Source organism: Calonectris borealis, chromosome 2 (genome assembly GCF_964195595.1).
Source record: "Calonectris borealis chromosome 2, bCalBor7.hap1.2, whole genome shotgun sequence".
Taxonomy (NCBI): domain Eukaryota; kingdom Metazoa; phylum Chordata; class Aves; order Procellariiformes; family Procellariidae; genus Calonectris; species Calonectris borealis.
The window spans coordinates 118,858,986-119,003,164 of record NC_134313.1 but is presented as its reverse complement, the minus strand read 5'-3'; the positions used below and the strand labels follow the sequence as shown (position 1 = coordinate 119,003,164).

The window sequence follows — 144,179 nt, the reverse complement described above, 5'->3', positions numbered from 1 at the left end:
GCAGGCAAGAAGATGGTTGCTCTGCAGCAACTGCAAAAATATTACTTGCTGCTCACTTTCACTGTGAATTTCCACAAGGATTGCTTTCAGTAGTGAAATTTTGAAGAAAGGCATTGGATTTTTTTTTTTGTAAGCTGCTGTTTACACCCTGCTTGTACCTCCCCTAACGCAACAGGAGTCCACCCTGGCGGGTCTCTGGATGCTGCCACACAAAAGGTATTTTAAATAGTCTTTGTAGACCTCCTTTTTCTTAAAGCTCATAGTACTGATCTAAGTAAAGTACTTAAAATCTTCATATAAAGTGCCACTAAAACTCAATTCTCAAAAGTATTTCTCTAGCAGTAATGTCCCAAGCTATAAAGGTTTGTATGTGCTGCCACACATAAAGGAATGAGACTGGTGCAAAGGGGAGGCAAGACCCAACCTGGAAAGTGCTTGTAGCTTACAGGCAGCACTGAGATGAGGCGTAGGCAGCGAAGTAAGGTGAAACACGTACTTAAGCATAGATATCGATCCCACTGTAGGCTTGATCAGCTCAAGCCATTGTTAATACCTGAGAAAATGACAGTAAGCCTACTGGAGAACAGACTTGAGGATATCAAAACTTTTACCCATTTCCCAAGTATTTCTAGCTGAAAGCGTGAGCCAGCCCCGTCACATCTCTAGAGAGGTGACTGTGGAGGGAACAACCTTCAGGTGCAGAAGGAGAAAGGGAATAACCTGTTCTCCAAACCCATTCTGGCCATGAGCAGAAGCAGTGAGCTAAGGTTTTGGCAAGAGAGACTCACTTGGCAAGAGAGAAGTTAGGAACACTTTCTGACAGTAAGAAAAGCAAAATACTATTACAGATTGCCTGAAAAGCATACAAGATCTCTTTCTTCAAGCTTTTAAAGAACAGGCTAGCCAGTGTCCATCAGGAATGCCACTTGGATGAAGATAGAGTGGTGACCTCCCGAAATGCCTTCTAGTCCCCTGGAGAGTTACAGAAGATGCCTAGGGGAGACCGCAGCAGATAAGCAAGCTCTTAGCTACCCCTTTGAGCCTGGGATTTTTCCTTAGTAACACTTGCTGCCTCGGGTCTCCCATTTGTGACTTTTTCCCCCTTCTCCACATCCCCATAGTAGACAGCCTGGACCCGCAGCACATGGGGTCACAGCTCATGGTGCTGCATCGCCTGAGTGTGCAGTGTACGGCCCGGGCTGCGGGAGACGCAGGGAGGGAGCTCAGTACACGAGTCCCAGGCTCGTGGCACGAAGTCTGGTGGATCCGTTCAGTAAAGAAGTCTTCTGACCTGAGCTCACCACTGTACCTGGCTGGCTAGAAGAAGTGAGTAATAATCGTATCTGTTCACTGGATCCATCACACACATAATGCTTATAATGTGCATTACTATATGTGGTTATAACTAAAAATTGCCGCTTATCGTTCAATCTCCAACTGCCCTTAAACTCGTGTGTCCCAGACAGAAGATATTTCACCTTTTGAGTACCATCTACTGGTACTTTAGATACTAACCACCATTCAACACCACAGTAAGAAATGTTTATGTTGGTGCATGTCAGCCTGCAGCAGGTTACATGCTGGCCTCCGGCAAGACGTGAAGGGAAGCTGTCATTCTCTAGCAGAACAAAAGTTTGGACGAGAGAGTCTGAACCCGTGCTTAATGCACAGAGCAGCTCCCTCGGTCCCTTGCTGCTCTCCTTGCTATTACTACTACTCCTCACTGCTACTAGGGATTTTCTCTTTGCATTTCTCCTGTTGAAACAAACCCAATTACGAAGACAACTTTTTAACTCCAGGTTAATTCAAGCCTCTCTGAAGATAATTTGCAGCAATGACAAAATAGCTCCTGTCTCCCTGGCTGCTTTTAAAACCACCACCGCCAGCTGCCCTTGCCCTTCCCTGACTGAGGATTTCCTCTTGCACTCTGTTTTTCTCCACTGCATAATTCCCATCCCCAGACTAACCTTTTTTTAAATTGAACTTACTTGGGGGAATCTACCCAATTAGACATTTAAGTCAATTAGGCTGATTGACAGCAGGATTATGTCTAGCATATTCTTAATTGTGAATGCAAACACTCAGCTGGAATAAATACCTGCCTCATAAGGACTTGCTGAGGCTTAATTAGTTAATGTTTGTGAAGAGCTTTGAACACATGAAGCGCTGTACAAGAACTAAGTGTTATTCTCGCTGTTCCTAGTAGCGGAGGCTTCAAAGCTGGACATGGCAAAGATGAGGTGGAAGGATTTCAAGGACAGAAGGTGACCCTGACCCAAGGCCGCTGGGGACCACAGTTGCAGGAGTGAGAGGACAGACCGATGTCACGCAGGGCTTTGCTCTAACTAAACGTCGCTGCCGGTCCGCGCTCACGAAGCCCCTCTTGTTCCTCAGCAGGATGGCAGCAGCCCCTGATCTCCGGACCTCCGCACCAGCCTTTTTCCCCACAGCAGAGCCAGGCCGGGATCAGCTCGGCTGGCAGGGCAGGAGTGAATCCTGAATCCCAGCTGTCCTGCACCCCGTGTTCCAGCATTCCTCCCAGTAAGGAATTCAGGTTGCTGTGCTTTTATAGAAGGCTTATTAGAAAGCCATTCACTGAGGCATCAAGGCACTAACGCCTAACAAATAAACAAGAGCTAAAGTCCATTAAGCCTCTGAGGATCCCCAGAAGCATCACTGTTGTTGTTACTAGCTAACACAGATGTAGGAAAGCTTCATGTTAACAAGAAACCTCCACACGCCTCAGCAATGCAAAGGATCTCTTTCCAAAGAAGCATATATAAAGTAAGCGTCACCTTGAAAACCTAAATATCTGTGGTTATATGGGGTTAAATATAGATCCTGTTTTGCAAGTTGTATTTTTCACCAAAAAAGACCACACCTGAAAACCAGTAAAATAACTAAGTAAAATAGCTAAGCTAATATCCCAATGAAAACAAAGAATGCTTTTTTCAGCCCACAGAGAACCTATGCAAAATTGCAAATGTGTATGCATATGTGAACCGAAAAGCTTCTAGTCTGGGACTCACAAAATACAGTTTGGACTGGCATAAAAAAAAAAATAAATCCCCAGAATCCAAACCCATTGTAGCCTGCCAATAAGGAGGCTTCCACTTAAAAAACAAAGCTGTCCCATCCTTACCCTTCCTCTATCAGTCCATTTGACGTTGAAAACAATCTGAACGACAGCAAATCCAGGTTCCTGGGGCTTTACCTTGCCAGAATGAAGCTGCTGAGTTCTTTGTCTGTTCTCTTCCCAGAATCCCTCGTACAGGATCTGTCCAAGAGTTCATCCAAAGAATCCTCCTGGTAAAGGCTGATTAGTTGTTGGTACAATTCGTAGCAGTCCCATCACTGATTCATTAAAACAGTGATCTGATGACACTATTTTTGATAGCACGTTTTGAATAATGGTGTGGGTTTTTTTCCTGCTATGTGGAAAAGTAGTAACACTGGCAGATAGCTCCAAGAACTAACACTACAGAAGAGCCGGCACAGAATACAGCATTCAAATCATTAAAACACACGTGCACCCCCCACGGCAGCTGCTAACCTGAAAAGCCTCAAGCAATAGTGATGTGCGACTAAGGGGCAAAAGTCTCCCTCAGTGTACACCAGCCCAAACCTATTGAAAGACACAGGAATACCCTCAGAAACACCGGCAGATCTTTTAATTTCAAAATATATATTTTGGAAAGTGTTCATGAAGAAATCTTTGCTGATGGCAAGTACGTAGGAGCTGAATTTAATGTCATAGAAATCTGTTTCTGTTTTCCTTACAAACTGGATTAAAAACCAGCAGAAAATATTTTAAACGGAGGATGGGATTTTCAAAGCTAATTACTGCAAAAGCATAAATCGTACCATTATTTCACAGAAAGTGATAATCTAAAACCCTTGTTGGTGGCTTTTAAGATCCCACCCTCAGAGTTTAAAAGAAATAAAAGAAATATTTCATCACAAAAGAAATACAGGATCATTTCCAGTGACCATCACGCTCAGTGGTCTGTTTTGGCAAGTAGAGAACTGATTCATTTTCCTAGTCATTAAGGTCTTATCTGCATATCTTTGTTCAAGTTTTCCTCGTATTTCCTGCAACCTTTCCCCAGGTGAACTGTGTACCTAAACACAGGTTTTGAAAGATTCTAATTTTACAGCCTTACCATTCATCTGCCATTAATTTATGTGAGGCTTCATCTGTCAGGAGGGGTTTATTACTGTTACATTCGAGTATCCAGCTCCGACTATGTCTCCCTTGAACATCAACTGTGTGAGTTATGAAAGCTTTTAAAAATAAGCTTCCATAAAATTCTTGTGTGGCTGAATAATTGCTCAGTTATTTACATGGCGGAGCAGTTTTGCTTTTATTTCTTTTAAGGGATTCTCCTCCTGTCCCGTTGCTAGGGAATTACGATCCAGGTGGGATAAAGCTAGCGGTTGCTATAGTGTCTGCTTGGAATCAGTTATCCCCAGACACACAGAAATAACTGGGGAACCATCGCGGGAATGTTACACACCAGCAAGGGAAAAGGCATTTTTTTATTTCACTCATAAAGCTTTGTTAGACTTGTCCACAGCATTGATTTACTTAAGAAAATAAAACATTTTGGAGAAAGTTAAGTTTTTCTTCAGCTTTTCCTCCTCTTGTTTTTTTCCCACTTTTTTCTTTCATAATCTTTTTTCTTTCAGATGGTGAGGGGCTACTTCACATGGTGTCTCTCTCTCTTTCTTTGTTTAAAGTACATAGAAATAACACCCTACCAGGACATGTGCTGGCCTTTAGCCAAACAGCCAACATGCTCGCATTTTTAAGGACACAACATTACACTTCATTTGAAATACTGGTCAATAATACATGTTTCACCCATCAGTCACCATGTGAACATCACTGTGGCCAGTATGTTTCCAGCCAAGCTGAAATGAATAAAAGGCATTCGACCCATTTAGTTCCATCCTTACACTAGGCACATAGGTTTCTTCTGAGCGTGTTAAATAATGAGTTTATATGCTGAAGCATTACAACGTCATCAAAACTGTCAACGTTGCAAGCTGGGTAGTTGCAAACGCTTAGGATCACAAAATTGCATTCTTTTTGAAAATCCAGCAATAAGGTTTGCTTGACAACTTATCATAAGAGTTAACCATCATACTCTTCCATTTTCTAGAAAAATTGTCTTCATTGCTGAAATCCTTGACATTAAACATTATCTAAAATGTTTTACGCTGAAATTCTTCATGAGAAATACCTTCTTACAATACAACATTTGTCACTGAAATCTAGAAAGCTTTACCCACTAACACAGCAACGACAATGCAGAAATAATCTTTTGTTTATAATCACATTTTTCCAGTGATTAGAAGGAGTACCCCTTCTTCAGCCCTGCACCCTTTATCCAATATAGCAATCTCGAACACTTCTAGAAGTTGACTGATGTAGCACCTACTTATCCCTAGCAATGTACTGCACGGCTCGGTGTTCTCATTAGGTCAGATATTCTTATTATTTGAATTGCTGGAACACTTACTACAGGAATAATCTTGCATTTCTCTAAATTTTTAGATGGCTCCAGCTCTTCGTTTCAGTTTCTGAATTCAGAAAACAAAATATATTTCCAGCGACAGTTTAAAGTTATTAGCTTTATTTTTCTTACTGTTTAGCTGAAATCAAAACAGCTCTAATTTCAAAAGATAAAATTCTGCAGGAATACAACATCTGTTTATAACACAAGGCAACAGTGTATCAGTAAACTGGATGATACAAAGGGTCATCTCTTCTTTTCCAAAGAAATAGCACGTAGCAGTGACAACTTTAATGGCCCATTTAAAAAAAAAAAAAATATTCCCGGACTCTGACTTCAACTTCTAGTAACACGGAAACACAGCTGAATCCCACTCCTAGCAGCAAAGCATTAAATCAGTTTTAATTAGCCCCCTATACATACCATTAAAATGCACTGCAATAAATGTGTGTGATTATCACAAAAGTCAGTCATTCCTAACAGTCTGCAGTTATTCTAAGAGTAGTGGGGAGGCTGTGGTCTCTAAATACCAATACGTAATAAATGAGGGCCTCTACTGACTCTCACTAGCAGCTACTTTATGGCACATGCTCACATCCAGAGAAGGTAGTTTCTTCAAAAACACCATCAATATATTAGATGCATTTCTATTTCCACTGCTTCAGCTGATACTGCAGGCCTGCAGGAAAATACCATTTTTAATAACAGAACTGAAATATACACAAGCTACTAAGAAACTGTCCCTTGAACAAGCCACTTTTGCCATCAACTCAATTTTAACTAGAATGCCTGTGTCCACAAAGTCTTTTTCTAAATAAACTTGAATTTTACAGAATAAAAATTAATGATGGGAGAATTCAGTTCTGTGTGCATTAAGCTTCAATGAAACTAGCTCTGCTTGTCGTGATTGCTCTAACATCACAGCGGACATGATTAATGCAGCACCGGGACAAAAACGGTATTAGAATGAATCTCAGCTCCAGTTTTGCAAAAAATTGTGTTGATTTTAATGGAATTACATACAGCAGCAAAGAAAAACACATCTGTAAGTATTCAAAGGACTGCCACATTAGAATGGGTCCTTCTAAGTGTCAATGAAGGTACACACGGTACTTAATGAAATTGCAAACCTTTTAAAACCAGCATTTGCCAAATAGATAAATTGCCGGGGCGGGGGGGAGGGGGGAAGACAAGCCACAACTCAACATACTTGGCCGCACAATTGTTTACTAATTTATTGGAAAGAATATTGAAATATAACATCCACTATATAGTTTGCCTTTATCGGCGGGGGGAACAACCACTTTTCTGCTGAAGTATATAATGTATTTTAATTTGGAAAATGACACCTTCAGCCCAGTTGCAAATAAACCATACTGTAGAACAAACAGTGCCAATATACGCTGTTAGCCCACTTAGAGTGCCCATATTCCTTTCAGGAGCAAGAATGTCAACAGTAAAGAATTGTACTGGTGGACTCGGAGGGGACAGAAAAATGCATGCCCAGCAACATAAAAAGCATTTTCCACACATTACTTAAATTAAAAGAAATCTAGGCGACAGAAGAAATGACAGGAGGAAGATTTCAGATTACTTGTCTTTGGGAAGATCAGTTTATAAGCACAGCAAATTTACTATATTCTCAAGCAGACTGAATATCGCCCCAAATCCGGATACTTGCAGAAAAGCAAGCAGTCAACTCCAGAAATTTCACTTTCATAGTAGGACCGTAACCTACTCAAGCTCAGAGGATAACATTCCACTACCCTTCTTTTACCCTACAGCCAAAAATTGTAGTAACTGAGATAAAACAGATGCACCTATCATGCCAGTCAGAAGAGTATACTGAGATAGCAGATTTCATGGTTTCAGAGTTCAGCTATTCCACAGAGTAGCTAAACAAATCTTGGATGAAGAAGAGGGTTCTCTGAGTAAGAGAAATTAGAGTGTCCGTGTCTCAGAGGAAACAGAGTCTCCTGGGCACACATTTGTAAATACTAGGTGACTAAAGTACAGACAGGGACCAAATTCTCATTGTTCATTTTAAGGCAGTTAAGCACTACGCAATGTGAAATGCCAGTCTCTTGCACACTTTCAGATGCTTAAATACCTTCAAAAATTTTTTCTCATTTCCTGCACTGGCCACATTCCTATTTCCCATTTCCAATAATTCTTTCATATGTGGCCAGCATGCTCTGAAGAAAAACATATTCGTTCATACGTGAAGATTTCACCACCTTTCGGTAATGAGTCATCTGAGGGGAGAAGATAGGCAAATGATAGGTGATAAAAAATAGGTAGGTGAGGTCTAGGATCAATGAAATGTAATAGCATATGTGAAAGTGAAGAAGTTGACCTTGGTGGACAACGGAGGGGGACATCCAGGGACCGCTTTTTCTTTAGACAGTAGAAAGCGTATCACTGGAGAGAGTTACTGCTTAGTTTTTCAGTCACAGCAGTCACTAAAAGCATGGACTTAATATTCAGAAACTCCTAACACAGTCAAGGGAAGTTTATGATGCACAAAGCTAGTAACACTGGCTTTCAAGGATGCTCAAAATGCTTCATAGGACTCTTCCGCTTATCTCTGGGAGTAGCACATCCTTATGTAGACCCCAACTATCCTAGAGTGACCACTTTTGTCACTACTGAAAGCCTTGTAATTTTAAGTGCTGACCCCGTAATTAAAAAAAAAAACAAAACCCAACTCTGACTATGAGGCATGTGTGTCACTAGGAAATTAAATATTGATGACCCAATTCTATATGTTTGGATCTTGGTGCCTCAAAAGTCTGAGAAGTCTTACAGTTAGGGCATGAAAATATAAGAGTGTGCTTAAAAACTGCAACTAAGACAATAGCCAAGTCTATGGTTAAAGATAATGGAGAGTCAGGGTCTCTGGTTTCTAGAGAGAAAAACTTTGGAACAGCCAATACCAGACAGTAATGAAATAACCCTGGAATAACTAGAACTCAGTCAGGATCTCTGGTTGTGAGACAGGAATCAATCAACACCGTTAAGAGGCATGAAAGGATTCCTACTCAGCTGATTCGTCAAAGCTTTCAGGAAACAAACACGTGCTTCCCTTCTTGCCTTAGACCTAGCAAATCCTCTGTAAGTGGATCTTTTCTATTGAGGTCCGCAATATGAATTCATACTTTGCACTTAGCTTTTGGGGGTTTTTTGTTTGTTTTTCTTGGTACATTCTGACTTTCTTCATTGTTAGTATTTAAAGAGCTAGGGACACTATAACTAGTTTTACTTTCAGTGGCGTATAAGGCCATGTAAGAGTCTAAATCACAAAGATTTAACGAAGGGCAGGAAGGGATATTTCTTCTTCCTAACGGATCAGCAAGAACTTGCTCTCTGTGAGAGTTTAATCTTCCTCAGCTTTGAGCTTTCTCAGACTTCCTGCAGACAAAGGAACCAATCAAGAAATGCAAGCATAAGGGGAAGATGACTCCAAAACCCAAGGAGACAGTAATCATTAGAAAAATCTCAGGAAAGGAAGCAAGAACAGCAAAAATCCTCACCCCTAGAGTGCGAATTTGGTTCATGTATTCAAAACTGTCTTACAGGGCGTAAAGATCAGGTCTGTGTTGGAATGCCACGCAGTGGGAAGAGAAAAGCTTGAGAAAAGGCAGTAGGAGATGAGGGGACACTGGAGATCTTTGAGACCGATAAGGGATTTTCACCATTTTTTTGTCTGAGTCCTCTCTAATCTTACTAACTTCCACACCAACAAGCAATGCTTGAGGCTGAGCTCACCAAAATCATGATGTGTTCTCATTGTTTCAAGCAACTTAAACCATAATGATTGAGGACCTGACTCCTTAGAGCAGCACAGAGGCAAAGCAAGAACACTGGAAGCAATAGGAGAAAAGAAGGAATACCTAAGTAGGAGAGAGAAAGAAAGACGCAAAAACCCTGAGAAGCACCTGGAAGCTTTTTCAGCCTCCAACTTGAAGAAGGAGGGCCTACTGCCACATGTCTATTAGCAACACCAACAAACCAGTTCCTCAGCGCTGCCACAGCAGCGTCTGTACTTACAGATGCAATGCAGTGACAGTACACAGCACAGTCCATGTTTAGTCTGTCTGGGAACCAGAGAACTTGAGAGATAAACAAAATCTTTGAAAAAATAATTACTTTTATATTCATTACAAGCAAATTCTCTACCTTGTGCACTATGAATAAGGCTGTAGGTAGGTTCTTAAAGATGAAAAAGGCAACTCGTAACACAATCTCCAAACTGTCAGATTCAGTGCTGATAAAGTATTCTTTTTGTCACTTCAAACTTTATTCCTAAACAACTATATTAAAAATAAGATAGTTACAATATATAATATTGCAAGTCAGAAGCTATTTTTCCACAGCTTCCTATCCAAAATAAGACTTAAATTAACAAAGGAGAAGTTATTACTAGTACTCAAAGACCACATAATGCATTTAGAATATGAGGTTATACATAGCCTTAACTCAGGAAAGCACTTAAAGCCATTCTTGTTTTCAGGAAAAGGGAAAGTCTTCCTGACTCAGGACCTCTAAAGCAGAGGTATGACATATCATATACATACTACTTGGCCATACAGTAAAGATTTGACTGGTTTGTTTCACAAATTCTTGAACTCCACAGCAAGTCTTATTCCAATATGTATTAAAAATAAGCCAGTTCAACTGAAAGTGCAATTGTCCTTTAAGAACCAAGTTGTCTCTACTTTCATACATCATTCTTGCAGCAAAACTGTCACAAGTTGAAACAGAAACATGATGACAGTACCCCACACTTTTTGGTAATTCAGAAAGTTCACACAAAATATTAGCACTCACCAAAAATAATATTCTGGTTCATATAGTTATGAAAATGTTCTACTGATTCTGAAATGCTTCTGACATTTCTCATTATGAATTACATAGGCAGAGCAGCAGCACTGCAATTGTAAAATACCCTCAATCATTTCTACAAGCTATGAATTCAATGCTAATACCACTGATATTTTAACATCAATATTATTTGCTAGCACATGGAACTCGTGGACAAAGCATTATAAAACAGACAGCTCAAGTGCTTTTTGGATTTGATTAGTTAACCAAAAATTCTGAGATTCAAAAGCTGTTCTAGGTCACGGCCCCTCTCAGGACTGTATTTTTCCCCCCAGGATTTCTTTAAAACTGCACCCAATCAGATTATAAAAAACATATGCAATGAAGCATCTGACACTTCCCCTGGGAGACCTTTCCATAGCCAGCAAGTTGTTGTTTTTCCCCAAGTTGAATTTTAATGTAATTTCATCTCATTGCTCATTCTTATGGAAGCAAGGAGAAAGAGTCCCCACAGGGAAAGCAACAGGGGAAAAAACCAAACAATTGCTAAACTACACTGAAAAATTGTATAAAAGCAATTCAGCTGTGAAGTGTGTTGATGAAAGAGGAACCATGAAGGTAAGGGTTAACTTAAGTCACAAAAGCAGCTTCCCAGCTTTCTCTTCTCCATCAGCATGGAAGAGTCACAGATGCACGTGGATGGCTCCTAAGGAAAAAATCTGTATGAAAAAATGCTTGGGTTATCATTCCATAAATACACCTTTGGGAAAAGAACCAAAGTTCCCTTAGAATTGTTTAACTTCCTACTTCTCAGAGTAGGAAGAAAAGCACTTTGAAAGTTATTATTACAGTCTTGAAAAGGTATCAGCCATGATATCTTCCCACTTCTTCTCATAAACAAATGAAACTACCGTACTAGACAGCACTACCATAGTTTAACAGAAACATTGTACAGTCTATTGCCCTGTCCATGAGAACATCCAATGAAAGATGTTGCCAAGGGAGATATCATAAAATATCTGACTTAGTCTATAAGGATTTTTCTTCCCTCACAACTTAATAAATGATATCTTGCTGCTTATTTAACATATCCTACAGCTACAGAATATATTTGCTTTTTTTATTCTTTCACCTTCTCCATTGTTAGCAAGAATTGGTGAAAAGACAGTTTAGAGAATTAGTGCAGGATGTGTATGCAGACAGCCATTTTGAAAACATTATAAACACAGAACATTATAAACACAAAACTCCTGGAAGGTATCATACAAAAAGAGACAAGAGAAAGCATTTCACAGTCATCACCAGTGTCAGCCACAGAAGCAGACATTTGTCGTCTAAAAGATATACATTTTATAATGTAAAACCCCAAATCAGTATTTAAAGAAAAATAATAGATACCCTCCAGGAAGTATCTAGTCCCCACTGCTGTCAACAGAGAGACTCCTAAGTAACATCAGAGGGAAGTGGATGCGAATTTGATCTCTGTCCTTCAGAATCTCAGAATCAAAAAAAAAGGCATGGTGATGGCCAGCAACAGCTATACGCTAAAGGCCCAATTCATTTAGAAAAGAAAACATAAATAATTTGTTAATCAATAAAAACAAGACTAAACGAGCTTGAAGAGATTTCATGTGTCCTCATCTGCAACTTCCTTTCGGCGCTGGGCCCGGAAATGACGCTCAATATTTATTGTCACTTCCCTCTGCAAATTTCTGCTGTTAGTTTTTCCAGCTGTTCTGATCCAAGGGTGCTGAAGTACTTGTCGTGCTGTGTAGCGCTTCTGGGGATCCACTATCAACAGCCTGGTTATGAGGTCTTTTGCTGCTATTATGAAAGAAAGAAAAGAAGAGAGGGGAAAAGAACAGTGACGTGATGACGCTGATAGTTATACCTACACAAAACATCCTTCTCATTTTTTCGTATTAGTTTTACCATAATGACTTTTGTGACTATCCCCAGGAGATATTCTAACAACTGGATTGAGAACTAGTGACAGGAGATGTTAGATCTCCAGCATATCTTTTATTGATATCATTCTCCCCTTCAGAAAGAGAGGAGAAAGTGAAGGGAATTTAATCTTGAAAGGCATCAGGCTAGGTGTTCAAATTCACAGGAATTAGCATTGGGTATCTCATCCATCAAGGAGCATAAGAGTTGTAGAATGCTGTTGAGCATGTTCTTTAAAAGATTATATATAGAGAGAGGGGTTTTAGGGTTTCTGATTTTGAAGAGTGCACAAAAGACACTGTACTAGCCTGCGAGAAGGAAAAACGGCTACGTGCAGACCCCATTGATCTCAATAGAAAATCCACACTGCGTTCTGCAGAGCAAGGATTTCTTTCTCAGCTTTTGAGATTTTTTGCACACATTTTTACAATCTAACATAACTCTGGAGATTATTTTGGTACCTTTTTCTACAGAGACAATTCATATAAGCAAGGTGGGGAAAATCCTTGCTCTTGCCTCAGAAAGGGAGCAATCCATTAAATCAATAAGACCTAACATTCAGATTCACAGCCATCGATACTACCAGAAGACTAAATTCACATTCAAAGCAAACACAGAATCACACAAAAGAGACCTGTAAGACACCTCCAAGTTCATTGAGCTCACTGTCCTGAACAGAAGGGAGTTCTTCCCACTCCAGGGAAGAAGTCTGTCACTTCTCAGATCTGCTATACATACTGAATCTTACCTGCAGAAATATTGTCCCAGTATGGGGAAAGGAACTCGTAGTGACCCAGCTGTATGATCTGAAACAGCTCTTCTTGATCACGTTCCTGACTGCGAAAAGGGGGAAAACCGCAGAGCAGAATGTAAAGGATCACACCAGCTGCCCACATATCTACTTCGAGCCCATAGCCTAAGGAAGAAAAGACAAACCAAAAGTCCTGTTTTAGAAAGAAAACTCACAACTGGTAGGGAACTGTTTCTTTTTCATTCTGTTTTCCAAGAAACACAGAAGCTCTGCTCAGTTTCTCAAAAAGATGAGGTCAGCAGAAGAGTAAGTGGCTGGTACACTACGCTCACAAGCTGAGCTGCTCTGCCTGTTAATAACTACAGCTCTCACAAAGTGCCTCTCTTCTTCAACATGTTTCACAAACACTGTCTCACAAGGCCAATGTCAATTGAAGGCTAATTGAGAAAACACAGCATATATTTCTAAAATAGTCATCCTCAGATTCCCTTCAAAAAAGCACTAAGAGAGTGCCAAGTTTCCATTGAAATTGGAAATAACTGGAGATGTGCAACCCAGCTCCACAGAACAAAAAACAGAAATAGCTTTGCTTGAGTCATCAACAATACTGACTCCTTTTCAGGCCTGAATTTTTTTGGATATGAAATCTCCAAAATCTCTTCTGATGTGAAACGTGTTTTGGCTTGTTACATAAGTTTAACATACATGTTCACAACGTTTTTGCATCATTAGGGGCCTTGGAATGTTGTTTGGGTTACAGTCATGAAATGGGGCTGACTACCCTCAGGCTGCAACATGAACTTTTGCTCATTTCCCCACTTCAGCAATTACCATCTATGATATTTTATGGCTTGTCTGTTTGGAGATCAGTGTTATATTACCATAGACATTAATAATGCAAACATGACTGATGTCATGCTTGTGTTTGTCAAAAGCTAAAAGGTTTCCTTTCCTGTCACAGATTACACTGCTAGCCGATCTCCTACCCTGCAAAGGCATATCAGTAGGTTGAAACATTCTGGAATATTTCCATGATTAGAAAGTTCAGAGTAATTGTATGATTTACGACAAATTATAGATATATACACTCACCCTTCTCAGCAAGTATTTCAGGGGCAACATATGTTGGTGTTCCACACACAGTAAATATGGGTTTTGTAACCTGCTTTGCAAGGCCAAAATCTGCTAGTTTCAGTGTAGTAGATTTATCTGCATTGTGCTGAACCTATACTCAATGAAAAATACATATATTTAGTCCAGATGCATTTTAAGACAGCAAAAGATAAAGGAGGTAGGTAATAATAAACAGGAAGAAGTTCCAATAATAGTGTCTTCAAGTAAAGCAACATAAAATGGAAACAGTATTTTGATAAACAGTATTCAGAAAGTGTTTTTTCCCCCATATACTAAGAGGGTGCATATATATAAGAGGACAAGCAATAATGGAAAAAGAAAACAAACTTTGGCACACTGTCATTTCCAAGAAATGAAAAGGAGGAAGACCAAAAATAACCAAGAGTCAATTAAATGTTATTATTTCCTTTTGGGAAAGTAAACTCTTCCTTTCCCTTGGGAAAGCAAAGAAGAATGTTGTGGGCGTCTTTATGCTTAAATGCGATATTCCCAGGTAAGCTACTGACTTTATAATCTCACTTGAAAAGCATATCTCCATCATACCAGTCTAACAAAAAAAAACCAAAACAAACAAACAAAACCTTTACTTTCTTTGCAAATTACTCTGCTACTCTACCTGCTGCCCTGAAAATAAATGAGTCACAGTCATCACATAGTAAGAGTTGGAGAAATGGATCCATACAGAATGTCCTCCTAAATAGGTCTTTTCAGCAGTTCCGATCTCCTACATCCACCCAGAAAGTAACCAAAACACCTTCCCATTCTAATTTGTATGTGTGGGTCTTTAGCATTAATTTGTAATACAGTTAATGAAAAATTATTTTAAGAAACAAAATATGTCAATGACGTAGACATTGGGATCGAGTGCACCCTCAGCAAGTTTGCAGACGACACCAGGCTGAGTGGTGCAGTTGACACACCTGAGGGACGGGATGCCTTCCAGAGGGACCTGGACAAGCTCGAGAAGTGGGCCCGTGTGAACCTCATGAGGTTCAACAAGGCCAAGTGCAGGGTCCTGCACCTGGGTCGGGGCAATCCCCGGTATCAATACAGGCTGGGGGATGAAGGGATTGAGAGCAGCCCTGCCGAGAAGGACTTGGGGCTACTGGTGGATGAAAAGCTGGACATGAGCCAGCAACGTGCACTCACAGCCCAGAAAGCCAACCATATCCTGGGCTGCATCAAAAGCAGCGTGGCCAGCAGGTCGAGGGAGGTGATTCTGCCCCTCTACTCTGCTCCGGTGAGACCCCACCAGGAGTACTGCGTCCAGCTCTGGGGTCCTCGGCACAGGAAAGACATGGACCTGCTGGAGTGGGTCCAGAGGAGGGTCACACAAAATGATCAGGGGGATGGAACACCTCTCCTATGAAGAAACGCTGAGAGAGTTGGGGTTATTCAGCCTGAAGAAAAGAAGGCTTTGGGGAGACTTTATTGCAGCCTTCCAGTACTTAAAGGAGGCTTATAAGATGGGGATAGGCTTTTTAGTAAGGCCTGTTGCGACAGGACAAGGGGTAATGGTTTTAAACTAAAGGAGGGTAGATTTAGACTAGATATAAGGAAGACATTTTTTATGATGAGGGTGGTGAAACACTGGAACAGGTTGCCCAGAGAGGTAGTAGATGCCCCACCCCTGGAAACATTCAAGGTCAGGTTGGATGGAGCTCTGAGCAACGTGATCTAGTTGAAGATGTCCCTGCTCACTGCACAGGGGGTTGGACTAGATGACCTGTAAAGGCTCCTTCCAACCCCAACTGTTCTATGATTCTATGATAACTGGGCACACTGCAAGGCAGTGCAGAAGAATCATTGACACTCTCTGGGGGACCCTTTCTTCGCTGTTGCAGACCCCAACTCTGAGGCAGCTTGTTGTTGCCCTAGATGGGTTTAAAAACATTCCAATGCATTGAAATTTGTCACCTTAAGCAAGTGCATGTGTAGCTCCCATGTTTGCACAACCCGTTCCCCAGCACAACACTGTCCCCACCGAAAGACCTTCCTGTTCCTCACCCCGCAAAGGACTGAGTGATGTAGGTGCAAAAAGTTTAGGTGGATTCACATCTGAAAGCCTGAACAAGTAGTTGGAAGAGAAATCTTCTGAAGGCAACTAAGTAGGCAAACTGCATTAGGCTCAGGAAATCCTCCAAGCTGAAAATAGCTGGAGGTGGGGACAGTACTCAGGGGAAGTGACATATATCTTTGTCCTATGCTCACTTCTCCCTGGATGTCTGCTTATGGACACCATTCTTATACATTCTGCATATTAAAGACGTTTATCAGTCTGGTCCTAACAAAACTAAATACATTTCCCCCTGACTCCCAAAAAAATCAGGTCCCAGAGGAAAAAAACTAAATAGTAGTGTGTATGCAGGGTGGGGGAACAATAGGAAAAATGGAGAGAGGTGAAAGCCCAGTAGTCAAAAATGAAGTGGTTTGGGCCAGCCTAGCCCTACTGGCCTGAGAGGGGAGAACAGGGTCAGACTATGGCTTTCTGTAAGGAACACGGTCGCTAGGGATGAGGTGCCCGACAGGAGTGTACAAGCCACCCCCTGGAAGGGAAAATAAATCCTCAGAGCCAGCAAAAAGAGAGAAAAAGGCCTGCAGCTGTTGCGTTGCTGCAGCAGTAGGACCCCAGCACCCCGACCCTACCGGGAGGTGCTGCGGAGGCAAGGCTTCCCCATGGGCACTTTGGGAAGCCCTTTCCCCACCTCTGGGGGTGGAGCACGCACACTGCCGGGGGCACATGTGCAAGCAGCGGTAGTCTTGCTGCAGCTCCTTTTGCTAGATCTTGGAGCACTAGTGATGACAAACAAGCCAAGGTGGCCCCCAGGACAGCACATTAGTCAGCAAATGAGCCCGCTGACAGGTAATCCGGCAGTAATGCAGGTTTTTCATTCATTCTGGTGTGTCTAAGCAGATATGCTGATGGCCTCCAGTTTAGATATGCATGTACATTGTCTGTAACGGTACCAGTCTTCCCTGGGAGAATGAGCAGCAGTGATTTATCAGGTCTTGTACAAATGCAGACCTTGTGCTGGCAGGCAGAGATACTCAGCTATCACCAGAGAGAAGACGGAAAGGACGAGTCCAAAGAGGAACAGTCCAAAGAGGAACAGTCCAAAGAGGAACAGAAAGCATGTTCCTGTGATTTCAGTGGGCCACAGGTCCAGGCATTTGCATGCATTATCTGAATTACTGGGGAGAGGCTTGAGGCTACAGGAGTTAAGGCCAATGATTTCCATATCAAAGGGCTTTCTGAATAAGTATCAGAACAGACGTTTCCCTCTCTGAGCATTTTGGGTGCTTTTTTTTTCTTCCAGAGATCAGAAAGAGTAACAGCTTAATCTTCTTAAAGAAGCCTTGATAATTTGTTAAGCAGAAATCTGACTCTGGGATGAGGTTCATAACTTACATCTATAGATGGCCAACCTCCAGCAAGCAAGAAACCTCTAGATCCAGAAAAAGGAGAAGATTAAATAATTTCTGTCATTTTCAGGGAAAAATTCCTTAATGTCTTCTAAAATATATTATACATCCAGTGTGCATTAATGTAATTGGTTAAAACTTTAAAGTCTAAACCACACCATCTGGTTCTGTCCCTGCTCAGTGCCCTAAGCATATGGCCAAAGAGAGCGTATTTCTTTTTCCCTTCTCCTCTGTCTCCTTTTTAATTCTCCCTAGCCTCATTACCTTAGATTTCCTTACATTCAGTGTAAAGGAAATGTGCATAAGCCATTTATTTGCCTTCTCTCTTAGTCTAGCTGTGTGATTCTGAACATCATTTAGGCTGGACTGGCAACTCCACATTTCACCTTGTCAGAAAAAATTATTTACCTTAATGCATACTCATTCTCCTAAATCATGACATATAGGGAATTGAATTGGTCCTAAGGATGTTCTTTGTGTCACTTTACTGCCTGTTAGGCCTTTACTGCCTTCAAAGGCCAAGTCATGATGAATGTAGCAGTGTAATTAAACACATCAGTATTCTTAATACTGGTGACTGATATTAAAATATTCTTTAAGAGGTAAAATATGTCATGAATTTGCTTTAAATGAAAAATGGTCTGTCCCTGGAACTATTGGGAACAGATCAGCAGCTAAAATGTCTACAAGAAAGCCAAGGAAATCTGGACTCTAGTTTTGAATGGACAAACTGGAGTATAATGCAACAGTATACTCTGTGCTTTAACACCTCATACTTTGCCATCAGACAGTGCTTGAGAAAGCCAAAAATTTAAGATGGTCTCTATTACAAGACAACAAGGGCACAGATGGGACAAAATTTGTTCTCCTACACTACAGGTGACTAATCCCCATTTAACACCTTTATAGAAACTGTAAGCACTCATCCAAATTTGATTAAGCAAATGTTTGGGGTTTTTTTCCTTTTTTTTTTTTTAAGAAAAAATATTACATTACAAAACAATACATTATAGCCTACTAATCCCTTTTTATCTTCTTTTTAGAAAATATAAGCACACTTCTAGTTTCGATTAAGCAAAACATTTTGGGTTTTTTTCTGTTTTTCTAAGAAAAAATATTTTTCAGTATGAAACTGAAAGTAAAGTTTACTACAACCATTCAGTCAATAGCTTTCTCCTGTAGAAGTTAAATGCCATAGCCATTTTCTCTAGTACATTAGTCAACTTCATGATGATTTTTTGCCATGATGCACTGTGGACACAACAGCTGACAAAAATGAAAAATGAATTACAAAGGTAACAGTTACTTTCTAGAGCAGCACCTATCCACAGGATATGTGTTCTAACAATAGGGGTAATAGTGGTAGAATGCTAAAAAACTCAGAATTGAAATGCTCAATTTCGTATGTGCTACGAAAATATGAGCATGAATATATTTTCCTATTGTATAAATAAAGCTTTTAAAATTATATAAGAAAATTATGTTACGTGGAATTTCAACTAATACCCTGCATGTTATTGCACTAAGACAATAATACTGAAATGTTTATATAAATTTTTAGAAACCAGCAGGGGGGTGGGGAGGGTGGAGAACACACTGGTCTTAATCCCAATCCCAAAATCAGCAGGAAATGTCTTCCTCTGTAAAATACATTGTTGTATTTTTTCTTTTGTCAGGATGCCAGGCTCCTAATCTCTCATCACAGCACAAGGTGGCAACACTGCACCTTCTGTTCTTCCAGGACAAAACCACTGAGCTTTCATTTTACTTAACAACTGAACAGGTAGGAACAGCAGGCACCACGGGTATACTTTCACAGCTTTGTGACAATCATTTCAAAGACAGCATGTAACCTGTCAGCATGCCTGAAAACCTCAGCCCAGAACTCCTCAGCACCTTCACTAACACTATGCTCAGAACAACTCCCAGTCAGAGTGAGCATTCCCTTCATCCCCAACTTTGTACTTCCCAGTCTACCTTTCCGTCACCCGGCATCACCCTGAGCATGCAAATATGCTTCACTGAAGAAACAAAAGCTTCTCAGGTTGCTTTTATTTCTTCCTGAGGCCAGACTACTTACTCATAGCAGTAACAGAAATGTACAACCTGCGCAAGAGAAATCTAGCCTCTAACATCTACAGTATGTGCTCCGTGAAATGGTAAGAACAAAGCAAAAATGGTAGCATTAGATGAACCTTCTAGCCCTACTGTGACACCTAAAAGACAGCTATTACTGTTTCTGCATTCAGGACTACAAAGAATGGTTCCAAAAGTCCATTTAAAAGTGCTGCCTTGTCTTACCTGCCTCTAGAGTTAATTGAGATAAGACGACCGGTATTCCTTCTATAAACAGCCAAGTTAGGCCATACAACTGCTTGTGTCCTTCAACTGCAAGGGAAGCCAGTATCTGGTAGTCTTGGACTAAAGGCAGAATTGCTCACTACTCTCTCAAATGCAGGTGCCATAGCAGGATATTAGAATATTGCCTGAGGATTTCTAGCTATCCCAGCCATACACCCAGAAGATTATAATACACTAATACAAAGTTCATCTTCAAAGAAGGGATAAATTGATCTTTTCCTTTTCTCCTGTCTGTTGATGACTCCCGGCTCCTCATGCTCTTATTTGTTTTCATATCTATCTTGTGAAATCCATCAGGGTGTTTAAGAAGATTTATAGCACTAATATTTCTCTCTATGCACATATATATGGTAGCACAGATTCTTCATACAGACAACATCATGAAAGCAAGCTAGCCCATGGGACATTTTGTGTATTAGAAATAGATAGAGCTAAAGAAAAAGCACCGCTTACACGTTTGAGTTTCAGACATCCCTTGCTGCTAGCTAGCTAGAAGAATCTCTATGAAAAATCTTACAGAAAATTCCCTGTGTAAGTTTATCATACTGAAAGCTCTTGACAGGTAACTGGCTAAACAGGATTTTAACTCAAATGCACTCAGAATCCTCTGACAGTGCTTTGTGTATATGTAAATAGTGTCACAAAAGCAAAGTTAAAGGACAGAAAGGCTATACTTGAAGTTCTAATACATATATGAAAACTTGAGAGAGAGAAAAAGAGGGGGGAAAAAAGGAAAAATACTCAAACGCATAAAAAGCTATAACACATATTATTTATAAAGCTGAGTGTTAAACAATTACCACATTAGCATGTTTGGGAAGTGTACAAGGAGATGAGTTTACAATCACAAATACACACACACACACACAAAAGGGGTCAAGGATGTGGTTTTGGGTCTTTTACAGCTATAACCTGGAAAAACACCACTACACTTTGAAACTAATTTCTTACCCACAAGTCAAGAAATGCCAGCACCTGTAGAATTAAACAGTCCTTTAGCTAAAAACCTTGCCAGCAAATTCTGCTTCTCCAGGTAGCATTAAAGAAGTGACTGGCTTCTTTTGTGGGACCAAATACACCACAGTGCTCATCCTTGGTAGCAAAGGTTTTCTTGCTGAACACGTAGTCCTAAATGAGGTGATTCTGTTAGCAGATGGGAGGGAGTCGGAGCAGCTGTCTTCACACCAGCTGTAAACCAGATTTTGTTTTTGTAGCGCAAGTCACCACCCTTCTGCCTCACAGCTATGCTGCAAGGAGTCTGATCATTGTGGGCAGACACAGTAGTGAAAGAGGGAGAGGGAAAACAAAAAAGGATGATGGTGGACTCTTACAGAAGTTGATAACTAGAGGACAGTTCCACAAGAGGAACAGTAGTGCAGTGAACTAATAATTAAATTAATAGTTAAGTTTCCAACTCTCTCCTGTGTCAGTAACTTTGCAATTCACTAGACAAAGTGTATTTCCACCTTTTCCTCTGTAGGGACAGAAATGGTTTCCCTTCTTTCCCCAGCTGCTTATTTTCATGAAACTTACGGAAATATTTTTTCCCCAGTTTGCTGCTTCTCTGTCAGCTTTGATGGAAATTAGCCAGTAGGTTCAAAAGTCACTAGAAGCAGGATTAGATTCTCACAGAAAGCAGGTTTACTGTAGACAACTACATTTCCTTAGTAAAACAGACTAAGGATCTTTTCTCTTCCCCATCTCTTTCTCATGCCCCATTTGCTGGAAAGGGTTAGGAAGTATGTAAAAACAGCTGACAAGAAAGGACAGGATCCACCTGACCAAAAGAAGACGCCGAAGTAGGACAAACAAGTAAACAGTCTAAAAGTACATACCTATTTCTGTTCTCTGCGTACAAAGAAAGTCTAGGGAGACTAATTCAGACTTAAACATCCGCAGTGTAGGAATACGAAGCAAGAGGTATCCCACAATCAAGAACATCCCTGCAGGATGCCAGCACTTCCAGCACTGTGCTTCCTCTCCAGAAGGCTGCCCCCAGCCTCTGACATACCAACAGCAGATGAACCCACGAAATTTGCTTCAATACTGCTTGTTATTGTTCAGCGCTGGCTGACGTTAAGATTAGTGGCAGCTCTCCTTCCCACTCTGCTGCTACTGCTCCAGTCACTCTGAAGAGTCAGAGGCAGCACTTCAAAAAGTCAGAAAAGCCAGAAACTTGCTCAAATGTCCTGTATTTATAGGGATGCTTATTAGATAGCACGTGAACTATCCAACAGAGCTTATAAACTCATTTGGCTTGTTGAACAGGCTAACTTTTCAAAAGGATGCTTTATGTAAATGATATTAATACAGGTGTTCACGGCCAATTAGCAGCAAGGTGAAACTGGAACAGGTACAATTTTCTTTCACATAGTGTTTGGGTAACGCTGTTCTCATATGACAAAATACCTACAGGCTGGGGGCCAGTCAGTCCTTGAAAGATATTTTCTGACTGTCAGAATGGGCAACATGATTATTTCAGTGTTACAAAACTTTGCCACTGCCCAGCAATCTCTGCTTGGCAGTGCTGTGAACTAAATGTGAAAACAACCAGAACGGACCTGTATCGTGCCTCTTTGCTTACCTGCATCACTGCGATGATTACATATTATAGGGGGAAATGAAGCATCTGGTCTCAGGTGTTTTACATGCACTAGCTTATTTTCAGCAAATCGGAGGGAGCAGAGCCTGGTTCATAATGGAAAAGCAACTTCTGGAAGAAAGCCCTGCGGTTCTAAGTGATTTTTGTTCTAATGGCAAAACGAGGCATGAAAGCAGGGCCCAGATGCGCACTTCTTCCTGCAAACCAGCCCCTTGCACTCACAGTCTTTTATTTACACACAGACCACATACCGAGGATTTTCATCAGATTAAGCAGGATGCATAGCAGGACCTAGTATAGATGCTATCAGTTAGTCAAAAGGTTTGGGAGCAAAGCTTTCAGGCCCAGCCTTGTTCAACCTCTGCATGTCCTACAGGTTACACTGCTGCTTTTCTCCAGAAATTCACACTGATTTCTTCCCAAAATTAATTCCCTTAAAGAACTGAATGGCAGATAGGACTAAATCATCTATTCCCTTTTTTTCTGGCTAACTATGATCTTCCACCAGATGATCAAATCCCAGTTGTTAGAGACTGGCAAATATTTGGTATCTATCCATGAGGAAATTTGGAACCCTAGTACAAGAGTGTAAGACACAATTCGCAAGGGAGAGTTGCTTACTGTTAGTGTTCTACAATGGGTGTCTTGTCAAGTGTCAATACTGCAAGCATTTCTATGCATATTCACACATGTGAGTAACTCTATTGACTTCAGTGCTGGATGCAAAGAATGTAGCCTCAGAAATGCGATGGAAAAAAGAACTTTTCCCTTTGGCATGAAGTTAGTATCTGAGCTGACTTTAGTGCTGTATTTCACCAAAACACTCACATTTTACTGTCAGATTATTTCAATCAACTGCATCGTACTTCTGCTCCTAGGAAAATAAATTGTCACAAGAGAGAAATCACTACAGTAGAGGACTAGCACAGCGGTCTGCATGATGTGTGACTGCAGTAGATAAGTCCACCAAATAAATAAGCTAAATTAGCAATTTTAATAAATTTTGGTCTGCAAGGAAGATGCCTTATGATTCAGTGTAATCTTCATGCAAAAAAATTCATCTTTGCATACCTAAAAGTCAGATGATAAGTTACAGGCCTGATTTCCAGAAAAATACAAATGCTCACTACCCCTGAAAGCCAGGTCATTTTAATCTGAATTTCGATCTGCAAGCACTGCTATCTGCAATGCACAGCAGATCTATGTGAAGTAAACTGTAAAGGTAATTTCACTTCAAAATTGTACCCATTTTTCCAAACAGTCCTGCCACAGCACATTATCTCTGCACAGTATTTGCTTAAAAATATTCGAAGATCCATAACTAAAAGGAAAATAAATTCAACGCCTGCACACATGCAATGTGTTTGCCAATACTTACCAAAAGATTCTCTGGTTTGAGGTCCCTGTGGACAATGTTCTTGCTGTGAATATAAACCAGTGCTTCACACAGGTCAGTGATCATGACAGCAGCATCATGCTCTGTGAACTTCACACTTTCTATGATTGCATCAAATAAGTCCCCTCCTGGGACATACTCCAGGATTAGGTAGATCTCAGCTTCTGTCTCATACACTTCAATTAAGCTTACTATATTGGGATGAGAAAGACTCCTAATGATCAGAATTTCACTTTCCATCATGTCCTCTTTCCCCTTCAGCTTGGATTTATCAACAATTTTCATGGCATAGATCTGATTGGAGTCGCAGTGGCGACATTCCTTCACCACTGCAAAGTTCCCATCCCCGATAGTTCTGCCAATCTCGTACTGTTTTTCCACATCAGTTCTGTTTTTAATGGCATGCCTCCGGCTTGTGCTTTCCAGTCCCTGAGCCTTGTTTTCTTCTTTATTCACTCTGCGCTCCCCTGTTTTTTCTCGTCGCGTCATGTCACTCTCTCTTTGAGTGATATTCCCCTCTCTTCTGGCACCCTCCTCTTTAGCCCTTTGTCCCTCTCTGCCCTCCCTATGTGTTTTAGATGGTTTCTCAGCATCCCTCGAAGTGTCTTTCTTTAGCCAACCACTTTGGTTCATTATGCAGCTACTTCCATTCTCTTCCTTTGCTTCATGAGTTAGCTGCAGCCCTTCTACAGCATTCTTCTTGATTTTCACTACTTCCTTCCCATGGTTTTCATGTTTCTCCACATCTCTTTCCTTCTCAATGCTCCTTTTTTGCTTCTCCAGCCCTTCATTACCATTCCTATGTAGGGGCTTCCACGTCCTCCTACAGCCATTATCTTTCCAACTAACTTCTCCACCTTCCAGACAAGTTTCTGAAAATTTTCGGCAATTCCTCATTTTTGCATTTCTTTCGACATGGTACCTCTGACATGCGCCTGTGTTCAGGTCTCTGTTCTCAAATGAGGCCTCAGCCTGCCTTTCCCTTTGCAACTTTTGTCTGGCCTGCCTTTCCTGTTCACACTTCTCACACCTCATCACCTGCTCTGAACTCTCTTCTAATCCCTCCTCAGGGCTCCTCTCGTGGTTAAGGTACCTCTCGCTTTCTCGGGTTTTTCTAGAAGGCTTCACTCCTTGTTCACCAGCCCAGCTCTCTCTGGTCCACTTTTTTTTGACTCTCATTTTTTCTTCTTGCTTTGTCTTGGCTTGACCTTTTCCTTCATGTCCAGCTACCGGTTTGGGAGACATGCCATCGTTGCAGTTCTTGGTAATTTCTGTCTCATCAAAGCCACTGTCCACTTTCGAAGCCTTGTCATACAGCCTGCTCTTCAGTTTTTGGGACTGCTCCTCGTTCTGCTGAATGGCAGCACTGGCAGCATAAGGATTTTCAGGATAAAGTTCTTGTAATGCCACTTCCAGGTTCTTTAAAGTGAGAGGCTCCCTCCCCATAGCTATGAATGCATCACCTTCCCTGAAGAAGTCAGAAACGCTACGGATTTCTCTGCCTCTCAGATTGTAAAGCTTTCTCACACGGTCATTCTTCCAGCGTGGAAATCCCAGAGCTTCTGAAATGTCAGCCATCAGCTGTTCAAAGGTCTGAACTGATCTCCTGTTGAGAAGCAAGGTTATCCTTCTAAGTGTGTGTCCGCCGGGTTTCACCACTGTAATAATCCTTGGCTTCACAGGACTGTGCTCCGAATGTATGGTGTGAAAACCGTTACGGGGATTAAAAAATGGGGACCTATGACTGCTTTCACTCAAACACGGTTTTCCATAGTTTCCACAACCAACAGGAGGACAAGTCCCTTGTAGTTTCCTGTCTTTTACTTTCGAGCTTGCATGGTGTGACGAATGGTCAAACAAGCCTCTGCGTCCTAAAGGAAACAAAGAGTAGGCATATTATTCCGATCTTTCTGAGTAATAGTCTTCTACGTGTCAGCGTACGTGACCTCAGAGAGTAAGGGTACATGCATTCAGTGCTTATAAAGAACTTTAACTGAGAAGTAACTCCGCATACACGCAACTACAAACATTTTCAAGTTTGTGAGAAAATGTAAATGCACCTTGCGACAGAGAAATGCTATTAAAAAAATAACAACATTGGAAACAAATAGATCCTTCTCCTAAATCCTTCCATCTTCCAGAAATCCTCAAAAAAATGGGGTTACTTGTGTCAGGATTGCATCCAGATTGTTTAGCATCCTCTTATGAATCTACCTACCACGAACTCACTCAAATTCCTTTCTGAACCCAATTTCAATTTTGGCCTCTGTAAACCCTGTGGCAACTTCCACAATTACATTGCATGAAGTAAAAGAAATTAATTACTTCTGTTCTAAAATTGCTACCAGATGGCTATATGTGTGCAACCTTATATTCTTATAAATAATTATCTCCTCTTCACTTTCCCTGGACCGTTCATTTAGTTTCTAGACTTCTATAACAAATTAAGTAAATTAAATTATTTTTAAAAAGTATTACTTTTGCTATACTTTTACAGCAATTTTATAGTACATTTAATAGTAATGTAATTCAATTTTTTCTCTTAAAGGAAGGCCATCTTAGTTTTGTTTGATAATTGGAGTCCTAGTTTTCCAATATTTTGGTTTAACTTTTTTATTCTAAAAATTACGTAAAATCACACAAAGTCCTGAATATCCTCTAGGAACATTAACAATTTTCCCTCAGATATTTCATCTTAGAACACAAACCAAAGAAAACAGCACCATTCGTTACGTGTAATTCTGAAAAGGAAGAACTGAAAACATAACACGTGGTTATGGACAAGCCAAGCTATAACATAATTCACTGTCTATAAACACAACAATAAGCTAAGAAAAAAAAATGTCCCCTTAAAGTACTCTGATTTCTTATTAAGATTGAAATTTGATTACAATGCAATTCTTTTCAGCCTCAAGAAATAAACCTTCAGAATGAGATCACAGAGTGCTTCCAACTCCATTTAATAGTCTTGCGGTTCAGTTGGGAACAAACATTCAATATGCATGAACTAACAGGATCAAGCCAAAAGAAAGCAGCCAGAATGATTGCTGAGCCATTACAAGGACATTCCCATACACAAATGGCTTATCTCCCAGAAAATCCCACCCATTTTCATACATTACATAGTCACAGTGCAGTGGGCAAATCCACAAAGGAAAATCTGCGCATATGAGTGTTCCTCTTGATGCTAGGGTTAACAGACCCTAGCATGTTCAAGAGTTCTGGCAAGCTTAAACCTACTACATTTTTATTTTCAACTGCCGAAAAGCCATTTTCAGTATTCCAAGCTATGTGTTTTTATTTGTCCTTTTCATCAAGGCATAATAGAGTGAAGAGGAAATACGCCTCCTCGCCTACAACAACAAACAAAAGGGAAAACTACAAGAAGTGCTGCCGGATTCACTCGCTCTGCCTCAAAAATAGCAGATCCAAAATGCCAGGGGTTGAGTGGGGAAAGCACACGAGGAGACGCTCCACTCCGCTGCTGGCTTTGTTCGATGTACGATGACGGACACTTCTTAGCTGTAATACTCTCACCAGCTAAGTGCTGTCTGCCCCCCAGCACGTCCCTTAACTCTTGGCTTCATTTTCTTGAGACAGATACTTCTTCTCCAAATACATATGACAAAGAAGCCCAGCTGCCAGCATGCTGATTGAAGACGTAAGCATTATATAAGAGCTACGTGTGACTAATGCTTGGTGGTTGTACAAGTTATTTCTGTCTTCATTCTGCTTCATCTCTTGTTATCAGAAGATGACTACATTTGTGCTAGTGATTTTTCAGCAATCAGATATTTACGTTCCACCCAGAATAAAGCTTACTGTGAATGGGAAGGAAAAAAAAAAAAAAAAATTCAGATGCAATAATAGTTCTCTGAAATCTAAATCAACCCCAGAACATGTTGGTTACCAGGAACTGCCGAAGCTCTGAATTTAATCAACATTTCCATATTCTTGCGTACCCGCTGTCATCAAAGCATTACCTTGCTTATGGGAACAGCATGTGACATTTTTACTGTTTATAATCTTGGTACAACATAAAAACAATGCTGCACTAATAATGACTTTTCCCACAGATTGTTTCTCTCAGCTATGCTGCTATTATCACACCTTTCTATAAACCATTCATTTTAAGTGCCTGGCTCCACTGTTCATTGTTTCAATTACCCAAACATCAATTATGTTTCCTTTCTTCGCTAAATAGGCTAAGCTTTAAACAGAAACCAAGTTTATTTTTTAATTCGCTAACTAATGGAATAAGAGCAGTTTTATGTAATTATTAAGAATTCCTAGTCAAAAAGAGTTTGACGCGAGCCACAAGTTAATATATAATCATCTTAGTAATAAGAATAATACTGCATATTTTTCTAAGATGAAAAAGGACATTACACGAATGCTTAAGCCAATGCATAAAGGAAACTCCTAATGTTTTCTGAGAAAAGGGCCAGAGTCAAATTTTGTCAAAGTGGTAGTCACAATGACTAATCCATATATTACATAAAATAAAAAAATCAATTTCAATTGCCTGTTACAACTATTTCAGTCATAATTTCTTTTATCGTCCAGTTATGCTACATTTATTTTAACTGATACACATTAAGCAAGCCTCAATCTGTCAGGAAAGTGCACACACTTAAAGCAGTAACAAGCATTTCTAGAAAGCCTTCAAAGGTCACACACATACACAAATCCTATAGCAACAATTTATATTACTTCAAAAGCTTGTTTCCATATTTATATACAAGTGGGAGAGGGAGGAAGAGGGAGGTGGGATCAGAAACACACTTCGATGAGTCTGAGTACTGGCAAATTATACATCAGAGAATAAAATGTGTTTTTTCTTTTACCGTCTGAGAGTTAATGATTATCAAATATACATATTTCTTATAAATGTTAGTATGAATGGATGCATGCATGCATCTGTCTATTTTTATCCATATACACATCTATCTATATATGCCTTGGTGTATCACCAAGTGTCAATATATAGGATGATGCCACAGATTAAGAAGGCAGAAAACTGTAGGGGAGCAGCACGGCCGAGGAGGCTGCTGAGGGCTGTTGCCTTGGGAGGGCAGGGGTAAGGCAGCACGGCTGGTCAAGGGCACCACGCGTGCCACCTAAGCTGCGCACGTGGGCACCGAGAAAAGAAAATTGGGACTCGCAGAGTGATACAGAGCTGCAGATGATGAAGACATGATGGTCTTGTAGGGTAAACGATCACACCAAATCCCTAGAAGCAGGCAGGATGGGACAAACAGGGATTTGGGGGCTCAAACAGGTAACAGGAACAAGAAGTTTAGCACCTACTGACCAGAGCACAAGTGCTCCCTGGAGAGAAAATGGTTGCTGCAGGGAGCACAGCTTCTGTAGTTCATTTTTAAAAGCCAATTCACAAACCATTTGGATAGTCACAGTCAATCCCACTGAGGGGGGGTAAGGCATAGGGGGGAAACCACAAAAATTCCTCTAGACGACCTTTCCTTGTAGGGTTTTGGCTCATACTCTGGACCTGGAGTAAAATAAAGTGAATTCAGACGACTTAAGCTCTCAATAAGGTGCGTATACAGAGCTTCAACCAACCTACATCTTAAGGAATTGCCTGGCTACACCCCCTACAACAGCAGAGTAACGGGGTTTGCCAGAGATCACCTAGAAATGTATTACTGCCATTTGTCCTTCAAAACTTATCCCTTCCCTTGACCAGCCTATAAGTTTTTGTTCATTAATTAAAATACTTCCACTCATCTTGCATTCCTTCTTGGCTCTCCTGCTTGAGATCACAGTTTCGATAATTAACTGAATGGTTTACCCAGCAGCTAATTCCGCTATCAAGTCACAGGTTGCAGTGGAATTAAATTTTTAAAAGGAGTATTACAACACAATTTAAAACAGAAGGCAACATTGAAATAGGATCTAGTTATGGCATTGCTTTCTGTGAATAAGATGGTGCTATTTAAGCCCTGCAATTTCTTTAGAGGGCCTTGGATCAATATGAAAGCCTCCACTTACAAAAGCAACCGTGAAAACTCCACAAAACATTAGCAGCATTCTTCACGCAAGTAAAGTGTCACATGACAGAAATTGTGTATCTGGGAGTCGTTTTGATATATTGGTCCCAATATAGCATAAACAAAGTACTGTTTTGAATGGGAACGGAAAGAACAGCACTAAAAACGTCTGTTTTTTCCTTAAGCCCCATCAATTCCTGCTGAGGGCATGCAAAACAAAGACCATAGGAAAAAAAAAATAATCAATCTTAATTGGAACCCAAAACAATTAATTCATGTCAAAGTATCAACAAGTATCTTAAAGTACTTGAGGGTGAAGAATGTCTCTGGTGTTTAATTCAGAGCAGCCAAGTATGTAGTTCACACAGGTTACCAGAGTGCATCAGCAGCCGGCTCCAGGATGCAATCCGAGTCCTCTAGAAGTATGCCATCTTGATCTCATCTTCATGCTGTAAATTATTAAATGTTGCAACTTTCAGGGCTAGCACACACTGTTAGTGCCCAAGACTGACACAGTAGTATGACAAGTCTCAACGTACTAAATTAGTTACACGGAAACAAAATATGATCACAGGCATCCTTTTACAGCAAGTAAATTTTACATGGGCATTATTTACAGCCCTACTGTTGGAAACGCTACTGGTGAATTTTTCTCTGAAGAGCCGTAGCTGTAGCACCCTCTCTTTCCTTCCCTCCCGTTCACCCTCGCCTCCCTGCCACGCTTTACAGCATTTTAGGGCAGAGATTTTGGTTGAGTCAGGACTTGTGGTTATTTTAGCAACAACAAAAGGCAGGCACACTGTGTCAGTTTTGTCCAGATAAAATCCTGAGTAGGAAAAGAAAGTCAAATTTCACAAGGACTGGATTGAGACAGTGTCAAACGTAGGATAATCCCTGCTAGTTCCAGCCCGAGCAAGCTCCAAAGGCCCACACAGCTCAGATGTATGGTGGACCTTGAGGATCCCAGTATGCTTCAAGCCAAGCTTCAGAAATGCCTTTTCCCCTGTAATAGCTACTTTAGCAACGGCTAGAGGAGGGTCAAGCACCAGAATGGAGAAGACAGTTTCTCTCTCCATCCTCTGGGCAATCCCATGGTGCTCCTCTGTGTAGAAGCCGTTTAATTCAGACAAAAGCAGACAGAGCAGATGACGACGGAAAGGAACATCTGAAAATGGGGCATTCAGAGGTAATATGCAAGCCATTGCGGTAGGAGGTCAGTGTCTGGCTGCTTTCAAAAACCCCACCAGCTATCAGGCCCAGACAGTAACGTTAATAAGAAAAAGTGGAAGTCGAACAGTTGAATCAAAAGTTTGGGGTGGAGTAAAGGTTGCTGGGCTTCTCACACGGAGACCGAGAGTCAATAAGGGAAACGGAGGAGACTGGAAATGGCTTGTCAGAAGGGAGACTAAAAGAAAACATGGAGTGCAGGGATTTTTCTACCAAAGGAAACTAAGACTGTAGACAAACATGTACAGAGACAGACAAACAGGACGAGGGAGAAGGGGGTCACTCTGTCCTCCCAAGTGTTATGGAAGACAAATCGGCCCAGCAAAGAGACAGGATTAGAAATTTCTTATAAAACAGGGTATGGCAAAGGGATTAAAAATGGAAGTTGTTTGGGGAAATGCCAAGGACAGACACAATGCAGTAGGAGCTGGGAGAGGGAGCTGGAACTTTGCAGAGAGAGAAGAAGAGGGCTGGGAATAGGAGAGGGAACTGGAAGGGGCATTGCTCTTCCAGCGTCACCGTCTAGGAGCCAGCCAGCATGTAGCCGGGCCAGACACTGAAACTGAAAAAGGAAACCTAGCGAAGAATTGGACTGGGAGGATAAGAGAAAAGAAGTTATGAGAGGGACGGGACAGACTGCAGGGAATGGAGAAAATAGGGCCATAGCTAGACTCTGACAGCAATTCCTATGAACTTTGATACTGGCTGATAGCAATGTCTGTGAACTTTGCTGACACAGTGGAAGCAGATGGAGACTGTAATAGGGAAGCAGTAAAATGTGAGTGTGAGAATAAGAGTGGGTCAGGAAGTCAGGTTGGATGCTGAACTTAGGCAAAGGGAGAGGATTAGGAGCGAGCAACAGAACTGTCCTCACATGGTCTGTTCCTTTGCAGTTCTTCATAAAGGACATCTACCTGCTTTTGTTGTCACTTACAATATTAGTTCACCTTGATTTCTTTTTTAAAGGACAGGAAAAACTACATGTGCACCAACAGGTAACTACATTAAGAGAACATTACCAAGGTCATCATTAAGACAGGACAGAATTAAAGTTGTCAGCATGACTTGAATTCACCCCCTCCTTGCATACAAGATAGTTTAGAAGTGCATACAGTTTTTCCTATGTCTACTCCAGGGTACAGTAGATCCTCTTTTAAAGATAAACTGGAATCAGGACTGTGCTGTAAAAAAATCTATTGTCCTTAGAGACCTTAACCTCTGTAATTAGAAGAGCTGGAAGTGTGTAGTGAAAGAATACAGGAAGAAGAATAGTTTCTCTGCGTAAGGTAGTGCAGCCCTGAAAACTGGATTTTCTCTCAACCAATTCCATAGAGTTTCAAAGCAATCGACTTAATCTAGATTTCTCAGAGAGGATTACATTCTCGTAGCTAAAACAATATCCTGAGACCTGATCCGCAAACCTGCTCAGTGCTCACAGCTGCAGGAGAATACACTGGAAGAGGTACTTCAGACACAAGGTAATATAATATAACACAACACATAGATAATGCTAAGTCATTCCAAAATTCAGGACCTGGGCATCTCAAGTTGCATTCTTCCCCAAATTAAAGTACTTTTGACTTTGGTTTTTGCACCTTGACTCCCACTGAATGCAGTTCATGCCCTCTCTTTACAGGTATCACAGAGATGCTAATCCATGTTTGTTGCCGTAGCAATAACCATGACAGAAAAGCCCACTAGTTAATAAGCCTGTATTAACAGTAGGATTCAAAAAGCATGCAGTGAAAGGCATGAACAGCCAGGGTAAACAGTGAGTAGATGCTCATTAGGTAAGCTTTGTCCGTCATAAGGACTGATGGAGCCAGAGACCCTGGGGGGAAAAAAGCAGCATCTGATAGTGTAATTAATGTTTATATCTTAACGGACAGGAACAGAGGCTGGGGGGAACAGCACTGCTAATCAATAGTCATAAAGGTTCGACTTTGTAACCTGAATAATGTTAGATTATAAGTACCTGGCCTCGTAGAAATACATTTTTTTAATACATTGAACAAATACATTGAACAAATTGTATGTGTTCAGAATACATTTGATGGTAAGGTTGTTATAAAATATACTATGCAATAAAATATTACTGTAAATCATGTGGTATTATAACCATGGTTTACTAAACTAAATAAAATAAGCACAATCTAAGTATTTTTAGAAGACCAAAGTGTATTTTATCCAATTACATAAAAAAATTAACTCATCATGGTGTTTGCACGAATTCTTATCTGCATTAGCTACCGGTGCAGAAGGAAAACAAAACCATGTTCAATATTACAAATACCATGTATCAGCTGGAATCTCTCAAGAACAGTTTTAATACTGTCACAATAAAAAAAGAAAAAAAGGGAATCAGTTTAATTTCCGTACATCATTTCTGCTACCCTAATGGGCATCTCCAGTCATGCTCATGCCAGCACATCCATGTCCAATTTGCACTAGTGTAATGGAGACCAACCGCTGACCCAGTCTAACCCAGTTTGTAGAAAACTAAAATCATTCAGCAGCTCAGGCAGTATTCTAAGTTCACTGAAGAAAAACTAATTTAGGCTCATTTAGAAAAAGGAAAAAAAAAACAGAATAATATCTTTATCTCATAAATACACAGTTTTAGCCCTAAAAGATCCTACAAAATTAGTATGACAGGATTCCAAGTTCATTATCTTTCACAATTTCACATCAAGCATGCTTAAATTCGCATGCAATATTTTTTCCTTTAACTATCAGCCCTGCAAACTCAGCTGTGTGTCAAGTTGGGTTCCTTCTGTCCCACACATCACCAACAGAACTAAAGTTTCTCCTGGCCAAATATGTCTGGTCCCATCAAGTGAGTGCCAAAGTGTCAGCTGTGAGGAAAGAAAACGTCCTTAGTGGCTACTCCTAGAGTGCAAGAGTATGGGAGACGCACACCCTTGTACCCACTCCCTGCCCTCATAAGGGCAGGCAAGAATACTTCGAAATTTTGGATCATACACCATATCTTCAACATATCTGCTTTTTATTTTAAGAATAAAATAAACATCCATTATGTCATGCAAACTGGAAACTAGAAATCTCCAAATCTTCCAGTCCCATAAACGCCCATGCTCATTCTTCCCCAGTCTTTCACTCTAGAAAGAAAGAAGAAGGGACCCTACTCCATTCTCCCTGCCCATTTCTCTCACACCCTTTTCACTGCCAGTTTTGGGACATAGACCTCTGAGTTTATGGGAGATCCTAGAGGGCAAAGAGTACCAGAGCAGCTAAAAAGCAGGCAAATGTTGTAGTGAAGGAGTTCCTAAGATGGGAAGGACTGTCTGGAGGGACAGCCTGGACAGAAAACTTTGCAGCTGGCTGGACTTCAGCCAAGGGAGGGAGCCTGAGGGATGCCCACATTGGATCCCCTGCTATGGCTAGATGAGCTCTGGATTTTTCCGTTCTGAGGACGGATGGTGCCTCTGTGTCACCCCCAGTCCCAGTGTGGGTGCCATCCTACAGTGAAATGCATGTAGGAGGCTCAGCATGCAGCAACATGTGACCATATTTACTGTATGAGAACCACAAGGGATAAATGACATTTAAGCAACTATCTTTCCTTCTTTCTCCTCAAAGAAGATAAACTCAGGGTTTTCTTTGTCTCTTTGTTTTTTCTCTTCCTCCCCCCCCTTCCCCCCCCCTTCCCGCCGCCTCCCTTCTCCTTCGCTAAATGTTCAGAGCCCCTTTGCAGCCCACCCTGGCCCTCTCCTGTCCAGCTCCCCCCAGGATGGAGCAGCAGGGGCCAGATTGCTGCAGAGCCTCCTGGTTTGCACTCTCAGTGTTACGCTCCCTCTTCCGATCTGGCAACAGTGGTTGGGCAAAAATTATCTTCCCAGGCGCTCATCTCCTTCCCCTGCAGGCCCACAACCACCCCACTGTAAGTTTCAGATTTTCTAAATCAAGCCATTTGTAATTAAAAAATAAAATATTTACAGCAAACACAGATGGCTATTGCCATGTGTTAGTGTTAAACTGAGCTGAATCACCCCCAGAGCAGCAGATGAAGGTAAAGATTTCATGTAGTCTGGTAATGAGTCACAAGTGCCATCATTTTGACTTTTTTTTTTTTTTAAGAGCACAACCCCACTTTCATTATCTTCTTTCTGACATTTTAAGGGTAACAAATTAAAAAGCGAGCATAAAGAAAGCCCTTTAAAGTAGTATACAGATGCATAATCTGTAAAGACTAAGTGAAATGTAAGACTGCACGTGAAATGAATCAGTGTCTTTGGAGGTGTGAGGCGCAGTTTAAGTTGTTACCCTGCATAAAACCAAAAAAAGAATATTATGAAACTGCTCATTTATTTCATTTCTTCAAAGATGACAGGCTGTGTGTTTTATTGGGAACAGCCATGGCTGCTTTCCGCAGTTTGACAGCTTTAGCGTCTGCCCCAGTAACCAGGGAAGTGAGCTCTGCAGTCCAGGACCTTCCATCAAGAATCTTTCAGGAGAGGGACAAAACTGACAGAGGGAAACAAAACCATCTTACACAACTGCGATATTTGCCAGGATCCATCTGGCAAAGCCTTCCGTGTGTTTCTCAAGGCTCAGTGTACAGGGAGTTTCACTTTCACGTTGATGCTCTTGACTCCTGAACTACCATATATTTCAAATCAATTATTCATGTTTCATCACAAAGTAAGCTTTCACTGCTTTTTAATCCTGTTAGCCAACATTGCCTCAGTCAAAGGAGCAGGATTCTGTTTCTTCTTGTGGGAAATTTTATTTGCATTGCTTCCTAAATCTCAACCTGATGACTAATCAGTTGCAACTGAGCAAACCCAGTGAAAATAAGAAAGCTTGCAGAGGTGCCACTGAGGGTTTAATTAGGCTTCCAGATCCTTTATTACCAATAACCTTGTTGCATAACTAAAGGAAAGACCCAGCCAGAGTCTGATTCTCCACCTGGTTTGCAAAAGGGGCAATTACCCAAAAGTTTGGAAATTTAGCACATTTAAGAGAGGCTAACTTACATATAAATATAGAATTCCCAACCCCATTATTACAGAACCACTTTTTCAGAAGAGACTCATATATTAAAGTCAACATTGCGAAATAAATTGTTTTGCAGAACTTATAAAAAAAGGCGGGTTTCTCAGAGAAAACTCTAAGCCAGTGCTAATTAGACTTAAAAGCATGATGACAAGCTGAAAGATCAGGATTTTCACACCACCAGACATTTCTCAGCATTTCCATTAACTACATTATTTGGGGTGACTAGAAAACTAAAAAATTGGAGTATATGAGCAGGCTAGCAATACTGATTGAGTGGGAGATGGTGTTTTCAGAATGATTACTGAGAGCTTCTTCTAAGAATACATGACATAAATAATTGTTTTGCATTCTTACAATAATTAGACTGAGTAAACTATACTAGCAACAGAGGGAAGATGGTAAACATGCCTGACTTTCATTTGCAGTGAAGGCAAACTACTGCTAGGTAAGATGAACAATTTGCATCACCAAAACTCAAAATTTACATTAGAACCAATCAAAGCAGTAGCTCCCCCTTCTTTTTTCATTGTTTCCAGTATCTGGTGAACACTCCAAAAGGACAGACCTTGTATCCTGAAAATGAGAAAAACTTGGAAAATATTATACTGTTGAGAAGTGTCACATTCACCTCTTTCAACTACTACATTTTCAACTCTAATCCAAGTTGCACTGAAGCTAATTAAAATATTCACATTACCTTCAGTGAGATCTGGATCACATCTAACTGAGGCTGCTAAAGTCACCATTACATTCTGATGCTAACTAAATTTACAAGAAAATCTATATAACGCTGATTTCAAATGTTGTTAAATGTTTAGGAATCATCAAGTTCAAAGGAAAAGAGGAAAAGCAGTGACAGAAACCAATTCAATTCACCCTAGAGCTGTTGGAGAAGAAGGAAGGACCATCAGCTTCCCTGATTTCTACAAAACTATAGATGTTTCTGCAGAAAACAAATTAAGCTAAGTAATCTTAGAAATGGGGAAATGAATCCCACACAACTTCCCTTAGTCACCACATGCTGAAAGTTCCACATATGCCAAAATTGTGAAGCTCTGCAGAACATGACTAGAAAAAGCAGCAGAGCAGACAGATACAAAGCATATAGTGACACTACCAGATAAAGATACATTCAAAACTCAGGTTAGCATACCCAAGGTAATTAACTTGAGTATACAAAAAAACAATAAAGACAGGGTAACTTCAGCACAGCTCAAATTCAGAGGCTTGAACAACTGCTAACATCTTGAATTAAAACCAAGTTTTCTTATCTTTGCTGACAGTTTAAGTCCAATTAACCAATTAGGTTAATGAACAACAGATGGAGATTTACCAGAAGCTAGCTCTCAGCTGATGTGTCCTAATATCCTACAAAAATTTTCATGGGAAGAGTCATGCCATTTCAGGAGATCCACATTACACTACAAGAAAGAGACTCTAACTCTGCAGGATCAGTTTTATCCAGAGAGCTGCAGGACGGCTTCCTGAGGTATAAAATGCAGCCACCTCTTGAGAAGAGCATGACAGAGTTGCTATAATAACTGCACTTCTACTACATAAAATAGCCGTAATATGTTTTGTAAGCTCGGTTTTGCTTGCTGACTGTTTTGGGTCTCTATGCTGGTTCTCAACATTTCAAAGAGTCAAAACTGCATTTAGACTGTATAAAAAACACAAGCAGTGCCAAGAGGAAAAAGGGGGGCTAAAGAAGAAGGAGACAAGGAGGTGGGAAGACGAACTTGCATGTAAACAGGCATATACATACATTGTCATTTCTATATAAAGCTAGTAGCAAAAGCATGCGTGATGAACTATCAGATTTGGTGATAAACTCTTAGATTATGCCCTCACACAATACAGGTTGCGGTCTAAATGCTCAGAGGAAGAAGCCAGAATTTTGTTACACTGTTTAGAGGGGTTTGTTTGTTTTTTTTTTTAAATGAAATCTTTCAGTACACAGTGTAGCAAAAGTTTCAGTTTATGGGGTTGTTTCCAAACACTGTATCTCACAACCTAAAAACTGTTCCATTAGCTCAAACCAGTGGCCCGTCCAGTCCTGCTGACATTGCGTACAGAATGTCCCCTGAGGAAGGCAGAAAATAACGCTGTGCAGTGAAAAGTTATGGAATAGTTTTCCTATAAATATCTGTTCTGTTATTAAAGAGGAGCAGACACAACCGATGTAACTACAGAAGTCAAAGGATACAAGGGCACAGCCAGCATTCTTCCCCAGAGAGGTTTGGCTATCACACATCACAGCACCCACATCTGACACCACAGCCCTCCCGACACTTTCAGCCCGTGCCTGTAACCCGCGTAGCTCCAGCTGTAGTAATTTCCCAGCTGAGGGAAAATTCACAACCCTTAGGTGTGTTTTAACACACAGTTGTGCAACAGCTTAAAATCTTTACATTGTGTGCTATTTACTTTTTTGCAGAGCATCGGTGCTCTCTGAGCCGCCCACGAGTATTCATTCCAAGGGAATTATACTCACACCAACTACTAACAGTGCAAGTTACTTCTAATCTTCGATTTTTATTGCAGTATAGATGACACCGTTCTTGCCTTTGGAATAGTAAACACTGACTTCACATTCAGACTTCGAAGCTTGCTCTTGTATCTCGCACAGCTACTGAGGTGGTCTCTCGGCCTGGGAAAAGGGGAGTTAGATAGCCTGACCCCCAGCACCCCTGTGGGAAGCAGTAGAGGCTCGCTCTCCATGCAGTAGTAGCCTCTTGTTCCGCTTCCCAAAGGCTGTGCAACGGATCCACTTCATTAGTTTCCACTACGATACGAAGCGGGGGGGGGAGGCGGGAGCGGAGGGGGCTTCTCTTTAATCAAAATGAAAAGTAATTGAGGGTTGCACAAGCCAGGCGATAAGCACGGAGGAATAACCACCCCAACTTCGCACTTTCGGGGACCCCCTTTTTTAAAAGCTTTCCTTCCCTCCCAAAGCCCTCGCCTCAACCCCACCGCCAAGCGGGAATCGCTCCTTCCTCCGTCCCTCTCAAGCCCCCATTTCGAACCCAAACGCCACCGAAAGCTCCCCCCGCTTCCGCACGCCACGGCGGTCACCGCAACCCCACAGACAGGCAAGGACAGGGGAGGAAGTTTCACCGCCGCCGGAGCCGCCTCACGTCCCCCGGAGCGGGGGCGCGGCGCCCCCAGCTCGCCCCCCTCCGTCCAAAAGGACCCCCCAACCAGCGACCTGCCGGGCAGGGGGTCCAGGGACAGGGCGCGGGGACTGCCCCCTGGGGCCGGGGGGGGTCGAGGGAAGGGGGCACTCACCCGCGCAGTGGCCGTAGGGGCAGCAGGAGCCCGCCGCGGGGTGGAGCGGGGGCGGCGCGGCGGCCGGCATGGCGCGGAGGCTCGGTTCGACTCGGGCTGGGGGCTGCCCGCACCGCGCCCGCGGTCTCTCCCGGCTGCCAGGGCAGTGAGAGGGAGGGGACCCGGCGGGGAGGCGGCGCCGCGTAACGGTCACACCAGCGGTCACACCTCCGCACCCCGCCCCGGCGCAGGCGGGCGGGGAGCGGTCCGCCCTCCCGGGGCAGCCCCGCGGGAGGGCACCTCCCCGCCGCCATCTCCTCAGGCGCCCTCCCGCTCCCCTCCCGCTCCCCTCCCGCTTCACTCCCGCTTCCCCCGGCGCTGCAACCCCTTCCCGCCTTTCCCCCCCTCCTGCCAGCTGCCAGCGGAGACGTCGTGCTCGGCCCCCGCCACCGAGAAGTCCCCGTTTCCCCCCTCAGCCGGACGCCCACCCACCCGGCACGGGAGTTCACGGGAGCTTCACGGGTCCCCCGGGACGCCAGGCACAGCAGCAAGGCCGCTCACGAGTGCAGACACTTTTGTTGTAGCCCCTCACATGCTAAGTAGTCTTACTAAGTCTTTTAATTTGGCTCGGATTATAAAAGACGAGTGCTAAGCGATGTAAATAAAGCGTACGTTGGACGTGTGAACAATGGGTTGCCCAGCGTCTTCGTAAAGTGTGAGAAGGTGAGGCGGAGCAAGGGGTTAATTTCATCTCCCTGTGCTGCAGCATCCAGGCTGCCCATGGGATGCTGGCTACGTGTCTGGCACTCGTAGTCGTAGGGGCACGTTTGAAGAATACGTGAGAGTGAAGTGACGAGCCACAAAGCTGATTTAAGGATTGTATAAAAAGAAGTCCGACCTCTTACCGTACTAAGAAGAAGATGCAATTTGATAACAGCACGCACATACCTTCATAGGGGAAAATACTAGGGATTAAAAGGCCCTTTAACCTTGTTAGAGGAAAAGAAGAACAGAGGGTTGACATCTGGAAGCTGAAGTTGGACAAATTCAAACTAGAAATTTTATCAATGGGATTGAGTAATCATTGCGACAAGTTACAGAGGGAAGTTGTTTTCCTTCCTCTCTGGAAATGTTCAAATAAAACAAGATGTCTCTGTGGAAAATACATTGTATCCCAACAGAAGTAGCTGGACTTACCATAGGTATAATTGGATAAAATGTAGTGGCTAGGGATATCTTGTAGGTCAAACTAAAAGACTTAGTGCTCCATGATTCTGGCCTCAAATTGTATGAACAGGACAAAGCAGAATATGTTAAATGCATACACCTTATACTCTGGTTTCTGTCATTTACTGAAAGTTTTGTCCTGCTGCCCCGTATAACTGAGTTTTCTTCTATGATTTTACTCCCACAGTATTTCATCATTTTTGAGGCAACACAATCTGACACAAACACCTTTGTAAACATAGATCTTGATCAATATTTATCCTGAAATGTGTTTCACTGTGCTTTTGAAGAGTGAGTGTAATGACATGGACAGAAAGCTCAAATATCTTTTCTGGCTCTTTGACACAGATAATAATAATGAATGAAGCTATGTAAAATAGAAGTGTAGACAAAAACTGTCATGTAAACTAGTCAAAACCCAGGTTGTCAAAACCTGCAACGCATTATAATAACAACTTAGTGAGTTGCTATCTGAAAATTTAGCATAATTCCACTTCCGTTCAAAATCTTCCAGTTTGTTTAAAATCTCAAATACTCTCTAATTCAAATTTTTTTTTTTTTAAATTTTTGCCTTACCCCATTATCTAGAGCTTAATCCTTCAGTCATCATTATCTGTTTGCCCTGAGTATCAAAGTTCTTTTCAAATAATAGGTATTCAGGATCAGAACTACCTGGAGGAGCATAAATAAAATGTTGCTTTTCAGTCATTTTTTACACGTGCAGGTTACCTACGTGTAACAGGATACCTCTTCCATCACACTCTATGCCCATGTGAAGTCTTGGCTTCACTAAAGTCAATGGGAGGCGTCTTCTGCTATTCCCCATCTTTCACACGGTTCTTTAAACAATGCTACAACTAATTTCTGCAGTTCTTGGCATCTCAATGACCTAACGCTGTCTTGAGAATTCAGGGACTGTGTTCAGTTCCTGGCTCTGGGACTCTGCCATCCGGTTATTCCACATTTCTGTGTGTGACTTTTTCCACCTGTAAAACGTGGATAATTACACCAGTTAAAGGGATTTGCTGTCTACAGATGCAAAATCCTTAGAAGAGAGAGCTAAGTATCAATCATAATTATCTGGTATTACTCCCTGCAGTTGGTTTCCGAAATAAGAATGTAACATGACTCAAAAGTCAACACTCATCGGTAGTATTCACATCTCTTATCGTAGAATGAAAAACAGATGAAGAGTGAATACAGACTTCTGAAGACATCTCATTTCTACTTGCCTCTGGAAATTTGTCACCTCTCTCTTCAACAGTCAGTGAAGCTGATTTCCCTTTAATCCACTTTTTAACCAGCCGGTGATCTCAAACTGTCCATTCCTCTACTAAACCATCTGCAGCTTCCTTACTATTTCTTAATAAGCACAAACAAGAACCACAAGATTTGCTTCTCACTAATAGCCTTTTAACCTCTAAGAGTGCTTAATTTCACAGTCTGAAATTACAGGCTAATGACTAATTAGCAGAAAGTTGTCAAATACATGTCTGCATGTATTGCACATCCAGGTCATACACCGTATCTACGTATGCCTATGACTGACAACAGGTGTGTTGGTACACCCTTGGAAATGGATGTTCTTTTAGGAAGAAATCCTGTTTTCTTTTGACCTTGTCCTAAACTCAATGATTTTCTTCTGTCTTAGAAATCACAGATTCTTTCCGCTCCCTTTTCCTCTCCCTTGAGACCCAGGATTCTGCTGGCACCTGTTCTGTTTCAAGGGCTGTACTTAAACTAAAGGAGATCTGTAAAACAAAAGATCTTACTGATCCTCTTGAGTAATTAATGTCTCTAGATGATCATGCTCAGAGATGATTGCATTTTGTGTGTTTCTTGTCACGTTTGTAAGAAAATAGCATTAAAATAAAATCCACATTTTTTCATGGTGGATCTATTAAGTTGTACCCCAGATATGATCGTCCCTTCCGATATCACAACACATTGTTTTGAAAATGATAAATCACCTGCACACACTTACCATACCAAGTGAGGAAAAAGTAGCAAGAGCAGAGGAACAACTGAACTATATATATTTATTTGCCTCTATTTGTTTTATGTAAGTTAAAAGACATTATGATTGCCCGTTGACAAGAAAAAACCAGCTACATTAAGCTTAATCGGTTTATTCAAAAAGTCTGATGAGAGCTGTCTTCCTAATGTCCAGAAATCTAATCTAGAATATTGAAGAAATCAGCATACAAGTAGCAGTTTCATAATGTGGTTTCAAAAATAAAAATGTTAGCTGGTCATTTATATGTGAAAGTCATTCATACACAGTGGTTTTCCAGCTTGCTAATAGTCCTTGAGAAGGCAAATTAGGTTTGAAATCTCGAAGCCCAGCGCTATAACGTAATCTCTCCTTAGTCTGTAAAGTGTGCGTATCCTTTTCGGATGAATCTGGATACCGCACGGTGCTGGGATATTCCGAACACCCGGGAGCCGATGGCTGCTTTGGGCACATTAAACTTTGTCGCATCATGTGGCGTAGAGTAACTCTTGCCGACACAGAGCCTGAAATACAGACATGTGTGACAGGCATCCTGACACTGCTGCTACTGGCAGAACTAACAGGGATGATTTAATATTTGCAAAAATATCTATATTGTAAATAAGACAGCAGTTAATATGGCTCCCTTTAAAAAGAGAAACCTAATGCATTTAATATAAAAATAAACACAAAAACCCTGACCTTTACAGGGGACTAAAAATAAGACTGACTTCTCTCCAAACCACGTTTCTATCTCATGTTCTACGACTTGAGTATATGAAATACAAGGGGCAAAAGATGAAGGAATTAATCTGAATAAAGGTGTTAGTAGCTCACCGTCAGCTGCTGTTAGAACTCCAGAAGCAAATTTTTCAGACCTCCTCAATAAGAAATCAAAAGCCATCAGTAAAATAACAAAAATGACTGGCATTATTCAAACCACAAAAAACAAATGCCAAAATACATGTGAACAATACAGGTTTTACCCTCCACCCTCAAAAATAAATTTAAAAAAAATAAAAATCAAAGAATTTACATCCATGCTACTCCTTAGATGTATGCTAAATGTAATCAAGAAAATAGCTCCCAACAGAAACCAAGTCCTAATACCTGAATGGAACCAAGACAGTGTATCATTTTGCCAGAACAGTGACGTTACAATCATTTACACAACAACAGCACTGAACAAATTCACAAGATCAAAAAAAAAGATCAGGATCCAAAACTTCCTCAGCCTCAGTCAGCAGACCAGCAGATACTCAAATCAAAAACCAGACTTTGGCAACTTCTTATTACCTAAGAATAATGATAATGAACATAATTCTGTACCTCTTTCTAGAATTATCTTTTTGTTTAAAGGGCATATTTAGAAAAAAAGCACTGTAGTTTCACTAAAGTAAGTTATCTTCCTCTAACATACTGCCTTATTTCAGTTTCTAAGCCATGAATGTACTTAATCAGTGTCAAATTCAGATAATTAGAAGCTACAATGGAAAAGGGCATTGATAATAGGTGTATTATAAATGGCAGCGTTTTGATGATGTGGGGTAATTCTCAATGACTTGTTTTAGAAACTGTTAATGTATTATTTTAAGAGAGACTCATTGGTATCAAATAAGTAGAAATTGTGACCGCCTGACATCCCCTGACACTCTGGATTTGTGCTTTACCTGTGCTAAACTAATACGTACAGGATTATGACTCTTGCCTTCCAGGAAGACTCACAGAATGGCATGTTCGTCATTACGACGCTTCTCAAGGGAGACATTTTATATACTAATAATGCCTTTCATTCAAGTATTTCAAAGCTCGTCAACATTCAGTGAAATCTCACATGATGTAAGGCACGTAGGAACGTCATTAATAGGTGACCTGATCAAAACCTAGAGCTGGAGAAAAACAGCTAAGGTGCATAAACCTTATTTTATTTTATTATCTTAAATGAACATTAGAAGTCAGAAGATTGAGGCACAAAGATACTCAATGAGGGTCACATAGCAAGTCATAGAAATAGAAATAGAAACAGAACCCAAACTGCCTGACTTTCTGTGCCTCAATATTTACCATTATTATTACAATATTTGATGCTGGAGGCATTTCTTGAAAGTACCCTGTGTATTTAGACACCTACATACACACATAAGCTCATTGTGGATTTTTAAGAAGCCAAATTCCCTGGTTGACAGCTTAACTTTAAAAATGCACTCCCTTCCTTGCTCAGAAGTTTTGAAGCTTCTCCCTGCTGTGAATACCTCTACTTGCTACATATCGGCTTATTTCATGCCCTCATGTAAAGTGAAGAGGAACCTTAGCTTATGGGAGACACAATTTTCATTGTCACTAATGGCTCAGGCAACAGAGAATTTAGCTGCAAACAGCATGAGACAGTGTTTGTACAGATACATTTTTAAATGACACAATTCATAGTGTTTGGAAGCACTATGAAAAGAAAGCCAGTTTCTACTTACTAATCATGTCTATATTCTTATTGCAGGAATGGTATACTACCAGAAAAACAAAGATGGTTGGGAAAAACAGATCAGTAAGCCAGAAATAACAGTGCCAGTCTGACACCGTTTTTTACCTCAAGGTCATTTATTCTAACACAGGTCAGCACTGATGAACATGTCTGACTTCTGAGTGCCACCAGAGGAAAGCAGCTGCTTCTGACAAGGCAAGAGAGGCCTCACTAATTTTCTGGACACCTCTCCAGGTAACTTGACGGGCAATATATGTTTCACTCCCCATGTTCAGCAGCTGGACTTGATGAGTAAATTCAATTCCTCGCTTCCATATTGAATGAAAGGGCTGGAACAGGAAAGTGTTTCTGTTTCCAGGAGTAGGTGGACTGGACTCAAATTGCCCAACCTCTGTCCATCTTTGGGAAATGTGGCCACAGCCTGTCATGTTCATACATGCAAAAGGGAGAGACTTACTGATATACTGCAGTCAGTCCTCTGTGTAATATGGCTGTAGATCTTTCTTAAATTAATTCTCACTTAAATTAAAGCTTATCTTTTGAAATAAGGACTTGTCACATAAACAATGCCGTGGCTTATGGTAGGTGGGAAAAGCAAAAATTTGAAAACTGCAGATTTGATCTGAGAAACCTCCCAAATAATACAAAATGTGGGCTTTTGCATCATTGTAAGAAACATCCCATCTTCTGTGCCTTCATTAAGAACACTTGAAAACTGTCTCTTGCTCAAAGTCCTGTTTAACTAATAATGTTTATGATTCTTAGGAAAAATGCGTAAGGAATCCATATTTTCCTCCTCACTCTTGAATATGTTCCACTGCAGTTACAATTCAGACAGCAAACAGGGCATTATCACCGTTGCTTTCTGATTGCTGGCAATATCACTTTTCCCTTTCTTCCCCAAGGCAGAACTTGTTGCTTCACCATGCTTTTGCAGTGCCGACCTCGGCGGAGTTCCTGGTGGCCTTCTCAGTATCTCCATAAGAAGCATGCATGACATGGAGGGAACCCAGGCACGCAGGGTTTCAGCATTTTGCCACCCCTCCCCGAGGAGAATTCATGGGGTAAGGCTACACAGGCGGTGACCTCATGGACACAGACCTCAGTGGGACTCCTGGGCAATCACGGTAGGCTGGTCAAACCGTCTGGGAAGACAGGCTACGGGACCAGTCCTCATGAGAGCTGAAAAGAGCCAGACCTCTCTACAGAAATATAAAGCCCCTGCAACAGGAGGTCATTGCTTTGTACCCAGCAGGGAGGAGAATTCAGAGCACATAACTTACCTTCACCTGTACTACCCTAACCAGACTGCCTTGCAATCCCAGTTATTCAATCCATTATCGGCATAGTACAGCAATACTGAGAGGCGATGATGTAAAGTGGCATATCTTTGCACCTGGAATTATACGAATTGCGACAAACAGGTCTAACAGTCTGATGAGCTGGGTCCAAAATTACACTTTAATTAATCATGGTTTGTCAGTTATAATAGGAAAAAAGGTCAAGGTTAAACCACATGGAATAAGAATGTTTCTAATGGATTACAACCCACACAAGGAGAAGTTAACATATTTTTGTTTGTATGACTCATAACCCCTTTCATATCCACAGGAACCTGTGTTTAGCTATTTAGTTCAGAAGAATAGGGAAATAAAGACCATTTGTGATCCAAGTCAGTAACAAAGAAAGAAAAGTCCTACAAGAGAGAAAAGTATATTAAAGAAAAGAATATGGTGGGGAAAAAAATTGCATCTCTTTGACAAGGCCAAGAGACAAGACAAGCCTGTGCATGGTAAACGCATAGAGTGTTCACGCATTTATGCTAAAGACAATGTAAACAAAAATATACTTAATGAGAATATAATTCTCATGAGAGGTCACAGCAGTATGACAATTCATCAGTGTCTGAAAAGCATGTGATGAAGCAGAATCCTTGAAATAAATTACTTTTTTCTCCCCCTTTTTTTCCCTTGTCTCCACAAAGATTTTAACAACCTTGCATAAAAGTGAATGAATACTGCTCAGCCATATCCCAAGACACAGTGTATTTCAAGCGTTTTGCACAGTTTTCTATATTTATTAAGTATTTATAATGTTTCCCTAAATCTTTAAGTTTCATAACACCATATTAAAAATACAACATCTTATTTGCGACTTTGGAATGCGACAGGGGAGTCCAGGGAAGAGATTCCGATGGGGAGGCAGGAGACTGAGCTCTATTCTGAGCTCAGACACTGATCTGCCCTGGAGCCAGGCGCAAGTCACCTTATTTTCTGGCGCCTGTCTTTCCTCTTCCACTCTTTGCCTAATTAGCTATGATATTTTGGGGGAAAGGCATAGAGGGAACTGGGGACAGGATTATCGCCTAAGCATGTAGATACAAAAAATAGTACCTTCAGGCTCCACTTTTAGCTAGGACCTCTTGGTATTGCTGAAGTATAAATAACAATATTACATTGCAAAGCACCCTCTAACATCTAGAGGAAGATGGTGTGTAAAAACAGTCACCAGCTGTTCCTTTTCTGCATGCTTAGGACGACTGGTGCCACTCCATAACTTTTGGGAGCCCTGGTTAGAATTAGCTATTTTTACTGGACTTTGATGGACAAGACACAAAATCAGCAAGAGAACTAAAACAGGAGAACCTGTTCTGGAGACTTTTTTTTTTAAATTAATCTCACAATATAACAATGATTTTTTAAAGCCTCAGCTACAGTTATATGAGAATTCATATTACCGTAAAAAATGCTCAGCCCTCCTGATTGAGAAAGAGTATCTCGAAAATATCAACTTTACAGGTTGAAGAAGGAGCAGACAAATACGCAATACTGGCATTAACTGTTTCAAGCCTGACTTCCCAAGGAAGAAAGACTTCTGAGGCTGTGATTTTCTCCACCTGTCTTATCTGGCACTTTCCCTCTCCTCACCCAATAATTTTGAAACCACTGCCTAATTTCTACCAAAATCGACGAGAGGGTAGACATTTGAAATGTAGCTGTCTTGTATACATTTTGTGAAAACGTAAAGCTGGCTAGCACACAACAGGCCAAATTATTTCCCCTCACGAGGGCAAAGCAACTAGGATGTAGCTGCTGTTCACATATGCAACTGCTGACAACCAACTGGCAGTCAAACATGGGTAATCATCCATGGGTAGCTTCACGTTAGCCCTCGCCCTGTTCCTCAGGGCAAGCATCGACAGCTGCTGCATCAACAGCACATGGTGGAGAGCTGACATTATTCAAATTGGAGGAAAGTATAAGGGGGGGGCAGATAAAAGACTGGAGGCAAAGGACAATTCAGAGGAAACCAGGATGGCTTAGTCCTACTGCTCACAGAACAACTTGCTTACATCTCACCGATTTTAAGATAGGGGCCACACCACAGACACTGTCAATTTTAGAAGAACACAGTAAAATGAACACATGGCATTAACTTTGACTCCTCAGAGAAGCACTTTAGAAATCTTGCCACCTTTTTTTGATAGCACTTTCCTTTGCTTCCTTGCCAATATGCAATCTTACATTATTTACAAGCTTTTGAGCTCTTTATGCATTAATTTCATTGCTTTCCTGACTTAGCCTTGCAAAACAAGAGTGCAAAAGATGCATATAACTGGACAAGGTGAAAAATCATGAGAAAGTGTGTGGTTTTCCACTGGCCCTAATGAACTTTGCTCAACCCCAGAGAACACAGGGGAAACTGAAGTACTGAAAATGCTTCTATATGGCTACCAATCTACCCATACCCAAGTAAAGGAGAAAGATGTAAAAGGCAAGAGCAGGCAGTTAAGTGCTTTATCAGGATTTTGATGGAGAAGGTGTTTTAGCACACAGCCACATGGCAGCAAGCCAATTTTTTTCTAGTTTTGCCTTTCTCCTCTGCACTCCTCCTGGTGCGGTAAAAGAAAGCGGAGAAGAAGTTGAGTGGCCTCCCAAACCATGGCTACTCAGCCAAGAGGACTGTGCCTAGTACAGCCTTTCCTCTGCCATGTGTCCTTCAGACACAGTAATAAGCTCCTTGAAAGGGAGAGGGAAACAATCTCCTTTCCCTGCTCCTGCCCACATACATTACACATCAAATGGTATGGGCACAATCCCGTGTCCCCCCACCCAGCTCAGTCAGATCAGAGCTGCCCCTATCCCAGAGACATCTTGTTGGAATTTGGCATAAGATCTTCTGGATAAGAAGTTTTCTGTCCCTCCTTCCCTGGCCCAGATTTGTGGTCCCATCTTATTCTCTAGCGCTCTATCCAATGCCATTTGTGAGGTCTTGTTTTCACAGGAGGCTCGAACTCAAATGGTTAATGTAGGTCCACTGTTGCAGAGATGATCTGTTACAGGGTTAAATTAGCCGTTTTGCAAGAGATGAAGAATACCTTTCTACTAGGCCTCCACTCAAATTTCATTCCTAAACAGCTAGGCTAAGCTTTTAAACTGCTCTGAACTAAGAGACCTAAGACTAGACGAATTTTGTTCCTGCTGAAAGGGATGAAATTTTGCTGTACATGCTGAATAATGAGGAATAGTGCATTGACATGAATGCTTTTTCAGTCTCCTCAGGCAGAAGACATGGATGAAGTATTAAATTTACAGACAATGCTACTTACTGTTATGGCTACAGATGGCTACAACCTTTTATTTATACTTTTTTCATTTGACAATGTTCCTCACAGTCTCCGTCTAAACCAAGGAAAACTAGGCTTGACATTTCAATGGTGAAAAGGTGACAAAAGAAAAACAGGTGGCAATTTCCTTCCCTCTGAGAAAATTCAGACAGTCTCTTCAAAGCCATCTTAAACGCGTTGCAGATTACTTCACAAAACCCCATGTGGCACTTCACTTCACGCAAAGGCACCACAGAGCAGTGGGGGCCAGCTGCCTGTGTCACTTCATCTAGTCAAGCAGTAGTTTGCCTGGAAAACGTGCTGTGTCACCCAAAAATTTAAGTTCACTTCAAAAAACATCCCCTGCAAACACCACTTTTCCCTCCCTTAAATGATCCATCTCTCTCTCGAATAAGGAAGCAGGAGCAGAACAGTTCAAAGCAAGCAAACAGTTTCTAATCCCTCTACACTTGTTAGGAACGGGCCTGCGATGAAGTATTTGCTCGCAGCCTGGGAGCCTGGGGACGATATTTTGCTACCCAGGCAACTTATTCACATCATCAGTAAAGCCCTGTGGATAGTATCTGCAAACTAATCTGAATGAAAAACCCTGCATCTCACCAGCTATGTCTTTTTTTACTTAACAAGATACAAATACAGCATCTGTCTGATGTTTTTTGTAAAGAAAGAAGTGAAGTTTACAATGAAAACTTCATCGGAGTTTTTAGCCAGTGCTTTATCCTCCCGTGCCTGTGCTGAAGATCACTATAAGACTGTCAAACACACTCCAAGGATGCATTTCCCTTACGTGAAGCTGGTGCTGAAATGTGGCATACCTTAGACCTTTGTGTGAAACTGAAGATGTGATTCAAAACACCATCTTTGTATCAGGGAGTAATTACAATTATCTGTTGAGTTTTGCCATCAAAGATGAATAAAAGAACGAGTCAGCCTTAACTAAGGATGTACAAACTCTTAGTCTGTTTGCTGAAACCAACCAAATGAGATGCTTTTATGGATAACTTTGCTCATTTTAGGAACAAACCTAGAGACTCTACTTTTTAAAGAGAAAACGGGCGTTCCCTGTATAAATTCTGCCCTCTTCAAGTAATTGATCGAGGCTATCTGGAGTTTCAGACATTTTTAAATACTGAATGTATTAAATACATAGGTCATACATGTGCCAATGCATGTGTTGGTCATACGTCAATACTGTCCAGCATGTGACAAATTCCCAAGAATCAGAGCTGAGGAAATGAATTCAGTCTGTGCAGAATTGACTTTAACATTATTTTCTGAAAAGAGTGCAGGCTAGCTGTTCTCCTGTCCTTTCCACTGTAAGGTTTAAGGAGGCTACACCCGTTATTTCACTCTACTCAGTGCTTCATGCCCTCTGGTGAGTGTGAAACTGCACTTGAAAATCAAGACTGTAACAAAAAATTGCCTCTCCAGCAAGTTGATAAGGTAAAGAGCAGCACAGTGTGAACAAATTCTTGCTTTATGTTTTAAACCTTTTTTTTAAAAGTCGGAATGGGAATTAATTTATTTTAGACATTTAAAAAATAAATGCTTTAATCAAATTTCTGTGATACGGTAATACATGCACCTATACTGCAAGGGCACAGAAAATATCTGGAGGCAAGATTACCAACTTAGCAGTTTTGAGTGTTCAGTGAGCACTCCAAAGGAGGACAATTTAGAAGAATCACACTGTGGTAAATACTGAAAGTTTTCAATAAGAATTGTTTCAGAATAGAGTCTATCTGGGCCTGGGTTTTTCTATGGCCACTTCTTGAGGTGAGGTTTTAGAGAAAAGCTGAATCTCTCTGTTACAAATTCCATGTGTGGGTGCTGTTAATAACTCCAGTAGGTTGGGGATGATTGCACATGACTTACAGCTTTGTTTATTCACTGCATATTTTTTAAATGACATGGCATAAATCCAAAGGGAAACAATTAGTATCCATGTGCTGAGAAACAAAGCAGTGCTAGTTCTTTTAAACTCTCAGAGGAGTGACCAAGAACTAGATTCAAGAAAGAACTAAAAGTCACAGAAGTGAGACTTAAGTTCCCCAAACCAAAATCACATTCTTGAGCATCTCCCCTTCCCCTTAGCCACCTCTAAATGCTGTCAGCACCTTCATTTTATCCAGAAGCTGTTTAGTGTAAAATGCAGAACCAATGAGAGGTGTGCAGGCTTCATAACCAAGTGATCCCAGCGCTAGGCTGCAAGGTCTTGGTCCCTGTACCCCCTCCCTTTCTCACCCGGTAAGTCTCTTGATGACTGTTTGTATGAAAGGGCCAGGTCCAAGAGGGAACCTTGCCTCCAGCTTGGCTTTGTGTCATGGTCTCAAGGTGGGAGATGTTGGTCTGAATATACTGGGTGAGGAAGAGCCTGACTGTGCTCCCATTTTGTGCCCAAATGCTCCCACCGTTTCAGTGTTGTCTTCAGGATGGAGCTTCAGGAGATGGTTGAGAGAGATGGATCCCATGTAGACACCCAGGCACCTCAGACAGAGGTTCATCCTTCCCTTCGTTATTTCCACATGCCTAGCTTGAGGCAGCTGTATGTTTTAGCTGATCTCACAAATCAGTGTAATAGCTGCACTGGATTACATCCTGAAGAGTCTTATTTTCTACATGAACTGCATATATTTCCGAACAGAGGATTTCGGATTTCATTGTGGAACGAAGCACCTAGTATTTGAGTGCCTAACACATTCACGGGACACATTGGCTTTCGTGTGCTTTCACTAAGTAGAAAAGAGGGAGAGAAAGACGCACATGTGAGGTCATCACATCATTTGAGGTCATCTATTAATTGTTACTCAGTAATTACGTTACTCAGTAATTACTTTACTCAGCTGATACCAGAAAGAAAACCTAAAAAAAATTAAATTCAAAAATGCAGCTATCATCAAACGCACACAAAGCCTACAAGAGCTTAAACAGAAAGGTAACATATGGGTAAGGCTAAAAAAGCTAATTTTAACATTATTTAGTTCAGCAAAGAACACATCCTGATTCAAAATGTGGCTTTATTCTTATCTCACATTTGTTATACTTAGTTATTTTTCTGAAGATTGATTCTCACTTTTAGCAATTGTTAAGACATGCTGTTTTGCAAGTAAGGGAGGTGTTTTTACTGAATCTGATACTTTTTCTTTGGTAACCAGAAGAATGCATAATTAGGTAACTTAATTTTTAGACTGTATTCTATTAGAAAAAGGCAGATAATGCTTCTTAGGTCTAAGGGGATTCCTTTTCATTCATGATTTGAGTTAAGCTAATTTGGATGGAAATTTCAGTTACATATAAAAGGGAAAAACTTGCTATGCTTTAGTCAATTAAATATAATTATATGGAATACTATGAATAATAAAAAAAAACATTTATAGAATTATTATTGAAGTTAAAATTATTTGAAAAAGGAATTCTTCCTGGCCATCTGTCCTTCAAGATATCTAGAAGCAGAGGAGGTTAACTCCTCTTCCACTAGGTTTTGTCATTAGGTTGTTAATTTTCTTCATCCAGGTTTCAATTCCCAATCAATTTGTAAAGTTCTAATGGTCCTTGCATTGAATTTAGTTTTTCATGCAGCAAAAAGTAGGAGTATCCACATAGAGTTTATTACTTCAGCAAATTCTATGCCCAAAATCACTAGAGGTGATTTCACCTATTTCATTGACTGGACTTTTGTGACTGACAACAAATACAGACTTTTTTCTAGGTGTAATTTACAAGAATTTATTAAATAAATCTAATCTGCAATAGACATTTTCATGGCAATATTCAGGTCGTAAGATGTAAACACATTTTAGTAGAAAATATGCATGACAATGGGCCCAGTTGCATATCTTTTTTGAAGCCACTATTGTTTTATTCTGTCTTTTCACACCAAGGCGGAAAAATAAACCCTCAAACTTACATTTTAGTTTCTTTGTTAATCTACTCCTAAGTTAGTCTGGAAATGGGTCAGTTAATGCTCTTTCATTTTGCTTAAGATATTTTTCTTATAAATGAAGAAAAGAATTCTCTATCTTTGTTTATAAAACTGTTTTTGCTCAAGGCTCTTTATCTCTTCATATCAATCAGCCAAGACTAATATGTGTGACCGAAAGTTGGACAGAGATCCCCAAAGAGGGACAAAAAAATGAGATGACAAATAAGCTGGAAAAGATGCAGGGTCATTTCCCTTTCAGCTTCAGTGAAATACCTTGCTTTATGAGTCAGCATTGAAGACACAAATTGTTTGCAATTATAAAAATAGCAAGATGATGAACACCAGACATTTGCAGAATATATTTTGCTACCTCAGTTTAGCAAGGCAGGAGCAAACAGGACTGATTGATCTGAGATATCACAGTTAAGAAGCATAAACCCAGGAGCTGAATCCATGTTTTGGATACCTAATCAAGCAGCCAGAACACCAGGCCCTTGTGTGACAGAGGCAGAATCACCCCATAAAGAAAAACAGCCAAGTAGTCTAGCGCTTCAGAAGCTTAGCTGAAGAAATCCTCATATGCACAGACACACCCTCTCATAGCCACAGAAATAAACTTTCTAGAACCTGAGAAAGAAAGCAAGAGGTTCATTGCCTTGTAGCCTTCATCAGCAGTTCAATACTATCGGCGTCCAGTCGAACTGCCAAGAGAACATCCCTTTTTTGATTTCTGCCTGGATGAACAGGTCAGAGTGGTTCAGAAAGTCCACCTCAGCTTGTACATTGAGACTTGACTGACCTGCACTAAGACTTGAAGAATCTGACCCTGGTTTTGCTTGTTTTCCTTTTATCCTGGTGAAATTAATCGGATTTTTACCCATTTACTCCACTTTCCCACAAGTATAAATAAGATTAAAATGTGTCTGGAAGGGTTTATGCTGGGTGCAAGTATACTCACATAGTTACTTCCAGCGCATGGACAGAAGAACTTACAGATCTCTCTGAGCTCATGTTTAAAGATTCCACCCAAATACATATCCTCATGTAACCATGATTTTGACCTTGCTTTAAAACGGCAGTCCTTTTTTGAGGAAATGTGGAAAGCTTATTAATTTACATTGCAACAAATTATCAGAGATGCTTTTTTTCCCATTTAAAAAAAACTGTTGAGGGGGAAAAGCTAAGATTTTGCAGGTGGAAACAGATACTCTCACTTAGTGATTCTCTCCCTAGCATTCTCAGATGAGAAAATTCATTTTCCAGGAGAGCTTTAAAGTCATCAGTTCTAATGAAAGTGACAGGTAAATTAAGCCTGATCAAGGAAAGTAAATGACAGTGTATTCCAAGGGAAGGCTGGGTCAGGCACGTACAGAACTCTCCATGTTAATGCCAGGCAGCTACTCTGAGTCTGAACACCACATATAGGGACTGGGAGCAGAAGATGCTAGTAGCACGAGGTCCAGCCCTACCAATCAATATTCTTGTGCACTTAAAGCTTGTCACATACTCTGTACTCACAAATTTTTCCATCTCTAAATAGGAATGATCGATACGTGTCCACTGGGATATCATAAAGCTTAGCTGCCTAATGTTTGTAAAGCATTTTGACAGTCCCAGATGGAAGCCGGTCCATAATTATGGAGAGTTGCCTCCACCTCCTTGATGCTGCTGTACTTTTTAATCCATCCTTTTATTGACTGGTATTTCATGCACCCTCCCTTGCAGCCAAGGCAGTGAGCGAAGCGAAATGACAAAGTGCACTTCCAAACTTCCCTCCCACTCACCTCTCCTCCATCTGTTGGAGAGAGGGATTTTATTTGCTGCAGAAGTGTCTGGCTAAAAATGTGAGCACTTTTTACAGCATGATCCCACTCTCTCCTCCACACACACCCACTGCCCAAGTGCTTCATTTTGAAATATGACATCGCTTCTTAGCTAACGCCCTGTGTAAGAAGAGGCTTCTACAGCACATTTTATTAGGTGCTGACTAAGAAGCTTCTATAAAATCCCACATGGTGTTCACTGCTCATCTCCACCCTACCTCTTAGGAATGGAAGGGAACACAGGATATCCAACAATAAAGACTATTTTTCTTTCTCTTTTCTCTGTCACAAACAGTCCAACTCAGTCATATGCCTCACTATTTCCAAATTTTGAGGTTTAATCCTGAGTCTCATGACCAATGGGTATTCCTCTTCAATACCTGGCTCCTGGAAGGAAGTGCTCACTTCAGATTTTCTGTTTCTTTGAAAGAAAGCAGTAAGTCGAGCACCTCTGGCTGGGGAGAAAAATCAGGTTTGGCTGAAGACACTCTAGAAGAGTTAGGAAACAAAGGGATACAGAAAGCATCAAAATTCATTAAACACACAATATAATCCTTTGGTTTTAAGCCAGTGTGCAACACTTCTAAATCTGTGGAATTGGCACTATGAGGAGTGGGAAAAGCTTGTGGTCATGAATACAAGATTGTCCACCATGTGTAACTAAAGGGAATATGAACACCTGTGTTCAGACAGTATTCTAGTCCAGATCTCAAGGACTGGGCTTGAGACACTGTTTAAAGAGGAAGCACAAGAGTAATTAAATGAAAAAGGGAGGTATTGCCTCATTTATCATTGAGGTAAAACCTCCCAACTTCATTCTTATTCTGAATATTGCAGCTTTCATAAAGAGAAAGGTTTGTAGAGTTTGGGACTTTTTTGAGTTTGATTGGTCAAAGGAAGTATCTTTCCCAAGTATGTATAATGGTCTATCTATCAATTGATCTAGATAAATAGATAAATTTTATCCCACATTTTCAGCTAATTTTTTAGTAATCTTTGCAGAATGAGTACAAAATGGGGATGGCTGGAAGATGAGCGTCAGACAAGAAGTGGCATTTTCTCTTCTCTCTCAACCCAATTTTGGTTAGCAGGAATACGGAGATGGATGTCCATACCACAGCTTTGAACCAGGAAAGATTGTGTCCTTTCTTCTATAACGATGCAACTTCTTCAGATTGTGCTCTAGCAATTCCTATCAAAAGACTTCAACCAGAAAAGCAGACGCATCACTGATGCCAATTAAAGGCCCACGCTGTATTACCAGGTGATTACAGTCCATATCAAAAGCTCGTTATACCTAGAAGGGAATGTTTTCCTGTTGGGGAATAGCAGCCAGTCCCAAGTGGTGGCTCCAGCTTTGGACAAGCTTGAGTCAATTCTGACAGTTGCTCAAAAGTTATAGGTCCTCCTGGCCAAAGGGGGTTGTCTAACCTAGGTCCCCAAGATGCCAAGATAAAATTTGGCATCTTTATCTTGATGACTCACAAGCCATAGGAGCTTCAAAAAGATCCTCCAGCAAAAATAGGTTGAGATAGGTATTTCTGAACTAGACAACACAAGATGGGCAAGGTAAGGGGATAGACTTACGTCCTTAGGGCTGGTGGTGGAAACAGGAAAAATTCTCCCCTCTCCACACCCATATTCACAGTTCGGTAACAAACAGGGATCTGGTTTTAATTTCCAACACAAAAAATATTACACGCAACAACCAAAGTCTTTTCTTCCCCCTTAAACAAGACTGCTGCAGAGCACAGAGCTATACATACCCCAGCTCACAGGTACAGTTCTTTGTACTACAAGTTTATTCCTTTTTTAAACATCAATGACTCCTCCAGCCAAAGCAGAGAGTAGTGAGAAACTGTGAATGTAACATTGGGAAATTCCTTCCCATTAGCCGGTGTTTAATCTTGTCTGAACGGCATCAGGTTGAACAGCAGACACATTCAAAGTGACAGGGTCAAGAAAAAGGGAGAGTTGCCCAGGCATGTTACTCACAGAGACAAGCAGAGCCACTTTGAAGCTGACAGGTTTTTTCATTACTTACTTATTCACTTCAGCTTGATCCCTCTGTACTTCATGCAGGTCTCCAGCTAAGAGTTCCTTGTTAACTGCTCAAACTGCATCTTTAAGGAAACTTGACCATGTTTTATCTAGGAACTGTGGAAAACATGGTTCTGCACGATTTGTTAAAACAAAGTATTTAAATGCTTTATAGCTGCCTGATAATCACGGTTCAAATACATACGACAGCACTGCTAACTTACTGCATCACTTTTAAGTGGAACATTATCACATAAGATTGCAAAGCACCAGTTGTCCTAAAATCTCCCAACTCTAAAAATCGATGGAGTTATGTAAGCAGTATTAACATTGACATTTAATGGACACAAGGGCAGGAGTAGACTCATCACCATGGGGATAGGCTGTGAAACAGCATTCCTTGCCTTGAAGGTAATGTCACTTCAAACTTGACCCTGTAAAGGAGCAGGCTGACTGAGGGAAGGGAAAGGGCTTCAGAAGAAAATTGGTGGGATTAGCTATTGGCCAATACCAAAACCAAGATATCCAAATGCACCACCCTTGGTCTGACCCAGTATCTCCATTATATACCCAGAACTGCCGTATTTTGACAAGGTTGAGAAGCTCAGCATGTTACCTGCCTGTAAGTCCAACCAGGATCCAGAAAATGCATCTTTCTCATCTTCTACCTCAGTCCAGTAGAGTACTCCCCAAGGATCTTGCACACCATGGGCACCCCCGTAAAACACAGAATGGTCACTGTGGACCAGCCTCTGAATCAGTGTTCTCCCAGGGAATAGGAGGTCCAGGTTTAACTCCACATCTCCTACAGCTTAGCAGAGGATGAGTCTGGCTGCTGGCATTTCCACCTCTCCTGCTGAAGCTGTTTCACTGCGCAATGAATTCAGCAGTCACGTATCAGAGAAAGGGGGCTCAACCCTGCCCTGGTGACCACTAACACTGGAGCTACAGGTCCCCTTCCAAGGGCTGGCTGCTTTTTTCAAATGTAGGACTACTAGTGTGGACACCTGCAACTGCAATGCATGTCTTCCCTTCCTGAACGGGTCCCTCTTCCACCCTCTCTCTGGCTCAAAAAATTCCTGAATTAAGTCACCTTCAGCAGCAGCTGTAGTGAACGCTCCTCTAGGCAAATCAGCACATGGCTCAGAGCATCCTCCTGGGAGAGGCGAGTTTGAAACCTGGCCGTCTCAGCAGCCTGGAGAAGTACTTCAGCCACCTGGCTGTTAGATAAGTACTCATCGTCACATCCTCCTCCAAGTAAACTTTTTTCTGGCTGTCTGCTGGTGAAAATAAAGAACTCCAATCTGTTCTTGTGACAGAGAGACTACTGAAGGTTTCCAGGTTGCACACCTCACACACTCTCCTACTCCAGGACTCCCCCAGTCGAAGCTCCAAAGATACAGAGGGTCTGAAACTCACCTTTCTTCATGTCTTTTGCAGACAAACACCATTTCAGATCACCAGTACCTCTCAGCTCAGTGCACTTTTCCTCCATATACCACACTGAGGTACCCAGCTTTCTCCATAGGAAATAGGCACCTCATCCACTTCTGCTTCAGGGTCCGTTTAGGCAGCTCCATGTTCAAGGGCTCTTGTCTTTTTGGGGACCCTGTCCAAGACTACTAGAAATGTAAAATTCCTGAGCGAAAGGCTGTATAATGCATGTAGAGTGCTCCAAACTACATAGATACTGACTTTCGTTGGGACATCACTAACACTAGAGTAACTCAAAGCTCAGCCCATCTAAGCTGACAAGGAAGTCAGCAGTAAATCTCCTTAAAATGTTTTGCTCTAACCTGTCTATTTCTAGGGAAGCAGCCAACTTTCAAACAGCTCAAATGTTCTATCCCCGATTGTTTGAAGGTAAAAATCCCATCCCATGATTTCATAAAGCATGACGAGCACAAGCCAAGCAAATGTTACAATGAATAGTTCGCAGGGAGGCAGATAGCACTGAACTGGTGTGACGTAGCTTCAGTAAGGATCTACTCACCCCTTCGCAAAAAGGAATTACAAGGATTTACTTCTACAAGATTTAATGAAAACTACTTTCTGGCATCACTATTATTTATTTGCCTGCAGAATGTCTGAGAGGTAAACCTAATTCTGTCAATTGTTTGCTAAAATTTCAGCACTGGTATACACAGGACAATTTAGAAACCAGTTGATCAGAAGCCCAATGAAAGTAACTTATAAGCGTCAGGAGTATTAATATTATTTAAATCACTAGCAGTTGCATCTTTATTTAAAACATGAAACTTTGTGTGCAGACTAAGCGGAAGATGGGCTGTAGGTAGGTAAAAGTCTTCTACAATTTCTTTCCAAACACTATTTCCACAGATCAAGCAGCACAGAATGATTGTAACAGACTTCAAAGATGCTGCAACCCGTCCTCTTGCCACAAGACAGAATCAACACAGCAAAGATGACAATATGAATACACACCACCTACGCACATACACATACCATGCTCAGATCACAGGCTGAAAGCAGTATCAGAAGTCCACGTCAGAAAACTGAAATAAGTGCTCTAATTGTCACAGAGTATTTGTTTGTAATGGCTATTAATCTGAAAATTCAACTGCTTTGGTGTTTAAGTATCTGACTCTAAGTGTTTCACATTGACTTTATTTATGTACAGTCAGAAATCTTGGCATACAAATGTAGTAATGAAAATACAAAATAAAATATGTAAACTCTTCCACTCCCTGCCACACCAGCTCTTATAAATGGGCATTAGGGAAAACACTCAGAATTTCTGACATCTACTACACCAAGACAAACAAGTAAAGAGTACGGGTGTTGCCTGGTACTTTGCTAATACATTTCTGAGTTACTTGCTAACTGAAAGCCTGAACGATAGATGCGCCATAAATCTAATACACAGCAAGATGCAGAGACACTTTAGTAAGTACAGGTGTGAAGGTTTTCGTGAAAACTGAATGCTCCAACAACAAAGGTGGAAGCTCAGCAGCAACGGCTGTGGTCCCCTTTCGTATGAAGAAGGGTGCTTCATAATCGGTTTCCAGCAAATAACGTCATGGGGATTGCTGATGGGAAAAACTTTTATTTTCTTTACGCTGAGATAAGACAATTTCTTCCCTCCTACGTTTTCAGTGAGCATAAAGGCAAAAGGCTTCCCTTTAGGAATGAAAGCAAATACTGAAAAAACAGCGAGTGTTTAAATGCTTTGCTGAGTCAGAGTTTGTAACAGCTAATTGTTAGGAAAGCGTTTTGGAATAAAACTGTGGGCAATATTATGAAACAATGGTCTTCAGAGGAATAAAGGAAAAAGGTGGAAAGTACCCATCACTTACCACACAGTCCTTTGTATTAATATGAGGTTCAAGCAAGCAAGAGATTTTTTTCTTGAGGAATTTGGAATTTGGAGAATTGTCATCTTTTAGACCACACCCCTGTCTTCCAACTACAGTAAATAGTTCTTCTTTTTCATTTAGGTGTCATTTTTGTGTCACCAGGGAGAGAGATTTTAAGTCATCAGTTTCTGTGCTTTTGAAGCCTTTTCTAAATTCTTTTCAACTCAACATGGCTTAGACAGGCAGAAGTGGGTGGATTAGCTTGACAGCCTGCATCCACTACTCAGCTCCAAGGTTTCAGTGCAATATGCATCTCGCACATACCACAGCACCTGTCATGGCTCTTAAGCCCTTTGAGTCAAAGGCATTAGCTGGTGCCAGAACACCGGAGCTTCCACCATGGTGAGAAAGATTTTTAAACAAACAAAAAAAAAGCCCCCAAGGGTATATCTGGACAACCCCTTTTTGCTAACTAAACATTCAAATAGGATTAATGCACACAGATGATTATTATCTGAAGAGACTGCCATGGAAAAGAAAGGTTTATGTTTATTTATGCATACCATCACAGGGGAAAAAACCCTTTGAGCACTGATATTGGCCTGGAAATCCAACCAGATTTCTCATCTCTGCTATAACATTACTGAAATCTTGGCCTAATATAGCCCTGGAAATCTGAATTGCCATTAATTTTGGCTAGCAGTCAGTATTTCACATGCTATTGAAGTAAGTTCCATCTGGGAGTGCTGATTCAAAGTCAGAGAATGACCGGTGGTTTGTATTGAACCATACCAAGGATGATAGGTCCCTGCACCAAGGAAATGTACCGGAGATGAAGTTCTTGATGCAATATAACTTTTGTTCTTACTTCTCCTTTATTTTCTCTTTGCTTAGTGTTTTGCAATAATGTTTTTAAAGCTTCATTTTTCCCACAAAGAGAAAGAAAAAGTACGATCACTGGATCTTTAAACTGTGGCCAGTAAGGATTTTTAAACTGTAATTGTCCTTAAAAAGCTTAGGTAGCATTTACTGCCACAAATGCAAATACTCAAGCTAAGAAACTAATCAGGAAAGTTTCTTGGAGTAATCTAAAATGCAAAATACACACCATTATAGAAAACAAAGCCAAAGAAGTTACATTAATGGTCCTACTTTCTTAATTCTTGAGTTCTATACAGTGCAAGTGACTAGCATTACATTTCATCAATGTATGTTTTTAAACTATCTTCTAGACGCTTGCTTAAGCAACAAGGCTTCTTTAAGAAGAAGCACTTAGTAAAGAGTCTTCTGGCAGACAACAGCAATTACAATGCAATAGGTAACTATTACTGCTGCCCACGTTGCTCCATTCTACAGTAGCATTTCATTTTTAGCAATGCAAAATGTCCCCCTTCCACGACATTGAGCATAATAACAAGTTATTAAGTTTTTGGCGAAAGGTAATTATCGAAACAATTTGTTAAGTATACAAAGTGGCTCCCTTTTCAAGATAAAATATTTCAACAACTAAATAATACTCTAACTAATTATGTTTAACATGCAAATGCATTAATTTAAAATGTTGCTAAAGGAGACTACAGTATGTTGGAGACATTGAAATCCCAGAAGTAAAACAGCGTCAGTATGAACTGATACTCTGGACCCAACCTGTAAATCTCACTCATGCAGTCAGTCACACACAGCTTTCAGAAAGCATTCAAAAAACAAGACAAGATCAAGTGATTTTAAAAATCTTACAGGTTTTATAAAAATGTTATTATACATTACAAAAAGCTTTTCATCAATTAAAACTTACAAAACACTTAAAATGTATAACACTCTCTTAAAGAAAGATTATCTATATTTCAATATGTACAGGTGTGGCGGTGTGCTCCCCCCCCCACCACGTAAGCAATAACCACCAGTGGGGGTCCTGACGGCTGCATCCAGCCCATGTTGGACTTTGGGGACGGATGGCAACACAGTAGCCAAGGGCTGGCTGGCATAGCGACCCAGAGGTCTTGCTGGTATGCAAATATGACTATAAGTCAATCACCTTACACCATGAACAGTGGACAGCCCAGGGCCCATTGAGCTCTCCTGCACGGCAGTGGGCTGCACGCCAGCATCTCCCCTTGAGTAGGGACGCCTCTCAAGGTTACTCCTCGCGGTTGAGAGATTCCTTGCCGCAACAGAGCCTCGGTAAGTGACCAATAGCATGCTAAACTTTGAAATCTGAGCTAAGTGATATCAAGGATTGATTGCGCATATATAATCCTTTAGACATAAACTGTTGACCGAGTCTGGGACTAGGATTGGATCCAGCCTCACCTAGACTCCTCTCTGAGGAGTTTAGAGAGCAAGGGGGTCCTTTCTGAACCTCGTGACTCAATGGGAGGGTCCCCCTGACAGTTTTGTCTGACCCTGTCCTCTATGCAGCAAATAATCAAGTGTACCTTGCCATCGAATCTTGTTAACCACTGTCACATTTACCATTAAACTTTGTTAACTCACTGATTTATATCAATAAAGTATATTATTGTGAGTGAACTGCACTCTCACTCTATCCGCGACAACAGGTAACAGTTTATATCAAAACTTGATCAAATAGAAGACAATCTATAACTTTCACACCTATCTAATTGGAAGTATGTACACTGTCAAAAATATGAATGTTTAGAAATTACTGTTCTTGTCTATAAAAATAGAAAAGAGAGATACTGAAGACTCAAAAATTTTCAAACAGAGCAAGACCCAGAACACAGCATTTTTACAATGGTAACCTAAAAACACCGATTAAAACCTCTTAAAAACAGAGAAACTATCCTTCTATTTTTCTGAGGATTCCAGCTCAGAAGAATGATGATGTAAATTAACAGGGAAGAAGAAAAAGAAGACTGAGTGGAAAAATACCCCTGAGATAAGGCAGGAACATTATTATTTTTTCCTACTTGTTTGTTTCTTTGGCTTTTTGTTACTTTCAAGTTACTACATAGGTTTGAAAGGAAATTTGTCCTGTCATAGATTTTAACAATTACATCATTACCACATAGGTAATTATTCTGACACAAGTGATAAAAAAACAATAGCACAAGTTGCTCTTTTTCTTCAGACTCTTCCCATTTCTGACCCCATCTCTCCATTTTTCTTTCTAACTTTTTTTTAAATTCTAAAATTAGATTGTTAAGAGGATAGTATAGCTACCTGCCTATTTTTTCTAATTACCATTTCCCACATCTTCCTTTTTTTCTTGAGGGTTTTTTATAGACAAGTTCTTCAAAAGCCATGCTTTCATCTTCCACTTCATTTTCCAAGTCTCTATCATGCACAAAGCCTGTATTAAAAACAAGACATTAGTGCAGAATGGAAAACCCCAATACCTTTTCCTCTTAATAGTATGACAAGCTATGTCATTGCTATTTGATATGTCAGCAATATCCCTTCATATGTGTATAATCATGTTTAAGAAGTATTGGGCTTAATATGACAATGTGCTTAAAAGCTCTGCTAGGAAGCAGAGACTGCTAAGCCACTGGCTGCACTAGTAATTAATTTTTACACTGAAAATCTGTTTCTGTTGTTACTGCTTTTGACTTTGTAAGAAGTATGTCTCTCCTCTCTCAAGATTCAGTTTCAGCAGACAATACATTTGCTTACTGACTTCAAAGACAGACTGTAATGTTGCTTGTGAGACTATGAGAGCACTCTCATATAGTCTTTTTAACTTGGGATAGGAAGGTGTAACACAAAACTTTATCACAATCAAATTTTAGAAAATAGAGCTACTTCAATGCTTTACATATACTGCAATTTGTAAGCCTGATCACTTCATTGCTGCCTTTTAATGCAATTGTTGCAATCCCACCACCTAAATACGTGCTTAAACCTGAACATACAGGTAGGCACAATGAAGTCTTAAACTCGTCCTCGGAGGTCTGTGATGCAATAGAGTGCATCACGGTATGTTACTTCCGGTGTGAAACCAAGTGAAATGCAAGTGAAAACAAAAGAAAGCCAATTGCATATAATATTTTTCCACAGAACTCTTAAAAGCAAGCTAAGGATTAGTTTTGTTAAGAAGCTGGTTTCCAAGAACTTGGATCCACGCTGCCCATAAATGCACTACTGCAGCAGAGTTAAGAAACAGCACTATCTTATTGGTGAAGATGAAGATAGCTGCTCTTCTGTGTCCCCCCCCCAAGTTTATATCCTGAAGACTGCACTTGAACCATAGTTATATGTGCACCTGCGTGTGCCTGTGTGCACAAACACTCGCATACTTTATGCAGGCTGGGATCCACTGAGGGCCAGAGGAGGAGGCATGCTCCATTCTGGCCACCCTGTAACCAGCTGGGAGGCTCATGCTCTGTTTTAAAAAGCCACTGAGGAAAGACTGGTTAATTCACATTTTCCAGAGTGTCCCTATTGAGGTGCCCGTTTCTTGCTGCCCAGAAGGTAAGTGAATATCCACAACACTGCTGGCTTGGAGACTAAAGTGATGCTAAGAGACCATCACCAAACAGTGTCCTCTAGGGGGCACAGAAACCTGTGTAATTTGAAAACATACCTCCTTCTTTCATCCTATGAGAGTCCATTTTCTTCAGCCACTTACGAGCCTCATCAATGGTGGCAACCAATTTATTGGCATGTTCGGTTACTATTTCTTCAGCTGAAATGGAGCACAATTAACGTTCTGTAAGAATACTAGCTGACAGATGGACAGCAGCTAAAAGCCGAGCACAAAACAAAGTTACACAGAGCTGTGCTGTATGATGATGCTGCAAAGCAAGAAGTCTCAGTCACCAGTGATCTCATGTGCAGGCAAATTCACCACTGGGGATGAAGATGATGTACGTATTACTCCCCATTCCAATCAATGTTACTAGCACTGTCAGAGGAGAAGCTCTCCATCCTTGTGCTGTCCCTTTTAAGGTATACCTGAAACTCCCAAAAACATTCTGGTTTATCTATTTTTGGCTATTAAAGTTCCTGGCTTTCATTATCCCTCTGAAATTATACAAGTCAAAGTAAAACATGGACCCGAGATGTTGCAGCCCTTGCTTCACTGCACCATTAAGGACTTGAAAAATGCTTGTTATAAAGTGAGGGAAAGTAATCTCAAAGGCAAATAATTTCTGTAAGTATATTTTCACTGAGTGGAAGAACAAGGTAACATTCATCAAGCATTTGTCATAACAAAATCAACTATTACCTAATTAAGCCTACTACATATATCATATTCATCACTATCATGGTTCATTGAGCAGAAAGCCAACTAAATAATAAGCAAAACTTCATGGACTTCATCCGTATGTAAAAACTTTCCACTAAGAGTAAAGATAAAGCTTACACATGAAGACCACATCCTAACTTTTAGTTAATGTATACTTAACGTATTTCACCGATCAGAGCTGATGAACATATCAAATATTACAGTTTTTCATTACTGTCAGACATCACAGGCGAAGTGACAACTTGACAGGGTTGGTAGATTTCTATAACTAAAGCCAGTAACAATGTTTTGATTTAAGACATCACTTTCCCACAGCAAGTACCCCGAACAATTTTGCTCCTAGGCCACTCATTCAGTGATTCAATTTTGCTTGAAAAAAACAGCATAGAATAATGTTTTAAGCATATGAGGGAGGAAAAAAAATCAAGTATCAAAATATGTATCTCTTAAGTACCATAATTTACTGGACTTTATAATACCAGGGTTGCCTCTGAGTGCCTGACACCCCACAGATTTGTAGTTAAGTATCCACTTTTGTTCAGCCCTAGCAAAATTACAGGTTCAAGGGCAGACTAGACAGAGATATCCGTAACCAAAGACTCCAAGTACTCCTAACATTCTACCCCTGCATATTGAAATTCCTAGGCTGGCAGAACTAAATAAGTAGGAAATAGTAGAAAAATTAGTAAAGATTACCTGGTCTAATGTAACAGGCTGCTGTAAGACTGTACAAATTCAGAGAACAAGGTACATCTGATCATGTGGTTAAAATTCACTTTACTAGAATTCACCACTATTCACTTTACCTGTACTATCTGATGTGTTACATTATGTTTGGAAGAGGTGAGAATGTATTTTTTAATATTTTCAACTGTCTCAGTTCCGCTTTTCTTCAGCTACCTGAAATACCTGGAAATACCTTTCTCTTGACCACATTAAGATTTTCAAATGGAGCTTTGTCAGGTCTAGAAGTTTGGCCACAAATGACATATTAAATTGTTTAAAAGAAAACTGGAAAGGTCCTACCTTTAGCCCAGGCTTTTCTCTCGTAGATTTCCTCTACTGCATCTGAAATCTTTTTAATATTCTCTTTGATTTTTCTCTGGCATAAGTTGGAACCTTCTTTATATGCTAAATGGTCTCGGGTGTAAGTCTTTTCCGAAATGGCCTCCACTACTTCCAGTCCATCATATATTATTGGATCTATCTTTCTTCTGAAAAAGTCGGCATAGTATTTGTAGGCAGCATTATTATTTCTGTGTTCATCTGTGTTTCTGTGCTCTATGTAAGCCTCACTGGCCACAGAAATTGCATTTCCTTCTGCATGCAAATTTTCTTCCCCACTGATCTCTGCTGGTGTCACAGCTTCAGAAGTGTCTGCCTCCATGTTTTCTGACTGGCTGAAATAGTTCTCAGAGCTCTGGATGAATCTGACTCCACAGAGGTCACACTGGGTTTGGTCAATATCTGCTTTTTTGAAGATCTCTGATAAAAATTCCTCTCCTTCCATTGCAACAGGCTCAGCTTTGGAGCAGGCCTTCCTCTTCCACTTCATGCACAGAGAAATGAAATGGAAGACACGACGCAGCTGGCGTTGAGCAGATGCTTTCTGTTCTTGCTTCTGTTGCTTGCTGAGTGCAATGACTTCCAGGGGATCCTTTTGATCCTCTAAGCAATGAACCCTTTCAAGTTCCTTTTCTAGCTCGTCAGCGTACTCTGTCTTATCCAAAGAGGTCATAAACCTGTCAAGGTTTATGGTTTCATACAGGATGCCCCGTATGGGTGGATGCCCCTGAGTATACGCAGAGTCCCACTTCCATCGGCAGTCAACCAAGTACTCTGCATCTCTCTCTGTCAGAAGCTCTTGCAGGCTTGCAGCGATTTCTCTTACATGTGTCGCATCAGTCACTTGTTCCACAACCCTTAGCAATCTTTCAGGCACTTTAGAGGGAGAGTCTTTTCTCATTGATTTCAGCATCGCCTTGATTTCAGGAAAATGGTGGCATAAGAGAGATCTATATTTAGAATTCTGCGTCTGGTCAGCATTCAGTAGCATCACTAAGCACAGCACTATGGTCCGCTCAGCTTCCCCTGAAGTTACGCAATCAGGATCCTCGAAAGCATCCAGAAGGACATTGAACTTTCCATGAACTCCACACAAAACTTCTGCTAGATAACAGAGATGAAATCTGAAATTCTGTATAGCTACATATGCATCCTTTGGTCTATACTCCTGTATAATAGAAAATGTGTCTCTAAGTTCTTTGTTACGGTCCTTGCTTCTGAACAAAAACTCCCAGTAATGAATGAGAGCAATGTAACTCTTTGGAAAGCAGAGAGTAATGTTCTTGGAGAGACGCATCAGGACAGCACAACAGAGAATATACTGGAATTCCAACAACATCACCGTATTTCCTATGCTTGGAATCAGGTATCTCGTGCATTTCTTGATCAGGACATTCAAAAAACGGAAAAAAAATCTTTTACAGTTTTCCGGGTTCTTATGAACATAGAATTGCTCAAGTGAATTTTCAAGAAGTCGAATGAAGCACAAGTGCGTTCTCCCTGCATTTTCAGCATATTTGTCAGGTAGCAACATACCATGTCTGCCCTCTATTCCTTTGGCCTTTCCTCCTTGGCCTTTACTCTTTGGGGACTTTTTTGCCTTTGACAAAGCAAAGTTTAGCTCTTTGTTATAATCATCCTCTTCCTTAAAAAGAAGTTTCTCAAATTCTTCAGGATATCCCGAAGATAAGATGAAAACTTGCATGGCACTTAGCCACAAGTCAGTTGATTCTCTTCTGGCTGCAGTGTCTTCATTTTTAAACTTAAATGTGATGTACTCCTTCAACACCGCTCTACAGGGTTTGGAAATAATGTTACTGAATTCCAGTATTTCTTTGCATGCCTTTGGGTTCTCAGACAGTATTCTCAAGTGAAAATGATTAGGAAAAAACATTTCTAGGAGGGCTTTGCATGAGGCATATTTGTCAGCAGTCAAAATGTCATCAAAGCTTTTGAACTGATTCAGTAGCTCTTTAGGGAAAGTGCGTGTGGCTTCCAACAGCAGTCCATTTATTGCCACCAGATGCATTTTACACTGAAATATTGTCTTTGCTTCATGGCGCAACAAAGGCTTATGGTAATCCTCACAGGTTTTATCTTCACAGTTCAAGCCAACAATGAACTTCATACAAATATCAGGGTAATGCTTGCTCAGTAACTCATGGGTGATAGAGCACAACCTGCTTAAAAAGTGCTGCTTCAAGGCCGACTTTACCTCCTCTGTGCTTACTGAAAAATCACCTTTTGTCTTCCTCTCTTTTAGACTTGGCTTGTCTGACAAAAACTTGAGAATGGGTTCAGCTTCATTTTGAGACACCTGGCAACTGTCACCTGTTGGGACAATCCCAAAATAGGCGAAGCATGACTTCACCATATCTTTCTCCGCGTTGGTGGCTGCTTTCTTCAAACCCCTAACGAGACTCAGAAGAGCCATCAAGCCGCGTGTTGCCATAAAGAGGATGTCCTGGCTAGGAGCGCTGCAGCGAGATAATGCAAAGAGAGCTTCAACTGCACCAGCAGAATGATTCAGAGATAGGAACTGACGGTATGCGCTGCTCAGCTTTGCGAAGTCTCCCTTCAGAGCTCCCTGCAAAAACACAGCCTCAGCAGTGCCAGACTTCTGCTCAGTTTGTTCACAAAGTTCGAGGGCTTCTCTTAGGATGACCTCCATGCCCGCCAGGTCTGATTCTGAACAGTGAGTCACACCGGCACGTGCTGCAGCAAGCAAACACGATGCACGAAACTCTTTTATAGCTGTGAGGTTGGCTGCTTCCAGAGGAAACCCGTGTTGTTTCATTAACTTTGCAGCTTCTTCCTCTCGACCTTCCCTTTTCAATAAGTCTGCTGTTTGGCGCAAGCATCCACGAGACTTCAGAAACTCAAGCTGATCCTCTATATCAAGTTTTGAGAGAACTTGCATCATTTCCTCAGTTCTGTTCATACTTAGGTACTTTGCAGCTGCTTCCAAATACAACTGATTCGCCGTACATGAGAGTTTGGAAACCATTTGTCCTTTTGTATTTAACATCTCTTCATATCTGAAATAATAGATACATCAATTTATTACCATAGATGACTAATCTAGACAAAAAAATACTGCATTTTTAAAAAGCCTCCAAAATATTAAACAAATAGCTGCCCCCAGAAGCCCTTCCTTCAAAAAAGCCAACTATTTCAGAAGTGATGTCTGTCATGCAAAAACCAATCACATCGTCTTAAAAGATCTACAGAAAGAATTTACTTACAACATAAGGCTGTCTGAAGCAAGATCATTAAAACTTCCAGCACAAACAAGATCACAAGGTTTACAGCATTAGTGAATCTTTCTGCATGCTGTCAAATCACTGTAAAAATTATTTTAATCACATTTTGCCAGTGATAATCTTCTGTTTATTAAAGTAAGCCTCAATATAGAATGGTTGTTTACATGAACAGAAGCCAGAATGAAACAATTCTGAATTTCAATGAATTCTTCACAGGCCAATATAGATAATATTCTGTAAAATTTACATAAACCACTCAGTTTAGAGAACTCCTTCAATTCTGTCGTATGTATCTACATATACTTTGCTGCTTATGGAGTGCCTGAGCGAAGTACCTCGTTGCATCTTTCAAAACATGCACTTTAAAACACTCAATTATTAATTACTATTGGCTGATGTGAAATTATTAAGATATCCCCTAAGCCAGTCTTGCAAAAGCATTCTCTCCTGCATGCTGAGAATGAGTAATTTCTTCCTGATGGGTGAGTAAATTATCATTAGCCTTTCATTATCATCTTTTTCATGATAAACGTGGGAGTGTATATTTTTGTACCTATGCTGATGAATTTGCATGAATGATTTGGGGAGGCTTATTTAAAAAATCGTTAGTTAGTAAGGTGACTTTAATGCTTGAACTTTTTGATCAAACTATCTCTACATATTAAACAACCTTGGTCCTTGAAAAAATAGTTGCCATTATTATAGGTACATGACAAAGGATTTCAGTGAAGGTGTGTAACTGTAGGCCTTGCTAGAATTCTAACTGGTATATATATTCTTTAAAAGTCATCAATCAATTTAGGTGTAATGAACGGTGTGGCCAATAAATGAACTGTTTACGCAAGAATGTGCTAATGAAGTCACAGGGCGCCAGATACAAAGTTCTGTCAAAAAGATACTAATAAAATCAGTTTATCAAGCACAGTGCGAGGCAGTTCTTAACTGCCCCGAGCCAGCACAGGGGAGATGGCATGGAAAAGTTCATCTCGGAGACTGGGAACGAGAATCTGTCATAGAGGCAGTGCGAGCTGGTCATTTGAATTACCATTCTTTGCTCTAAGTTACAGATTTTGAGAGACAAATAATTCATTTGCCACAACGACTGCTGCATTATATACCACACATCTAATGGTTATACTCCTACAGAACTCAGTGACTAAGTGGCTAAATCCATTACTATTTCATTCTTAAAAGAGAAGTATTTAATACTTCTATTAAATGTTTTTGTCATATTTACCATAAGAACCTAGTTCAGAGAACTGGCTGAAGAAGAACTTGCATGACTAGTAATACAGACTGGAAAAAATTCCCAGGAAAATAAAGGTAGTCACTGCTCCAGCTGTGAATGCACTAGAACACTTTCACCATGTTATCATTACCCAAGTGAGAATTCTGTCAAAGTTAATTTAACTCATACAAAACAAAGTCACCAGCCAAAACTCTTGTGAAAATTTTATGGTAAGCCAGCTGTATTATGTTGAATTTGGAAATGGAAAAGATAATTATATTCCAATACCATCTTGGAAGACATACCTTTCAACTGCCTTTGCTGCTTCTTCATAGAGTTCTTCCTGACAGTACATTTTAATTGCCAGATCAAACTCCTCAATTTGTTCATAACATTCAGATGCTTCTTTGTAGCACTGGCTTTTCTGATAGTAAACTGCAGCATCTTTCATCTGCAATGCAGAAGTCAGTAATGAAACTGAAGCGCTCTAAACAGCCAAAACTACATGAATAGAATAAATTTAGTAATTCCATCATGTAGAGAGAAGCACACTTTAATAAAATGTAATTAAAAGTATCTGAATGTGATCAAATACATATTAAAGTAACCATCATTAAAACAGAACAGATTTAAAAAAAAACTTCAAAATACTTGTGTCTGAAAAACTAGAATGTAAAATTAAAGGTATTATACAGGATTTCCAAAGTACTTTTTATTCACCCAGTCTGCCTGTTATTAAAAAACACCACACACACTTCTGTTGACTTGCAAATTTCTCAGAATCAACAGGATTAAATTAAAACAGTTATGGATGCAGAATTGGAACCCTGATCTTGTATCTTAAACTTTAAATATTTGGGAACAATTACTTTACATTCTTTTAGTGGAAATGCATTGCAAATAAAAAAAAATATCCTCATACACTTAGAATATTATTGTTAGTATATTACTTAATCCTTACAAGTTTCAAGGTTCCATTTAGATGGCTGTAATCAGTGAAGTTTCAATATCATCAGAGTATTGAATGAAGTGACAGCTTAAGTTTCATTAAATCAGTCATTAATTAACTTTTGACTGCAAAGCAGAAATGACTGATGGTGACATTTGAGGAAAGCCAAAGAAATAAACCTAGACTGCATAATTGCATCATTGTCCTCTTCATTCCTCTTCTGGCTCTTCTGTGACAAATGCTTCCTCTTGAACAGCCCAGCTTAAAGAGCTGTGTTAGTTCAGCTACTACCACGTCACAGAAAAATACTATTACCTTATGAGTAATACGAGGGGGAAAAAAGCTGTAGGAAAGGGAAAGTGATAAGGAGAGGATAGGGGAGAGGATTTAATACCTTTCCTAACTTTTTACACAGTTCTGCACAAAGCTGGAACTCCTTTGATTGAAACAGACATTTTAGTGACAGTTTTGGTTCTCCACATTCCAAGTAAGTTTTAGCCAATGTCATATATTCCATTTGTTTTTCCCTGTAGAAAGTAAGAGAAAATCACCGCTTACATCCACATTAAGTTTAGGATTACATGATGTGTCATTGAATCCAAACAACACTGACATCATGTGTTCTTCTTCATACATAACCTGATGAGGTATTACCTACAATTAGTTATATTTTAGGCTGACACTGTTCTGTCCAGAAGTCTGTTCCAAAATCTCACTGCTCTGGCAGTAAAAAGCTTTTTTTTTTTTTTTTAAATTCTCAAATTAAGTATACTAGTGTGGTTTCATGCTGCTTCTCTTTTCTAGCTTAACTTGCTCCTTCTTCCTTTCTGCTGTTTAGCCCCAATGCCTTTAAAGACAATAACCAATATTTGTTCTCAGCCTTTGTTCTGTATAACTAAAAAAGCCCAGCCCTTCTGGTATCATCGCAGTGTGTCTATTTTCTTCCCAGACTTAGTCTGAATTCATCATTCTTGAGCCTGGAGGGTCAGAACCATACAGAGAATTTTGTATTATAAAGCACACAGGAATCTTACTTATCTTTGTACACCAGCTTTAATACTTCTATTAGAAAAAAAAATGCCACTTTCACAGCTTCATTACTACATATGTTCTGTCAACATATCTTAATATACCCAATTTCTTCTCCTCAAATTTTATCCAGTTGACAAGCACCCCAGCTTACAGCCACTGAAAAAAAGTTTTTTCAGTCCCACCAACAAATTCTCTATGATCACGAACTTTTATCAGTATCCTTACACTTCTAGCCAGGGCCACTAATATAAAACAGGTAATTAAAAGAGGTAAAACCTTGATTAACTCCAGTCATAACATTTCTCTAGACCTTCCCCCTCCTCCCTTCAGTACTAGCTTCCTCTGCTCTAGTTATTCCTCACCCACTCTGTTATCATTGCTAGTTTTCAGCCTCTCCAGCACGAACAGGAATTAATTCACTTTGGTCTAGAGTCCTCCGCATGACCTTTTTTCCTGTCTTATTTGAGACAAGTCCCAACTATTTTGCCCAGTTGACAGCATGAACTAAATGATTCATCTGAAAATCTGTCCCTTTAAAACTGCCCTTTGATTCAGACCTACTTCTGCTTGTTTAGTTTAGATTGACTCTAACACTAATTTTACCTCAAAGCTCACTTTTTGTTAGCAGCTTTTCTTCCCCAATGTACAACACCATTCCTTCTTCTTTGTTAAGTGAATATGCAATAGGATTAACTGGAGTTGAGCACTGCTGATGGCATATGCTCTTCTACCTATATCTAAGAATATAAAGCCTCTTGAGGTAATGCAAATCCTATTGCTTTTCTCTCAAATAACCAGTAAGCCCTTTCAATGGCCACATTGGCTTTGGACAGCCTACGGCGTACAACTGCTTTTACCACTCCCCAAAGGGAGCAGTGCCCCAAATCCTGTTGGAGCTGTGCTCGACTTTCCAATTTCTTAAATCTCTTTTGCCACCCACAGACAAAGATGTGAAGACACTTTGCCCGCGTGGTTCTCTGATGTCTCCAGTCTGGTCCCACAGCTGTGGTGGGAATCTCCCCCTGCACACACCCACGAGGTCTGGCACTGCAGAATGACACTCGCTCCTCTGCATTTACATTTACCTGGGGCTGCTTTTCTTTGAGTGCACTTTGAGAACGGCATCGTGTGCCAGGGCCAGTTTTGACTTCTCAGCTGCTCCTCCCTTCTGGTAACATTTGGCTGCCACCTGGGGTGAAATCATACACAGCATTCACACATGTGCATCCAGCCCATGGCCTACCACATAAAAGCAATACTTAAATTTCACAGTCACTGTAATGGAAAACAGAAAGACTAGCAGGGTGCCTGGAAGAAGGAAAAAGTAAAACGTTGCACTATATTTGTAGGACAAAAAGAAAAGCTTTAAAGTCAGTCCACATGTGACTATCATAATTAAAATTTTAATTACAATGTTTTACATGGAATTAGTGAAAGCAAAATTCCTGGTAGGCTGATAGAACAAATAGCACATGCAATTTGAATGATGGCCTAAACCATTAATTGGTAAGTCACCAGGCATCTGCCACACAAATTCGGTCAATAAAAGTTAGGAAAACCAATGTGTGTAAAGTTAAATTGAAAACCATGGAACATTTATTCATGCTTTTACCATACCAGGCCCTTTCTGTGATAAGCTAAAGAGAAGCATCGGGAGTTACCATGCTCCTAGCAAGGTTTGCTTCATTATCACCTTGGTCATTCTGCAACACCGTTATTTCTTTATTCTATCCATTAATCTAGCATTTGCTTCTGTCTGGAAATTGTACATTGCAAGCCACTTTTAGAACTGCCAAATTCACCAGATAATTTCTTCTTAATGTAGCAATGATATAGCAAAGATCAGGGTTATAAAGAAAACAGAATAGCAGATAATATAGCTAGTACATTTCAGATTTCAAGATGAAATTTTCTCAGCTGTGTGTTTTTTGTCTAAACACACTTCTGTTCATTTAGTGTGGTTTTTTTTCAAGGGGAGATAAAGACTGTATAGTGGCAGCTGATTATTTTAATTTTTGCCTTATTACAAATATCTATTTTCCATACAAAAAATTATATGTTGCTATCAGCAAAAAATGGAAGCTTTCCTTCTGCCATGATCAAAAAAAGTATCCAAAATTTTATTTCAGAGAATCATGTATTATCTCAAGTTGTAAGGGACCCATAAGAATCCTCGAGTCCAACTCCCTGCTCCTCACAGGATTACCTAAAACTAAACCATATGACTAAGAGCATCGTCCAGATGCTCCTTGAATTCTGACAGGCTTGGTGCTGTGACCCTGGGGAGCCTGTTCCAGTCACCAATCACCCTCTTAGTGAAGAACTTTCTCCTAATGTCCAACCGGAACTTCCCCTGATGCAGCTTCATTCCATTTCCTCGTGTACTATCTCTGGTCACCAGAGAGAGGAGATCAGCACCTCCACCTCTGCTATCACCCTTGAGGAAGTTGTAGACTGCGATAAGGTCACCCCTCAGCCTTCTCTTCTCCAACCTGAACAAACCAAGGGACCTCAGCCGCTCCTCCTAAGTCTTGCCCTCGAGACCTTTCACCATGTTGGTCACTCTCCTGTGGACACACTCTAATAGTCTGATGTCCTTCTTATATCGAGGAATATTTCTTATACTGAAACTGCACACAGCACTCAAGGTGGGGCCGCATCAGTGCAGTGTGGAGTGGGACAATCATCTCCCTCGACCGGCTAGCTATGCTGTGCTTGATGCACCCCAGAACACTGTTGGCCATTTTTGCTGCCAGGGCACACTGTTAATTCATATTCAACTTGCCATCAACCCAAACCCCCAGATTTCTTCCCACAGGGTTGCTATCCAGCCTCTCGTCCCCCAGTTTTTATGTATAGCCAGGATTACCCCACCCCAGGTGCAGAATCCAGCACTTGCTCTTGTTAAATTTCATAGGGTTGGGGATTGTTGAGATCTCTAGTCTATCCAGATCTCTCTGTAATGTCTCTCTACCCTCAAGGGAGTCCACAACTCCTTCTAGTTTAGTATCGTCAGCAAACTTACTTAATGTACATTTGATTCCTGCATCCAGATCATTTATAAAAACATTAAAGAGTACTGGCCCTAAAATTGAACCCTGGGGAACCCCACTGGTGACTGGCCACCAGCCTGATGTAACCCTATTTACTATAACTCTTTGAGCCTGACCTGTCAGCTAATTGCTCATCCAACGTATTATGGACTTGTCTAGCTACGTGCTGGACATTTTGTCCAGAAGGATACTGTGAGAGACAGTATCAAAAGCTTTGCTAAAATCCAGAACCACCACATCTACTGGCTTCTCTTGGTCAACTAGATGGGTGACCTTGTCATAAAAGGAAATTAAGTTGGTTAAGTAGGACTTTTCCATTGTGAACCCGTGCTGGCTCTGACCAATGACTGCATTGTCTCTCAAGTGTTTTTCAGTAACTCCCAGAATAACCTTCTCCGTAATTTTACCAGGCACTGAAGTGAGACTGACAGGGTCTTCCTTCTTATCCTTCTTGAAAATTGGGACAACATTTGCCAGCTTCCAGTTGACAGAGACCTCTCCAGACTCCCGAGACCGTTGAAAAATAATGGAGAGAGATCCCGCAATAAAATTGGCAAGCTCTTTCAGTACCCTGGGATGAATCTCATCGGTCCCCACAGATTTATGCGCATCCAGCTGGAGCAGCAAGTCTCAAACAAGTTCAGAGTCTGCTGGGAGTTTATCATCCCTCTCAGTCATGGTCTTCCAACACAGGGTTCCGGGGGTCCCAGGGTCCATCATTGGTGTTAAAGACAGAGGCAAAGAAGGCATTAAACACCTCTGCTTTGTCTACATCCCTATTTGGGAGGTGACTCACCTCATCAAGTAATGGCCCGATGTTATCTCTGATGCTCTTTTCACTGTTAACGTATTTAAAAAAGCCCTTTTTATTGTCCTTCACAGTGCTGGCCAGCTTGAACTCAAATCGAGCTTTGGCTGCACAAATTTTCTCCCTACAGTGGCAAACAGCGTCTCTGTAGTCCTCCTGTGTCGCCTGTCCTTGCTTCCAATGTCCATACACTTTCCTTTTCTGCCTAAATTCTAGAAGAAGATCCCTGCTCAGCTAAGCCAGCTTTCTGCCCCACTTGCTGGTCTTCTGACACTTTGGAATTGCCTGCTCCTGCGCTCTTAAGACACGGCTCTTAAAAAGGGACCAGCATTCATGGACCCCAATTATCTTCAAAGCAGATTCCCAGGGGACCTTACTAACTAGCTCCTTCAGCAGCCCAAAGACTGCTCTCCCCATATCCAGGGTTGAAGTTTTGCTGGCAGTTTTTCTCCTATCGCCAACTATTTGAAACTCAACTACTTGGTGGTCACTGTGACCAAGACAGCCACCAATCGCCCACAAGTCCCTCTCTGTTTACAAATAACAAATCTAGGAGGGCACCTTTGCTAGTCAACTCCCTTAGTACCTGTACCAAGAAGTTATCTTCAAAGTGCTTTAGAAATTCCCTGGACCTGTTTGTGTCCACTGTATGATATTCCCTGTTGATGACTGGGAACTTAAAATCACCCATAAGGACAAGGGCAGTTGATCTAGAGATATCCCTTAATTCCCTGTAGAATAGAGTTTATCAGTTGTGGAAGAAGGGACAGGCAACTCAAGAAGAGTACAGGGATCTTATTAGGTCGTGCAGAGAGGAAATAAGAAAGGCAAAAGCCCAGCTAGAAGGCAATCTGGCCACTGTCATGAGAGACAATACAAAATGTTTTTACAAGTATATTAATGACAAAAAGAGAGCCAAGGAGAATCTCCATCCTTTATTGGATGCAGGGGGGAACGTTGCCTCCAAGGACGAGGATAAGGCTGAGGTACTTAACGCCTTCTTTGCCTCAGTCTTTAATAGTCAGAGCAGTTATCCTCAGCGTATTCAGCCCCCTGAGCTGGAAGACAGGGACGGGGAGCAGGATAAACCCCCCATAATGCAAGAGGAAGCAGTTAACGACCTGCTACGCCACCTGGACGCTCACAAGTCTATGGGGCCTGATGGGATCCACCCGAGGGTACTGAGGGAGCTGGCGGAGGAGCTTGCCGAGCCGCTCTCCATCATTTACCAGCAGTCCTGGTTAACTGGGGAGGTCCCGGATGACTGGAGGCTTGCCAATGTGACACCCATCTACAAGAAGGGCCGGAAGGAGGATCCGAGGAACTACAGGCCGGTCAGCCTGACCTCGGTGCCGGGGAAGATTATGGAGCGGTTCGTCTTGAGGGCGCTCACAAGGCATGTGCGGGACAACCAGGGGATCAGGCCCAGCCAGCACGGGTTCATGGAAGGCAGGTCCTGCTTGACCAACCTGATCTCCTTCTATGACCAGGTGACCCACCTAGTGGATGAGGGAAAGGCTGTGGATGTGGTCTACCTGGACTTCAGTAAAGCCTTTGACACTGTCTCCCACGGCATTCTCCTAGAGAAGCTGGCGGCTCATGGCCTAGACAGGCGCACTCTTCGCTGGGTAAAAAACTGGCTGGACGGCCGAGCCCAGAGAGTTGTGGTCAACGGACTTAAATCCAGTTGGCGGCCGGTCACGAGCGGTGTTCCCCAGGGCTCAGTACTGGGGCCGGTCCTGTTCAATATCTTTATCAATGATCTGGACGAGGGGATCGAGTGCTACCTCAGTAAGTTTGCAGATGACACCAAGTTGGGCGGGAGCGTTGATCTGCTCAAGGGTAGGAAGGCTCTGCAGAGGGACCTGGACAGGCTGGATCGATGGGCCGAGGCCAACTGTATGAGGTTCAACAGGGCCAAGTGCCGGGTCCTGCACTTGGGCCACAACAACCCCATGCAACGCTACAGGCTTGGGGAAGAGTGGCTGGAAAGCTGCCCAGAGGAAAAGGACCTGGGGGTGCTGGTTGAGAGCTGGCTGAACATGAGCCAGCAGTGTGCCCAGGTGGCCAAGAGGGCCAACGGCATCCTGGCCTGTATCAGAAATAGTGTGGCCAGCAGGAGCAGGGAAGTGATCGTGCCCCTGTACTGGGCACACTGGTAAGGCACACCTCGAATACTGAGTTCAGTTTTGGGCCCCTCACCACAAGAAGGACATTGAGTTGCTGGAGTGTGTCCAGAGAAGGGCAACGAAGCTGGTGAAGGGTCAGGAGCACAAGTCTTATGAGGAGCGGCTGAGGGAACTGGGACTGTTTAGTGTGGAGAAGAGGAGGCTGAGGGGAGACCTTATTGTGCTCTACAACTACCTGAAAGGAGGTTGTAGTGAGGTGGGTGTTGGTCTCTTCTCCCAAGTAACTAGCGATAGGACAAGAGGAAATGGCCTCAAGTTGCACCAAGGGAGGTTTAGATTGGACATTAGGAAAAATTTCTTTACTGAAAGAGTGGTCAAGCATTGGAACAGGCTGCTCAGGGAAGTGGTGGAGTCACCATCCCTGGAAGTATTTAAAAGACATGTAGATGTGGCGCTTAGGGACATGGTTTAGTGGGCATGGTGGTGTTGGGTTGATGGTTGGACTCGATGATCTTAGAGGTCTTTTCCAACCTTAATGATTCTATGATTCTAATAATTCATTTGTGTCATTGTCCTAGCTGGGTTTTGCTTCCATTCCATTAACTATCATCCCATATCTGGATTGTACTAAATATCACTTTAGGAAATAAAAGACTGTAAAATCTCCATGTTCTTTAAATAGTAAGGGAACGAAACCATCATTTTACTACTCTTTCTGCGGTTTTCTTAGTGCTCCCTTGGTTCTTACATGCTGTTCCTTAATGTGTGTTTTGCATCCATACCTAATTACTATCCAAAAAACCATGAAATGGCTCTGAGATCATCACCCAAATCAATATACTTCCAAGAAATGTTTTTGTTTTCCTACAGTAATGCGTAAGGATATTGTCAAGCACATGATTTAGATTCACAAATTCCAGTCAATTCCAGTTGTTGCTAATAATTGTTTTTTCCAACCATCTTTCATTTGTGTGTATTAAAGTGTTTTTCCTCTCACTGGACTGCAAATTTCTGGGTAGTGAATTTAAGATTACAAACAATAGGCTTGCTCTCCCTACTTACTTCTTGCAAGTCGTTTACAAGTGTAGACACCTACACAACTACAAATCACAAACTAAGATACACTGCTACAGAACAACTGAAGGTTTACAGATAACTTTATAGATGCAAAGAAAAAAAAGGTTTCAAAAGAGACAAGAATCCTTATTTCAGATAAACATATGCTCCTACCTCCCAGAACTGATGTTTAGCATAGTAGTCCCCCTGTGCAATCCATTCTTCTGGAGTTGAAGTTTTAGCAAACATGCTGTCGTCTAAGTCTAGAAGGTCGGGGTAATCATTTTATGTTAGAATGGATAAAGAACAGAAACCATTTATCATGTACCAAAACTAAGCATTAACATCTCATGATGTTCCAAACTCTTTATGATTTGTGCTCACATCAGTAATGGTAACTATGAGTTAAATACATCTTATCCCTCTCGATCAGCACTGAAAATCAACAAGTTGGGTTTGGTTTTGAAAGACCTTTAAAAATCATGCTTGGTTTTTGGACAAAACTTTGAGTAAATCCACTGTCTTTACAGAAACCAAATTCTTTCATTTGATAAATCTTTTTTAGCTGGGATAGTTTTCCGTGAACAGCCTTCATTACTGTGCAGGAACAATTATACTAATGAATTAGCAATGAAGTTATGTATTGACATAACAACTGATCTTTAGAGTCAAAAGAAGTAAGACCCACTGAAATCAGTGGAAATTTGCAAGGGCGGTTATCAATGCATACTGTTAGAGGGACCAAGGAATTTAACCTTCTTTATTACACAGCCTAAAAGCAAGAAAGCATGAGTAGGCTGTCCTGTCTGACAGTCTTTTAAGAAAGTTTTAGGATAACTTTACCTGTCTTTTCATCTGCTTTGACAACCTGAACAAATTCTTTTTCAATGAAATACTTAAAAGCTGGAGCGCGTTTATCACTGTCTTCATCAAAGATCCAAAGATTGACCCTGGCTCTTGTAATGGCAGTATACAGTTGCTTCAGTTCTCCATTCAGCATCTGAAGCAGAACCAAAAAAAAAAAAAAAAAGCAATACACCAAAATAAAAGAAATGAAATGCCAGATGAGCTAAATTGTTAGAAAGAAACATACTTTGCAGTTATAAGAAAACAGCGAATATATACAGAATGAATAACAAATAACAAAGTATCTTTAAGAAAGCAAGTCTAAATATTAAATATGTGATTTTCCATTTACATAAGCCATTGTCCAGCTAATTTGCATGCAACTACTGCTACAGCAAATCTAGCAGCTGCAGGTGTGACAGTCCATTTTCCTTTTAAACACTAGCACATGTAATTTCTGATTTTTTACCATACAACCCTGAAAATATCTGACTCACTAGATTCTAAGAAGTTTCCTTAATTTTAAGGTAGTGACACCTATCTGAAACCAGACTAAAGTAATAATAAATATTGACAAGCTGATTTGCTATTTGCTTTAACCATCGCTGTTCTGTAAATATACTTAAAAGTCTATTACTCATAGTTTTTATTCTCTTACCAAATTACATTTGCAAAAAACCTCTTATCTTTCAAAATCAAGATTGTATTATACAAATGTGAACAACCACCAAAAAGATAAAGCAACCTTCATAAACACGGAACTACAGGATGAAAGTATTTCTTGAAGAGAGTTCCCCACTTCTAAGATTTAAGAATCTAGTTTATCCTTCCTATTCCCAATGTTACAAAAAACTCACCTTGTACATCTCTATATTAAAAGGAGTTCTTTTCTGCATACCAGTAGCATCCTCTAAAGGCATTTCGATTAGCAATTTGCTTCCTACTTGCACATCCGACTCAGGAGTGTAAGAAGAAATGATCTTCCATTCTTTACTAGCCTAAAATATCAAGAAAATGAGGTTACTTGTATGCAGCAATCACCACTGCCCACATATGCAAATAAGGTCATATGTTGTGACCGACCAGCACACCTCCACAACTGAAGAAGGCTCACAGGAGATGGGTGGGGAAAAAAAAATTATCTCAGGAAAGAATGTAAAGAATGACCACTAATTTTCATCGAGAAAGCTGAACTTCATCTCAATACAAGTGGTTTTGGAGGATAACCTTTGTTTGAGATACACAATCGTACCAGGCAGTCATCAGGTTGAATAAACAACTTTCCTTGAAATAGCTAGTAAAGAGTAATGTCCTCCTGAGCCAGCCAGACCAACATGGGGGAAGTGAATACACGGCTCTGCCCAGAGTGTGTAAAAACTGAGCAACAAACAAAACAAACCTGGAAGAGTGCAACTGGCTTGAGCTGGCTTCAAGCTACTTATTATTTCTATCCCCAGGGGACTGGGGATGCCCAGCATCATGATGGTGGAGTACATAGGGACTGCTAATGGGAATCATGTTTGTATTGTGATTTTGCTGTATATTGCCATTGTTATATTGTGCTTGTCTTGTGATTTCAGGATACTGCTGTATTATTCATCTAAATCCAGACCACATGTAACGCGTAATGTAAATAAGTAAATTTGATATTAAACATTAAAACCTCCTTGGGTGGACTATAAATTTTCAGCTAAATCTGGAGATACACCATCGTGGTTTAACCCCCGTTGGCAACTAAGTACCACACAGCCGCCCGCTCACTCTCACCTGTCCCCCGAGAGGGATGGGGGAGAGAATCTGAAAAAAAAAGTAAAACCCATGGGTTGAGATAAAGACAGTTTAATAGGACAGCAAAGGAAGAGAAAATAGCGATAATGATAAAAGAATATACAAAATAAGTGATGCACAATGCAATTGCTCATCACCTGCTGACCGATGCCCAGCCCGTCGCCGAATAGTGATCGCTGTCCCCCCAGCCAACTCCCCCCAGTTTATATACTGAGCATGACATCATAAGGTACGGAATACCCCTTTGGTCAGTTTGGGTCCGCTGTCCTGGCTATGCTCCCTCCCAGCTTCTTGTGCACTTGGCAAAGCATGGGAAGCTGAAAAGTCCTTGACTAGAGTAACCACTACCTAGCAACAACTGAAACGTCAGCGTGTTATCAACATTATTCTCATACTAAATTCAAAACACAGCACTATACCAGCTACTAGGAAGAAAATTAATTCCATCCCAGCCAAAACCAGGACGCACTGCTACAATGGATAACCCATCTATGGGGAAAAGGAGCAAATCAGGTTACCCTCGCAATGGACAAGGCTAGGGCCGAGGATTCTCCTCACCTCGAGGTTTGTAGGAGGCAGGCAGACTCACTGTGGGGGTGTGCTGTCTGCTGGGGCAGGCAGCTCCCTGCCAGCCCAGGGCAGGGCGAAAGGTAAATGGTGGTGGGAAAACGCTCATGAGCTGCAAACCGTCATGCTAAAATCTGCTATCTAAGACATGTTGGGTAGATCCGAGCCTGTAGGTCAGGACGGGCAGCTGCCAGGCTCAGTGAGTTATAGGCCAGCTGGCCGACAACCCACCGAACCTCGTCCCTGTAGCACCAAGCAGACTTGGAGCAAACAGGATCCATACAAGCAGAGGCAAGTGGATGCTGTCCTTTGGATGGTGCGCTGAAGAGGCAGCTTTCTGAACAGGGCCCAGATCATTCGCCTTGGCAGGAAAAGGCAGTGGATTAAGAAGAGGGCCATTTGGCACATCATCTTTGGCACGCCAGTCATCACCCCGTATGCAAACCGTGACAGGGGGGAAGGGGGAGGGAGAGGGTGGGCGTGGCCATGGATAAAACAAAAGGGTTGAAGCCACGGAGATGGACCCACTGGTATCCCATACAGGCATATATTCTCACCCTAACTCTGCACAGGCAAGAGGACTGGTCATTCATGTGATGAATGTTTTAAGCTCACTGTACAACACCAGTAATCGCTAGTGCCGGTCTGAGCCAGGGACTGAAATGTCACTGGCCGACGCACCCCCCTTGGAAGAAGGCTCAGAGATGAGCAAAAAAAATAGTCATGTGGAGTATCTAAAAAAGAGTGGTCAGAGAATATTGGACTCTGACATATGTACATGTGAGAAATTTCTATAAATGTGCACAAACATACTTAAACATATGTTAAGTGTGGCGGCAGATCAGTGACGTGCACTCTCATGCCGTGTAACAAATACCAAAATGCCAGATCCTGATCACACTCTTCTGCCGGTTCCTGATCCCACACAAAACTAACAATCCAGAAAATCATAAGTGTATTTTAAGTTGTTATGTTTTCCCCTTTTTGGTATTCAATGGAAACCTGATTACATAGTGCCAAGTTTCTGACACAAACTGAAAAGGCTGAATAATAATAAGGCTGAAATAGCACACTCTTTTATTTTTTTATACATACACACACACCCATATAGTGCAGAGCTTTAAGCAACCTGATACAGGTTAACTGTCGTCTTAATGGGAAAAAATGAAGGAAAGTTTCCTTGCAAAATGTATTTTGAAGTTAAGATTGCAATAAATCCCCAGTCAAAACACTCCTAAGCCTGTCATGGGTTACAAAATGATAACCAGCTAATGGTATCAATTTGGTCAACAGCTTGCTGAGTTTTGGGGATTTGGGGTTTTTCCCTTTTTGAGTCTTCATTCAAACCTGCTTCATGAAACAAGATTCATTTCAAACCTTATTTTCAAGGCTAATAAAAAGCAAACCCAACAAATTATAAACAGTACACAGCCATATTTGCTGCATTTACAACAGTTCAGAAATTCAGCTTTTCAAAACTAGAAAACCTCAGGGTGAGCTGCTTTCTTGCCTGCTTGTTTAACTGCTCAAATCAACTCAATTACTCATGATTCGCAGGAAAATGGAAGAATTATATGGAAACAGTTCTCCAGGCCTGACATACATTAGTCTAGCTGACTTAAAATGCTCAACACACTCCACTCCAGATTCTGCTATTACTTCATTGTTTTTCTGAGCACAAGTCACATCACCAAAAATATACCAACTTTGAGAAATCTATCATGACAGCCACTGTAATACTGTCCCCAAATCTCAGTAAGCAAGATTCAATGTCATTCATCTCAAGCTCCTTCTTTCCACCCTCACCACACAAGGTCTACTAGCCTCTATGAAGAGTCACCAGTAAGCTGCCCTGTTTTCCTTTATACATCTGTGGTTTTCATCTGCTGAAAGCCACATCTGAGACACGGTTTTGAGGGCTAGAGGCAGAGGGCACCTGCAACAGAGATGTTCACACTGAATGTTTCATTGCAGAGCAACTCAGTCGTGGGCATTCTCGAGTCTCTGCAGGCATGTTCAGTAAGGATGCTGCCTACTGCCTGGCTGGGGTGGAGGGGGGGGGGCTTGGTGATGCTCCAGCAACAACAGCGAGGCTTCTGCAGTTGACAGCTCTTTGCTAGGAGCCTCAAGAACGTCACCCCTGCCAGGTCTGGAGTTCCAGGAAACCCTGGAGGGGCAGGGTCTGAGCTCCCTGGAGAACCACTAATGGGGAAAAGGAAGTACATAAAAAACACAAAACAAAACACCTCCAGGAAAAAAGCCTTGTTAACCGAGGCCGATCTACGGGCGATGGTCTCCGTTATAGAGACCATCCTGTTTCCTGACAACTCCTGAGCTAGACCAGAACGTGTTTTCTGGAGCTAAGCTGTGGATGGCTACAGAACACACCCCTTCCACTCCCCCCAAACACATACACACACTATTTGATTCTAAACATAATTGTTTTACTAAGCTTTTAATTAAAAAAGAAAAAAAAAAAAATCATTGTTTCATTTGTCTGGGGCTGACACATGATTTCAAGTCTATGAGCTAGCACACCAAAAAAAATGCACTGTGAACAGAGTGGTGATGCAAAGCAGGGGGTCTAAGGTGCTTTTTTTGGAACCCAGCACCCCGCTATAAGATAAAGGATATGTGAGGGTGACGGAGTGTCCTGCCACTAACTGCTTTGACCTGAACAGGGAGCAGCTGGTAGGGATAGGCTGTAAGCTAGCGCAGTAGTCTTGGCATGTAGCGGAAGTGTGTGTGTGTGTGTGTGCACGCTGTTGTGTGAACCCCAAGGCTCTCCCTTAAATTGCAACAGCCAGTCTGAAGGAAAATGCAGCACTAAGGGAAGAGGCGTTAATTCATAAACTGATGAGCTCTGTTTTGTACTGTGATGACACCAACCATCTTCAGAGAAAACAGTGACTCCTTCCCCAGCTGGAAAGCCAATTAGACCACTTGTAAAATCAAGACATTAACAAAAAATGCAGAAAATGGGTAAGAATTAAATACCTCTGAGTCTGTGAAAAAGTTGTAAAGGAGTACATCATCAAATTCCAACCCCTTTGCTTCATAAACTGTCAGTACAAGTGCTAAACTGAGTTCCTCGGGTATCTTCTCCTTTGCAGTTTCATTTGCCACTAATACCACCTGTCATAAAATACATTAGTGAAAACAATGTATTAGGAAGCAAAAAAAGGTTACAGCCTCATAGAGAGAGCACATAAATATCACGATAATGCAAGAGCTTTCTCAAAACCAGACAGCATTTAACACAGACATTCCAGCACACTCTGCAAAAAAGGTCACAAAGCTGCCACTAGAAGACTGACAAATGCATGGTATGAGAAGACAGTCATAGACCTGGTGTAAGAAAATCTGGAGTTAGAAAGGAACGGGACAGGAAACACCTGATGCAAAAAAGAACAGAAAGAGCCAGACGTGTGTTAAGAAGAAACAGAAACAAACACAATAAAAGTTTCTAAGTTTAAAAAGCATAATTTATCAGTGAGATACAAGGGCTTAAAAAAGGAAGTTGTGGGCAGTCCATATAAAATGACGATTTAGCAACAGAGCTGGAAGAATCTGCAAAAAGCCGTATACCTAAGAAAAGCAAACCTGATGTGCTCCAAATTCAATGGGTTGTGTTTTCCTTTTGTTGCCCCTCAGCAGAATTGCTAGGTCACTGATACTGCAGGACTCCAAGACCGTAGGTTTTGGTCCATCAAAGAGACCGCAGTCCTTAGGAAGCCGATCAAAAGATTCCGGGAAATAATGCTGAAGCAAATCAACCACTCCAGATGCTAAACGGAGAATACCTGTAATAAGCAGAATACAGATTTTAAACTTCAGTCTGACTGTCTCATACACTCTTGCAAACATACTTTTAAAAGATTTTGTTAGAATTTTTAAATCAAGAAATATAATGACAAAAACACTAGCCAGAGAAGAGAGAAGCTGTAAGGTTCACAATGTTTCTGCCATTTTGAGTGGACCTCATTCTTGGGCCTGTAAAGATCAGAAAGCATGCTACAAAGGCTTAGCAGCGTCCTCACAAAATGAAGGTCATAAATGAGAAACAAACAAGAAAAGGAGAAGTAGTACACCAATGCTGCAAAGTCTGGCGATTTGGGGATGGGACAACAGAAATGGGTATGATTATTTGTTAAGTTTTCCTTCAAACAAATACAGTCAAAACATGCAGTAAGCATGCGTGTTCAAAAAATGACAATTTAAAAAACATTAATTCTTGGTTTTCCAGTTGGGATGTCAAAAATGCAGAATTCACATGTCAAAAAAAGCTGACCATCTGATCTCTTAAAAAACAGGCCGCTTAAAAGATGCTTTGAATTGGCCAGTAGAAAACTTCAATCATTAGTGACATCTGAAGAGCACAGGCTCGGATCATAAATAAATCTGTTACTCTACCTGAATGGGATCTGTAGTTCTGGTATAACTGATATATCCTTTTTGGTTTTCTAACACGCTGCTTCTTGTTCATGGAGTTCTTGCTTGCGTAATGAAACAGTGACCTCAGATCACTAAACCGAAAAGCAACTCCTTTCATTATGCTCTGGGCAGTGTCACCAGTTAGAAACATGGCATTAGGGTCATTGATGCATTTCATTAACAGTGCTAGCTCAGCTTGGGTGAAATCCTGTATCTCATCACCATAAAATTCATGGATGGACCACGGTAGCTCCCTGAGCTTTGAAAGTCTTTGAGATAAATTATACAGCAAATCTTCTTCATCAAAGTAACCTCTCTGCGATCGTATCTGCTGATAAAGACAAAAAAGGTGATAGATTTCACCTCTGTCTTCTGTGAAGTTCGGTGATCTCTTTCGGCCTAGCTTTTTGTACTGCTCCTCAGTAAGTTTACCCCCAGAGCAACTCAGTGCCTCAAAAGAGCCTTTCAGAAATGATTTTATTTCTTTCCAAACCAGTGCTGGATTGTACAAGCTTTTACCTTTTATCATTTTTGGCCATATTTCATTTGCAAATACATTGTAAGTCACAAAAGTCCGTGGATCACTTTCCCTAGAATATGCATCTGCAGCTCCTTCATCATCACCATGTTCTGCTTCAATATTACCTTCTTCATCCTCATCTTGCCAGTTTGGTACCACCAAGTCTTCCTGAGGACTCCAACCAACAATGGTTCTTTTAAGGCTTCCATCTTCGTTTCTTGGAAAAAATGGGTCAGGCATGGATGCATCCAGTAACAGCAACAACTGCTTGGAGGTGACAAACAGTGGAAAATTTTCATCTTTAATGTCTTGTAGCTTGTGAACATTTGGCTCCAGAGGCTTGAAGTGACCGGTTACCTTGGAAGACTTGCTAAGTTCAATGAAATTCTTCTGCACTTCTTGGCACAAGACAGGATTTTTTGTCACGAAGATCTGGTGCAGGTGCTCCAGCCTGTTCGATGCTTCTGCACTACGCATTTGGTCTTCTTCATGGTCGTCACATGAATTTATTTCCGCACCAGCTGTGCCTGCAGGAACCTTTTCATCCTCGCTGTCCTGGTCTTGCTCGTCGCTCACCTGCTCATCACTTGAATCATCACTGTCCTGTTTTAGTTCACTCTCTTCCTTCTCTAAACTAGCTTTTTCAGCCTCACTGCACTGTCTTTGCTGCCATGTTTGCCTCTCCAGCAGAGGACCATTTGCCAAGGTGGATTTTTCCCAGTATGAATAGAATTTCTTCCAAAGCCTATACAAGCAGCAAGTCGTCTTCCCTGTCCCACTTCGCCCAATTAAAATGATTGGTTCCATGGGCTTTGGATTGAGATCAATTACTGCATACTCCAACTCCCCAACTCGGAAAGGGTATTCAACAGAAGAATGTACATCATTTATAATATTAAGCGCCATGTTAGTACTGAAGCTGTGGAATTTCATTATATTGTATTCCAATTCTGCTGCACTGGCTGGAGGGAAATACTCAGGTATGGTATGTTCTTTTGATTTTTCCGCCTCTGGGTCTTCAACATAACAACGTGGAATGCGCTTCTGTGTTGTCACACTGTGGTTCTGATGTCCTTTGTTTATGCCCTTGAGCTTCTTCCTCAAGATGCAGGATAAACCACGATTGTAGGAAATACATATATTATCTAAGACACGGTTCAGCTTGCAGTGGTCCAGAACAATGGCCCAAATTCTGATTATTTCAGTGTAAACTCTACCTGACTTTTCTGGAAGACTTTTTGTCTGTTCTGTCTCCATAATCTTTTCCGCACTCTCACTGCAACGAGGAGAAAAGTCGATCGCAAGTTCCCACAGCATTCTTGCACCTTTGCCCAACTTGGCTTCGTAGAGCTGGATATCAGCTTTCAAGTGTTTCAGCGGCTTCTGAAGGCCCCTAGTCCATTCCCCATTGCCAAGCTGCTTAATTGTCATTATAGTTTTAGTTTTCAGATAATGAGGCACAGCTTTGCTGCCCAATGTCTTCAGCATTTCAGGAGTGCACTCTATTTCCCAGGTCATGTTATCAAACTCCTGCACATATGCCTCAATATCCAGAATCTTCCCCTTCTCTTCGTCTGGTTCTTCCTTCTCTCCGTTAGACAGAGCCATACTAAATTCCCCTGCTCCCTTCTTTTCCTCCCAATTGTCCCCTTTTCCATCAGGATAAGCTAGGCTTCCACAAGGTTGCAAGGACTCACTTTTTCCCTCTTCCAAATTAGTTTGAGCTGAAGATGGCTTTTGTACCAGAGGATGATCCTTTCTTAGGGTATCACCCAATTTCAATTGCTGAATTAAAGCTGTGATTGCCTGCACTAGACTTTCCTGCAGTGTTAAAGGGCTATTTATTCTTTCTGTTTCCTGCTTCGCCAACTGATCTTTTTTTGTCTTTACAGAACACGGGGTTTTTAAATCATTATGTGCTGTGTTGCCAGATGGTGCCTTTAATGAGGACCCAGATGAAGAACGTCCTGTGCTCTTTGGCTGTGAAATCTCAGAGGCTGGAACAGGCTTAGATGTTTTAACCAACTGCCCTGCTATATCCTGCCGGTACTTCTTTTTCTCCAGTGCAGCATTATTCCAGGCAAGTAGCAGTGGGTCATTTTTTTTAATTCTATGCTTCACATCTCTTCCTAATTTGTTTTTTATATTAAAGTTAACATCAAATTTTGCCAATGAATCCATTATTCTCTTAGCCTGTTTTGAAAATCCTCTCTGAAAAATAACATGCATCACTGTATTTCCATTCTTGTCTTGTATGTTTGGATTAAGATATGGAAAGTCAGAAGGTCTTGAAGCAAAGAGATCAAGTAGATAGTTCAGGATGTTTAAACCAGTGCCATCTGAAAGCAAGAGAACATACAAAAAAAAAAATCACTTGCTTTACAAGGCTGCTTTGTAGGCCAACAATTTTTAATACTTTTTTTCTGCAGCTATTAAATGAAAATCAATTTGCTTTCAAAAGAAAAAAAAAAAATCTACATTTCATGTTTGTAAAACATGCTTATTTGAAATGGCTCAAAACTGAGCTTTTCTAATATCCAGGGAAAACAAAGCAACGGCAGCAAAGCTTTAAAAATCCCTAGAGCTGCAACTGTTCCTGGAGAATCAGTCAATTTAATTCCTTTTTTAACCTCCAGGTGCAGACAGATTAATTCATCTTCCAATGTCAGTCCTGACTGCTACCCAAGGTAAGCTGGTGACTCAGGTCATCTGGACAAGCAGCAGCTCTGGGTACTGTTCTGGGGTCATTTGGTTCATTTTAATATGCCACCCAGAAGTAATCTGCTGCAGATAACTTTGGTTTACTAAAATAACCTGTGGCAAATCCCAATTATTTCCTGATATCTGAGGTCCCTAGAGCAATTTCCTACAAAATAAGATTAGTCCAATATCTCTCTGGGGAAGAAAAAAAGAGATATTCTACAGCTTTCTGGATTTAATCCAGATAATATGTGATTTAAACCAGATAATATATGTGAAACATTTCTTTCCTAACTGTAAAATAGTGACACACCAGTATCATTATAAAGAAATTCCACCTCAAAAACTTTAGACAGTGAAAAATACTTAAGAGAAGATATTGTCATTGAACTTCTTAATCTTTTGATTTAAAATTTACAACTGGCAGTATCTATGCTTTTTATCTCTCTAAAACTATTAAATGAAATGTGTGTGCTTTAAAAATGAATAAATTCAGTATTTTTAATTATTTTAATCCTTCAATTTAAAAATGCATTTTTTCTTAATTTAAAATCAAACCTGACTTTGGGGCTTAATTTGATAGTTTATCTGAATTTCTTACATTTTTATGTAGGCCCTACACTTCTCACTCACTCCTCCTCTGAACAAAACTTTGCTTGATTGATGACTGAACAAAAACTGGGAAACAGATTTCAGATGTCACTGTAGGATTTCTTTCAAAGTCTGCTGCCATTGCTCTGCCTTTACTTTTGTTTCTTCCTAGATCCTTCCTGTTTACTTCATTCCCACCTAGTACACGTTTTACAGGGTTTCAAAGAGGAGCCTTCCTTTCTAAATCAGCTTGATTAAACAAGAATATGTACAGTAACTGACAGAGACATTACAGCTGCTTGATTCCCCTGGTCACCTGAGCTGCCATTAACTCTCCTCGTAGTCCCAGCCACTGCAACCAGAAAGCAGAACACATCAGCGTAACAAAGACTGGTGCGTATCCTCCGGCCTGCAAACTTTGGGGGCTGAGACACAGTCAAAAATCCTGATCTGCTGCCTCTGCTGTCACATCAGTAAACAGCAGCAGAAGGGGCAGTGGGCCGGACAAGTAAGAAATAGGGATGTTTTCAACAGTTGCTGTGAAAACGAATGGTGCACATTTGCGAGAGCACTTTGTGTCCCCTAGGCCTGGGCACACAAAAGCCTTACCTCTATTATTTAAACAGATGGAAACTGCAGCATGCAAAGGAGTATCTCCTTGTGCAATGGAGACATTCTGAGGATCTGCACCTTTGGTCAGCAGCAAATATACCAGTTCGAAATAATTCTTTTTGAGGCATATTTGCAGTGGTATTTCAGAGTTGGTTCCAATTCCATCTGGCAGAGCTGTGTGAAAAATGTGAAAATATCAGGGGTTAAATCTGATACGCCAGATCTGCAAACTACAGAAAGTTCTAAACCGATGAAGGTACGTGCTGATTGCTGAGCAGGTGACATTATTTTTTTGGTCAGCTTTTTACGTGTATGTGTTAAAGAGCTATTGACTAAGAAAATCTTCAGAATCTCCTCTGATTTCCCATTGTTGTGATAGGAAGACAGAAAGGCCAGAACGTATCTTCTTCAAGTCAGTCAGTCACTGACCGAAACAAGAAGCCTCCTTGCACCTCTGGCACTCACAAGGCTGCAGCAGGACTGTGTGTCCATAATTTATAGCTAACATCAAGTTATAAGATGAAATTAAAAATGCTAGAGTAATCCTAGGATATAAACCTCATTCAAAACAAGAAAAAGTATGATGTCCACACTAGCTAAAAAAAAAAAGGGGGCATCTGGTAATGCCTTTGAAATCACTGAAGTAGCCGATTACTTGTAACATAACAACAGACTGAACCCAAAGACTGTGGCTTACAATTTCTGTCAGGATAATATTGTGGCTGCAGACAGAGAAATTAAAACCCGAAGAAACTACAAGCAAAGGAGCAACAATCTTTGGCCTTTTACCTTTTACCAACCCTGACAGGCAAATTTCATTTGAAAAACATCTTCCATCCCATGTAGCCTTACTAGCTTCCCCATGTCGCACGCAGCGGATGCAGCCAATGGACTGCACTCCAATGAGCTGCTGCGCTTACAGAGCGCCACAAAAAACATGCATTGGTATTCTGAAACTACGCTGCTCCAAACATGCCAAATAAAATATAGGATCTATTATAACACATTAATATTGCACAGTTTTTCACCTCCTCGTTCAATCAAGCATCTTATGAGGTGCACTTGCTTATCCGATCTGTCACACCGTTGGATAACGTTGCCAATGTCAACATCTGAAAGATTGCAGTTTTTGAAGAGTCCTCCACCTGACGTGTTTTCCCCACTGGCCTTCCCTGTTAGCAGCAGCAAAACTTTATGCCACATTTGCTTCTCCAGCAACTGTTTTATGAAGCTGTTAGCACAGGCATGGGAGATGTTGCAAACCACCCCTTCAGGGATTTCTGCAAGACAGTCAAGACAACATAACTAACTCAAACCACATAATAAAATCAATCTCATTGTAAACTAATTTCAGAATAACGAACTCATTAAATTCAAAGTACAGAACAGCAAAATGCAACACTTGCATCTTTTTGTCCTGGTGCTGACAGCCAGGTAAGTTTGAACATTTTGACTCATCATACTGAAATTTTGCACATATTCTGATGGTGCTATGTGCAAAACACAACAGTAAAAATAAGTAAAAGCACATTGTTGCAGTAATATCAGTTGCAGAAACAGGGAAGGGAAGGAAGGGTAAGAGAACAAAAACCGTATGTTAGCATCAAACACATTTTTCACAGCAATTAAGTTTTGTGAAGGGGAAAAATGGGAACTTGCTGTACCTTTCACAGAAGACAGCAGTTTCAGAAATTGCTTAACTGCATCTTCTTTCAATACATTTTTATGATGTGCTTCATTTTCAAACTTGTAGAACTGGACGAACTGTTCAAGAACATCCAGGAGAGAATCTGTATCAGCTATGGCTCTGCTTTCATTCCCCCCTGCAAAACATTACAGAAATTGAAAATCCAGTTCCTTGCTGGCATGTTTTCAGGGCAGGACTGTAATACGTTACATCTCAGGGCTCTGAGAAATGTCTAGTGGCAGGTTAAAATCAGATGGATGAAACTCTTACTGCCAAAGCCAGCCCTGTGTATCAATATCAACGGATATTTGATACACTCATCAAACACACTCTTTAGCATAATACACTAAGCTGAAAATTGTAATAGTTCACAAGTTGATCCGCATGCAGGCAGGACACTGCTGGCTCGCAGTGATATCATTGTTCAGAATTTTTAGAGTAGAGGACTAAAACCAGTAATGTTTTCAGCATAGTTTTAATCACGTTTCCTGAGCTTGTCTGATTCCTCAGCGGCATTTAAGAAATACAGCCATAAAATAATTTGTCCTCTTAAAAGAAAAAACAAAAAACGACCCAGCACACCAAAATCATACCTACAAGTTTAAGAGATACTTAGATAATGGGCAATGGCAGATTTTAAATTATGTCCTAATAAATGCCCTTAAATGAAAACTGAAAGACTTGGCCTGACTTTCCTAAAAGTTTTGAGGTATTCAAGTACATCAAAGACCAAACAAAACAGTAGCTTTATCCCTTAGGACAAAGAGACAGACAAGGTTGGTCATCTTTTTAGCAACCAGGATTAACCTCAGACTGTTACGTGTAAAGCAGTGGCTTATTCTCCAGCCTCTCATTTTGCACTAAGCCTAGAAAACTCTTGGGGGCTGTGCATTGGCAAAAAAAAAAAAAAAATTGACCACAAAAGACAGACTAAGCTACCTGGAACACCAACCAAAACAATTAACACCACAGGGGGATTGGTGTTAACCTCCTAACTGAGAACCACTGGGCTAAGACCTTCTCCAGAGCAGGGCAGGAGATCTCTACAGTAAAGAAAGAGGAACTGCGGGAATCTGCTTGCCAGTAGCCAAAAGATGGAAGTGCAATGAAACCCGCTGCTTTCCAGCAAACTTATATGCAAAACACACATAAAACCGGGGCTGTAGCTTAACAACTTTGCTTTTTGCAAAGTTTGATTTGCCTGTGCAGTCTTTTGCTCCATCTGTGCTTTGAGACCTGCACGACATGAGCAAGTTCTGGTTTGGAAAGTTTATGCTTTGGGCTAATACAGTAATAATGCTAATACAGGTGTTACCTTAAAGTTCTGGTTGGTTAGTGCCAAGGAAAACAACCAGATCAGGCACCAAACCATCTCAGAAAGACTGTACTGAAGAAATGCTTTCAAGATGAACAATGTCCACGCTTGGGACTTATTTTTAAACAGCAGTCTAAACCATGGCTTGAAAAGATCAGCTGCAGAATCTACCTGCTGAGTTTCTGAACCTCAGGGTCCTGCAGGAACATCTTGCCTCACCGGCCAATCCGTCAGTTCTCATGTGGATACTCACAAGAGCTTCTCCAAATGGCCTCTTACGACTGGATCCTCTGCTGGAAATGCCCTGAAGGTGGACAGCTCCCCACCTCCCGCCCCAACTAGCACCTCTCCGACCATACTGCAGTACATGCAGATCAGGCTTGCTCCATTTGTTAGGGCAGACAAGAAACTATATGAGGGTTAGTTGGTCTCGATACTGTCACACCGGCGTGGTATTGTACAATTTGTATGTTTTCTCATTCTCATTTATTGGCGTGGAAGAGGAAATTTCCATTATTTGGGCAATCACACTTGATACATTAGTTTCCAGAATGGAAAATTATAAAAAAAATAGACAAGTCACAATCCTTTTCAGAACTGACAGGCTATTATAAAAAAGCAGACTTGAAACCAGTTTATCAGCCCAGTTCATGAAATTTCGTATTAGCACTGGGACAATTAAGATTTGTGTCTTCCTGTATGACAACAGGTCCTTTGCAAACTGCCTAGAAATATCATTAATAATTTTTAAAACGTTCTTTGAATTTTCCCCATACTCCAAGAGTGTAACTCAATTTTAGCTCCCCTGCTTTGGTTATGAGAGGCTCTTGTAGTTTTAGTCTGATAGTCTGCTCTGCTACTCTTTTCTCTTAACATGTGCAGAGGTTAAAATTTTCCAATTAATAGAGGAGTTTTAGCTGCATATCACGGACATAGATCAAAAATGGCTAAAACTTTGTGAATAAAGAGCTCTTACTAAAATGTTATTTTGTTTTTAAAAATGTCAACAGCTTTTCACTCACATTTTCAGCATTTCAGAACTTCCCTTTTTTTGTCAATATTTTTCGTTATTAAAAGCATTTTAAATATGCCACCAATACTTCAAGAAAATGTTTCATTTTCCAAAAACTAAAGTGAAGGTAAAAGGTTAAAACTGAAAAAAGCATCAAAAGAAGCAGTTTCTATGGCTGGGGGGGGGGCTCATGTTAAGAGTGGGAAAAAAAAAAAAGCAGTGGCTTAGAGTAACTTAGAGCAATTTGTAGTTACTAATTGCATGATGTACTAAGAACATCAGTTGGACAGCAGTCACCTTCAGGCATGGACAAAACGTTCATCATTGACTGACAGGAGATCAGGGTGACAACTCATAGGAAAAGTTACATAAAAAACACCTACTAGTACCAATTACAAATAAAACAATTTTCTGTCTAAAGGACATAATTTTAAAACAGGAAAAGCACACAGTCCATGTAGTACCTGTCTGTTTCTCAGAGGAAGCATGTTTCTCAATGTGATTGCTGACTGCTTTTACAGCATCGAAGTTTTTGTTCTTTTTCAAGATATCTACGACATATCTTGACCGTGCATCTGGAACAGTGGGATCAACCCCAAAATTCAGGAGCATAATCACATCTTCTGTTTGGCCTAAAACATTACATGAATAAACATTAAAGGAAGAATAATTCTCATTGTTCCTGGGTTTTGTTCTGTTTTCCTTCGTATTTTTAATTTCCTGGCACAATTTGTAGCATAATTTTAATTTAAAGAAAAAAAAAAATCTAAATTTTTCCAGTGTCATAATAATGAGGTATTGCTAGGTAATTTTCCCCAAAAGAAACCCCTTCAAAAAAACCCCACAACTCTATCTTCATTATTATTAATTGGGAAATGGGAGCACAGAAATACAAAGTGACTGGGTGCCTCATGACCATCTCACCAGCCAGAGGCAGTATGTGGAATTCACTTCCTCCCTTATGCCCCAACCCCGTTCCCCAGGCCCTACGCAAACTGCTCTGTACATAAAAAAAAACGAAACAAGGGATTTTGCTACTGTTTGGAAGGTGACTCAATAAACCAGAATATTTCACATATTCAGGCATGAATATACACAGCTAGGCACTGAGTTTCTTTCCTATGCAACATAAAACACACTATTTTCTTGGTAATAGGCCTTATAACAAAGATGTCTAGTTTGACTAACGGTAGGTACCATCACTTACTACTATCCTCTATGGCATTTTACAACAAGTATTACAGATCACGCATAAACACAACAAATATAATGGTGAATTAAAGCCTTGACAGAGTATCTAATATTCTGGAAGATGACGTGCTCCCTTCTTAGTATGACACACTGCACTACCAGGGGAAACTTTACAGCCCTGCAAGCAGCTACTTGTACCCCTCTTGCCTCAAAGAGGCACATTTGCTATAAGCCATACTCTCAGAACAACTGGGAGAGTGCAGGGGCACCACACCACCAAGTCACGCAGGAGAAGACTGAACGATGGTGAGCAAACAAGCGTTAGACCACCACACTTCCCCCAGGCACACCACCACAGCACACAGCCTCTGTTACTGCATGTGCCAAAGGCAAAACCTAGATGAGGAAAAAAATGATGCAGGCTTACACAAACATCTTGCCTTCTTTGTCTAAGCCTTACCATTCAAGCTATTTTAGGGATCATTTTTCGTTAACAGATGGGTGCAAGGGTTTATTTTTTTATATATAATTATAGATATTTATAAATATGCTCTCTATATAATACATACTATATAAATATAAATAAATAAATTTTATTAAAGAAATATATAAAAATATACTTTATAGGTAATATATACTTTATAGATAATATATACTACATAAATATAAATAAACTTAAATAAATAAATACCTATAAAATAGATACTCTTTCTATAATATATATACTATATAATTATAAATAAATAAACTTTAATAAATAAATAAATAAATATATATATACACAGTCTCTTCTGGAGATGTGAGAGTCATTTAGCAACAGATGGAACTGCTGCAAAAGATGTGGTACACCTTTCCAGAAAATGAAATTACTTAGATATAGGTTGTGCTCATTTCATTTATACTATTAACGAGAACCACCAGAACGTCATCACATTTAATGAACTAAAAGTCTGCTGTTATCTTGGCATTGATGCTTATTTCCTATTGCCACTTAGTGGGCAGAGTAAGAAATACAAGAAAAAAAGCCAGGCTAAATTAACATAAAAGAATTCCCACAGAAAACGTGAAGGAAAGCATTTCATTTTCCTCCTCTGTCAAGGTACACTGCTACTTAGGTTTTGAATCTTTGCCTATTTAAAAGAACAGGATAGGTCTCCAGGTGGTCTAATATGATTTTAAGGGCACACCAAACTTTAAAAGGTAACGTCTACGATTCTAAAAACTGCAGCATACTTGTGGGAAAATCATAACCAGTCAAACCAAAGAGCAAAGAAAATGGTCACAAATCAGGTATACAATTTTAAAAGGGAATTGTTGAAATGTTTAAATATTAGTTACCATTACAAAGTCTATATTCAGATAACAGGACTTTCTCATTTTCTTCCTTAGCATGAAATAGTAAACACCGGGGTCTGAAATTTTTTTCCATTATTCATTTTTCCGTATGAAAACAAAACACCACACACACACAAAAAAAATTGTATTTACTGCGTTTCTGAGAATATTCACTGGAAGATGCCACAATATGCAGTAGGGTGCATCCATCTCTGTCTTGCTGGTTGATCCTATCCTTCAAGTCTGGCCTCTGAGTCAGTAACCACCTGAAGAGATGGTTCTTTCCTGAAATGATCAAAAAAACCCACTTGTTATAAATGGTAAACAGAGATACAGCAGAAACAGATCCTGTTTTTTTCCCCTGTGGAGTGGCAAGATGCATCTGTATGAAACCCTTCCTCGAACACAGGGAGTAGGAGAGGGAAGAAATATGTAAATGAAATCATGGTAAGCGCCAGCTGCATTGTGGGAGACATGGTGCTACGTTCTTGCTGACTTGCAGCATGTGCAACTCTGAGGTTGACTCTTTAGCACGTATAGAAACTGTTGCTCCACTGAGGTCACAGGAAGAAATACTTTATTTTCATCAAAGCTGGTCCTGAAAGACCCACATCAATCACACTTCGCTTCAAACCATGGAAGAGAACAACCATTATTAGGTTTGTACCACTATTGGGCACAGATGATAAAAGAGAGTGTTTACAACATTTTTAAAATAGTGCCTTATTGGCACATGCAAGGTTATACCTAGATGATCTGATCTCATTAGTTTAAAAAAAAATTTAGAAAAGCTCTAGCTGTCCGTTCTCTGATGAAGCCCACCCTTGTTTTATTTTACGTGCAGATGTCACTCACTTGCTTTGATACAGAGTCTGATAACAGCATGAAGCAGATACACTCCAATGGTTTCAACTTTCGCCCCAATGGAAATTAGCCACTTGACTAACTCCGCTACTTCTTGCATCTTCTCACCATGTCCATACAACTCAGAAGTCTGATAACAAAGAGAACAATTACAACACATTATTTTACATACATAAAAGGCATTTCTTTTTTAACCCTATTTCCATGTTTTTTATGACAAGAACCAGCAGAACAATAACAATCAAGCCATATCCACTGTAAAATGAAACATTTATTATATGTGTAACAATTCCAGTAGAAGCTCAAAACAAATACTTTTCTCCTATGAGATGTTAATGAATCTTAAAAGAATCTTGTCCTGCCCTGAAGAGCACTGAACCTGACGTCTATTTTATAACATGTATTTCTATATTTTCTTCTCTGTAATTGACTGCAACTTTCTGCCTTACACTTGTCTATTAAATGTTACTGTATCTCAGTGCAAATATTGCTGTAACCGGATATTGTGCCTTTTAAGCTTGGATGAGGCAGCTTATGCGGGCAGTTACCCCAAAGCAAGAAATACTTGAAACTGGGAAAAGGGAGTTAGAGACTGGGGGAAGGGAACTCAGGTAACCAGTCCTTTTACAGCTCAGGAACCCCATGGATGGAGAGCAGGGCAAAGCCCTACTCTCACCCAGCTCAGAAGCATCTGGCGTTATTAAGACGACAATGGTAATATGACTGTTCACACAAAGAAAAGGCCTTAGGAGACAGATTTTTGGCCAGATAAATTCCTAGAAGGTGATCTGATAGAAGTATGGAATTTACAGGGAAGTTTACAGACCAAGATTGAAAGCACACAGCCCGAGCAGAAGGCGGTTGAGCTGCAAAAGGATGTTCCAGCAAGGACTTAATGAACACGAAGCACAGTTTACAAGGGGTACAGCAATATGGGGAACTCTGGAGGTGGGCAGAGGAAGCTCAGATGGAAATTGAGACAATATGCCAGAAGGATCAGGACATGAGGGGGTGCTCGGAAACAGTGTTCAGACATAATTTCTCCATTTGTGCCAGTCATCTTTTTAAATAGCAGTCTTCACACATGCTTCCAACATCCACAAATAAATCTCTTTTTCTAACACCTCATGCCAAATTTTGACTGGCAAGAATTACTGTTTGTGCACAGTTACAAAATCAAAATACAACAAAATACAGGGAGCATGTAGTGGCAGCAGGGGAAGTCTGAGTTGTCAGAAAGCCACATTTTCTAATTTTTGCAAAAGAGAAGCAGTGCTTAGGGATCTTTCATCTTGATTCTTTCAGTCTTCCACATGTACAACAAAGCCACTAGAATAGCTAAGACTGGTGGGGCCAATTCAGCAATGAAGGGCATACTATTTTGCAAAGGCAACCCACTTTTATCCTCCTCTCTCAATGAGGCATTTTGATTTGCTTGCCTAGGAAGGAAGATTTTTTGCTAAGACACCCTACATGTGTCCTTTACTGCACTGCCATGCTTTACTGTCAGTGCGAGAAGCATGTTCACCCCTTGCAGGCCTGCTTTGCTGCTGTGCCCCAGGCCAGGGTGCTGCTAAGAGCTGCAAACCACAGCAGTGGCAGTGGGCACCTTTGCTTGGAAGCTGCTTTAATCCGAGGCTCTCATGCCTTGTCTCCACCACAGCTATGCTGCTCTAGCACCACAGCCCTGCTGCTGTCTGGCCACGGGCCTGGCTGCTCCAGGACCGAACACGGACCCACCCTCCATTCCTGCAAAAAACTGAGCAAGCACACGAGGGGTGATGGCAGGTAGCATACAGCCCTATATGGGCTACTCCGCTGGCACTAACACAGCATACCTGCCTAACGATAGCTAACCAAGGCATGCTTCCATATATTCATTCACTAATTCTTCTGCTATCACTATAAACAAGCCTATGAACAGATGTAGATTTATTTCCTTTGCGTTACCTTTTTCAGAATTACTCCCGCTCACTCTGTCAGCCACCTAACTGAAATACATTTATGGAAAAAGCCCCAACTTGAAATTATTATGACAAAAGTACCACAAGCACTGTAACAGCCAAATGGCAAATTCTGGCATATTCTATCAATATGCCCTAAACTGTTAATTTGCCAGCCAGTAATTGCTAAGCAAATGTGCTGTGTAGCCTACAGTTAACATCTTCTAAAGCTTCCGTCAGGAAAACCACAGTGCTGTAGGAAATCTAGTATACTTCAGCATAAAGCCTAATGGAATTTCTCAATGAATGTGTAACCATATCTTTTAAAAGTAGGTTACATACAGCAGAACTGTAGTTAATTAACTTACACACACAAAGAAATGGAAGGATAAAACCAAAAAACCGCATACAGAGAAGAATTTTTTAATGGTCCATAAGAAATGCTTTACTTAACTGCAGTTGAAACAGGCTGGGCATCCACTGCGTGGTAACAGACACGTACACCGTGAGATGCCTTTAGAAAGTTGGTATGTTACTGCTACGGACTCCGGCTGTTGCTGTGTGGCAGAGCTGGTGAACTCCCAGCAGCTCCTGGCTCACAGTTGGCCTCCGGCTACATCCTGGTTCCCAAGGGGCCAGAAGCAATGGCTGCACACCCCTTCATACATCCAAAGCGTTTTGGTGGGATACCCATGCACAAAGGCAGAGGCAAGCAGCAACGAGCCTTACAAGGCCATCTAGTTCACAGAGCAACGTGGGCAGAGCCTCTGGGGTGTACCAGCGTGCACGGCACAGCGCATGCACCGGGCAGGCACAGCCAGCCAGCAGCGGTCAAAGTGTGCGTGAGCCTGGCAGTTTATGACAGCTGGAAGATTTTATTTTATCCTGCCAGCAGAGAAAGCTTGGGAGGTTCTCAAATGCTGCAGAACATGAGGAATCACAAGATAAAGAAAAGAGCAAGTTTCAGAAGAGCAACGTAAAGATCAAATTCTGCTGTCTGCAGATGCCATCATCTCAGTGAAAGGCATTAGGAATTGTGGCTACTTGGTCTACGACTACATGTTTCCATCTTGCCAAAATCCTCTAAGTCATTTGGAAAGTGTCAAAGCCTTCAGGGAGAAAGTTTAGCAGTTGCTGCCTAGGTATAAAGCAACCTACCAAAAATTTGGGGCGTTGAGGGAAGGGAAAATTCCAACACTGCACCCAGCTCAACTCCCTGTAATCATACTCGGCACCATGAAGCAGTCCAGAGACAGGCTAGCCAAGTATAATAATACCCTATACCAGGGATATCGTAAATTGTCCTGGTTGGAAAACATATCCAACTTAACTGATGTCAGACATTTTTCAGCATTAAATTCTCAGGTTCCAAGCATGATATGAATTGCTTGCTGTACTTGAGAGGAAGATGATTTCTTTTGAGCAAATTAAAGGAAACATTAAATTACATACAGAAGTTATGCAAATTAAGGATTTTTTAACATTCAAATGAAAAGGGACAAAATAGATTATTTAATATAATCATACAAAGTCCATGTATTATTTTCCATTCTGCTTTTCTTTGGTCTGTTTTAGCCTTGCACACAAGATGGAAAATCTCTCACTAAAGGAACAGGAATAAAACAAATAGACACAAGAAAAAAAAAGGATGCTACTTTACCTCAAAGAGATTCTTCAGTGATAACTGGTTGACTCTGAGATTGGTGGGCAACTCTTTCTTCTCGGACAACAACAACAGACAAGACTGGAAAAAAAAATATTAGTGATCTTATAAGCACACTTAGAAACTTTGTTTTTCACTGCCTCATCAAATCTTGTAGAAAAGCAAACGAGGGGTAACAACATTTCAGATCTTTTTTAAGATGGTAAGAGATTACTGAATCTCCCTTTCCATTTATCAACTGAATTAATGTAATATAGAGCGGACTGTGGGAAGCTACGACTGATGAAAGTTTCCTCAGAAATAAAAACCATGTAGAAAGGTCAGGCCCTAAAAGTCTCTCCAATACACCTTGGAAGTGACCCTTCACTTTAGGAATAGACCTTTGCATTCATGGGGATGAGACTCCCCAGCTACACCAACATCCTGAGCAGAAAGCAAGAAATGCATACTGTATCTTCTTCTGTCTTCTCAGTTTCCCTAAAAACTTTACCCTGCTCCTTGAAAACCCACCTAGCTTCACCAGAGGACAAGGGAAGAACTAAGGATGTCACCAACCTGGACTTCTGTAAGGCCTTCGATACAGTTGCCCCACAACATTCTTAGCTCTAAATTGGAGACATATGGGTTTGATGGATGGACTGTTGGATGCATAAGGAATTGGCTGGATGGCTGCATCCAAAGAGTTATAGTCAGTGCCTCAGTGTCCAAGTGGAAACCAGTAATGAGTGGTGTCCATCAGGGGTCCATACTGGGACCAGTACTATTTAATATCTTCATCCACGACATAGGCAGTGGGATTGTGTGGTGCGCTCAATCACTCAGCAAGTTTGCAGATGGCACCAAGCTGAGTGATGCAGTTGATACGCTTGACGGACAGGATGCCATCCAGAAGGACCTTGACAGGCTCGAGGAGCGGGCCCATGCGAACCTCCTAAAGTTCAACAAGGCCAAGTGCAAGGTCCTGCACCTGGGTCAGGGCAATCCCCAGTATCAATACAGACTGGAGGATGAAGGGATTGAGAGCAGCCCTGCCGAGAAGGACTTGGGGATACTGGTGGATGAAAAATTGGATATGAGCCGGCAATGTGCGCTTCTAGTCCAGAAAGCCAATCGCACCCGGGGCTGCCTAAAAAGAAGCGTGGCCAGCAGGTCGAGGGAAGTGATTCTCCCCCTCTACTCTGCTCTGGTGAGACCCCACCGGGAGTACTGCATCCAGCTCTGGGGTCCCCAGTACAAGAAAGACATGGACTTGTTGGAGCGGGTCCAGAGGAGGGCCACGAAAATTATCAGAGGGATGGAACACCTCTCCTATGAGGAAAGGCTGAGAGTCGGGGTTGTTCAGCCTGGAGAAAAGAAGGCTCCAGAGAGACCTTATTGTGGCCTTTCAATACTTAAAGGGGGCTTATAAGAGAGACTTTTTAACAAGGCCCGTAGTAACAGGACAAGGGGCAACGGTTTTAACCTGAAAGAGGGTAGCTTTAAATTGGATGTAAGGAAGAAATTTTTTACGATACGGGTGGTGATACACTGGAACAGGTTGCCCAGAGAAGATGTGGATGCCCCATCATTGGAAGTGTTCAAGGTCAGGTTGGACAGGGCTTTAAGCAACCTGATCTAGTGAAAGATGGCCGTGCCCATGGCCAGGCGGTTGGATGGGGAATGTGGGGCTGCAGTCAGTCCATAGTAATCCCTCTCAGTTGTTCCCTCCTCCTTATGCTTCTCTCCTGCTCTAGCGTGGGTCCTCCATGGGCTGCGGTTCCTGTCAGGAGCCTGCTCCTGCATGGTGTATCCACAGGCCACAAGGCAACACCTGCTCCCCCTCCTTCCTCTCCTTCTCCAACCCTGGTGCTTGCAGGGCTGTTTCTCACTTTTTCCCCTCACTCTGCCAGGCAGCGTTTCGCCTTTTCTAAAATGTGCTTTCCCCAAGGGGCCACCCGCTTGGCTGAGGGGCTCAGCTGTGCCCTGCAGTGGGTCCGCTGGAACCAGCCGCGTCCGGCACGGGGCAGCCCCGGCCCCTCCCCGGCCCCTGCAGCCCCCACCGCCAGCACCTCGCCACCGACACCCAAGTAATTGTGACAATGATCAATTTTTTATACAGTCACCATAGAAAAGAGTATTAAAATAATTTCAGGTGATTCACCTTCTGATTTTTCTAAATGCTCTGGTTTTGTTTAATAACCACGTACTTCCACTGAGATGCTCCTTTATTTGTGGGTCTTTCACAGACAGTTTCAAAAGTCCAGCTTGTCATACAGAAGGGAAAGTAAAAGGGACCACAAATAAATGTGTTTTTTCCCTCTAATTTCTTTCAAAAATAATGACACCAGATGGCACCGTAATTATAACAGACAACAGCAAGAGACAAGCGGGATTTCAAGTTCATTATATCCCTTTGAGAAATGAATTTCAGAAATTATTTATCACTAAAAGTATTTTTCAAGTCTTAAAAATCAAGACGTTTGAAGCAGGGAACAATAAATATCCACTGTTTTGGATTTTAAAGGTAACCCGAGCTTACCCTGAAGAGGTAAGACATTGTCGCCTGCCGCGCAGCAGTACGTAACGCAGCGACAGACTTACCCGCCACTTCCCCTTCTGGGCCAATCTTTCTATCACCGCTTGCCAAATCAGTGCGTCAAACCTTGCGCTGAAAATATACTCATATGCAGGGGGAAAAGTTGGTGGAAAGACTCGTTCATCTGCAAGAATAAGCCATCAAGAAAACCATTCAGTACACACAGCATTTTTAAAGTTGGGGTCTTAACTAAATTACTTCATTACCCAGTGACAATTTTAGCACTGATTAATACCCAGGAGAATGCCAAATGAGGGCTTAAATATCCCCAGTAACCCAACTGATACAGCACCTTGTTATCAGCGGCCAGTCTTCACTAAACAAGGGGAAAAAAAATTAACCCCTGCCCTCAAGAAACACGTCTAAGCCCCAAGGCATTATGAATCTCATGGTGGTTCTTCCACTTGTGTGGACGCTGCTAAAGCTCATCAAAGTCCTTAACACGGGGCTATAAGTTCAAGTAAATGCAGCAGGGGCACAACCTGAAATCTCCTGGCACACCTGCAGGCCCCATCAGTCAAAGCCTGTGAACTGGACAAAAAAAGCAAGTTGAGGAGGAGAGACTGTGGAGAGGGCAGGGAGACATAGGGTCGACATTGCTCAAAAAAAGCTACACAATGCCACAGAAAGGCCAAATTCCCTCTTTTCATTGCTGCCCATTACTAGCTGAGGGAAAGTCCTCCACACCGGAATACACTGCACTGTAAACTCAAGTTTAAGCTGAGTATCTTCTAATTATTTTCAAACCTACTTAGCTAAAAGAAAAGCAGAGTGGTTTGGACAAAAAACACTAAAGCCTTAGGGGTCTAGAGCTCCAAATCTCCAACCTTGTCTCCCTGACTCTCAATTTTGACCTTTTCTAACTATACCACAATTGATGTGTTCTTGTGAGACAACACACTCCCCTGCACAATGTTTTGGGATTGTTGGCATCTGCTGTATACAAACTGGACCAAGTTCACCACATCCTTTTGATTAGACCACTCAACATATTCAGAATCCTCAAACAGACCTGTGGCACTAAGGACCAAATGAACGATCTCATGAAGGATGCCCTACCAAGGACTTGTGTGGTCATCGCTACTGAAAGGCTCTGAGAAAAATTAATCTCTTAATTTGAGTTTACCGTTGACACTTATGAAGATTCCTGCTACAAAATCAGCAACTTGAGTTCGATCTGCAGAAGCATTCAGGAGACTCAAACCTTTATGAAACATAGAAATCGCCTCATAAGAGTCTGATAACATGGTCAATGAGTGGCCAGCTCTGTAATAAGCCTGAGGAAAAAAGGAGAACAAAAAAGACCATTGTTGGGAAAATATTCAGAGATCTTTACTACAAAACAAAATATTATCATTTTTTCCTAAATTCTCTAATTATGCTATAAAAATGACACGTAGTACTATTTTTACAGCTTCTTACTCGCAGATCCAAAAAAAGTGCAATAAACATCCCTTGAAATTCACAATATGCTGATGTCATCACCGATACTATGAAAGTGTGACAAATCCTGGAATACAAAACTTGGAAAATAACTACAGGATGAAAGACATACTGTTAGCAACTATATTTTAACCTCCTCTGGACAGGGTGGGTTTTTTTGTCACAAGGTCCAGCACATATGTTTATGTGCCCATGTCACTGCATTGTGCAATATTTACCACAATGCATATATTCTTCAGCCAACGGCACCTGAACTTGTTTATATTCACCACTGAACTAGGTTGTACTGGCTCAGAGTCACAATGAAGTCAATTTGTTCAAATCAGATAACTGGCATGCTGCAATACAGTGCAAGTTAAATTGATATTTGCATGCAATTTTACCATATCTAAATCAAACACCTTCTACTAAAGTCTCTGGGAGTCTGTAGTGGTTAGTGAGTATTTATTGTACGTAAAAGCCAATCCAAATGTATGCCTCCGTATCATAAATACTGTACAACTGCTACTTATTCCTAACAGATGAGTATTTGAGTGAATGTGTACTTAATCAATGTGTACTTAATCACAAGCGTATGTGTAGTGTATTGTTCTGTCCACTGGGAATACAGTATAATCTTGATCACCACGTACTGTTCCCAGGAACTGCAGGCTTATTAACACGCAAAGAATATTAGGGCACACTGCCCAAGAGAGCCTTCAAAGCTAAGTCCCCGTCCCAGACCTGACTGCTGTCAGTGACTGATGAACCTGTACCGTGAGCCAGGCTCTGTAAGACCACAAGTGAACACAGAGCTGGTGAACCTCACCACAGATGGGATCTGCGCAGCGTGCCGTGGCCTGATCAGAGACCTGGCCAGTGCTGCCTCATCCCCGGGTCTCCAGCATCACAAGGGCACAGAAGACTTTATTACTTGCTATCACCTTGCCTGGGATATTAATAAAATAGTTATCTTTCTTGAAAGCATTGGTGCCTCTTTTGTTGGGACCCAGAAAGAACTAGCATCTCCTCATGCAAAAGTGAGCTGCTTCATTTTATTAAAAGTACTATTACAGTAGTAATTCTGATGCTCATGCACAGAGTCAGACACTGATTCTGGAATTTTATGCTACATTTGCTTATCACACCTCAAAACTAAAACACAATAAAAAGCAGATATTGACACTTATTTTAAAAAGTAAGGCATGCAAAAACTGCCAGCTTAAACATCTGAATACCTTAACATACTCCGGATCCCAGTGTAAGCTCTGGTAGGCTGAAAACACTGCTTCTCTCCATTTACCGAGATTGTACAAGGCAGTTGATTTGTTGCAGTGTAACACAGCTATGTCCCTGGAACACCTAAAAATACGTTTTTAGCATAACTGTTTATTTGCTTGAAAAAGGATGCATCATACTTTACAGTTAGCAACAAGAAAAAAAAGAAAAAAGTCTACGTATCGCCCACCTAACAAAATTAAAGGTAAAAATGGAGTTGTAGAAAACAAAGACCATTTGAACATCAGCTATAAAATCTCTTGGCGACATCCTAAATGACACCTTAGTGATACCCTTAGTGATACCCTTGTCTCTTCTGAAGCAGAAGGCCAACCCGCTGGACTAATGCAGTATGAGGAAAGAGTTTAGACCATCTCGACACACCTAGATATGGCTCAGTGAAAGCCAGTGGCCAAGAATGGGAGCAAACAGACACACAAATGGAAGCTACTAGATGGAAAGAATGCTAAACACATTTTGGTCACCAAAAAACAACCTAAACGCATTTTACTGTTGATGAAGTCAACAGAATTATCCACATTCACACCAGCTAAGAAATAAAGAAATGTATTTTAGAGAACAGAATATACTAAAGTATGTAAAGCATCTGCTGGATCCAAGAGAGCTTCTGGAAAGAGCTGCACACAAATGACAGGACGACAGTCCACGGGGTACTGGGGAGCCTGGAAAGCCTGCCTTGCCTGCGCTCAAACAAACAGTACGTGCCACGGAGCTGCACCCTTCATCTACTAATTTACACTCAAGAAAGTTGTTTCAACTACACTGAATGTGTTGAGAGCACACTCATGCATGCAAGCAAATCCTGACGAGGCAACCTACAGCAAGGGGAAAGGAGAGCCTTACCGCTCAGGAGCCTCATCCTGCGGTATGACGAAGCCCCACTGCCTGCGAGGGGCAGGTGCTGGAGGTAGCCTGCTCGACTCTGTCCTTGCTCGGTCCTACTCCCTGCATATGCTCCAGACTTATTCTACTACTTAGTCTAAATGGCTAATAGTCAAAATAAACGAATGGCTGGTGTTAAATTAGGTTAACAGCAGTGTCAATACATGGTAGTAATAAATATTTAATAGTTAACATAATACTCAACTATTTAATCATTAATAACATTAGCAACTGATGTTAACTGATGAAAACAAGCACTTAACATTTGGAAAGAAATACCCAAAGAACTCTCCTGCTGAAAAATTATTTTTTAACAAATCTGAGAATACTAAGAAAGACCAAATAACAAGAACAAAGTAACTTGCGTGAATCATTTTAAAGATAATCAGATGACCCATGTAACAACAGGCCATAGACATGAACAGTATATGGCAGAATCACAGCAAGATTAATCCACAGCACGTCAGCTAAGAAACAGAAGTAATTTAACAGAAACCAACATGATTTATGGAAAATTAATTTGAGCATTAATTACACTAATTTATAACTGGTACTTATATAAAAGTATTCAAACTACAGTCACTAACTAATCTCCCACATATACGTCAGGAACAGCAATTCCTCTTTAATTATAAAATTGGTACACTAAAGAGTATGACAAAAGATACAAGAAGATCAGGTGTCAGGGCAAGAAATACAGTTCTGAGGTAACTGTAGTACGGTACAAATTTCAGACTTGTCTTATGGTTTACATCTTGTAATTCAAGAATACTTACGGGACCCACTGCATTAAACAACCGAGCATATGTAGGGCTTGATCATACTTTCTGATGGCCAACGAGTAATTTCCATTTTTAAAATCCTGGTTCCCATCTTGTCTCATAAGCTGTGCATATTCCATGGCATCCATGCTAATTAAGAGCAAAAAAAAATGAATCGGACAAAAGCATTCATTTATGAGACACTTCTGTCCCTAAAATCCACTTAAATTTTCACCTTAGTTTTTGCATATTTGAAAAGGAAGACAAAAGAGCACATCTTTTTTGTTTGCTGCAGTTGGAATAGTAAAATGTAACTCAGGTGATAGTCTCATCTTTACTGTTGATGCCTCAACTTCCCATCTATTTTTTAATCAACCTCAGCTAACCTAATCTACCACTGGTATGCATTTTTTTAAGTCTTAAACCATATTTTTAACATTAAGATTCAAAATTATTTAAATGTGTTCACACACATTAAATGCGAGAGGAAATAGCCGAGAGAACAGAGTTCATATGCTTGAGAAATACATGAAGCTATACATCTCAATTAATTAAACACAAAACTCATTTACTTGCTTTTTATTTATCTTTATGGATTTTTTGTCCAGCCTCTCTGGCTAGACATTCAATAATCCAATGTATACAAAACTGCATTGAAACTTGATTACTGCATGAAAACACTGTAATATAAGTATATTAATAGTGCACGAGGACCTCGAATCAGATTTAAAACAGTTATTAAAATGAATATAGCAAGCACCCGAAGAAAACAAAGGTTGAAACAGGCATCAACTGCAACTGATTGAAAGAATATTTCATCATTAAAATTGTAAAATCAGGTTCATTACATAAAACTAATCACATGGTCAAGCAGCTAGATAACGAAACAAACACAGGAGGAAAAACAGCTACATCTATGTGGAGAAACAGCACATCAAAACCACAGACAAGAGAAAAATCCAATACTAAAGCCTTGCGTAGAATCACTCTTCACAGATGGATTTTACGATTAAAAGCTATTTTCATTACCTGCAAAAAACTGTATGATTTGTCTCACAAATCTCAGTACTATTAAATAAGATCAATTCACCAAAAAGGAATGCACACATTTACTTATTATCCAGGTATTAGCAGGCCTGGAACAAAACCAGTAACAATCTGTAACTTCACAACCTGCTAACATAATCTGCAAGATCCCTTCACAACAGAGCAAACTAAATATTTTTAAGTGTATGAACCTACAGACAAACCAAGAAATACTACTGACATATTTTCTCTATAGTACTCCTCCTGACGAACCTGAAAAGTTGAGAACCAGTACTGTATTGCGAAGACAGAGCTATGAAGAGGCACGCTACGGATGCCACTGTCCTCCCTCGTCCATCCAGGCGCAAGAGGCGCTGGGCAGGACGACATCTGCACTAAGCAGACGGGGGAGCAGCAGCCCACAACCCCGAAGAGGCAACAGCAGAAGAACCAGGTGCAACCGCAAAGCTCAGATCCAGACTGCTGCAGGCTGGCTGGGAGAAGGCCTGTCGGAAGTTATGTCTTATTTAATTAAACAAACAAACGCTCTGTGATGATGCCTGAAATCCAAACATCACCTCGCTAATTCCAGGGAGGCACCAAGAACAGGTGAAATTCCTGGCTATAAACTAAACTGGAGAAAAATAGGTCCCATCTACATGGGGGAGGTACAGCGACCAGTCATGCTAGAGGAGTAATTATGACATTTACCCCAGGCAAATTAAATCATCACTTCATTGAGCAATGTGCATACAGTACATATTTTAAAAATACTACTTTTCCAGACAATGAATCAAGTATACTCATAGCGTGACTTTTTTACACTGTATGGTATGAGCACTATTGAGGCGAAGAAAAGGAAAAAAATAGAGCAACAGTGCAAAAAATAAAAAGCAAGTGCTGAAAGATGGTTCTACCTCGTATTTTCGTAACTTTTTCAGCTTTCAACTTTTTAGCATCAGAAGGCTAGATAAATTATTTTCACCAAGAATAATACCAAAACAGTTCAACTACACAGGAGCTTCTTCATGTAGGAATACACATGAACCGCTGGTTTTCTAAATCATAGTTGAATTTCAAGCTTTTTCTTTTTTTTTTTTTTAAGAAGGCTATGCTTCTACTTAGGGTGAAATTTTTACCCAGAATTATATTTACCTTACTTTTTCTTGGAATCTACTTAAAGTACAATTACAAATCAAAGGTATTTACAATACGTTAAAGGATTATTTTTCCCACAATACAGCAAAACACCCCCAATTGCAACATACATTTTAGAAGGACTTTCAAACGTGTCCTGTGCTGAGAAATTTCCTGTTTCAGATCAGGAGGCGGCATCCCCTCCCCGCTCTGGGCGGCAGGATTTCCAGCAGAACACAAATTCCCATCCTCTTCCAGCACTGGAGTTTTCCAGCCAAAACTCCAAACTGTAGTCATTTAAATAACTGGGATGTCTGCTGCGGGCTTTAGCAACCTCACCCAAGTTTGCAGACCCAAGAGATACACAGGCATGCAAATCTGACATCTAAGTTAATGATGCGAAAGAATCGCTGTGCTGACTAGCACAGCATGTCTTGCTATTGCCTAACATCTTCCTGAAGCATAAATAATTTTAACTCAAAACCAGTGGACTAACTGAAGACGTATTATATAAAGTCTACTGAGCGTGGCGAGCATTAAACAAAAATGTCATCTATTACTCTGGCTTAACTGGCTGTCGTGGTTTAACCCCAGCTGGCAACTAAGCACCACACAGCCGCTCGCTCACCCCCCCACATCCCCCCAGTGGGATGGGGGAGAGAATCAGAAGAGTAAAAATGAGGAAACTCGTGGGTTGAGATAAAGACAGTTTAATAGGTAAAGCAAAAGCCGCGCATGCAAGCAAAGCAAAACAAGGAATTCATTCACTACTTCCCATCGGCAGGCAGATGTTCAGCCACCTCCAGGAAAGCAGGGCTCCATCATGCGTAATGGTTACTTGGGTAGGCAAAATGCCATAACCCCGAACATCTCCCCCTTTCCTTCTTCCCCCAGCTTTATATATGCTGAGCATGACATCATATGGTATGGAATATCCTTTTGGCCGCTTTGGGTCAGCTGTCCTGGCTACGCTTCCTCCCAGCTTCTTGTGCACCTCCTCGCTTGCAGAGTATGGGAAGCTGAAAAGTCCTTGACTTAGTATAAACACTGCTTAGCAACAACCAAAACATCAGTGTGTTATCAACATTATTCTCATGCTAAACCCAAAACACAGCACTCTATCAGCTCCTAGGAAGAAAATTAATTCTATCCCAGCCAAAACCAGGACACCAGCACAGGTAAAGGTCACAGCTGCATCTGAACATAACTAATGAAAGATTTTGTCGTGGTGAGTGCTGTGAGTTAACCCCAGTGGGCAGCTAAGCGCTCACCTCCCCCCAATCCCAGTGGGATGGGGGAAGAAGAAAGGAAGAGTAAAAGCAAGAAAACTTGTGGGTCAAGATAAAAATTGTTTAATAAGCGAAAGAGAAGTGGAAGAAGAGAGAAAGAAAACAAAACAAGTTTCAAAGGCAATCATTCACCACCTCCCACACATAGACTGATGCCCAGCCAGTTCCCGAGCTAGGGATGGCTAATCTCCGTATGCCCCCTCCTCTCCCTTTTTTCTGCTGAGCATGATATTACACGGCACAGACTATCCCTTCAGTCAGTTTGGGTCATCTGCCCAGTTGTGTCCCCTCCCAACCTCTTGTGCACCCCCAATCTATCCAGTGTGGGGGACAGAGTGAGAAACAGAGAAGGCCCCAATGCTGTGCAAACACTGCTCAGCCACAGCTAAAACCTTAGTGTGTTATCAGCATTGTTTTGGTCACAAATTTAAAACATAGCACCATATAAGCTACTGTGAAGAAAATTAACTCCATCCCAGCCAGACACAGTAGAGTAAGACAGGTTCCCCTCATAAAGTGGGGATTTCTCCTAAGCTATGGAGTCCACAAAACACATAAATGTGCAGACACACCCTAAGGTCTGGGAGACCCTTCCCAGTGCATTGTTGAGACCTTGTCCTTCAAAGAAAAAAACCAAACAAACAGAAAAAAACAGACAACATGTCCTACTCCTTTCACTTTTTTTATGGCTCCTGAGGCCACCAGGAGCAAAATGAAGCATATTAATTTCTACTCAAAGAATTAAAACAAAAGAGTATACAATTAAGTCACAAACAATCGGCTCCAACCCCGACTGCTGCCAGTGGGCAAAATTCCCATTTACTGCACATGTTGCCAACTCTTATGTTATTGTGATGGTCGGAGCCCCACGGAACTGCTTCAGTCAGACTGTCCTCAGAAGCAGGGCTCAGAAGTTTTGGGGGTTTACAATGCTAAGTTTTGCTTCCTCTCGCTTCAGCAGATAAGCTTGAAAACACAGAGACTGCCCAGAAACCCATTTGTCATTCTTGAAAAACGTTGCGTTCCTTATGCCAACTATCAGTCTCAAGAGGCCAGCTTGTGCTTTCTGAACATCTGAAGTTGGCAATAATAAAACCTTTATAAATCTGAGAGTGAACCCAAGAAGTTGGTTTGTTCTGTCTGCATCTGGTTTACACGTTTTAAAAGAGAAACTGTGTGACCCTGCTTATCCACAGAGAAAAAGTGGAACATCTACACAGCCATGCTTTTAATTATTGTTGATACTGAAAGTTAAGCTTTGAGGTTCCGTCCCTATGGCACTACTTGGTGGTAGAATAACGTTTTCATTCTTGAGGCATAGTAGCTTTCCATAATGCAAGCAACAAATGAAGTATAGCAATCTGGGGAGCTCTGCATCCGAATTAAAAACAGTGGTGAAAAATTAGCATCCTCCTATTTCTAGGAAATCTGACTTCTAAAGACTGTGCATTCCTCATTCCTATTAAGCAGAGGAATAAATAATCTTTCCTTCTTCCCCCTTAACCTAACAGGCAAACATTACCAACTGGCAACAGGTAGGGAGAGAAAACGCCCAACAACGCATCTAAACTGTAGTTGAATGACAACTAAATACATTTCATCAGCATTCGAATAATTCATATTTTCTCATCAGGAAACCTCCGGGCTCTCGTTAGCTCTTGCCCAACAAAAGCATGCTGGCTCTGAGAGCATGGTGCCACCAAGAAGGAATTGCCGTGTCACCCTGACCTGCTACATCAGAGGGACCCCTCCAGCCACATGCCCACCACTGGCACCGTCCGTCCAGGCAGTCCTGCAGTCACCCAGCAAAAGAGCACTGCATATAGGTCTTCCGAATGACACGTTCAGTATGTCCTGGTATAGATGTATGTGAATGTCAGGGCAGGCCCAAGAAAAGAGAGGAAAAATATAGGATGAGACGGTTCTAGCAGGCCATAACTTGAAGAGGCAATGCTCTGCCTGCTAGCCAGTTTTATTTGCTTTCCTGACAACAACAACAGCAGCTACCGAAGACATATTTACAGAACACAGCCTGCTTCGAATGCATATAAACATAACCCTGACAGTGAAACGCAGAAAAAAATGTACCTCTTTCAGGAGCTTTGCTTTTCTATCAAATGCTGAAATTGCCTGTACTTTCAGAGGAGAAACAGCAGAGACGAAAATACAGTTCTGCAATCAGATGAACATGTTATAACTGACCAGGCCATAAGTAGACACATTAGGAAATCTCATGCAGAAGAGAGGAAAGAAGTTGAGATTTAGACATGGCCATCCTCATGGATCTGTTTAGTCTGGAAAACTCACAGTGGTATTTGTGATTATCTGAACATTTTAATCAAATGTTCAGCCAGCATCTCATGAAGAATGTGTTCAGCCCTTGTAAAATACGTCAGCTCATCTTGGAGAAGCTGGTCAACTCAAATGAAAAGCCTATCATTTAGATAGCTTCTCGTTAAACATCCCTATCATTAGGGATACATTCAGATAGATAGGGATAGCCTATCATTAGATAGATTCTCACTCTGCCCTATAAAACAAAAAAAACATTTCTGTAACAAGTCACTTTGCCAGATTCGAACCTAAGCTTGGAAGTGCCAAAGACCCTTTGCTCCCAGTAAAAGCCAGCACCACTTTGAAAATGAAGAATGAGATTCTACAGCAAATTTGAAACAGATTAGGGCAAGCAGCGCAGCATAGTGATAGTTTCTTATCGGTGTATGTTGCCCTGAACTTAGCACAAATTGGACCACATGAAGTTTCTTTATTGCTTCTGGGCCCTACGGTCGGCCAGTGTCCTATGTATCGCAGTGCTCCAGAGGTGAAGACAGCATGCATCTCTATAGTTGTGTTTGCCTCTAAAAGGACAAAGAAAACAATTTCCTAGGTAAATGATAGAGAGAAAACTTTATCAGGTTGTTTCAGTCTGAACTGGAGACCTCAACACAATCTCTGTAACTGGAAACAAACAACCCTAAACACCACTTACAGAGTTTTGCTTCTCCGGATACTCTTCCTTCCTAAGTGTTCAGCCAGAACTAGTACTAGGGGAACTCAGCCTACCTTTTCATAGATCCACCAGTTCAGTACCACGCTGAATCAGCGCATCTTGCCAGCGCAAAGCAGGGATTCGTACCTGCACTGGGTCTAGCGTGCAAGCGCTATATCTGTGTTTTGAAAGTCAGCTGTGAGACTTCTCACTTCTGGCTGTGCTTTCAAGAGATGTGTTGTGGTTTAATCCCAGCCGGCAACTGAGCACCACACAGCCGCTCGTTCACTCCCCCACATCAGTGAGCTGGGCTTTGGGCTCCATCTGTCATAGTAGTCCTTCAGGGCAGGAGAGATGGTGTGTGGTGTTAAATTGTTTTATGCTGAAGCCAGTTTCGGTTCCATCACCACTGCACTTTTCTGGTTATGGCTGAATGAGAAATGTGGCCAGTACTTTATCTCTATACTGACTCATGGATGGTGGCAAATGCCCTGTGGGGGTGGTTGCAGCAGTGGAAGCAGAACTACTGGCAGCGCAGAGGTAAACCCATCTGGGCTGCCGCATTGTGGCAAGATATTGCTGCCCGGGGAGAGAATCTGTTTGTAAAAGTATGTCACGCAGATGCTCACGCACCCAAGAGTCGGGCCGAAGTGGCTCGGGTGGATCTGGACTGGCAACATACGGGTGCATTATTTACAGCCTGATGGGCCCATGACACCTCGGGTCATCAAGGAAGAGATGCAACATATAGATGGGCTCGTGATCAAGGGTTGTGTCCTGGTTTTGGCTGGGATGGAGTTGATTTTCTTCCTATTAACTGGTATAGTGCTCTGTTTTGGATGTAGTGTGAGAATAATGTTGATGACACGCTGATGTTTTGGTTGTTGCTAGGTAGTGTTTACGCTAGTCAAGGACTTTTCATCTTCCCATGCCCTGCCAGGTGTGCAGGGGGCTGGGAGGGAGTGTGGCCAGGGCGGCTGGCCCAGCTGGCCAATAGGCTATTCCATACCATATGACGTCATGCTCAGCATATAAGGCTGGGTGAAGAAGAAGGAGGGGGGGCGTTCGGAGTGATGGCGTTTGTCTTCCCAAGTAACCGTTACGCGTGATGGAGCCCTGCTTTCCTGGCGATGGCTGAGCACCTGCCTGCCGATGGGAAGTGGTGAATGAATTCCTTGTTTTGCTTTGCTTGCGCGCGCGGCTTTTGCTTTCCCTATTAAACTGTCTTTATCTCAACCCACGAGTTTTTCTCACTCTTACCCTTCCGATTCTCTCCCCGTCCCGCTGGGGGTGGGGGGAGTGAGTGAGCGGCTGTGTGGTATTTGGCTGCTGCCAGGTTAAACCACGACAGGTTGGATTTGACCATGGACACTATTGCACAGGTTATCCATGAATGTGAAATATGCACTGCAATCAAACAAGCCAAGCGATTAAATCTCTTTGGTATGGAGGATGATGGCTGAAATATAAATATGGGGAGGCCTGGCAGATTGATTATATCTGTCACGGTTTAACCTGGCAGGCAGCCAAGTACCACGCAGCCGCTCACTCACTCCCCCCACCCCCAGCGGGACGGGGAGAGAATCGGAAGGGTAAGAGTGAGAGAAAAAAACTCGTGGGTTGAGATAAAGACAGTTTAATAGAACAGGGAAAAAAAAGGAAAATAATAATGATAATGATAGAATATACAAAATGAGTAATGCACAATGCAATTGCTCACCACCCGCGCTGACCGATAACCAAGTAGCGATCGGTCCTTCCTGGATCACGCCTACCCTTCATATACTGAGCATGATGTCACATGGTATGGAATACCCCATTGGCCAGCTGGGCTGGCTGTCCTGATTATGTTCCCTCCCATCTCGTGTACCTAGCTCAGTCAGTAGGCACGGGAGCTGTCCTTGGACTAGGAGGGCACTTAGCAACAACTGAAAACATCAGTGTGTTATCAACATTCTCCTCGTACTAAATCCAAAACACAGCACTAGGAAGAAATTTAACCCTATCCCAGCCGAAACCAGGACAATATCACACTCCCACAAAGCCACCAAGGCAAGTGCTATGTGCTCACCATGGTGGAAGCAACCACTGGATGGCTGGAAACATATCCCGTGCCCCATGCCACCGCCCAGAACACCATCCTGGGCCTTGAAAAGCAAGTCTTGTGGCAACATGGCATCCCAGAAAGAATTGAGTCAGACAACAAGACTCAATCCCGAAACACCCTCATAGACACCTGGGCCAAAGAGCATGGCATTGAGTAGGTATATCACACCCCCTATCATGCATCAGCTTCCGGAAAATTTGAACGATACAACGCACTGCTAAAGACTACACTGAGAGCAATGGGTGGTGGGACATTCAAGCACTGGCATACAGATTTAGCAAAAGCCATCTGGTTAGTCAACAGTAGGGGATCTGTCACTCGAGCTGGCCCTGCCCAATCAAAACCTTCACGTACTGTAGAGGGGGATAAAGTCCCTGCAGCCCACATAAAAAATATGCTGGGGAAGACAGTCTGGATTATTGCTGCCTCAGGCAAGGGAAAACCCATTCGTGGGATTGCTTTTCCTCAAGGACCTGGGTGCACTTGGTGGGTAACGCGAAAGGATGGGGAATTCCGATGTGTACCTCAAGGGGATTTGATTTTGGATGAGAATTGCCAATGATTTGAACTGTACGTTGTTAATTGCTACATAATACTGTATGTCATCACTACTATAGTTGTTATATGCCATATCAATGGTATTACGGTAAGAATCACCCAGATTAGTGACGAATTAACTTTGATGAAACCGAGCAAAGTGCAGTGTGATGGAACCAGAACTGGCTTCAGCATGCAAAAATCCAACACCACACACCACCTCTCCTGCCCTGAAGGACTACTATGACAGATGGAGCCCAAAGTCATGGACTAAATGAACCCAACAGACATTTTAGAGGGACGGCCCATAGACCAAGGGAATGATATCTGTGTGTATATATTAAAAGACAGGAAAAGTGGTGATGATTGATTGGGATGTATTGGAAAGTGTGGGACCTGGGTGTGACGTTGATGGTATAGAATAAGGAGTGGATACTGTCCTGATTAGAGTTAATTTTCTTCCTAGTTTTGGATTTAGTATGAGAATAATGTTGATAACACACTGATGTTTAGTTGTCGTTAAATAGTGCTTACACTAACTCAAGGACTTTTCAGCTTCTCATGCTCTACCAACTGAGAAGGCTGGAGGTACACGAGAACCTGGGAGGGGGCACAGCCAGGACAGCTGATCCAAACTAGCCAAAGGGATATTCTATAGCATATGATGTCATGCTCAGTATATAAACTAGGGGAAAGCTGGCTGGCAGGCCACTGCTCGGGGACTGGCTGCACATGGGACGGTTGGTGGTGAGCAGCTGCGTCACTTGTTTTTCCTGGGTTTTGTTCCTCTCTCTTTTGTTGTTTTCCTTTTCATTACAATTTTTTATTATTAATAATAATATTATTATATTTTATTCCCATTATTAAACTGTTCTTATCTCAACCCACGAGTTTTCTTACTTTTGCTCTTCCAATTCTCTCCCCTGTCCCACTGACGGCAGAAGGGTGAGCAAGCGGCTGTGTGGTGCTTGGTTGCCTACTGGGGTTAAACCACGACACCATACTATCCCACACACCCTGCCACTTATAACTATCCAGATCTCTGGGTGGTTTTCTTAAATAGTTGTTTAACTTTAATTAAAGACCTGAAACACATTCAGGAGTAGGAGCAACAGGAATATGCTGGTTTGAACATCCCAAGGGTATTCAAAATTCTCAAGAGCTACTGTAACTAGCCGGGAGGAGAAGGGGAAGGTGAAGGAACGTGTCTCCCCCATAAATTGGCTATCCAAGGAGAAAAGGTAAAAAGTGTAATTATTAACAGTTTCCAAGAAATGGCTCCCAAAGTATGAAGATGCCAGCAATGCTGAGTACAAATACCAGATTAGTCTCACGATCAGCCATTTTATCATATCATAAGCCAGTGTTACAAAGTACAGCAAAATTATAACCTTGACCCAGCTCCCAAAGGTGATAAACAGCACAACAGGGAACATATATTGCAAGTCAGGTGATACATAACACGACTCTGAGAACAAGCACAACAACTTTGAGAGCAAATTAATAAACATTGTGACCAGCAACTATCAAGCTAATATAATTAATGTTTTTAACAAATTTGTTCTAATGTGCTCTGGTCAGATTTGTTGTTATCTCAACCCGTTGTGCCCCACGTTGGGCACCAAAAAGGATTGTCATGGTTTAACCCCAGCCGGCAACTGAGCACCACAGAGACACTTGTTCACTCCCCCACCCCAGTGAGATGGGGGAGAAAATTGGAAGAGTAAAAGTGAGAACACTTGTGGGTTGAGATAAGAACAGTTTAATAATTGAAATAAAATATAATAATAATAAACTTGTAATGAAAAGGAAAACAATAACAAGAGAGAAAAATAAAACCCAAGAAAGACAAGCGATGCAAATGAAAAACAATTGCTCACCACCAACCAACTGACGCGCAACCTGTCCCCGAGCAGCAGCCCCCCTCGGCCAGCTTTCCTCTAGTTTATACACTGGGCATGACATCACATGGTATGGAATATCCCTTTGGCCAGTTTGGGTCAGCTGTCCTGGCTGTGCCCCCTCCCAGCTTCTCGCTGGCAGGGCATGAGAAGCTGAAAAGTCCTTGACTAGTGTAACCACTACTTAGCAACAACTAAACATCAGTGTGTTACCAACGTTATTCTCGTACTAAATCCAAACCACAGCACTATACCAGCTTCTAGGAAGAAAATTAACTCTATCCCAGCTGAAACCAGGACAAGATAATAGATGGCTGCTGGTGTACCCAGCAAGACAGAACATCCCAGGCTGCTCTTCATTTCATACTGAGCTTTCTCCTGGAAACGTGCTGTGTAGTAAACTGATGATTGTAGGGCACAGGCATCTGTGCCCTCAGAAAACAAGGCATACATCCTTATGAACACTTGGCAAATGCATCCCAGGATATGATTAGCACAGACATCTCAACGGCCTGTTAATACCTCAAACGCTATGTACAGACCAGATAAGGAACAGACGTGTGCAAGGTCTGGGTGAAACAAGGGGAGCAAGTGGAATACACACACAAGGAAACTCAAGCTCTGGCCTAGGACCCTGCTCTGGACAGGCCTGGCCTGAATGACCTCCCAAGGTTCTCCTTCTCCAGATTACCGCTGTACATTGGTTTCTATTTATGCAAACTGTTATAAAGCAATTATTACTAATAACTAAGCCCAGCTGCCTGATGTCTCCAGCTAGCCACATACCAGACTCAGGTAGCTGACACTGCTTAGTAGCTCAGTTCCTCTTCAGATGCATGACCAGCAAACAAGACCACAGAAACAGGATCCAAACCTGGCCAGAAGTACTGGGCCAGCCCTGATGACTCGCAGTAATCCAAGCAAAACCTCAAGACAAGGACGCTACTAAAATGTTACAAATAAATCCTCTAGAGTAGGGATTTGTGGTTGACTTGCACACAGGAAAGGTACTAGACCAGGAAGCAGCATAACAAGGAAATGGAAATCAAAAGCATGTCACCAAGAACAAGACAACACTTTCCATGAAACAAGATGGGTGCACACGCCCCAGGACACCAGCTCTGTACCTGCTTTATACCGTGAGCGCTCCCTGTGAAACCAGAGTTTTAAATCCATGACCAGGGCAATAGAAACCGGACAGACTGGCTCCTACAGACCACTTGCGATGTCCTGAGCCTGTCCATAACGTATCTTCATGTCACTGAAATTACACTACATTCTGGGAAGCCAAAAAATTAGAAAAATTACAAGGAAAAATAACACTGCTGAAAGACAAAAAAAAAAAAAAAAAAAAAATCACAGCTCTCTCAGTTTATAGGCAAGATCTCAACACGTTGCTCATTAATTTGGCAACACAGGTCCTCACACAAGGCCATGACACATCATCCTAGATTTAAGGTGGCATCTCGGAACATCCTTCCTCCTTTCCTCGCAAAGTCCAAGCACATGTAGACTAGCTTTCGTTGAAGACAGCTTCACAGCTTACACCAGTGACAATTTGGCCTTCTTCCCCAGCACATCCTGTTTTGCTAAGTGAAACAAAACAGGCTTTTTTTGCTTTCAGTTTCAAATGATTCTCCTCTCTTTGTAACCTGCCAGTAACAAGTTATACCTGAGAGAACATATGGTTAAGGCAAGTGTGGAGTTGCATTTTTGAGAAAAAATCTGTGTATCCATACATACACTTATGATTTCCAGCAGCAGCACTTTTTTAATAAACTGAGAAAGTACTTGCATCTCCCATTTTATATACAGAAAAACTGATGCAAAAACATGCTCAATATTCTATCTACACAGTGTCATTACTGTTTTACAAAAAAAAAAAACCAAAACCTTGCAAAACAGCGTAAACAGTTAACCCTGCTTCCCATCCTCTGAAACAACAACGATCTTGAAATCCCTAGTCTTACTCAGCCATACAAGACCTAACTCAGTCCAAGAGGGAGGTGTTTACACTGCTGCAGTTGTTTGCTTAGCCTAGCAATGTTCCTGTCATCAAACAGAGCTGACCGGGTAAAAAAGCAATGGCAACAAACAGTCCCAGTATTTCCTTTGTATAGATTAGCTCAAGATGATATCTCATCTGGAAGGGGGGGGGGAGGGGAGACAGGAATAACAAAACAACAAGATTCCCCTAACAGCAAGGTTTTCAAGCTTGTGCAGTTCACAGCCAACGCTTGACAAGTTTAACTGCATGCTGGTAAAAACACCGGTAGGAAACACTCCCTTTTGCATGTTTGCATGGTCTTGTGGTTTAACCCTAGCCAGCAACTAAACACCACAGAGCTGCTCGCTCACTCCCCCACCTCTGGTGGGATGGGGGAGAGAATCAGGAGCGCAAAAGTGAGAAAACTCGTGGGTTGAGATAAAAACAGTTTAATAATTGAAATAAAAAACAAAGTAAAACAGTAATAGTAGTAATAATAACAACAACAGAACATACGAAGCAGACGATGCACAATGCAACTGCTCACCACCCACCAACTGATGCCCAGCCAGTCCCCGAGCCACGACTGCCGCTTCCCAGACCACGCCTCCTAGTTTATATAGTGAGCATGACGTCACATGGTATGGAATATCCCTTTGGCCAGCTGGGTCAGCTGTGGCTATGCGCCCCCCGCAGCCCCTTGCACACCCGGCAGAGCAAGGGAAGCTGAAAAGTCCTTGATTAGTGTAAGCACTACTTAGCAACAACTAAAACATCAGTGGGCTATCAACATTCCTCTCATACCAAATCCAAAACACAGCACTATACCAGCTACAGGAAAGAAAATTAACTCTATCCCAGCTGAAACCAGGACACATGGGAAAGCAAAGCCTCTTCCCATTTGCAATAAACCCACTCTATCAATCTGAAGTTCATTTTCTGTAAATGGGGCAAAAAATACAAAGACTGATGAGAGATCTTTTTGCTTTTTTTTCTTCTGAAGTGCACACTGTGCCCAAACCCTTTTTCAAATGAGAAAGCCCGTTTTGTTAAGTGACCACTCCACGACCTTGTACAACAGTTTTGCTTTTCAGGGAAAGGATCCAAACCCACCGAAGACAATGCTTAGCTCAGGGCTGTGCCAAAGGAGCTCTCTTTCTTCTTTTCAAGCACAGATACATCATCGCGTCTCCCCCAGCTCCTCCGCGCAAGCCGTGCCAGGCCAACACACGCTCCCAGATGCCTGGCAGGAGCAGGAACGCACTCTTCCCTCTTTCTCCTTCAACCACCCCACACATTCCCTGGCAGGCTTCCCAACCAGCACAGCCACCCCCGCTGCCCGCCACCCCGCACCCGCGCTCCTCACCGGGGAAGCGCCACCCCTCTCCTGCACCGCCGGAACCTCCCGCTTAAGTACGCGGCAACTTCACGCCAGCTCGACCAAGGTGGGAACCCACCCCCCAAGGGGCAACGGCGGCCATTGCGGTGCACGCAGCGCCGTGCAGCGCAGGAAGAACCGCGCCGCGCACGCACGCGGAGCCGTGCGGAGCCGGCAGCGCTGCGCGGCGCGGACAGGTCCCGCCGCGGCGCCCGGGCACCCCGACGGCGGCTCGATCAGACGCACCCCCAAAGCCCGCACGGAGCGGCCGCAAACGCACCGGCTTCGCCGTGCCGGCGGGCGGGCGCAGGGCGGCCGATGCCCCCGCTCCCCCACGCACATACCCCGGGGGAGGGGCGGTGGGGGAGGGGCGGCGGTCGCTGCCCTCGCGCGCACCTACCTGCCCGCCGCGCGCCGAGACCCCCCCAGCGCGCGCCGGCCGCCGCCCCTAAACACGGGCGCCCCGCGACCCGCCCCCGCTCCGCCCCGCGGCCCGCCCCCGCCGCGCGCGTCACCGCGGGAGTGGGGGCGCGCGCGGGGAATCGAAACCGAGACCGCCCCGCCCCCCCGGGGGAGGGGGCGTGGGGGGGTGTGTGTGTCCCCCGCGGAGGGGCCCGGGAGGGGGGTCGCGGTGGGGCGGGGCGGTTGGGTGGTCCCCGGCAGCCGCCTCCTGACGGCGCGGTCGGAAACCTGCGCGGTGGCTCTGTGCTCCCACCGCAGCGGGAGCGTGAAATGCCGTTGTTGTAAAATGTCGTAGCAGTGCCTTCGGCATACGTGGAAAATCGGCGTTCGCCCCCCGCCCCAGTTAGCCCTTCATCCTGAGGCGCGTCACTGCCACCGGTGATTTGTGAAGGCAGCCCCCTGCTCAGAGGGAGCAGCTGCTGCTTTGGTCTTCCACCGTTTCAGGAAAACCTCGGGAGTGAACGGTTCTCCTGTTGTAATTGTCTCCTAATTCATCATTTCCCATTGTCTTTTCACACTAGGAAAAGCGGATCAATAAGCCAAAGATTAATACTTCACAAGAGATCGTTCAATAATTCACTTTTCTGTGAACCACGTATTTAATCGGGTTTTCCTCTGTCGTCAAGTATTATCGTCTGCACACCTTTCTCATCTTAAAATGAATTTCTCCTAACCATCCGTCTTCTGCACCGAGTTTTCACCTAAATTATCCTGCTACCCATTTAGGGACTGGAGAATCGAAGTAATGCTAACCTCGGCGTGGGTGTTTTTACCACTTCGCTCCAAGTGGAGTGCATGAAAATAATGGGGCAAAGCCGCTCTAAAAAAAAAGCAGTCAAAAGTACAGCCACGCCTGTTGTTTTGGAGCTGCATCGACAGGAGGTAGGAAAACTGCACGCCTCCCCAGGGTAATCTGGTTTGCTAAGTGACTTAAACCGAAGTCCCTGGGTGGGATTCTGCAGTGCCTACTCGGGCAAAAGTGCTTGTGTGAATCAACAGAGTATAAATGTTGGGAGGAGGGAGCGGCTGATGGGGACTAACGTGTCTGGCATTTCATGTAACCTCCGAACTCCCTATCCCTGTTATTTAGGGGTGTTTCACCTCAGTGCAGAGAAACGAAGGACCATCCCACCTCAATTCTGGTGCAGAAAGTGGAAAATGCTGCTTTTTGGCCTGGAAGGGACTCTGACCTAAACACTGGCTCAACAAACAGTCTTTGCTACATCTGTTTGCAAGCCACGGGTGTGTTTGTCAAACCAGTCAGGAGACGGAAAACAAAACTTTTTTTTTTTTTTTAACTCAGCTGTAAAAATGAAACTTGGCAGCCTGTAAGCCTTTCGCCGGTGTGCAACAGGGCATTTCCTTCTCGTGCCAAGGGAAATACTGCCAAAAGCGGCATCCCTGCCACGCACACACATTGCCAGTGAATTACTGAGTCTGCAAATTATTGCGTTTCCCGATTCTAAACGAGTGGAGAAGGAACAGAAACTGGGAAGGGGAGGCAGTCTGGTAGGCAGTTGGGCGTACTGGCTGATACGGGGTGCTTTGGCGCAGAAGAAGGAGCGCTGGGAGGAGGTGCTCATAAAGTCCAGTAAGGTAGCATAAAGTGATGTATAAAGCCCTTTCTGCCTAGCTCCTACACCCCTTCTGTTGCAACGATAGAACAGAGGCGTCGGTGTGGGCACATTTCCAAGGAAAAAGATTTCTTTTGGGTGGGAGAGTGAGTAACAGATCCCTCCACTCCCTTGTCACCCCCCCCACAACCCTGTGCATCAGAGCTCCAGGTGGAGGTGCATCCATTGCCCGGAAGGGATGGGCCTTGGCACAAGGCTGATGCCAGAAATCATGCTTGTTAGCTCTGCTCCGTTTTCAATGATGGGAAAACCTCACTTTGAGGGGAAGAACACCCTTCGTAACACATCCAGGAAGAAGAGTTGCAGCGCGTGTCGCAAGCCCTCAGCCGTGCTGAGCTTGAGGGAGCTGCTCCTCTAACACCTCTTGCTTTCCTGAGCAGCCAGCATCTGCCGGCTCCTGAGAGCACGGCGCCGAGCCCAGGTCAGGTACCACTACGTCTTACCAGAGACCTGCGTCTGGTGGGATGCAGACTCACTCCCAGCTGAAGGCGTTGCATCTATTGTAGTTGCAACATGCACCCGACACTGACACAACCTGAACTGGTAAATCGACATTGTTTTCTCTCCCTCGAGGACCCCAGCAAACTATACCATACGTCAGGGCCCTCGGGTCACCGACTGGCCTTATGGGCCCCGACCAGCCTTGCCTGGGTGACCCCCCAGCACATGGGCCCGGCAGTCATGGGGCTGTGTCTGACCCTGCTTCCCCTCCCCGGGCCTGATCCTGACCCCCACCCACAGGCTGACATCCCAGCCTGCCCAGCTCCCTCACTGAGAGCAGTGGAACGGACCCTGGCTGGAGAAGCCCCTGCCCGGCCGGTCCCCTGGGGATCACCATGTCTCCCCATCCCTTGGGGAGCAGCTGGCCCTTCTGCTCCCTGACACAATACACGGAAAAACATGTTTTTCCTGGTATAACTGCCCTGCACGAGAGAGTTAGTCAACAAAAATACACTGACCATAAATGATGTCTCCAGCTGTTGCAGCTATGAGGGCAAAAGTTTGTGATCTAGGTGTGGTTTTGTGGAGGTATCCAAACTGCAGCTTCTATCAGGGTGATTATTTCAGGATGTTTGCTTGACTTTAAAAGCTGATGCAGTAATACTGGTGATGAACTTGTTTACCCTAGTTTATTTCTGAGGTCAAGAAACATGTCACAGAGAAATCAGGTACTTCAGAATAATAGCTTTAAAAGAAGTTTTAATGGAATCTTAAGCACATACTAAATACAGGATAACACAACTAACAGCAGATACATGTCTATTTTACTGTTTTTCTTCTAGTTGCCCTAATGCTGAAGAATCCCTTCACATCTCTCCTGTCTAATGTAACTTGCCCATTACCTTTTCCGTTACTCCTTTTCCTTAAAGCCTGACTGCTTAACCTTGCCTGTGTCAGCATCATATAGGCTAGTATACTTGTAAACCATCTGAATGTCTATTAAGGCATTTTACAGTCCTCCAAGAAGAGGTCTGTATCATTATACAAGCAGAGGTCAGTGATTCACACACAATCACTGGTGCTCTTTGCAAGACGAGGGGTTTTGTTCCTCCTGTGTTCGCCACCAGCAGAGTCCACAGCAATTTTCTGGTGTTATTCTTTATATACTTGAAACAATTATGGCACAGTACATCCTGAGCTGGGACTGCAGTCCTGTGACAGCAAGCACTGTGAATATAATCTTTTACACCACAAGGCCTGTTGTGCGTGGAAAGACTGCTCTAAGGATGTCTCTTAGCTAGACTTTAACCTGGCTATTGATAGCAGCATTAAAGCTGCAGCAGCATAAAACTCATTTCGTACCACACCTTCCTTTACTATCTCCTTTTATGGCTGCTAAACAATTTGGAATAACCCAGCCAGTTCAAGACTGTTTACATGAAGTGTAGTCACTCCTGTGACAGCAGTTCAAATAGTCTTATGAGAGGCAGAAACTGAGCCAAGCGAGGGATGAAGAACGGGTAGGGAGAGCAATGGATATGACCAGCGTAAAGAAATGTGCTGCTTCTGCACCTGTCATCTCAATCTATTTCTTTTGGAGACACAACAGCTGAGCAAGGGGGATTGGGGGCAAGGGAGGAAAGAGAGAAAGGTGGAGAACGGAGATGACGATGAAGGTTTTGGGAAAGGCACTCTCGGAGCCCCACTGGTCCTGGCTGGGACTGGTGAGTCTCCCCAGCAGCAGTGCCTGAAGGAATCTGGAGAAAGAGCAACCAACAGCTGGCAGCAACAGAACAAATGAAAACATGGGGCTTGTCATCAGAGATGAGTCATCCTAGGAGAAACCCATAATAATAATAATAATAATAAAATAAAGATACATACTTTTGTACTCTTTTGTTTTGAAGTAAATCCATAAATTTGCCCCAGTTCTACTTGGGGTAATTTCAAGCCAATAACTTCAGATCCACATCCCTGTGCTTCCATACCATCTAATGGGGTGCTGCCGCCTCCAGATGGGGTGTATGGGAATGACAAAACCCCCAAGATAGCTAAGATTGCATGAAACCTATCACAAAAATCACAGTAGCAAAGAGCAACTGCCTGATTTGGGGCATGAAGGTGAGGCCTGAATCAGCAAAGAACATGTCCATCTATGACACCAAGGTGTCGTGGTTTAACCCCAGCCAGCAACTAAACACCACACAGCCGCTCGCTCACCCCCGCCCTCCAGTCAGATGCGGGAGAGAATCGGGAGGGTGAAAGCGAGAAAACTCGTGGGTTGAGATAAAAACAGTTTAATAATTGAAATAAAAAACAAAGTAAAACAGTAGTAATAATAATAATAACAACAATAATAGAATTTACAAAGCAAGCGATGCATGATGCAACTGCTGACCACTCACCGACCGATGCCCAGCCAGTCCCTGAGCCGCGATCGCTGCTTCCCAGACTACACCTCCTAGTTTATATACCGAACATGACATCATATCATATGGAATACCCCGTTGGCCAGCTGGGTTAGCTGTCTTGGCTATGCTCCCTCCCAGCTTCTTGTGCACCTGTCAGAGCATGGGAAGCTGAAAAGTCCTTGACGGGAGTAAACACTACTTAACAACAACTAAAACAACAGTGTGTTATCAATATTCCTCTCACACCAAATCCAAAACACAGCACCACACCAGCTACCAGAAAGAAAATTAATTCCATCCCAGCCAAAACCAGGACAGTATCCACCCCTTATTCTATACCATCTACATCATGCCCAGGTCTCACATTTTCCAATATAATTGTCCTGGTTCCGGCTGGGACAGAGTTAACTTTCTTCCCAGTAGCTCGTGGGGATGTGTTTTGGGTTTGGTATGAGAGGAGCATTGATGGCCAATTGATGCTTTGGTTGTTGCTGGGTGGTACTTGCACCGGCGACTTTTTTCAGCCTCCCATGCTCTGCCAAGTGCAGGGGAAGCTGGGGGCAGAGGGAGCACAGCCGGGTGCAGTTGACCCAGCTGGCCAATGGGGTATTCTATACCATATGTTGTCATGCTCAGTATAAAAACCAGGGGGGGACTTGCCCCCAGTTCACAACATGCAGTCAGCAGTCAGTGAGCAGTTTCATTGTGCATCGCCTGCTTTGCATATTCTGTTATTGTTGTTGTTATCATCGTTATTATTACTGTTCTACTTTGTTTTATTTCCATTATTAAACTGTTTTTATCTCAACCCATGAGTTTTTCTACTTGTGCCCTACTGAGTCTCTCCCCAGTCCCACTAGAGGTGGGGGGTGAGCGAGCGGCTGCGTGGTGTTTAGTGGCTGGCTGGGGTTAAACCATGACAACATTCCAATTAATCACCACCACTTTTCCTGTCTTTTGATATATGCACGCAGATATCATTCCCTTAGTCTATGTGCCATCCCTCTAAAATGTCCATTGAGTTCATTTAGTCCACGACTTTGGGCTCCATCTGTCATAACAGTCTTTCAGGGCAGGAGAGGTGGTGTGTGGTGTTGAATCGTCACATGCTGAAGCCAGTTCTGGTTCCATTATTGCTGTGCTTGTCTGGTTCTATCATCATTGCACTTTGTTCGGTTTCATCAAAGTTCATTCGTCATTAATCTGGGTGATGGTTACTGCAATACCGTTGATATGACACATAGCAACCATAGAAGTGATGACATGCAGTATTATATAGCAATTAACATCATACAATTCAGTTCATTGGCTATTTTCACCTAAATCCCCTTGAGGTACATATCGGAATTCCCCATCCTTTCGCGTTACCCACCAAGTGCACCCAGGTCCTTGAGGAAAAGAAATCCCATGAATGGGTTTGCCTTCACCTGAGGCAGGAGTAACCCAGACCGTCTTCCCCAGCGTATTTCTCATATGCACGACAGGGACTTTATCCCCCTCTACAGTTCGTGAAGGTTTTGATTGGGCAGGGCCAGCTCGAGTGACAGATCCCCTGCTGTTGACTAACCAGGTGGCTTTTGCTAAATCTGTATGCCAGTGCTTGAATGTCCCACCACCCATTGCTCTCAGTGTAGTCTTTAGCAGTGCGTTGTATCGTTCAAATTTTCCGGAGGCTGATGCATGATAGGGGGTGTGATATACCTACTCAATGCCATGCTCTTTGGCCCAGGTGTCTATGAGGGTGTTTCGGGATTGAGTCTTGTTGTCTGACTCAATTCTTTCTGGGATGCCATGTTGCCACAAGACTTGCTTTTCAAGGCCCAGGATGGTGTTCTGGGCGGTGGCATGGGGCATGGGATATGTTTCCAGCCATCCGGTGGTTGCTTCCACCATGGTGAGCACATAGCACTTGCCTTGGTGGCTTTGTGGGAGTGTGATATAACCAATCTGCCAGGCCTCCCCATATTTATATTTCAGCCATCATCCTCCATACCAAAGAGATTTAATCGCTTGGCTTGTTTGATTGCAGTGCATATTTCACATTCATGGATAACCTGTGCAATAGTGTCCATGGTCAAGTCTACCCATCGATCACGAGCCCATCTATATGTTGCGTTTCTTCCTTGATGGCCCGAGGTGTCATGGGCCCATCAGGCTGTAAATAATTCACCTGTATGTTGCCAGTCCAGATCCACCTGAGCCACTTTGATCTTAGCAGCCTGATCTACCTGCTGGTTGTTCTCATGTTCCTTAGTGGCCCAACTCTTGGGTGCGTGAGCATCTGCGTGACATACTTTTACAATCAGGTTCTCTCCCCGGGCAGCAATATCTTGCCACAATGCGGCAGCCCAGATGGGTTTACCTCTGCGCTGCCAGTAGTTCTGCTTCCACTGCTGCAACCACCCCCACAGGGCATTTGCCACCATCCATGAGTCAGTATAGAGATAAAGTACTGGCCATTTTTCTCGTTCATCAATGTCCAAAGCCAGCTCGATGGCTTTCACCTCTGCAAACTGGCTCGATTCACCTTCTCCTTCAGCAGTTTCTGCAACTTGGCGTATAGGACTCCATACAGCAGCTTTCCACCTCCGATGCTTTCCCACAAGGCGACAGGACCCATCAGTGAACAGGGCATATTGCTTCTCATTTTCTGGCAGTTTGTTATACAGTGGGGACTCTTCAGCACGCGTCACCTCCTCCTCTGGGTATATTCCTAAATCTTTGCCTTCTGGCCAGTTTGTGATCACTTGCAAGATTCCTGGGCGACTGGGGTTTCCTATTCGGGCCCGTTGTGTGATCAGCGCGACCCACTTACTCCACGTAGCATCGGTTACATGATGTGTAGAGGGGACCCTCCCCTTGAGCATCCAGCCCAGCACCGGCAGTCGGGGTGCCAGGAGGAGCTGTGCTTCGGTACCAACCACTTCCGAAGCAGCTCGAACCCCTTCATATGCTGCCAATATCTCCTTCTCAGTTGGAGTGTAGCGGGCCTCGGATCCTCTGTATCCCCGACTCCAGAACCCTAAGGGTCGACCTCGAGTCTCCCCTGGTGCTTTCTGCCAGAGGCTCCAGGTAGGGCCATTCCCCCCGGCTGCGGTGTAGAGCACATTCTTCACATCTTGTCCTGCCCGGACTGGCCCAAGGGCTACTGCATGAACTATCTCCTGTTTAATTTGTTCAAAGGGTTGTCGTTGCTCAGGGCCCCATTTGAAATCGTTCTTCTTCCAAGTCACTTGATGGAGAGGTCTTACAATCAGGCTGTAATCTAAAATATTGTTGTGGTTTAACCTGGCAGGCAGCCAAATACCACGCAGCCGCTCACTCGCTCCCCCTGCCCCCCAGTGGGACGGAGAAAGAATTGGAAGGGTAAGAGTGAGAAAAACTTGTGGGTTGAGATAAAGACAGTTTAATAGAACAGAAAAGGGAAAATAATAATAATAATAATAATAATAGAATATACAAAATGAGTGATGCACAATGCAATTGCTCACCACCCGCGCTGACCGATAACCAAGTAGCGATTGGTACTTCCTGGATCGCGCCTACCGTTCATATACTGAGCATGACGTCACATGGTATGGAATACCCCATTAGCCAGCTGGGCTGGCTGTCCTGATTATGTTCCCTCCCATCTTGTGTACCTAGCTCAGTCAGTAGGCACGGGAGCTGTCCTTGGACTAGGAGGGCACTTAGCAACAACTGAAAACATCAGTGTGTTATCAACATTCTCCTCATACTAAATCCAAAACACAGCACTAGGAAGAGATTTAACCCTATCCCAGCCGAAACCAGGACAAATATGCATTCTCCAAAAGCCCACAACACCTAAGAAGGCTTGTGTTTCCTTTTTGCTAATTGGTGGAGACATGGCTGTTATTTTATTGTTCATATCCATTGGGATCTGATGACATCCATCTTGCCATTTTATTCCTAGAAACTGGATCTCCTGTGCAATTCCCTTGACCTTACTTTGTTTTATGGCAAAACTGGCCTTCAGAAGGATTTGGACTATTCTCTCCCCTTTCTCAAAAACTTCTTCTGCTGTGTTGCCCCACACGATGATGTCATCAATGTATTGCAGGTGTTCTGGAGCCTCACCCTGTTCCAGTGCAGTGTGGATCAGTCCATGGCAAATGGTAGGGCTGTTTCCACCCCTGGGGCAGTCGGTTCCTGGTGTACTGGACGCCCCTCCAAGTGAAAGCAAACTGTGTCCTACACTCTGCTGCCAAAGGGATGGAGAAGAATGCATTAGCGATAGCAGTTGTGGCATACCACTCGGCTGCCTTTGATTCCAGTTCGTATTGAAGTTCTAGCATGTCCGGCACGGCAGCACTTAACGGCAGCGCGACTTTGTTCAGGCCACGATAGTCTACTGTTAATTTCCACTCTCCATTGGGTTTTCGCACTGGCCATATGGGACTGTTAAAGGGTGAGCGAGTCTTGCTGATCACTCCTTGGCTCTCCAGTTGACGAATCAGCTCATGGATGGGGATCAGGGAATCTCAGTTGGTGCAGTATTGCCGCTGATGCACTGTTGTGGTGGCGATCAGCACCTGTTGTTCCACGACCCTCAGTAGTCCCACAACAGAAGTGTCCTTCAAGAGACCGGGCAAGGTAGACAGTTTAATTTCCTCTGTCTCCAAGGCAGCTATACCAAAAGCCCACCTTTTGGGTCCTTGAAATACCCTCTCCTGAGGTAGTCTATGCCAAGGATGCACGGAGCCTCTGGGCCAGTCACAATGGGGTGCTTCTGCCACTCATTCCCCGTCAGGCTCACTTTGGCCTCCAGTACAGTTAACTCTTGGGATCCCCCTGTCACTCCACAAATACAGATGGGTTCTGCCCCTTCACAGCTTGATGGCATCAGGGTACACTGTGCACCGGTGTCTACGAGAGCCTTATACTCCTGTGGGTCTGATGTGCCAGGCCATCGAATCCACACAGTCCAGTAAACCCGGTTGTCCCTTTCCTCCACCTGGCCGGAGGCAGGGCCCCTCTAGTCCTGGTCATCGTATTCGCTACCCACTTCTTGTAAGTACGAATCAGAAATCCCTTTATTAAGGTCGGAAGAGGAATCAGCCCTTCTACTCTGGGGAACTGCTCACTGGAGACTGGAACAGCAGTTTTCCTGGAAGAACCCCCTTTTGTGATTGTTTTTGCAACTCACGTGCCCATGCCTCTAGGGTGAGGTAGATTTTCCATCCCACTTCCTCATGTCCTCTCTGTGGTCATGCAGGTAAAACCACAGGATGCCCTGCGGCGTGTACCCATGATATCTCCTCTCTTGGGACACATGCGATGCTGGTGTGCTCTGTACAAACTTCCGCCACATGGGTCGGGTGCACTTGAATTCATCTGGATCTTTGGGTAATGCTCGTTGTTCAGGTTATCATAAATCACTTCCAGCACAGCTAATTCCCTCAGGTACTGGACATCTCTCTCCGTGGTGGTCCACTTGCCTGGGTGACATATAACATCTTCCTTGAAGGGATACCTTTCCTTCACGCCTGACAGGAGTCGCCTCCAGAGGCTGAGGACTTGTGCCCCTTGTCCAATCGCTTTGTCAATGCCCCCTTCCCTAGAAAGGAATCCCAGCTGCTTGGCTTCCCTACCGTCTAATTCCAGGCTACTGGCCCTGTTATCCCAGTATCGGAGCAACCAGGTGACAATGTGCTCGCCTGGATGACGACTGAAATCTTTTCGCATATCTCGCAGCTCACTCAGAGATAGGGATTGGGTGGTTACCATCTCATTTATGGGTTCTGCCTCTTCCTCCTCCTGTTCTCGTGATGGCCTTGGTTCATCTTCCTCCCTTACTAAACGAGCTGATTTTCTTGTGTATTTCTTCTTTTGTATAGGGGTGACTGATACCGGCATGTGTTGGTTCTCTGTCACAGAGATTGGAGTGGCCGTAGTGCCTGCCATGGGGGTTGGGGTAGCCTCAGTGCCTGTTGTTTTGTCGTCAGATCCAGAGACCTTTTCTTCCCCTTGAGGGTTCTGAATAGTGTTGAACAGGGCTCCATAGGCATGGGCCAGGCCCCAGCACATTGCAGTGATTTGTGTCTCCCTAGAATGGCCAGGGTGACAGCATACTTTTTCCAAATATTCTACTAATTTTTCAGGATTCTGCACTTGTTCAGGGGTGAAGTTCCAGAACAGTGGGGGTGCCCACCATTCTAGGCATTTGCCCATGCTATCCCACACACCCTGCCACTCATAACTATCCAGCCTTGGGGCAGATCTCTGGATGATATTCTTTAATTGCTTATTAACTTTAGACAAAACCAGTTGGGTCGGCTGTCTTGGCTATGCTCCCTCCCAGCTTCTTGTGCACCTGGCAGATCATGGGAAGCTGAAAAGTCCCTGACTAATAAGCACTACTTAGCAACAACTAAAACATCAGTGTGTTATCAACATTCCTCTCATACCAAATCCAAAACACAGCACCACACCAGCTACCAGAAAGAAAATTATCCCAGCTGAAACCGGGACACAAGGACTGGATGGGATTTTAGCAAGAGAAAGTGTCATTGAGCCTTACTTCATGAGAACAGAGGTGACAGGCTAGGTGACAGAGAGGAAGAGGACTGCTCCTAGGAAGAGATGCCCAAAGGCCAGGAGATGTTTGTGCATCAGGAAATCAGTCAAGAATCTGCGCAGGATAACCAGGACACCTAACTCAAATATGTTCCCACCCAGGTCCCAGCACTGGCACACTCCTAGCTGCACACCAGAAGAGATTGTCAGGAATTTCCGTGTTTGTTTTTGTAATGAGTACATGCCAAGTTTTAAGCAGGAGGTATTTGTTTTTACTGCCAACAGCGGGCTCCGCCATCATGGGTGCAGAGGAACAAACAGCTTTTCCAAATTCCTCTTCTCCCCTTATGCGATTCAACCTCTTAAAACCAGCTCATGACAGTGACTACTAAAAAGGACACCTTCGTCCACGCATCATCCAGGACCTTCCAACTGAGCCATTGTGATCCCCTCCATCCCAGGGGTACAGTGTGGCTGGCATGGCCACTCCTGTACAAAACTGAGCATCCAGCCACCGCATCCCTGTGTCCGTTTCATCCGTGCAGGACGTTTCCTCCAGCTGCAGGACTGCTTGTTTGTTCTGTATCTAGACCTTTGCCTGGTTCTGGAGTTGCTGGCAGGATTTCTCTTCGTGAATCACTTACCCCTTACCAAGCACTATACCCAACCCTCTCACTCACATACATCCCCTCCACTAAATGTCCGCTAGGTTAATTTAAAAAAGGAAGCGATGAAAAACAGATTGCTTTTGTGTCCGTTTCAGTTTGTCAAATAAAGAGCCTTATCCTACAAAAAGGCATATCTTGTTCACACATCTGCTGTCATACTACTAGAGGAAGACAATATAGCTGCAATATACTCTGATTACCTTCAAAAGTGGCAGGGAAGTCTTTCATTAATGTCTGAATATTACTTATTCAAATATCTCACCAAGTTTTCCACAGCACTTTTAACTCTCACAGGCTTACAAACCTATTTAACTGTAGCACAAGCAGGCAACAAATTCTGAGTTACATACTGCAGATATTATTATCTAAAAGCCCCAGAAGTCTCTGCAGAGTGTGATGCAAGTTTTATGCAATTCTGTGGGTCGCTGTGCTCTTCTGGTTACGTGGCTCCTCTGAACAACAGCCACGTATTTGCCGCACAGGGTCTCCCCCTGATTGGGCATGTAGCTATTTGCTTTAGACTTTTTTGTCATTGGGAGCAAGGTCTCTCCGCGGAAGTGAAACTCAAAAGTAAAAATCTGGCAGAGCTTCAGCAGCCCATTTGCCCTCCACTAACATAAAAGCCTCTTTTTTACCTCTTATGATTTCCCCCTCCCTCCTCTCTCTTCCCCCTTCCCAATTACAGCGCAGTAAGGGGGTAAACCACACGCAAAACCCAGGTCATTTTTATTCAATTACTGATGTCAGTGTAATCACCGCAGTGGTGCAAACCTCAACGCATCCAAAACCCTGCATGTGTTCGCAGCTGACTGAAGTCCACGGTGCTTTTGCTGCTCTTGATATCCACTGAAGAGAAATGAAATACCCTGAGAACAGCGGTGGTAAAAATTCCCCAGACCCTGCCCAGTAATTGAATAGTTACATATTTACTAAAATGTGACTTCTAAATTTTAGAGCATGCAGGTCACTGACTGGAGGTGAGAGTATGGTTTATCCCCTGTTGCACTTCTTTCTGGAAATTAAGCTTTAATTAATTAAGCTAGAGGTCATTACAGAGCTCTTGGCCCAAGACTCAGATGTCCCTCAAGAGCTAGTTCCATCTACTAAAGGAAAGGCCAAGGTATTGAAACTTCAGCATATATATCTTGTCCATTCTTGTAAGGTATTTAAGTTAAAGAGCAAAATCAAAATGGGGCTTTTTCATTCTCTAGTAATAACAACAAAAATCAGGTTGAAACACCGCCAGTATTTACTGCCAAAGAAAATATTAGAAGAAAATTATTTTTCCCTGCAGTCCAATCATGCAATAATCACAGAACCATAGAAGAACCCAGGTTGGAAGGGGCCTCCAAAGATCATCTGGTCCAACCTCTGGTGGGAAGGGGACCCTAGATGAGATAATCTAGCACTCTGTCCAGTCGCATCTTAGAAGCCTCCAGCGATGGGGGCTTTACCACATCCCTGGGGATGTTGTTCCAGTGATTGATTGTTCTCACTGTAAAAAAATTCTTTCTTATATCCCAAGATGAGGACACCTGTATATAATTTAAAATATGTTTATTCTTCAATTTATTGCCATTAATATACAATAATTCTATATAATTAATATAGTACTTTTAAGTTCATCTTAAGCTTCCCCTAACTGAGACCATGCCAAAAGAACTGATCTTTCAGAATCAACACTAGATCCCAGAGGAAAAAAAACAGTGACAGAATACATACAGTGTTATGCAGTACAGAAGTTACCATCCAGAGCTCACAAAATGTTTTACAAAGATAACTCTTACATTCTGCAGAATACAGAGTCACACAGAAAATAAGTCACAAAAATGAAGGGGAAAACTAGGGCTTTTGTTTCATACTTCCTGACTGGCCCAGAAGATTTTTTGTTTCGCAGGAAAAGATAAGTAGAATATCAGAAAAACTCAGATCATTGTGAACAGTAGCTTGGAAAAATCTAAGCACTGTGGAACGATGCAGTTACTGTAATGGGAAAAAAAAGTTGGCATAAATTTGGTCTCATAAATTCCATCTTTATACCATTTTGGGAACATGGAAAATGCTGCCTCCATATCAATGTGTGATTAATTTACATAAGCGTTCTGCTTGTGACAGTTTTTAATGTCAGATGAAAAGAAGAGATAACAAGTAATGTTATCTGGTATGTTTGCAAAGGACAATTACAGAATGCCTTGCCTGTAGCAGTGCCCTCCCTAAGAATCAGGGCTTAGTCTGCAGCAAACTAAATGCCATTTTTGCCATTACAAGTGAAAGGCTGAAGGATTTGCACCGGCTTGACAGTGCAGGGTTTCAGCACTTGTCTGGGTTATGCTGGCCTAAGCTGATTTTGCCTTATTTTAGCGGTGATAGCAATTATCTAATGGTCAGGTTGGGTTTAGGTTAGCTTTAGTTTATTGTGACAACATGTAGTTATTTTTTTGTTGTTTGCATTATGTGTTATCCTAGTACAAAATGGGAGGTACAAGAACCAAAAAAGAGGTCCCAGGCTATGAACACAAACCACAGTGGTCATTACAAGAAGATAATCTTGTTAAACCAGTTTAGATATAAAAGAAAGAAGAGATAACTGAACAATTGAGAACCAATGGAGAGCAAGTTCACATACACAGATTGCATTAAGAAAATACAGAAGAAAAAAAGCAGGCAGTCCCCAAGACCAAGGAAGAAAGGACCTCCACCCCAGCATCTTCCTCCTCCCAAGGAGGAACCTGGGATGCTGGTGACACCCTCGGCAGCCTCCCTGCCTGAGGCAGGCTGGGCTGTCCCCGTCGGCACCCAGAGGGACGATGGAAGAGGGAGCATGACACAGGAGAAAGAGGGCAGGTACAAGGAAGATTTTTCTGTGTAACTATTTTAACTGTACTAGTGAGACTTCCCTGTATTACTCTGGACTACGAACGGTAGTAGTACTGCAACTGGGCTAACATTAATGCTTTGTTGGATATTGGTTAGAATGTCAAATTAGACTAACAATAAATGCTTAACTCCACGTATACGGTGTGTCCCATTTCACCTGTAAGACTTGGAGCGTAACAAGTCTTCAGCTTGCACAGCAGAGTAAATTATTTTTTTTCTAGGAAATGCAGCTATGGATGTTTTAAGGTCCATATAAATAAATGCCCATATTCTAGGTAAAGAAGTGATATGATGGTTAACATACTGACAAAAAGAATGAATTCTATCAGGCATGCCCTATAGGGCCTTGCACAAATCATCCTGCTCATCGGGGTGCTCCGGGGTCCTATAAAGTGGACTTAATAATAATTCCTTACCTGACAGGACTGCACACACAGGGTATGATGAGGGGATATAAATACATAGCATATGGCCTTCAAAGTTGTTTTCTCATCATGAGCCTCCAGAACCTGCTTTCCTTCAGAACTCATAGAAATGCACTACAAACTAGGGTGAAAAATCCTAATTGGGGCAATATTTTCTAGCAAAAACTCCTCTTGCAATATGTAAATGCCTGAGGCTATGTATAAAGGCATGTGACACATAGTCTTGAGCAACCCTTCTACTTGTAGAAGGACATTTTCACCTAGCCCTGAACCATGAGATACCAACTCAGAATATAATTACTGCAGCTTAACAAGTGATCCTGTGTCAGGTGAGCAACAGTAACTGTCTTGAATTCATATATGTGATAAGTTTGCTGCAGCATGAGCCTGATGCTTTTTTCTGTCTTGGGGTGGGTTTTTTTTTTGGGGGGGTTTTGTTTGTTTTTTTTTACGTAGGCACTGCATTAACCTGGAGCAGCTCCTTTTTTGTAAATAGGTTTAGTAATATATCAGTACCGGCAGTGCTCTTGCTTTTGGTATCAATGTATAGCCAACCATTGTAGCACAAATTTTGTGTTAATATTTTATTCTGTATCCTAAAGCTGCATGAAATTTCACTGCAAGATGAGTAGGTCTGTATTCAGCAATGGTAAGGGTTAAAAGAACTGCCTGGACACTCCGGGTGCTTGTCAAGACAAGCTGAAAAGAAGCAGAGGTCTGTGAATCAAGGTTATTTGGTTTGCATTCTTTCAGTTATCTCTTTCTAGCCAACTGGAGACAGTTTTAAGAAACTGTCATAAACTTTGCTGCTCTTTGGCAGTAAAAACTGTAAGAAGGGTGAAAGATACCATTTCCCATTAACATGCATGTCAAGGAAAATTATTTAAGGGCAAATGAGAAGACATTTCCAGAGACTGGAATATCACCTATGAAAAAAGCTGTTTCTTGCAAAGAATTTTATGAAAGTACTAGCGTAGAAAAAAACCTGTTACTTACTGGAATCCTGCTCAACTCGTTTCTTTTTAAAAACAAACAAACAAAAAAATCAGGCTTTTTTGCTCAAGCAGTCCTCATCTTTTAACCACCTATTCTGCTTGAGCTGCAGTCTAAATCCCTAATAATTTTAACCTTTTAAAGTGATTTCATCACTCTTCTGTCCTTTCTCCAGTGTAGCAGGTCTCTGCCTTTTTGTAGCCTTGCCTCATGTTACAGGGTGTAGTCTTGGCTTCTTGTTTTGTAAAGGAGAAGTGCCTGGTTGTGCCAACCAGGATTTACTTGCTTCCCCTATGCTACAATCCCATGCTCCAATTCTTTCTTAAACCTTACTTACTATGTCTTTATACTCTGTTTTAATTGCTCAAGGCAAATAAAGCAATGTTGACTTTGAATGGGTCACTAACAAATTACAAATAAGTTGAAAACTGTTTTCTGGGCTTCTTAGTACATTTGAGTTGGAATAGTAAGTACATGTTGCAGATAATAAGTGGGTAAGACTGAAAATGGTATATGATATAGTAGATTATCAGACCCAAAACTACACAGATCTTTGCATTTTAAAAAAATAGCTTTTATAATAAAAATCAAAGAATTCAAAATCCATGTTGTTTACTGGCACTTGGGCCACCTCTTCTCAGCCGTGAGAAAGATTTCAGTAAGATTGCAGTTCTTCCACCGCATTTTTTTTTCTTTTTAATTAAATGGTCCTCTATGTCTCCAAGGGAAAAACTCACTACATTTCTCTAGTGACTGTGAGGCTGTTCCAGTTTCGTGTGTTTCTAAGAAACTAATTCTTGCCTTCTGAAATTTCTTAGCATTGATTGCTAAATATATTAGCTTTTCTCTTTGGGATCTTAAAAAGCATTAAAATTCCAACAGGCTTTTTTCATTCATTCTTCACCACTTCTGAGCCCTGGCATGAAAATACACTAGTTATATCTTCCTAAATTATTCAAAATTAAATCTAGATAATTTGTTTTAGATTTGCTTTAATAAAAACAAATGCATATATTATCTTCTTAGCAAAAAAAAAAAATCTAAAAATCAAAGAAGTATTTTACCATGACACATATGTCTCTACCAGGCTTCTCTGGTGAATTATTTTTAGCAATGAAGTTGTGGCTGATGTTTCCCTTCTTTAACAGATTGTCACACAAAACAACAGTTTAAACTTGAATGTGCCGGAGCAAAGCTTGTAGAGTATGAACAGGCAGTTCAGTTGCAGCAGTTGTGATGCAAATACGAAAAAGTCTTTTGATGGCTACATGCAGCCAAACAGAGAAATAGACTTATTCACAACAGCTTCAACAGACCACACAAGATTTTAAAGCTTCATGCAAGCAACATCCAGTAAAATGAACTGCATCTGTATGATACAAACTATAACACAGGTATAAATAATAAAAGGTGGAAATCTTCCTCCTGGCTGGTCTAGGGCAGATACTGACAGCGCAAATAGCTGTCAGCAAAAACACGGACAAGGAAGAGTTTGAGTAAATGTGTTCTGTCCCAGCTTGTGCGCTGAGATCCAGCAGATGCCTTCTGCTTTCCCACTCCCGTTACCAGCTCCTCTGGTTAAGGCTTGTGGCAGACTGCCCGAGGGCACCGAAACCAGATTCCTCCCCCAGGTTCAGACCCTGGAGCAGAGCCAGATTCATCTGCTCTGAAGCTCAGTGCTCCCCGTGCTCCTGATGCACCCCAGGTTGGTGCACAGTCAAGGTTGGTGCACAGTCGCTCGCTCTCTCATTGTGCCTATTAACCCTTTGTCACCTGCCCCGCTCATGCTAACAGCGGGGGCTTGTACCAAACTTTTTCGTGAGAGTCAAAGCAAAAGCACGTCATGGCCCGGGTAGTTGTCACTGCACCCAGAAGGTTCAAGAAGCCACGGCCAGGCAGGTGGCAGGGCAGGACTGCTGGCCTCTGCCCAGGTAGTTTTGCCCAGGACAGCAAGTGGGGAACCTGAAGTCAGCCTCAAAAGTGGCTTTTGTGGACATCTTTCATGCCTGGGGGCACTGCAGGCACCTGTCCATACGGACAGGAATTAGACAGAGTGACACATTATAGCAACCATCCTGGACAGTGCTGAGGACAAAAATGTCCTCGCAAGGCAAAGCACCTTATAGCGAGGTACCGCCAATCCATATTTCACGCACTTAATCCTTCACACTCATAAAAAAATGGTTTTGCTTCATGCTTCACACATTCCTTGCAGGGCCTGTATCTTCTTCATGCCCTTGGCCAGGGCACAGCCATGGGCATGGCCATGAGCCTCTTGTTTAAAGTGACACCCATGAGGGTATACTTCTCAGGATGATGTTTGGTTTTTTTTTTCCGTTCTGCAAAGTGAAAACTGCTTTATTGTTTGCTGTCAACTTTTTGCAATTAATGTATGATCCCAAACATAAAGACAGGTGTATATGAAGAGGGTGAGAAGTCGTTGAAGTTACATTACGTTAGATGAAGAGGTGCTAATAGTAGAGCATCTTCAACTGGAATGATTTCCGTTTCTTAGCATTGCGGCTACAAGCAACTCACAAACAACATGAATATACTGTGGTGTTTTACACAGTGACGCACCCACTACACCACCCTGACAAGGCACTGCAGTGACACCGCCCTCCTGGAGAAGCTTTTGCTTCTCTGAAGCTCCATTTGCAGCTTGCCTG

At 42.0% G+C, this 144,179-nt stretch overlaps 2 protein-coding genes across 3 annotated transcripts; both read right to left on the bottom strand.

The window, feature by feature from the left end:
- Positions 1–4,653: 4,653 nt before the first annotated feature.
- Positions 4,654–39,653, bottom strand: DCLK3 (doublecortin like kinase 3). Its single transcript, XM_075143114.1, has 5 exons — positions 39,503–39,653; positions 23,940–25,828; positions 14,134–14,266; positions 13,039–13,206; positions 4,654–12,167 (listed from the first exon to the last, which is right to left on the bottom strand). The coding sequence occupies exons 1-5, from the start codon at positions 39,570–39,572 to the stop codon at positions 11,971–11,973; spliced, it is 2,457 nt and encodes an 818-aa protein (XP_074999215.1). The 5' UTR covers positions 39,573–39,653; the 3' UTR covers positions 4,654–11,970.
- Positions 39,654–62,628: 22,975 nt separating this feature from the next.
- TRANK1 (tetratricopeptide repeat and ankyrin repeat containing 1) lies at positions 62,629–125,544 on the bottom strand. Of its 2 annotated transcripts, none has more exons than XM_075143112.1 (24): positions 125,463–125,544; positions 110,727–110,861; positions 109,008–109,131; positions 107,474–107,624; positions 106,353–106,471; positions 103,770–103,853; positions 100,158–100,296; positions 99,456–99,587; positions 97,241–97,408; positions 94,427–94,585; positions 93,791–94,042; positions 92,760–92,936; positions 88,319–91,198; positions 87,509–87,708; positions 86,903–87,040; positions 82,408–82,548; positions 81,548–81,704; positions 80,879–80,967; positions 74,744–74,847; positions 73,021–73,153; positions 71,983–72,128; positions 67,148–70,224; positions 65,456–65,557; positions 62,629–64,222 (listed from the first exon to the last, which is right to left on the bottom strand). In XM_075143112.1, the coding sequence occupies exons 2-24, from the start codon at positions 110,858–110,860 to the stop codon at positions 64,110–64,112; spliced, it is 8,919 nt and encodes a 2,972-aa protein (XP_074999213.1). In that variant the 5' UTR covers position 110,861; positions 125,463–125,544; the 3' UTR covers positions 62,629–64,109. The 2 variants fall into 2 exon arrangements, with proteins under 2 accessions (XP_074999213.1, XP_074999214.1); XM_075143113.1 differs by lacking the exon at positions 125,463–125,544 and adding an exon at positions 112,011–112,110.
- Between the last annotated feature and the right edge of the window lie 18,635 nt (positions 125,545–144,179).

Coding starts and splice junctions, on each gene's coding strand:
- DCLK3 (XM_075143114.1), bottom strand. CDS start 39,572: ATGCCGGCCGCCGCGCCGCCCCCGCTCCACCCCGCGGCGGGCTCCTGC. Junction 14,267..23,939: donor TCAAACCAGAGAATCTTTTG/GTAAGTATTGGC, acceptor CATTGAGTATAG/GTTCAGCACAATGCAGATAA. Junction 12,168..13,038: donor CTGGGACAATATTTCTGCAG/GTAAGATTCAGT, acceptor CTTTCATAATAG/CAGCAAAAGACCTCATAACC.
- TRANK1 (XM_075143112.1), bottom strand. CDS start 110,860: ATGGATGCCATGGAATATGCACAGCTTATGAGACAAGATGGGAACCAG. Junction 72,129..73,020: donor TGTGTAAAAAGTTAGGAAAG/GTATTAAATCCT, acceptor TCTGCATTGCAG/ATGAAAGATGCTGCAGTTTA. Junction 70,225..71,982: donor GCAGCAAAGGCAGTTGAAAG/GTATGTCTTCCA, acceptor CTATTATTTCAG/ATATGAAGAGATGTTAAATA.